The sequence below is a fragment of the Gobius niger genome, assembly GCF_951799975.1.
Source record: "Gobius niger genome assembly, chromosome: 1".
Taxonomy (NCBI): Eukaryota; Metazoa; Chordata; class Actinopteri; order Gobiiformes; family Gobiidae; genus Gobius; species Gobius niger.
This window is the reverse complement of record NC_136852.1, coordinates 20,199,964-20,344,142: the sequence shown is the minus strand read 5'-3', so window position 1 is coordinate 20,344,142 and position 144,179 is coordinate 20,199,964. Positions and strand designations below refer to the sequence as shown.

At 41.6% G+C, this 144,179-nt stretch overlaps 6 protein-coding genes across 8 annotated transcripts; 2 read left to right on the top strand and 4 right to left on the bottom strand.

Moving 5' to 3' along the window:
* Positions 1-41,315: 41,315 nt before the first annotated feature.
* On the bottom strand, positions 41,316-51,968 carry treh (trehalase (brush-border membrane glycoprotein)). The gene is made up of 15 exons (XM_079564941.1): positions 51,860-51,968; positions 51,482-51,582; positions 51,274-51,415; positions 50,709-50,796; positions 50,525-50,625; positions 50,275-50,367; positions 49,048-49,164; positions 47,825-47,947; positions 47,678-47,727; positions 47,048-47,248; positions 46,728-46,945; positions 45,027-45,138; positions 43,387-43,499; positions 43,220-43,273; positions 41,316-41,690 (listed from the first exon to the last, which is right to left on the bottom strand). The coding sequence occupies exons 1-15, from the start codon at positions 51,940-51,942 to the stop codon at positions 41,544-41,546; spliced, it is 1,743 nt and encodes a 580-aa protein (XP_079421067.1). The 5' UTR covers positions 51,943-51,968; the 3' UTR covers positions 41,316-41,543.
* Positions 51,969-52,071: 103 nt separating this feature from the next.
* Positions 52,072-58,756, bottom strand: ddx6 (DEAD (Asp-Glu-Ala-Asp) box helicase 6). Of its 2 annotated transcripts, XM_079553787.1 has the most exons (15): positions 58,648-58,733; positions 57,900-57,955; positions 57,496-57,741; positions 57,351-57,414; positions 57,148-57,252; positions 56,589-56,718; positions 56,369-56,515; positions 56,194-56,288; positions 55,980-56,102; positions 55,783-55,911; positions 55,503-55,619; positions 55,345-55,408; positions 55,049-55,150; positions 54,801-54,980; positions 52,072-54,704 (listed from the first exon to the last, which is right to left on the bottom strand). In XM_079553787.1, exons 3-14 carry the CDS (start codon positions 57,696-57,698, stop codon positions 54,805-54,807), a joined length of 1,455 nt encoding a protein of 484 aa, XP_079409913.1. In that variant the 5' UTR covers positions 57,699-57,741; positions 57,900-57,955; positions 58,648-58,733; the 3' UTR covers positions 52,072-54,704; positions 54,801-54,804. The 2 variants fall into 2 exon arrangements, with proteins under 2 accessions (XP_079409913.1, XP_079409912.1); XM_079553786.1 differs by having other exon boundaries at positions 57,496-57,955; positions 58,648-58,756.
* An 825-nt stretch (positions 58,757-59,581) lies between these two features.
* On the top strand, positions 59,582-61,711 carry cxcr5 (chemokine (C-X-C motif) receptor 5). Its single transcript, XM_079553884.1, has 2 exons — positions 59,582-59,897; positions 60,488-61,711. The coding sequence occupies exons 1-2, from the start codon at positions 59,871-59,873 to the stop codon at positions 61,544-61,546; spliced, it is 1,086 nt and encodes a 361-aa protein (XP_079410010.1). The 5' UTR covers positions 59,582-59,870; the 3' UTR covers positions 61,547-61,711.
* Positions 61,712-61,760: 49 nt separating this feature from the next.
* Positions 61,761-77,504, bottom strand: bcl9l (bcl9 like). 2 transcript variants are annotated; one of them, XM_079553409.1, is made up of 9 exons: positions 77,011-77,504; positions 70,254-70,310; positions 69,718-70,100; positions 68,921-69,043; positions 68,564-68,705; positions 68,400-68,484; positions 64,754-67,052; positions 63,314-63,568; positions 61,761-63,196 (listed from the first exon to the last, which is right to left on the bottom strand). In XM_079553409.1, exons 3-9 carry the CDS (start codon positions 70,022-70,024, stop codon positions 62,085-62,087), a joined length of 4,323 nt encoding a protein of 1,440 aa, XP_079409535.1. In that variant the 5' UTR covers positions 70,025-70,100; positions 70,254-70,310; positions 77,011-77,504; the 3' UTR covers positions 61,761-62,084. The 2 variants fall into 2 exon arrangements, with proteins under 2 accessions (XP_079409535.1, XP_079409534.1); XM_079553408.1 differs by having other exon boundaries at positions 77,057-77,504.
* Positions 77,505-88,120: 10,616 nt separating this feature from the next.
* On the top strand, positions 88,121-88,996 carry LOC306961235 (uncharacterized protein). Its single transcript, XM_079553899.1, has 2 exons — positions 88,121-88,297; positions 88,654-88,996. The coding sequence occupies exons 1-2, from the start codon at positions 88,246-88,248 to the stop codon at positions 88,992-88,994; spliced, it is 393 nt and encodes a 130-aa protein (XP_079410025.1). The 5' UTR covers positions 88,121-88,245; the 3' UTR covers positions 88,995-88,996.
* A 2,426-nt stretch (positions 88,997-91,422) lies between these two features.
* On the bottom strand, positions 91,423-118,645 carry cdon (cell adhesion associated, oncogene regulated). The gene is made up of 19 exons (XM_079564194.1): positions 118,220-118,645; positions 105,130-105,260; positions 104,739-105,017; positions 104,127-104,273; positions 103,890-104,033; positions 103,526-103,816; positions 103,124-103,393; positions 100,135-100,403; positions 99,643-99,817; positions 98,630-98,746; positions 97,490-97,693; positions 96,318-96,499; positions 95,769-95,874; positions 93,938-94,060; positions 93,510-93,701; positions 93,100-93,395; positions 92,933-93,012; positions 92,228-92,460; positions 91,423-92,056 (listed from the first exon to the last, which is right to left on the bottom strand). Exons 2-19 carry the CDS (start codon positions 105,200-105,202, stop codon positions 91,902-91,904), a joined length of 3,336 nt encoding a protein of 1,111 aa, XP_079420320.1. The 5' UTR covers positions 105,203-105,260; positions 118,220-118,645; the 3' UTR covers positions 91,423-91,901.
* Between the last annotated feature and the right edge of the window lie 25,534 nt (positions 118,646-144,179).

Sequence of the window (144,179 nt, the reverse complement as noted above, 5' to 3'; positions counted from 1 at the left end):
TAATAATAATGCCTTACACGTGTATGCGCATTACAAGTCTGTATTACCAAGTTTGTCAAAGTGCTAAACTTTCGTCATTTTTTTAATTCACTCCATACTCGGTGATGGTAAGTTACTGTTGTAGCCACAGCTGCCCTGGGGTAGACTAACTTCTGTCAGCGAGACAACCAGTCTGTGCCATCAGCCCCTCTGACCACCTCCAACCACTCACTCACTTCTTTCACCAATGGTTTCCTGGTGTTCGCAAATGGTCTCCCATCCAAGTACCGACCAGGCCCTTCCCTGCTTAGCTTCCAAGATCTGACGGGATTGGGCATAGAAAAGACGACATGGCTGCAAATGTGTGTATCTTGTTCATTTACAAAGATAAAATAATAGCCTTTTGCTTGGGCTTTCTTCTGGAGGCTCTTCCAATGCACTGGAGCGGTTCACAGCAACTGTCCATCAAACGGCTTCAGGAATCTGTCCCATGTCCTTCCATATTCCCTATGTCCAGTGTCTGAGCAAAAGTTGACATCGAAGGTTCACCTGTTCCTTCCATCCCCGGGCGACTCCAATGTGCGAGAGCTAGCTGACGCCGTGCATGCTGCTGTCCCGTTTGCTGTTTCTTTTCCTTTCGCTTTCGAGGAGTCTTAGCTCAAAACCTCATAATCTTTGGTCCCAAAGTCATCAACGCTGGTCACTGTTTGCTGCAGTTTTTCCAACACATCTATTTAACCTGAGAATCACGTAATAATTATTAGGCTATCAATTGACATTTGTCCATTATCCATCATGACTTGTGTAGGTCTTTCTTTCCTCAAAGGCGCACAGGCATGTAAGAGCCTGAAATTATACGGGTAATTTCTTATGGTAAAACAGGTGCAACACGGCCACAAAATAGCAATGGTACATTTTAGGTACTACCAACAAGTAAATCAGGCCCTAAGAGCAGGTTAAATACTACTAACATACAGGGCCCGATCTTCCGCCTTGTGCAACAACAGCATTAGCGCAAAAGAGAGTGACATCTTGCAAACAAGTGTCAGTGCTTTCGAAAAAATATAAAGGGTAGCACATCAGTAGTTCATATATCCAGACAGAAGAACTCACATATTTCTTTATTTGGTGACAACATTGAGTAAACGCTAACTCGTTTCGGCATAAGCCTTCCTCGCTTAGACAGAAGGGATCGACGGAGGCGTGGTGTCACTGCAACAAGCACTTGTTGCTTCTTCCCCTTTTCTCTCCTCATCTTTACATTAACATTGCGCGTGGCCTCGTGTCTTCAGGCTTCAGGCTGCATTATTTTCAAGCTCTTGCAAGACAAACTAAAAACATTGGCCATGTCCTGAGAGAAAGGGAACATACCGCTAGCTCTGGTATTGAAGAGTGCCACACATCCCCGTACTCACCTCTGCTTCGTGGAAAACTGTGGTCTGTAAGATAAAGCTCTGGGAGGGACCACTGTTGTACATAACTTCGCCATTGGTCATGAGTGTCTGTCCAGCCCCCGTTCAACCCTCTAACTGCATTTAGTCTGGAGCTGAAAATTACACAGAGCGCACCGCTTCAGCACCAAAGACTAGTCTGAACGAAAGCCTGCATTAAGAAACAAAAGATCGGGCCCACTGTGTGTTCTCAGACACTAGCTATTCATTCATTCATTCATTCATTCATTCATTCATTCATTCATTCATTCATTCATTCATTCATTCATTCATTCAATGTTCAGATAATGGGTTGATTCTCATGCAACTGATACATTTACACCTATATAAATGTTAATCAATTAAACATTTTCCGCTCACTATCTGACCGCACTTCTTTCACTGTCCCTTTGCTTCACCAAGAGACCAGCACAGAGCATCAATCAGCCTTTAGCCGCGCTGGGCTGAGCTGAGCCGAGTGTCACGGTGCTCCGGAGCAGGCAGAGGAGACCATTGTGCCCTCAGGTTACCTTCACACTTCACGTTTGACACCCCTAGTATTTACGGGCTGCACACCAAATTGAAAAATAGACAGGGTTTGAAAGCAGACACATGGGACTCAAACTTTTGGGGAAATAACTATTCTCCATCAGAACTAAGGAACAAAACTGGTTGTTGCTGTCAGTCACTAATCACAATCTTTACAGCAAAGGACTTTCAGGAAAAGACAATGTGAAGAAAGCTGCCAACTGTGCCACCAAGGTTCACAGCATGTAGCATGGCTACAGGAAAAAGAGGAAGGTACAGGAAAGATTTTAGTCTCTGTAAATAGAAAAGCTACGATCTATTTATATTGTAGCCAATGTGTATAATGATGCTTACTGTGGCAAAGCTTTTCAAACTCTTACACTGGGTTGTTTGGGTTGAGGACGTTTTACTCATCACTCAGTATTCTATTAATTGTTGTTGGGTGCCTTACTTGCATTCGCATTATCAAAATGTTGTGATTTAGATCTGAGGAGACCACTGAAGACAGATGGATCAAATCAACATATCTGCAATCACCAGATTGGAGTATTGTGAAATACATCTAATTATTGCTGCAGAAATAGACAAAGCAGAATGATAACAATCACAGTATTATAGACTAGTATGCAGCTGACCCATACATTTACTTCACTTGTTCACCTCTGTGGCATGTTTGTCAAAAGTGTGCCTTGAAAAATTGATTTGGCATCAGTTTTCCAGTCAGACACAGCAGGTAATCAGCCCCCTGCTTGTTGCCGAGCGACGTGAGGTCCACTGATTGCACTCTTGATCCCAGTCATTTTCCGTGTGGGGCATGTGATGGCCCACTGCGCAGATCTAAGGCTCGGGCCTAAGACTGACTGTAGAACTATAAAACCATCAATACAGATGGACTGGCCACTGGGCCACTGCTATTTGAGTTGTTTATCACAGTTAAACCATGGACCCAAACAGCTTTGTGAACTTTTCATCTTCTTGAGCCTGTGTAACTTTGCTGTTGTGAGGTGTGTACAGCCAACTGTAGGGTCTAAACAGCTGGAGGCAGCCAAGGCTAAATGGGGTTGTTTGTGAGATGTGATCTTTTACTGCTGTTCACCCCATGGCTCTGCTCATGTCCCTCTGCTGTCAGTGTATTCTGAGGCCACAGGCCACAGCACAAGAGTAACACTTCCTGCAAAGCTCTGATAATACTCTAACCATGTCAGGACACATGCAGGGGACCACTTCAGGGGACGCTCAGAAAAAAAAGATGTATATATATATATATATATATATATATATTACATGGAATTGGATCCAAATAAAATAAAGTCGAGAGCTGAGCTTGTCTAATCTTCAACAGGTAAATAAATTGCACCTCTGCACAGAACCGAATAAGCTGCACACAACATTTCCATTCAGTCATTTTCCTTTGGCACTATTCATTAAATCGATTGCAGTAAAAAGCCACAGTAAAATGCAGTGTTTGTAATTCTGACATGGATTTAAAGGGGAATCTAAATCACAGACCAAAGCGCTGTAGTGTTTTATGTCATGTAAAACAAGCCGAGCAGAGAAGCCGCTCCTGCTAACTCAGTGCATTTCAAATACAACATTTCACATCTTACTGCTGGTGTCATGTTTGCTGCTGGTCAGTGTGCTGACTGATACAAGTGAGGGTTGCTTCACTCAACACATAAAACCTTTAGTTTTATTTCCTCTTTAGCTGTACAAGAGGAAATACAGCTAAAGGATGCGTTTCAGCACTTAACATTGTGCTCTTAAACAACACACAAAACCTACTGCCTTCCATTAGGGTCATATCAGAGCAGGATTCACAACAGGCCTGTAGACCAGGCTGTACTTTGTCTTCAACACACACAAAAAAACATTTACATAAGCTTGAAGCACCTGATATTCCCATCCTTGTACCAGGCCCGACCCCATTTACCTTCCGAGATCAGCCTTTGTGAATATTGTCTCTTGTGTAGCCATACTTCAAAAGGTGGCATGGCTGCAAACAAGACTCATTCAATACTAAATTCGCCCCAAAAGTTTTGATTTACACACACTGAAAAAGTCTATTTATTAATCCAATCATTTGCTGAAATTGGATTTCTATATTTCAAAAGGATCAACAACAAAGGAGGCACACTGCCTTTGCTATGGCCGAAGTGCAAGCTGGGAAGCTAAGCAGAGTAGGGCCTGGTTATAGTACCTGGATGGAACATCGGGGGTAACACCAAGAAGCTTAGGTAGCATTCCACCACACATACTTGGACCAAGTATGGTCCAAGTATGTATGGACCATACTTGGTCCATACATTGACCAAGTATGGAGTCAATGAATAAGGCACAGAATTGTAAAGCGTCTAAGAAGTGACACATTATTATTATGCAAAGAACCTGTGTTTGCACGCAGCCCCAAGTCAAACTTATAACATGATCCAAGGGTTAAGGCTCCTCAGACACACCATGCTCCTCCTTCAGAGCACATTCAATCACGTGAGGTGGCCAGCTCCCCGCCATGAGGACCAAAGAAGCCCATTGGCCTCTCATGAAAACAAAAGTACAAATCTGCACCAAAGAAATACAAAAGCGCTCATCCCACCGCATACATTAATAATTAATCCTGTCTGCAATGTGTGGATAATGTTATACAATAATATGTCATTCACATATAGTGTACATCTTTTCACTGTGAAACCGGAAAGCTGCTCCTCTTATTGGTTGTTTTCAGATTCTGGAATGTAGTGATGTTCTGCTCCCAGACGGGGGGTAGGAGTCAGTTTTTCCAACTGATTGCATTGCACTTTTACAACATTTGAAAAATAAAATCCACAAATTACAAAATGTATTATTTAAATCCTTGATTGGATCCATATACAACACAAAAATCTCTAAAATGAATGAAGCATTATTTCAACACCTATAATAAGTTTTACAGTTAGCAATATACTGTAAGAGTACAGAATAAACAGGGAATGAGCATTCCATTCAGTCAAGGAGTTTTGTCAACTGAAAGTATTGCCTTTGTGCACCCACTTGCATGGGTGCGTTGCATAGAGTTTCTATTCAGTTGTAACATTGGAAGGGCATACAAGCAGTAAACAAGTAAAAAGCTGAAAACAGGTTGTTATTCCGGTGCATATCCAAGTGCAGTGCTTAGCTCCAGTGAATATGCAATGTGTGTAATTAAGCCCACTGTGCTGGAAGAAGCTTCTCTCTCCGCTCCACAAACGTATCCTCCTCTCCTCCAATGAACAACACACTTGGGGCTTTGCATGCCCTCTTTCCTTATAAGGCGTTTATTTCTGTGCTAGCTTTACGTCCGTAGTCTTTTTTTAAAATAACGTCAGCGGCCAGGGGTAAAGTCTGGAGGTGTCAGCTGCGCTTTTGCTCTCGACGCTTGTGTCCTGGCTGCGTTTTGCCGTCACCTCTCTCCCTGACAGCAGATAATGCTCTGACAGCCTATTAGAGCTTATCACAGGCCCTGCACCACAATCATCCATGTCACAACCGCAGCAAATCCCAATATCTTACCATCAAAAAGCAAACTCTTTCTGATAATAGTTTTGTCACGTCATTACAACACAGTCGGTTAAAAGTTAAAATTTCACCTGTCGAGGCCACATCCGCCCCAACTTTCCAGAAGGCAAATATCTCTTTTGAGGGAATATATAAAGAAAGATGCTGCTTTTCTATAATGAAAAATAAGATATTTCTATGAGGCAAAATGTCCAGAAAGTTGATGATCAAAACTGAAGCAATGACTAAACCTTATCTGATACCTGGTGCAGTGCATTGGACCAGACCCAGTATTATGTTTGTTCATCTGTTGATCGGGCAGAGGTTTGTGGTGTTTATGAAATCCTTTTATTCATCCTGTTTTATACATTTCAAATAAGTTTCAGTCATGGCATGAGCCGCCATGTTTGTTTTAATCTCTGGGTCTCCCTGATCAAATAGAAGGCTTATTTTCCATGTAGTTTGAATGTGAAAGATGCCCCGTGGGAGTCATGATTCATGAACAAAAAAGTCCTTGTATTGGGGGGTCGCAACTAAAAAAAGATTGAGAACCCCCCTGCCTTAACCAACAGTTGAGCAGATGAGAGAACATGGAGACAGCGTGGTTTGCACTTTGACGGCTCCCCACTGAAAGGTAAGCGGTTTAAACCCACATCTTAGCTGGATCTTGTTCTGTGTCTGCCATACTGCATTTGACTGGAGACACATGCTCAGCTTGCTAATATGTCAATAAACTTAATGCACATCAGTCATTTACTGCTTCATTTAATGTTAAGTCAAGCTTTTGTGTTTATGTCGATGTAATTGAAAACAGATGTAATACAATACAGACAGTTGCATCATACAGTATGTGGGTGTATTACCAATGTGTTTGGAAAGTAATGCCACTTATACCATTATTGCTGGCTTTCACTCATCTTTACAAAGATGAAATAACAGTGGCTGTTTAGTAGTCATTCTATATCCAAAGGCCTGCGGTGCATTTCCTGCTATCCACAGTTGAAATTGTTGAGTTTTCTTTTGGAAAAACTAAAACTTAATTCATTTTACTCTAATTGATCGGAAATCAAGGCAGATAAGATTGATTGTGGTTAGAAGCAATCTTAGAACAACATCTCAGCAATGGGGGAAATGCCTTGTTTGCACTGAGACTTTGAATGTCATTAAAGCGGCTCATGAGACAGACACACCAGCACTGTTCTTCATCAGCCACGGTGCAGAAATGTTGATTGCTGTATAAGAGGCCCATGTGAGATGTGCTCAGTTAGTGACCACAGATGCTGCTGCAGATGCACTGATGTTGAACACGGTGTAAGTAAGAAAGCGCAGCTTAAGCATGATTAGATTTATTCAGCATTTATGCTCTCTCAGCTCATTGTCACATCGCTCTAAAACACTGGAGCAACAGCTGATTGTAGCGGACATATTTATTCACACTTAACCGCTGTAAGAAAACTGACTCAGGTTGCATAGCTGCGTTAATGAATTGAGTTTATGTAAAACTTTTCCTGACTGTGCATTATCGTCAGGGTGAGTAGCACTCTTTGCATTGTTTTGACTCTAGATTTGTGTTGTTATCAAAAGTAAATGGTTTTACAACATGTACAATTGCCATTACCAAACAAAACAAAGTAAACAAGGCTTGTGCACTGCTTATAAAATAATTTATTAAACAAACATTCACTTAAGTCCCACTAAACCATGTTTAACACCTGCACTCTTTAATTGTTTGTTTTTAACTATGTACCAGTAATGCTAATAATCTGGCGCTTAATCCCGCAGATATATACATATACAGCAGGTCTCATCTCCTCTAAAGCAGCTTCATGCAAAGTGCTATAAAATGCTACAATTCACAAAACGCAAATGAGGGGTTTGTAGTTGTTGTCAGAAACATTAAGTCACAATTTCATTTAGCAAGCACCAAAGAGGGCATTGCTTTGGGTTTACTATACTTTGACTGGATGCTATCATAATACTTAGGGCTGGTTATTTATTCATTTATTGATACTGGAATCCATTCCCGGTATGGTACCATGGGCTTCATTAATTAATATTGTATAATTTATGGCACTGTTACGGATAAATGGCACCAGGTTCTCATCTGACTAGAGACCCACGAAGCTGAGCCCTAAACTATTGTCAGATATTTTGTGAAGTTAAAGTTCAACTCTCCAAACAAAATTTCAAAGTCTTTTAACTCGAATTAATTCCGTCCTGATGTAACGAGATCAAATGTGCCTTCATCTGAGCCACCTCATGCTCAGTTTGAGGAAGCGTCCCTCAGAGCCAATCCGGAAACATGTACATTATATCCAAAGATCTGACTAAAGCTCGCAACTTCCTCCTTTGTGATGCGCACAGCTGTAGTTCTGCTGTCTGTCGCTCAGCCTCCACCACACTCACAAACTCTCCCTGAACCCTCATGCATTATTCAGCAGCTCAGATAATGTTGGCAAATTATTTTATATAGTGGGGAAAGATTCATCTTTGGAGCAGGAATTGGGGAGGGAGAGGCTAATGTGTTTATTATACCAAGATAATGGCATGAAATAGAGGCCAGGGGTGGAGGATATGCAGGAGTGTTTATACTTTATATTCATTGGGGGCCAGCCTCTGAATGCCTCATGGTCACATGACGATGGCAGATGTCTTCTCAGAGACAGCTGCGAGTGTGTGTTTTAAATCGGTATGTATGAGTGATGCTTCAAGTGAAGTGTTGTAGTCAGTGTGGCGCAGTCTGGAGCAGGTCACTGGAACTCTTTCAAATGCTCTGAGGAACAAATTGAGCAATAAACAAGTGTTCTCTTGGCCAATACGCTTGATTTAACAGGACAGCGCATAGTGAAAGGCGATGAAGAGCAGTTAGAGACATTCAGCAAATTGGCTGAGCCGGGACCCACAAAGAACAGTACAGAAGCCTCACCTAAAAGAGACTTTAGCGGATGCACAGGCTTCTTTGCAAACAACAATGTCTACTGTCTCCATAGGGTGTCCATGTTTAAAACCTGCCAGCCATTGTAAAGATGTCACAGAAAGTGTTGGAAGAAAGATACAACATTCTAGGCGTTCCAATTGCTGTGTGGAGCCTCTCGTATTTTCACATTTGGATACAACTTAATCTACCCTGGATGCGGGTGTCTTTTTTTATTTTTGATCAAACCAGCCAACTCCCTTGTCAAGCCATATCTTGTTAAAATGAGCTCACTGACATAATATTTTGAAATTGCAGATTTCAGCAGTTACTTTTCTTCCCCTAGATACTTTAATGCATTTTATTGGAATATATTCCCTAAATATATTTTCTTGGAAGAATACGATAAATCCATCTGCAAATATCCTGTGAAAAGATGGCCGAACAGCCGGTGCCAGGGTGTAACGCTTGACAAACAAAAGCTAAAACTTGAAACACTGACTACTGTTTGTGGACTCAGATAAACTGTTTGTCTATTTGAAACATCAAGTTATCATTCAATGAAAAAAGGAACTACAAATAATGCCAAAAATAAACCCAAAACGAGTCGAGTTGGATGCCACGCCAGCAAGCCAAACCTGCCAGGAGGAAAAGGGCGCTGGCAGCGTCGATGGTACGTCTGAAATACTGAAGGAACTCAAACTATTTCGAACTGAAACGGCAGGGAACTTTGGTGTGCTTCGGAAGGAGGTGAGCGACATAAAACTGAACTTCGAAGAATTAAAAACAAGGGTGAATGACGCCGAACAGAGGATTGGAGATAACGAGGACCGTAGCATGGATCTGACTAAAGTGCTGTTTCAGCTGATGCGTAAACAAAAGTACCTTGAGGAGAAGTGCGAGGATCTTGAAGGCCGTTCACGGAGAAATAATTTAAGAATTTACTCAGTACCGGAGAAAACAGAAGGTAGCAATATGATTGTGTTCTTAGAAAAGCTAATTCGTGAGCACCTTAATATCCGGGAGGAGATTTACATTGAAAGGGCGCATCGCGTCGCAGCAACAGGTGTCTCCGCGGGACGCGCTGCTGCGGACTTCACCAGATCTATTATCGTTTGTTTTCGAAGTTTTAAGGAGAAACAACGAGTGCTACATGCTGCATGGTCTCTAAAGGACATTCGTATCAAGGATCAACGGATATATTTTGACGAGGATTACACCACCGAAGTGTTTAAGGAGCGCGCAAAATACAGGAGCACAAGGAAACAACTCCAGGAGCGAAAAATCAAGTCTCGCATTCTCTATCCCGCAAAACTCATGCTGTTTCTGCAGGATGGAAAGACTAAGATTTTTGGAAACCCACGAGAAGCAGCAGAGGGTCTAAAGGACTTTGGTGTAACGATGGAAGTCCCAAGAAAAGAACCGGATTGGGACTCAGCGCTGCGGGCTGCGGGATGGCAGTCCCCCCGCGGTAGGAGCAAACACGCTCCCGCTGGGGAAATAACAGCCAGCGTTGAATCTCTTCGAGTTTCCTTGGATGGCTATGAAAATGAAAAGACTGACGACGAGTAAGGTATGGATATAACATTGTGGCTAGTGCTTATTTGTATACATTAAGTGCAATGTCCGCAGTGTGTGAACATATCCTTACACAAGCTGAATACACAGAAGGTCGTGTCTATGACCAGGATGAACTGGACTCCGAGTCAAATTTATTTCCAAACACAAATGATACATGTAAATATTATACTGACGCAGAATTTAATAGTAACATAGAAACGGCTGGGTCATTTTCTCTTATTCATCTGAATTGTAGAAGCCTGTATTCAAATTTTAGTAAAATACATGATTATTTGAACACATTAAAAAATAAATTTACAGTTATAGCTCTGTCTGAGACTTGGTTAACGGATGCGAAAGGTGCAGAATTTAATTTTGAGGGCTATGAATTGTTTTATGTTAATCGGATCAAGAAGAGAGGAGGGGGGGTTGCTCTTTATGTCAATAGTGAGTTGAAATGCAAAACAATTGAGTGTATGACTACTGCAATAGAAGATTTAATGGAATGTTTAACCGTTGAGATCGAAATGAACAAACAGAGAAATATTGTTGTCACATGCATATATAGAACTCCAGGGTCTAGCATTACAGCTTTTAATAACAAGTTGGAGCAATTATTAGTTGGGATGAATGAAAACAAACAATCTATAATTTGTGGAGACTTCAACATAAATCTCTTGAATGTGTCTAATCATTCCAGTAGTTCAGATTTCCTAGATTTAATATATAGCAGAGGCCTTTATCCAACTATTACCAGGCCTAGCCGAATAACCTCCAACTGTGCCACATTAATTGATAACATTTTTGTTAATATACTTGATAAAACTGTCAAAAGTGGTCTTTTGATAAATGATACAACTGATCATTTACCCATATTTGTAACTGATTTTTGTAAAGTGAAAACAAACAAAGAAAAGTGCCCCAAAGTCATTCGGTCCAGAACTGAGGAAAGACTAAATAAATTTAGGGATGATCTTATGAAAGAACACTGGGAAAATGTTTATAGTACAAATAATGTAAACGAAGCTTATGAGTCATTCTTAAAAAAGTATCTATGGTTATATAATAAAAATTGCCCAACAAAAACACGGTATGATATAGCAGGGGAAAAAATAAATAAACCTTGGATAATAAAGGGTATATTGAAGTCTTGCAAAATGAAGAATAAGCTTTATCGCGACTTTGTAAAATATCAGACAATAAATGCAGAAAAAAAATATAAAGCCTATAAAAATAAGTTGACTGCTGTAATGAGACGTGCAAAGAAAGATTATTATACAAACTTGTTAATGGAGAACAAAAGTAATATCAAAGGAATGTGGAAAGTCTTAAGGGAGGTTATGGGCGGTAAAATAAATAGTAGTCAGCCACTATACTTAATGAATCAACAGAATACTGAGGTAAGTGGTGAAAAAATGGCTGAGGAATTTAATTCATTTTTCGTCAATGTTGGCCCAAATCTGGCCAAATCTATACCACTACATAACGAAAATAAAAGCTGGACAGGTGAAAGCAGAGTCATGCAATCTCTATTTCTTGGCGAAGTCAGTGAGAGTGAAATTATTTCTACTGTCTCCAGATTAAAAAGTAAACATTCATGTGATAGTGATGGCTTAGATATGTACATTGTCAAAGAAACTATACATTGCATTGTAGGACCATTAAAATATGTTATCAATTTGTCTTTTAATACAGGTTTCTTTCCAGATAAAATGAAGGTGGCTAAGGTTGTCCCCCTTTTTAAATCTGGTGATAGGCATAGTCTTACAAATTACAGGCCTATATCTTTGCTTTCTCAATTTTCCAAAATTCTGGAGAAGCTTTTTGTTAATAAATTTGATTATTTCCTTGAGAAACATTCCTTGATACATGACAATCAGTTTGGGTTTCGAAGCACCCGCTCAACAGCTATGGCTTTGATGAAAATCACGGAGGACATTACAACAGAATTGGGGAATAAAAATCACACAGTTGGAGTTTTTATTGACCTTAAAAAGGCCTTTGACACGATCGATCACGGTATATTGATATCTAAATTACAGACGTATGGTATTAGAGGTGTAGTGTTAAACTGGATTAGTAGTTACCTAGAAAATAGACAACAATATGTAGAGCATATAGGCCATGAATCTAAGTTAGAAACAATACAGTGTGGAGTCCCTCAAGGCTCTGTGCTGGGGCCTAAACTCTTTACTTTATATATTAATGACCTCTGTGAGGAATCAAAGATTCTACATTTTGTTCTTTTTGCGGATGATACAAATTTTTTTGTATCAGGGAAAAACTTAAGAACATTAATTAAAACTATTGAACAAGAAATGGTTCAACTTCAGAAATGGTTTAATAAAAACAAATTGTCCTTAAACTTAAGCAAAACTAAATTTATGTTGTTTACAAATCAACAATGCCCTGAAAGTGTTACTTTGACTTTAAATGGAATAAGTATTGAGAAAGTGTCAGAATTTAGGTTTTTAGGAGTCCTCATTGATGATAAATTTAAGTGGAAGTCACACATAGCTTACGTAAGAAATAAAATTTGTAAAAACATTGCAGTTTTGAGTAAAGTAAAGTTTATGTTGAATTATAAGGCAATGAGAATCCTATATTGCTCCTTTATTTTGCCATACTTAATGTATGGTTTGGAGGTATGGGGAAATTGTTATGTTACAAATTTAATGCCCTTATTTCTTTTACAAAAAAGGGCTATAAGAATAATTAATGGAGTTGCTCCAAGGGAACATACTACAGAACTGTTTCTGAGGTCAGGACTACTCAAATTGAAGGACTTGGTTTCTTTACAAACTTTATTAGTTGTTCACAAGGCAAAACACTGCCTGTTACCGCATGGACTGCAAGTGCTTTTTACAGTAAATAGTGAGACAAGCAGAAGAAATAATGACTTTAAACAACCTTTCGCAGGAAAAACCCTTAAACAAATGTGTGTTTCAGTATCTGGTGTGATACAGTGGAACTCTCTTGAAAATGATCTAAAATGTTGTTCAAATATTCTTCAATTTAAATATAAGTATAAACAGAGGACACTTAACTTGTACAAAGACGAATGTGAAAAACGTTAAAATTTACAACAATAATGATGATGATGACGGTGGTGATGTAGTGGTGCGGCGGTGGTGATGGGGGCGGTGGCGGGACTGTCTGGTTGTGTGGCGTGTACCTATGCATGCGTATGGGTGTGTGTGTATGGGTGCATACGGGTATGCTTACAGTATATGAAACAAAAGTATAATTTTTAAAAAAGTAATAAAGAGGAAAAAAAACAATAATAATAAAATCATTAAAGATTATTTAGTGCAGGGTAAGCAGGCGCTGGGCAGCTGTGGGAGGTCATACATCTCTCAACATCTGCCCACACAAACCTCGCTTTTTTAACACACCATACAGCATAGGGTTCATCACGAATATACACATCCTCCTCAGTATAGGGTAAGCAGGAGTGGGGGAATGTCTGGGGCGTAGCACCTCTGGACTTCTGCTAACTCCTGTCTCTTTTTTTAAACACACCACCTATTTTAGGGCATCACACAGTCAATCACAAATGTAGGACAAGCAGGTGCTGGGCAGCTGTGAGAGGGTAAACATCTTTCGACAGATGCCCACTTAAACCTTGTTTTTTTAATGCAATACACAGCATAGGGCTCATCACATATACATCCATACATCCTCCTCTTCTTCCTTTTGTGTGTGTGCTGTGTGTGTGCCTGTGTGTACCCGTGCATGCCTGCCTGTGTGCGTGTGTGGGTGTGCGTTGTGTGGTCTGGTGGCCTTGTCGTTGTTTCCATTGCCGCTGTTGTCACCATTGCATCACTGTTGTTTTAGCAAACAATCATTAATAATAATAGTAATAATAATAATAAAAATAAAAAAATAAAAAAAATAAAAAGTTAAAATCGAAAGTTGATTACATCTGTTTTTTGCGTGTGTAAATGTATGTATATGTGTGTATTGTGTGTATATGTGTATGTGTATGTATGTGTATATGTAATTGTTGTTGTTTTTTGTTGTTGTTTTTTACATCGGTTAGGCCATCTAGTTTGTAAGTTTCTCTTCAAGAATGGGGTTGGAGTTTATAAGATTTTTTTTCTTCATCCAACTCCTGTTCTTCTTTTCATGGAATGTATTGTTTGTTTGTTTTTTGTTGGATTGTTGCTTTATTTTAGGTTGCATTACCTTGAAAAAAGAATAAATAAAATGAAATGAAATATTACTGTATATTTGATCTTCGTCTTTTTTTTGTATTGATCTTTATTTAACCAGGATAGTCCCACTGAGATTAGGAATCTCTTTTTCAGGGGAGTCTTGGCCACAGAGGGGAACCTATTGTACATGTTGTTAGTGGTAGGGGAAACTGGAGTACACGGAGGAAACCTACGCATAATATTAATGTAAAAGATCACATGCTTGTGTTTACATGTTTGTTTCAATAGTTTGAGTTGTGAGATTGGCTAATAAAAGTCTGCAATAGACCTTTCATCATCCCTGTCCAATCAAGTCCGAATCGATGTCTGTTTGTGTCCTCAGCAAGCAGCCAAGTAGGTCTTAATTATAGTGCCATTTTAACTAGGAAGATTAGCTCCTACCTTTTATTTTCTTCTACTGCAAAGAAAGGTTTCATGAAATCAACCTTGGTCTTCTCTAAAAGCTGCTTCAGACGTGAACCATCTCATACATTTCGCAGACGCCTCACAGACACTTGAAGGAGGTAATGAATTCATCTTGCTCTACTGGAACATGTCTCCCACGAGGCTCTCATAAATTGGGGTCAGGTGATATCTGTGACAGTCCACAGCGTGCTTAGTGCTGACAAAGTCGTGTTGACATTATTTTGTAAAGGAAAGCCTTTTTTTTTTCCTTTTTTTTTATTTTAGGGAAAAAAAACGTCTCTGGGGAAAAGGAAAGGAAATTAAATTGCTTCTCCCTGTCCCCAGCAACAATCAGGCAGGCCTCAGTTCACACAAAAAAAACTCCTCACAAAGACTTGACAATATAGATACCAGTACAGTAATATAGTCCACAACACCTGCCACAACTAGTCCTTTGCATATGGTATGTGCTTTTGTGTCAAAGGAGACACCCCACCTTGCAGGATTACTCAAATGTGAATTAGGCCAAATGTTTGGTGGTGCGGCCTTTCTATTCAATTAAAAGATGATAGACATAGCATGGAAACTTTCAGAGCAAAATGCCGCAATGAAAAGATAGTGGCTTTAATTGAAATGTGTTATCTTTGTCTGGACACTTCACATCACTGCGCCTCAGAATGCAAACGTCCAAATTGGCTGCAGACCTAATGCTGGAATGATGCTCTAATTACACTGCCCTGGGTGGGATGACTACATAGAAACAGTGATGAGGCGTCAGCACTTTCAGCAGAAGGCCCTGTGGTTTGCTCTGTGCTTTTGTTTTGGCCTAATTTAGCAACTTCTAAGACTTAGTTCCCCATGAAATCCCTTCCGGTGACACGGGCAGGCATTGAAAATAGCGGGAAGGGGGAAATAATGATGAAGAGTTTGGACAGGCAGAGAAGCGCGGCGTCTTAGCATTGGTTATCGTAGCTAATTTCACAGTGATCGGCTAAGAGAGAATTGTGTGTGATTTAAATTGCATGATGGCCGGAGTGGCTCATTATGTTGAGTGGAGTTTGTTTAGAACTGGAAATATTCAGTCGCAATGTTATTACGGAGAGATTAGCAACATTTGGACAACAAGAGGATTTATGAGAACAAGAGTGGACACACTAGATGACTAAAGTAGCTAAATGTTTGGTTATTCGTTTTGTATAATGAGCTGAACAACTGTGGTTCTCAACTGGAGGGTCGTGACCCAAAAGTGGGACGTGGAACCATTTTCTTTGTGACTGTTTTGGCGCTTTTTTCAAGAAGCTTTTAGATTTGAGTTAGGCCAAACTAGAGAACATGTGCTCATTCAGCAATAATTTGCGGGAAATTCCAGTATATTGCATTCTATAACAATTTCAATTTCTGCTTTGGGTCGCGGCTATGGCGATGGTGGGCCCCAACGCTATACCAGTTGAGAACCATCGCTTAAAGCTATGTGTTTCTGTCACTGGTCTGTGGAGCCACTTCCATTATCTACAAGCCATAGAGCTTTGTGATTCCATTTTTGACTGTGCACTGTTTATATATTTTCTCTAACCATGAACTGCAGTTGGAAATGAGCCATATACGGGTTTAGTCTCAATGAGGTGTATGTCAGCATTAGACGGTGTCATGTCTAGTAGAAGTCACCAATGAACCAAAAACAAAAACATGTCAGAACTCGTTTATTTTTTGTTTGCTAAGAACATAGCTGTGGTGTTCAGATCACCGCGCACCCAATGTACAACCTTTAAGCGTCACACTCTGAGGCTGTTTTTCATCCGTACAGCCCCACACGCAAGTTGTGTGTTGGCTAACTAACCTGCAACGAACCTATTGCAGGTGAGTTGTAAGACTAACCTGCAATAGACATACTGACTGTGGGTTCCAGACGGGCTTTGTATGAAGTTTGCAAGAACTGCGCCAGTCTGCTGCTCAAAAATAAACAAATCACACGCCGTGCGTTTCTTGATGGTTTTTTGCACGTAGACCGGCTGTAGGAGCCTGTTCGACTGGTTGTGACCTCGGCATCAGATATATCAAAAATAAGGGCTGTCACAAGAGGACACTTAAAGGGACTATACAGAGTTTAAAAATGTTAAAATTATGTATTTTTCTCTCCCTACATGTTCCAACAATGTCCTAATGTGTAGAATGAGCCCAGACATACAGTATTCACCGCAACTGCCTCTAAAATCCTGCACTGTCACTCAAAAAGGTGTTACTTCGGGTCCGAAGTGCCGTCGTGCACGAGCTTAATATAGAAGGTGCAGTTACACGTATGACCTGAGGTGGCAGTAGTGAGTATGAAATGGCTAAGTGGCATCTAGCCACTTTAAGGCACAAATGATCATTTTCACTCAACGCAAAGCACTTAATTCACCACTTTTGTGTAAAAAATAATGAGAAATTCTGCTTCCCCCCCTCTGTCAAACTCACACAAATTTCCTCTCTTGACTTCAAAAGGACAAAGTGTGCACAAGACACTGAAAGTCCTCCACCAGAAATAATGGCTCCTCCCTGACTGCGAGCCTTGGTAACAGCTGATCCCCCGGGTTTCTGCTGCCTGATCCCAGATTGTGTCAAAGATGGGCGTGGGAGTCAAGGGAAAGGGGGGAGAAAAACAGAGAAATCTCCGCCTGCAATCCTGCGCTGAAGATCAAGAAACACCAACGAGCCGCAAAAGTGCCGAGTTCTTGTCAGTCATAATTGATCTTGAGACGTGCAAGAAAGCAAGACGTGGGAGAGTGCACATCACAAGCACCTTTTGAGAAGCCAGGGCCCTCCAGGACTTCACCAGTGTTTTCTGTGTTTCGAGATCAAAACTAGGCTCTATCTCGCCCTGATTTGTAGTGCACTCCATTTGCTATCACTCCAAAAGATTCAGCCGCGAGTAGAATTAGAGTTACAGTTATTCAGTTAAGGTCTTTTTCCTGATAAGTCACAAAGAGAAACAAGATGAAATAGCCCCCAAGTCACACATGCATTTGGACAGTGTTTTTCTTTTACTCATTGGCCTGGGTGGCTAAAAACTTGTGCAAGTACACACTAAAAAACTGGCATTCACATATACCACCGTCACGACAAGCACAAAGAGCTGGGACACTTATCCGCTTCAGAGAAATTACCCACAATTCTTAGAAAACGGCTATCCTGCATAAACGCATTAGCAACTGTTTCTGCTGTCTGCTGAGAGGGGGTATTATCATAGATATTAGACTGTCGCAACAATTATCTGTAAAGAAATCTCGGCAAATAGTGTCTTTTTAGGCTTGTGAAAGTCAAGTGATTTTGAGCAAATTGGAGAAGTGTTATAGCTAAGAGTCTCTAGACTGTAAGTGATGCACCGCCTCACTACAATGGAGGAAAACATTTGCCTCTGACAATAGACTGTGCAAGGAAAAAAAAATACATTAATGCAAAATGGAAATGATGTTGTTCATGCAAATCATATTCTTTTGTAATGCCCGTCTGATATATTCTTTTATAAATAAGCAATGACTGATGGGCTCTATTTATAGAAATATAGACCCTTATTGCTTGCTATTTTCCTCAGTTGTACAGTTTCAATGGCGCCTTTCTGTTGAATGAACCTCTTACATTTAGTGAGATAAAGAGCTGCTAATTGGCATAAAGGAGCTTTAACAAAGCAAACTGAAGTGATAATTAAAAACAATGCATTTTACTTTATTATGGCATTATACTTGAAAACTGCATGATCTCATCTAAACTCAAGTCTACAACAAAACAACAGTCACTTTACTGCTTTATTTAGTTTTGTCTATTAAAAAAATGTTTTGAACAGTGAAAAACAGTGTTTTCATGTCTAACCTGTCAACTCAGGGTTCTTCTATTCTGCATGTTTTTGTTCTCCCTTCAAAATCAAACATTCTTTGGATTTTCTTTGCATTGTCAAAAAATAAATAGGCATCAGGAATCTGAACTTCCCTCTCTCTTCTGTCCCCTATTATATTGTTTTATATGGCTATAGTGTTACTGTCAGGGCCGTTTCAAGTCAATTTGATGCATTGGGCAAGATTGGGCTTTGGCGCATGTTGACACAAGGTGACTGTTTGGAGTGGTAGAACACAAGCGGCACGTCCACGAGGCTGCAGCTGCTGAAAACCCACTGATGAGCCACCAGATGGACTCAAGGATTTGATGATGAAGTATATAACCAGCCTTAAGTCAGCGATGTTGACTGGAGCCAGCCCTCATAACTGTAAGTATTATTTTATGGATCAGTTACATAATGTTAAAGAAATTGAAATTTCAATGTAAAATAAAAGTCAAATCCCCAAAAGTGCAGCAGAGAGCTTTTAAAATGAGCACAAAAGTTCAATGCTTGTCAGTTATCACTGGTGAAAAGCTATATTTTCCTTCAAAGATTAATGTGAGAAACTTGCACTGATTTAAGCACCGCAACAAGTTAATCAAATTTTTCTTAAGATGAGCAAAACCTCAGCTTTTTCATCAAACTACCTATTGCTTCAGATCAAATGACCAATGAATTGCGTCATGTACTTTTAAAAATCATTTTTAAGGAGTAATGGAGCTGCTGCTTAAGCGCAAAGTGTCTACTGGTGTGTTCACCCTTGCTCTCTGCGCTGGTTCATTTCCTGGCCCGTGGGGGGCACAGAGGGGGGGTTTGACAGAGGTCTTTTGACAGTCTCGAGGAGCGCTGCGGTCCACTGTCGCCTGTGGCCAGATTGAAGCCGGCTAAAGATGTGGAGCGCTGATGAGATAACACAGGGGAGATCACACCAGGAGGACCTTATGTTGAAACTGTCATCAGAGGAGGGAAGACTGCCACACAGAGGGCAGAGAGGGTATGGCATTCAACAGAAACCACATTATTTATTCATTCAATCTGTTTGGTATTAATATGCATAATATTTAAATGTGTTGTAGGTGACAGTTCCTCCCTCCACCTCTGATCACAGTCACTGTGCAGTCTCTCATTTACATGCAGAGCATACTCATGATCAGAGATCAATATTCCCAGCAGGAGTTCTCATGCTTAAAAGAATGTTGTCTGTGGCTTCTTTAATATGTGTATGCCATTAACATGATGAAAATTAGGCAAACAAGTGGACAGGGATTCTTTCCTGTGTTAATGCTTTCATTAAATATTAGAAGTAACATGTGTGTTGTTTCAATCACGCTTCTAAAGCGTGAATCACTTTCCCAAAGCAATCTTATTTTTCTATATTCTTTACCTTTTTTACATTTATCTGACCAGGAAAGTCTCACTGAGATTAAGAATCTCTCTTTCAGGGGAGTCCTGGATCCAGAGGGAATCCTATTGTACATCTTTTCAGTGGTAGTGAAACTAGAGCGCTTGGAGGAAACCTACGTAGACACAGGGAGAACTTGCAAACATCAGACAGAAAGCCACGTTCGGCCAGGGATTCCAACCAGGGCCCTACTTGCTGTGAGGCATGAGCACTAACTGCTGTGCCACCATGTCGCCGACTTTGGCTAAATCTAAACATAATGGGCCTTTTATGAAATGACTCTGCGTGCCTCAGTGGAGGCGGTTATGGGATTTTGGTTGTAACTTAAGAAGGATGTAGCATAGCACAAGTGTCTGCATGTCTGCTCCACCTATTATCAACGGTGCGGCGGGCGCGGCGTGTGTGGAACATTCTGCTCAATCCGCTCTGAAAATCAGCTCTAGCCCATAGCGCTCATTTTGTCAACGCTTGCTTTACAACTTCCTTTGGCAGACAGCATTCACTTTTGTATAATAAGCCCATCTCCTGCACCTTTTGTAGGGACTTTTTAAAGTGATTTGGATTTGACCATCAACTGGTCAGAGTTCTGCTGAGAAATATATTATTTTCCTGCAGATCAAATTACAGTAGAAGTCAAATTCAGTGGATCATCGTGTTTTTATGCTAGATGCAAAACCATATTGTGGCCATAGCAGACATGAGTGAAATGTGTTGGAGTGTGAATCACACCATCAACAGCCATCTTGTTAGTGGATAGCCCAAAATGACAAGTATTACATATGAACATCCCATCATGTCGCTGCAAGTAATGAATAAAACATTTGTGTGCATTTGACGTTTTAAATTGCCTCTCCTTTGATGTGCGCCTTGTGGCATTATTTGTTCATATCAAAGTCAAATGTGGAAGAACTAATAAGAGTACAAACACTGCAGTGAACACAAAAACAAAACTATTAGAAGCTGCTGATGTTGTTGAGGCTCGATGTTTTTTTGTTTTTTTTGGGGGGGGGGTTTCAAAGAGATGCCTCAGAGCATCACAGATCACATCTACGTGCAAAAAGAACGGGCTTCAAATGTTGTGACGAGTGGAGGTATGGAATCAAATTCTGCAAGCGGTTTGGATCTTTCACGTTGCACTCAGCCTTTGGAGAAGCACATCCAAATGGATAATGGGGGGACCCTGATCTCACCAGCAATCACAGCAAAAGCGGTTACAATCATTGCAAAAGCCAAGGACAGTCTTATATTGAACCTGCTGCTACTTTCCCAAAGCTTTTCCGAGTCTTAAAGTTAAAGCATAAAGTTCACTGCATGGGAGGCGAGTGTCTGTATGTGCTTTTCTGCTTTCAGGAATAAAAATACATAGAAGTCTAGGCATATCAGAAAAAAACTTACAGGGGAAAAAACAATGTAACTAAATAGATTTTTTTTTTCTTTTTTAGATAAAGTACTATCGTTTTGTTTTTTCTATGGCAAACATGAAGCTACCCGTTTCAGTCAGAGCTCCTCATTATGACCTTCACGATCATCCTTTCTGTATCACCCACACGGAGCAGCACCCCTCTGGCCAGGCACCCCTCTGAGCCATCTCCCGGGCTCCTCCACCTCCGACCAATACCAATGCAGCCACTCCTTGTCGTTGCCAATCTGTCCGCTTAATTATTCATAATTAAGACTGTGCGCATGTTCCAGTTGAAATCGCAGTGCTGTTAACCACATGAGCTCTTCTGTATTCTTACACCTGCTGCTGGTGCGGAGGCTGTGCTGCCTGCGAGTCCCATAATGATGTGTGGAAGCGAGCGTGTCCAGGTAGGAGGAGAGCACGGACCATGTTCCTGTTCCTAATGGTGTCTATGTCCACTGTCTGATTAATTAAACATTCCCTTGAGGTCAGAGAGTCATGGAAGGCCGTGTGATTTATCATGTGGGTGCTGTGTAATAGAGTGTGCGGGCTTCTGCGCAGCATCTCATTAAGGGTGATAAACCTAGAGGGGATGAGCTTCAACTACACTACAATTCAACAAGTCAGGGGAGGATACGGGGACCCCCTCAGACATTTATTTGTACTCAAAAAAAGAGTTAAAAAAGCAAATGTTTGTGTAAAGCAAGGCTGTCACTACCCTCCGCTAACATCTTTCCTTTTGTTTGTTCTCTGTTCCTATTCTACATTGCAATGCATATAGGCTACAGCATTTCTCTGTCTCGTGTGTTGTGCTGTATACATTTTAGTGTGTAGTATTTCATTTAAAGGATCTGTATCATGCTCTTTTAGCCACTCCAAAGTAAAGTACAAGTATTTATATGATATATTGTACCTCTCCCACTATGGAGTACTCATTTTTGTGATAAATATCAGTATTTTCTGGAGGTGTTTTTCAATTTCAATTCAATTCAATTCAGTTAACTCCGCCCCCTCTCTCCGCCCATACAACAGCAAAAAGTGACTTCACAATGCAGTTACAAGGTGTTGACATTTGCAACACAGCTTCATAAATGGCTAACACGCACGCCACACAGAGCCTAAATCATCGGAACTCTTTTAAAGCATGAGTTACTTAGTACTGCTTTACAGAAATACTACTATATTTTGCTATTAAATACACTGAAAAATGGTAGTAAAAGTTGGAATTAATATTTTTTAGGGTCGCAACTTGTCATGATACGTTGATGGGGGGTCCCGAAGCCACACCATTTGAGAAAATCTGATTTAGGCCATGGGGCATAAGGTGCACTGTACACAAAAGATTTAGTATTAATACAGTGTCAGTCAGGAGAGCGCTGCTTTGCCCCGCACTAACAGAATGCTCAATACCTGCGCTTTATTCTCTTCTTTAAAAGTGGGCTTTGTTCTTTTTGTGCATTTTGAGTTGAGGAATAAAGGGGACCATGATGCAACACTTTCAAGGACATGTATTTATTTGAAGCTGTTGTAATGATGTGAGGCTGTCTAAAAGGGCATGTTTTGAAGGTTTGTCATTGGGTTTGATGTAGTGTTTGTTTGTTTTTTTTACCATGTGAGGTATTACAACCAAAAACATGTTTCTTTTTATTTGATTCCATTTTTGTTTTCTGTCTTGCCGTGATGAAAGCACAGTGGGTATGGAGGTTCAGTTGAACCATTTGTAATTGTAGTCTTTATTGTCCCAGTGGGGAACATTGTCTTTTGCATTCTTAAGTCAGTACCTCAGGACCACAAGACCGATCTCCAGATCTATCAGTTTAACCATAAACTTCCACGTTTTATTGATTTTTACACTGGATACACCTTTCCGTTTATCCAGGCTTGGAACAGGAGCAGAGTTAATGTCATGTGACCACACAGTAGTGACTGGATTTCTTTTAAAACTAGATCGGCATAAATGTTGGCACTGAAGGATTGGAGTGATTGAACAAAATATCCAGGAAAGACGAGGAGAGTGCACAGTGTTTTTCCCCATCATGCCATGTGCTCTTGTCTTTGAATGCAGTGCCGTGACCTCCCTGAGCTTGCCACTCGATGCCTGCCATTTCCTGCAGCCTCCTGCTGTGGTGAGTGGGTGTGACTGCTGCACACTGCCCCCCGCTGGGCGTTGTACAGCTCTGCGGCCCCCACGGCTCCACACACCCCGCTGGAATATCAGAGCATCTGTACCCCCCTGCAGCTCCCCTTTCAAATCACATAAGGCTGTCTCCCTCAAGCTCAGGCATTTTTCAAAGACTCAGGCAATACGCTTTGGGAATACATTATCAATGCATCCACAGCAACACCTGGGAGGCCATCTTCACCCATTCCCAAGTATCACACTAATGTACTGCCCATTAAAATCTAGTCAGTTTAAACCTTTGTAAAAAGATACGCAGATGTAACACTGCCAGTGTGCTTTTGACCCAGGTATGTGGGAGGTGTGTGTGGTGTCATTAAACATGTTCTATCATTTTAGATGAAAATGAAATATGACCACTCACACTTTCTTATGTTTGGAAATTTTGCAAGTGCTACCTTGGTAGTGCTTTTTCTTTTAGAGCTGATCTTAGCCTGTCTGCAAATTTCTATTTACAATGGAACAAATCAAACCCCATGAAGCTGTCTGAAATGAAATTCCCTCCTTTATTCAGACAAAGCTTTGGCTGAATCTGCTGATTGCATGGTTCACACGGCTTTGACAAAACAGGAAATTGGTTTCTTCATTATTCAGTTCCAGTGGGACACAACAGGTCTGCGGTGGTCCGACATGAGCTTTCCTCGAGTTTTGAAAAGTAGTGCAAAGACATTCTAATGAAGGAGTGTTGCACAGAGCACTTATTCCCTATTGTGGCAGTAAATAAACAATTAATGAATTCCTCATTGTACTAAATGCATGTAAATAAGAGAAAGCGCTAATAGAGACCTACATTTGTTTGGAAGGATTTACATGAGTAAAAAAAAAAGGGCTGCATATTCAATCAGTTGCACAAGACACTGTTTTTGTTTGTTTGTTTTTTGCCCTTTAAAAGAAATGACAACAAAATAAATAGTAAAAGTAATGTCTGTCTGTGCTGTAAGTTTGATTGTGCAGTTAATATACTGTATGTTCCACAAGACTGTTCTGATCTTCACTAAATGTGTTTTTCATCTCCTCATCTTGTCATGCGTGATTAGAGACACTTACGACGCTAATTAATTGTATTATATTTTAACTACAGAAAAATAAATGGTTAAGACAGCTTGGCAGCCTTGTCCTTGGGGGGTCAGTTGTAACGTATGATCTCAAGTTTCCAACAAATAACTGCAGGTAAACCAGGCTCTGAATTTTTCAAAAGCACAACGGCACTAACCACTGACAATAAATCTGGCGTGGCAGCTTCCGAAGGGGTTTATTTTGTTGAGAAATGCCACCTCCACTTATTACCACCACATTTATCACCTGCAGACTGAATGGATATTGACTTTGCCTGAAATAATGGCTTACCAAGCACAAAGTCTGGCCTATTCCTAAATGCAGACTCATGAGCTGCACAGAATCCCTCATGCGATTCTTTAATTTCCTGCTTCTGTCCAGTCTTGCTTTACGCAGACTTTATGTGTGTGGCAGTGCGAGCTCATTCACTGCCTCCAACTATTACGTACTGTACATTGATTTCAAAAAATATGTATTTATGTCTAGCTGTCGTAGTGACAATGTAAATGTGGTTGTTGTAGTAGCAGTTGTGAATCTGCTATACCGGCCTGAAAATGCATCTTGTTCCCTTTTGCAGGTGCAGCCACTTTAAGATCTATTACTCCTCCATCTCGTTGCTGTACTCTCCTCCTGGGAAACTCGCGCCTATGTGCCCTCTTGACCCCCCCCCCCGTCTTAACCGAGCACATTTTCTCCAGTTTTAATCCAATCCAATCCACTTTATTTGTATAGCACATTTAACCAACAGCAAATGTTTCCAAAGTGCTGCACATGAGATCCTAAAAACAGATACAACACTTATTAGCTCTACCACAAAAGAAACAGATTGACAATAAAACAAAAGAGAATATACTAAAACCTGCGTAAAACAATAAATAATTTGTAAAAGACAAATAAAAATAAAATTGATTAAAAAAAAATAATAATTAAAAACAATGGATTAAACAATAAAACAAGCGAGATAAAATGGATAAAAGACATGGGGACCAAACAACTCAAGCGGTGTTAAAAGCCTGAGAATAAAAATGGGTCTTAACACGAGATTTAAAACACTCTACTGTGGGGCTAAAGCTAAAATAGGGGTGATGTGCTCGTGTTTTACTTTAACCAAATCTAAAAGCATCTTGGAAAAAGTCAAAAATATAGACAAAAACGAGATGTAAATGAAGATTAAAACGCAGCAAACAAAATCAAAAGACAAAACGATATGTGCAATACACCCTACGGATGCGCTGGGACGCATCATCAGTGATGTATCCCGGGTTCATTGGGTGTTTCGGGTCTCGCAACATCAGACACCCTCGCCCGGGCGACCCAGCCGGGGTTGATCAAGCCTCGACTTGCGTCCCAGCAGCAGTTGTCCACAGATTCCCCCTCTTTATCTAAAGCCGTCTTGAAGCTCTTTCTGCTGCTTCTGTTGCAGATCTGATGGCTTTTTTCTTTAATAGCCCACTCATGCCCAGCCACGTGTAGGCTCTGCAAAGGGAACGCCCAGCAAAGCCCCTGCACCCAACTTCTACAGTCTGGCAGTTTACCCTCCATCCATTCCTCCGGCAATCCTCCACCAGCTCCTGTTCACCACAACTGCCTCTAAAATCCTGCACTGTCACTCAAAAACTTGTTACTTCGGGTCCGAAGTGCCGTCATGCACGAGCTTAATATAGAAGGTGCAGTTACACGTATGACCTGAGGTGGCAGTAGTGAGTATAAAATGGCCAACTTGCATCTAGCCCCTTTAAGATATAGATACATAACCATAATCAAACTGTGGAAATCAGTTTACATAGTCTGTATAGAATCAAAGTTTACAAGAATACTAGTGCTGCACTGGGTCGTGATGCGTGGTAAAAACATATTGGCAACGGGTACTCAAGGATGAAGACAGTGATCAAAATAAAGATAAAAGCCCTTACAAATGTGTCAAATGGGCAAAAATCCAAGGCACTCCGAAGGTAGATTAAAAGTCCTTTATTAACAAGGGACGCCTACGCGTTTCGATCCACAGCAGGATCTTCGTCAGGGCATAGTGCATTAATTAGACACCGGTGTGCTGAAGTACATAAGTCATGTGACAACCAAGTGTCATGTGAACGTGACATTTATTGTGTGCATGTATTTAGTGTTATATTCATTTTGAGTGGGAGTGTGGAAGGCAACAAAGATGGTCACATAAAAAGCAGATAAGAGGCAACAACAACTGCAGCACTGACACTTTCAGTTCTCAGTGTATTCTTAACAAGTAGGTTTTGTACATATATTTGAATACTTAAACAGTCGCACATTCTTCATCCAGTCTATTCCATCATTTTACAGACTGTTTTACACGTACTCTTTTTTTTGTTGAATTTTGGCCACTTGCATTTACATTTCCCTCTTAAATAATATGCACATCTCTTTCTTTGAGCCTAATGTTCTGTAAGCACTTTTTTAAAATGACTTGCACTGTCCTCAATGTTACTAAATCCTCAAGTTTCAAAATGTGGCTTTTATAAAATGAATGGTTTGTATGCTCTCTATAACCGACCTTGTGCTCTATTCTTAGCGACATTTTTTGTAAGATAAATAAAGGTAGTAAAGTACTCTTTTACTGTATGTGTTTCCCCAAATCTCACAACAATAAATCAGATATGTATGTTTGGTTGTACTTGGTCCTCTGCATCAGTAATACCACTTTCAAACCATCAGCTGTTTACCGGGGGGCAGACTCCCTCCACCGCTGACCATACACCACTCCTGCATCCCCCGAGTTCATATTTCACTCACGACATTTTTCTTGCTGATGAATCGGAGGTGGGGAGGAAGTTACCATAGCAGCCACAGCACAATAAATATTCAAGTGTCTCTCTCTCTCTTTCTCTGCCTTGGAAGTTCTCCAATCCAGCAGTGCTTGTGTACACTGTCAGAGGCGTGCTCACGTGCCATCCCTCTCTGTGCTGTCGTACTTGGGCTCCTTATCTATTTGTCTATTCCTCCCCTCCTTCCCTCCTCCCTCCTCGTCTGCTGCACCATCTGTGGAGCGGGTGTGTGGCAGGTCTCCTCCAGTGCACTTCCACCCCTCCAAAGTGTTTTAAACATTCTCGTGGATACTGTCGGCTAAAAGTGCTTTTGTAAATTCAGGTTTTAGAGCTTCTCCGGACATTTTCAGAAACGCAATGGCCCTCATTTATCAACATTGCGTACAAAAACGGTGTACGTGTGGGTGTATTTGCGATATGCGTCAGAGTGCATGCGCCTGGCATTTATGAACCCGTGCTTTACGCTCAGATCTTTCCGTACGCAGAAGGAGCTGATGGTAAATGCCACGGAGAAATCCTAGCGTCATTTGAATGAAACGCCCAAAAATATTCATAATGAGGAGGCCTCACCCACGGGTTTTACGGCACGCACGCACGAAACACGGCAAAAAAGGAACATTTCTCCAACCAGGAAATGATTAAGAATTGTTTTTAACACAACAAATATGATATTTTTGCGCATGAGAAAAATTAAAGAATCTATTAGAAACCCACAATAACCTTATGGCCAATCCAAGATCACATTCACTAAAAAGAAATAGGTTAATAATAATAAAAAAACGTTTATTACACTGTAGGCCTAATTAGCCTATATAAAAAAGGGTATAAAATTAAACCACACAAAAAAAGTGTAGTAAATAGAAGAAACCGTGGATGTAACGCTGCAGTCCGAGCAAACTCTGGACCATGAACTGGACCAGCGAAAGCAGGTGTCAGCTCCGCGACTCAGCGCTGGAGCCGGGGCAGAACTACGCGTCTTTTGGCCGAGCAGAGCTTTCCTCCAGGAGGGAACAGGTGCGCGGAGAGCTCACAGCCAACCGGAACCTAACGAACCCGTCCGGACGAGCCTCCCCCTGAGGAGAGGAGAGCGCGCGGTCAGCAGACCCTGCGCGCGCCACTCCCGGACCTTACGAACCCGTCCGGACCGAAGAAAGCTGTGGTGCTATCGAAGGATTTATTTGACACCCGGGTTGCTCGCGCCACGGAATACGGTCCACAGACTTCACGCTCAAAGCAGCCAGAACACGGAGCAGGGCCTCGCGAAGACCCAGGTGAGTCCCGGTGTCCCGACGGCAGCGGCATGTGAGGCGGGGCAGCCATCCACACAAAGTTTGCGCAGCAGCAGCGGTCTTTTTTGTTAAAAAAGAAAATATCCCCGCAGTCCAGGTTCTAGTGTCTCTGGTCCGGGCTGAGCCTGGCGTGTAGGAGCATGTCGATGCAGCGCAACACTGAATCAAGTCTGCCCTTAAACATTAATGCTGTAGCCTTGTTTCATGTTTAAATCATCAATGTGGATTATATGCGGTGCGGCAATGCAATTCATGCTGCTAAAAACTGTTTTGCAGCGCTGTTTAGTGTTTAGTTAAAATTGGTGTATCATGTGCACCACCTCCTGACTTGGTGTAGGATTTGAGCGCACCTACGCCAGGTGTACGGCTCAGATTGATAAATGCCAAAACAGGCGGTAATTTTTCGTACACCCCACATACGCTCTCATTTCACCGTACGCAAGTGTGGTGTACTTAAATAACGAGGCGAGGCACGCGTTTAACCACTTTACATGTAAGTTATCTGGGAGCAACATAACAACGTGACATGAGGGGATTACTGTCAGAACAGTGTTATGACATGCACAGTATACATGAAGGCTAACTATGGCAAGTCTTCAGGTTCAACCTTAATAGACATTTTAATAGTGTTAATACACCACATTACCTCCCCACTTAAATTAAAGGTAATTTTCACATAGTGCCTTATTATATAACAGTAACTTAAAATACACTTCTTACACAGAATAGAGAGCGTCTTCGCTCAGGTAAATTAAACGACTGCTTTAATAAGGTATGTTAAATCTTACAATAAACTCAACCCTCTTTACTAAGTGAACAAGTCCCAGTATGACTATTTAGTCTCCGTAACGTGACGGCCGCTTAGCCGTGCGCTCCGAGCGCCTTAAAGTCACTGTCTCTGGGTCAGGCGGCTCGGGCTGGCCCAATGTAAACGGTGGTGGGGCAGGTGCTGCAGAGACTGGCCCCGCAAGGTCACTCTCCTGCTCAGCTGACTGAGTTGCTCCTTGAGGCTTTTGGTCTGAAACGTCCTGAGGATATCGGGGTCGCAACTGGTCTCCGTGACGCCTGTACACTTGGTCAGTTGTCTCTCCCTGCACCCGGTACGACACCGGACCTGTCTGCTGTGTAACTACTCCAGGGATCGCGGTATTGCGTAGATACACAGGGTCATCCACATCGAAATGCCTCTCGGCAGCCCGACAGTCGTGTTCCTCCTTCCGTTGATACTGCCTCCTCCTCACCCTTATGGCGATTTGGCTTAAGGAAGTTCAACCGCGAACGCACATGTCTCTTCAGGTGCAAATCTGCGGGTGACTCTCCAGTCGCACTGTTAGGAGTTGTGCGATATCGCAGTAGGAAATGCGAGACTTTGTCCTCAACACTCAGGTCCTCTCCATCCAGCTTCTTCATGCCCGCTTTGAATGTGGCAACATACCTCTCAGCGAGGCCATTGGTAGATGGATGCCGCGGCGCACCAGTTGTGTGAAGGATACCGTTCCTTTTCATGAACAGCTGAAACTCTTCTGACATGGAGGTCGTGGCGTTGTCTGTGACAATTTGCTCTGGTAATCCATAAGACGCAAAAAGTCTCCAAAGCCTTGAAATGGTTGCGGAGGATGTTATTTTTGCTATCTTGAAAACCTCAAGCCACTTAGAGTATGCGTCTACAACTATCATAAACATGTGACCCATGAACGGACCTGCAAAGTCAACGTGGAGCCTTTTCCAAACCTCTCCAGGAAACTCCCAGGGGTGTAGAGGGACTGGGCGTGGCATACGCTGTTCCAACTGGCACCGGTCACACTGCTTACAGGTATTTTCAACGTCCATATCTACATGTGGCCACCAGACATATTGCCTTGCAATGGTCTTCATCTTTACAATGCCAGGGTGTCCACTATGGATCTCATTAAGCACTGCTGTTCTTAGCTGTAGGTACCACTACTCTTGTACCCCATAGAACACACCCTTGCACAATAGATAGTTCCTCTCTCTTTTTGTAGTACACTTTCAGTTCTTCTGATACTTCTTTTGGCCACCCTTCCATGACGTATCTGTGCAGCCTTGATAGCTCTGCATCCTTGCGTGTTGCCTTGGAAATCTGTTTTGCACTCAGTGGCACATCCTCCAGGTGTTCACAGATTAGTGCATGTAGGTATGCTGTCATTGTCTCTGTTCCTGCGTCCGTAGTCTCTGGCAGTGGGACACGAGACAGACCATCTGCATTGCCGTGTTCTTCTGACTGGCGATAGATTATGTGGTAATCATAGGCAGAAAGTATAATGGCCCACCTCTGTATGCGCGCTGCTGCCATTGTTGGAAGTCCTTTATGCTCTCCAAACAGCGTGAGCAGAGGTTTATGGTCGGTAATCAAATTGAACTTCCGCCCCCACAGATATTGATGGAATTTCTTCACTCCATACACCAGGCCCCACGCCTCCTTTTCTATCTGTGAGTAGTTCTTCTCCGCCGGTGAGAGCGTACGAGAAGCATAGGCTATTGGATGTTCTTGTCCGTCATGTGTTGTGTGCTGTATAACGGCTCCAATTCCGTACGCTGAAGCATCACATGCGAGCGAAAGCGGCAGGCTTGGATCATAGTGAACCAACACCTTGTCACCGGTCAACATTTCTTTGCATCTATCAAAAGCGCTCTGTTTCACTTTACTCCACCTCCATTTTGTTTGGTCTTTTAGTAGTCTGTAGAGTGGGGCCAAAACAGTACTTTGCTGCGGCAAAAAGCGACCGTAGTAGTTCACTAGCCCCAGGAAAGCTCTGAGCTCTTTGATGTTTGTGGGTGTTGGAGCATCATGCACAGCTCTGACTTTGTCTTTAGAAGGGTAAACTCCTCTTCCATCCAACATGTGACCTAGGTACTCGATTTGTGTTTTCCCGAAGTCACACTTAGACTTTTTTACTCTCAGGCCATGTTCTTGCAGGCGCTGTAGAACTCTGTCCAGGTTCATCAGATGCTCAGCTTCGTCCCTGCCCATCACCAGCAGGTCATCCAAATAGACCACGACGTTGAGATCCTTCATCACGTTCTCCATGATCCTTTGGAAAATACTGACAGCAGAATTAATGCCAAAGCAAAGCCGATTGTACACAAACAGTCTTTTATGCGTGTTCACCGTTGTATACTTCTTTGACTCGTCATCTAGAAGGACTTGTTGGTACGCAGCTGCCAGGTCAATTTTGGAGAATATCTTCCCCCCACATAATGCTGCCAGAACCTCTTCAATGCGTGGTAGTGGGTATGTTTCAGTGTTTGTAGCCAGGTTCACAGTTACCTTATAGTCGCCACACAAGCGGAGTCCACCGTCGCGCTTGGTTACTGGGACCACTGGAGCAGCCCACTCGCTGTGCTTCACAGGGCTGATGACACCATCTTTTTCCAGGCGCTCCAGTTCTTTATCTACCCTTTCTTTCATTGCGAAGGGCAAGACTCGAGCTTTGTGGAACTTTGGGACTGCGTCAGGCTTCACAGAAATGACTGCTTTAATGCCCTTTAATGTTCCCAACTCATCTTTGAAAACATCAGCATATTTATGCAACACATCTTGGATTGACTTGGGCTTTGTTGTGCTTTATGTGACTTTTTTAATCATTTTTCAGTTCAGTCTGATTTGATTCAGCCATTCACGCCCATACAGTGAAGGACCTCCTCCGGCCACTACAATCAGTGGTAGATCAGCAGTCTGACTTCCATATGTCACTTTTGCCATGAACTGTCCATTCACTGGAATGGTCTCTCCTGAATAGCCCTTCAGTACGACGCTACTGCCCTCCAGCGGCACATGTGAGAATGACTGTTCATACACATCTTCTGAGATAATGCTGACTCCTGCTCCTGTGTCAATTTCCATCGGCACTTTTTCTCCATTCACATCAAAAGTTGCCCTGTATGGCCGTTGGCCAGCACCACTTGCACTGAACACAGAAAACATCAGAATTTCATCTTCTATTTCGTCAGCTTGTACGTAGCCTGTAATTTTTCCCTCTTTTTGCTCACTTCTGAATATGTCCGACTTTGCCACATTTATGACACTTTGCATTCTTGTAGTAGCAATCACTGGCGATATGATCCTTTCCTTTACATCTATAGCACCCCTCTTGCTGTGAAGGCGTGCGCCGGTCCCCCTTTACCTTGTGAATAGCGGTGACGTCAGCACTTTTCCACATCTCGGTGGGCTGTCTCCATGTTAACAGCAAGCTCCACAGCTCTCGCAAAAGTCAGTCTATCCTCCGAGAGCAATTTGCGCTGGCATGCCTCAGAACTGACTCCGCTGACAAATCCGTCACGTAGAGCTTCATCCAGCCTGTCCCCGAAATCACACTTTGCAGCGAGTTGGCGCAGTTCAGCAGCATATTCCGTTGCTGTCTGGCGGCTCTTCTGGACACATTTACGGTATCTGAAACGCTCGGCTATGATCAAAGGTTTTGGTTCATAGTAGTCTTTTAGAATAGTCACAATCTGATCAAAAGTTTTGTCCTTAGGCTTGTCGGGCTGAAGAAGGTTTCACAGAAGGCCACACATTGCTGCGCCGACTGAGCTCAACAAGACGGGAACTTTCTTTCCATCGCCAACATCATGAGCTTCGAACAGTAACTCCACGCGTTCAACGTAGGCAGACCACGTTTCATGCTCTGGCTTGAACTCGTCCGGTCTTTGGGAAAAGTACGCCATAACCAATTTAACTCGTCGCCAATTATGTGGTGTACTTAAATAACGAGGCGAGGCACGCGTTTAACCACTTTATATGTAAGTTATCAGGGAGCAACATAACAACGTGACACGAGGGGATTACCGTCAGAACAGTGTTATGACATGCGCAGTATACATGAAGGCTAACTATGGCAAGTCTTCAGGGTCAACCTTAATAGACATTTTAATAGTGTTAATACACCACAGCAAGTTTGATAAATGAGGGCCAATGAGTGTATATAGGGGCGACGCTTTAATTTTGGTTGCAGATCCAATTGCTGTTTGAATGCAGGAGTGATCTTGTGAATAAAACAACACATTGTGTTTGTCCGTTTTAATACATCTCATTTACAGTGCCAGCCTTTGCCACAGGAGCCCAATTTCAACCTGCTATGTTCAGTTCAACATGTTGCGGAGCTGAACTTGTTCTGATGGGGGGGGTTTTTCTGCGTTTTGTGTTTTTCCCCTGTTTTTCCCAGCTCATTTATACAGAGACAAAACAGTATAGTCACCAGAGGCTCCATCAATCACAACTGTACCATTCCATACCGGAAAAACTGCATTTGGTCAGTCTGCCATTTCGTTCTCTGGTCCGAAGCTGTGGAACTCACTACCCAGAGAACTTAAAACCATATCTGAGTTTAAAATGTTCACTTCTAGGGTTAAGTCCTGGCTAAAAACAAACCAAAGCTGTACCCATTTATAAATAGCACTGAGTCTGTGTGAATGTAGGTGTGAGCGTACACAGTGTGTATGAGTGTGACTGACAAAGTTTTATACAAATGTTGTATTTATGTATTTTATTATTGTAAACTGTGTAGAAAGGCCCAACCAGGGACATGAGCTGCGAATTAGCACTAGCTACAAGCTCTTTATGCATCGCATCAGCTGCAAATATTAATTGTAACTATGTTGATTGTATCGTCCCTGATAAATAAATAAATAAATGTTGTCAGGCCTTTTGTTCTTACGCTTTCTTAAAACCATGCCTCAGACTCGTGCGCTCCTGTCTTCCACGCTGTCAGTCTTGCTGTGTGCAAAGATCCTCTCCTACGCCATTTCCCCGCAGCCTCCTTATAACACAGCAGCCCATTCATGCTCTAATGTAGGGGAGCAGTGAGCGTGAATGCGATAACCTTAACACGAGGGCGTGATCACTCTCAATTACATACAAACCCAAAAAATACTTCTCCCTCAAGCCTGTGTACAGGTCTGGTTCTGACAACCCCAGACCCCCCACCCCCCAACCAACCAACAGCGAAACTATTGATCTGAGCCAGTCATCGCGCTGACATCCCACTCAACTGGATAATGGGAAAATCAGTGTGAAATATCGTGTGCAATTCTGCAGCCTTACGGTTCAAACACAACAAAATTGTCTTTTGAAGACGACTGGTAGCATGTGATTAGGTTTTTTTTTTTTTTTTTTTCTTGAACACATGTGGGGTAAAAGTCATTCATTCCCTGGCAGAGACAGTGTGGTGCGATGCTTATTGTTGAATAGGCTTTTGTGAGTTCCCATAAAAATTGTATGAGAGAAAACAAGGCAAGTTATCATCAGTAATAAGAGCTGTACCACCTCACAGTGTTTTCAAATGAGGGAGGAATAGAAAAAGGGAAACGCATTTTGTTTCGAGTGCAAGAGCCAGGAGATAGTGGGCAGTATTTTTCTGTTCAAATGCCATTCATTTAATTCACTACAGCAACTTGTCTGCCTTGTCTTCCACATATATTTTTGGCAGACATATGGCACCCTATAGATTCGTCAGTGTCAAATCAGCGAGTCTATGACAATTCAGAATCATTATGGCTTTTATTATGTTATTGTCAGCATCAATTACAATCAGCGAGGAGTGACAGCGTTTTGTGACTGTAAGCCTCATGTATTAGTCATATTATAAAACATTTTAAATTCTGACCGCTCTTCTCCCACTTGTGTTCCTCTACCCAGAGGATATCACATTTCCTCTAAGTAATACAGATGGGGCTAATAGATCTGATCAAATTTTCAAATGTCAATGAGAGCAGAAGGGAAAGTCTATGTGGATGATATCTCAAGATGTATTGATTATTTTAAAAAAGCCTGATATCTCCAGCCACTGCCGGATCAATATTGCTAAGCTATCTTATATTTATCTGTATAATGCCTGCAGTTAGCCAATCCTTCCATTTTAGAGGTCAAGGAGCCGGCTTAATCTTCAGACAATTTAACAGCTAAGCCAGAGACAAAACGATTTTTTGTGGATGCAACGGTCATAATTAGGAAATGCACTGCACAGGGACAAAGGCTTGGCCCTTCAGTGAGTTATTGATTAGAAAGGATTGAGTTTGCTGAGGTCTGCACCAGGAACACCATTCCACCGCCATAAACACACAAGTTCAGGTATAAGAAGAAGTATTCAGAATGCTAAATAAAAGTACCACTACTTGGAAAAGCATTGAAGAATTATCTTAGGGTACATTGAAAACACATACTTACCACGAAGGCTGCTACAAATACATTATAATGGTATCAGTTACATTTGCTTCTTTAACCAGCTGCAGTATATCTATGTGGTGCTCTGTTACTGTTAATAGGACAATAAACAGGCTAACATTAAGAGACCAAGAGAGAAGTCGTTGTTAGTGTGATCCCAAAAAAAAAAGGCTTGTCAAGATTGTCAGTGACTATTTGGTCTGAGCCCATGAAGTCTCAAATCTTCAGGTTTCAGGACCAGAGAGACCAGATTAGGCGTTCTCATGCTGTCTGCCTGAGTATTGACCGCTGCCCCCATCTGCGATTTTAATATCAAGGACGTGAATCCTTCCTTTTCAGTGGCTTCTACTATGGATTTAAAATGTGCAATAAAAAATGAACAGAAATAGAACATTGTATATTTAAAATAAGATAAATGACATTGCAGGCTTGCCACTGAATTTGCTGCTGTTGCCATGATGGAACGCTAACTGCCATGCTGTTGCTATGTTATGACATCATCACACACATAACCTTTGACAGAGAAAATTAGCATGAACTGTATAAATGAAATGAAAGATTTAAATTGAAATTGAAAATCTAACTCACTGTTGACATGACTGTATGGGGACTCCCCAGCCTGAGACGTTGTGGGAGGGGGTGATCCTGGCAGTGTGGAGCAGGACAGCCCATCCAGGACTCAGCGGATAATGAGTGGTGTGTGTGATGTGTGCTGCAGGGGCCTGAGCCAGCTTTGGAATAAAACCCACTCACTGTACAGCAGGAAACCACCCCTATTGTTCCCTTGCGCTCTCCATCTCTCCAACCCGCACTGTTAGATATCATTTCAGACATTTCAGAACACCGAGCAACAAAACCGCTGTGTTATGGAGAAGAATTGACTAATGTAGCGCTCTACATGTAGCTGCTTGGCATGAACGGCGTAAAACTGACTGACCAAAGTAAGTGAAAAGCCAATGTCCTCTTTTTTTGGGTTCGTCTGGACACCATAGGAAATAACCAGTGGGCATACATGGACATCAATCTACAAACAGTAGCCATGGCTCTAATCATTAGCTCAAAGCTCACCACTGACCTCCAAGCTTATAAAAGTCGAAGAAATAAAGTGGTGCAAGATCTACAAAAAGCCAAAGCAGCTTATTATACTCAACTTATAGGAAACAATAATTCCCTCTGGAAATATTTGAATAACTTGACCAATAAAACAAAATACAAAGGAGTTGAAGAACTTACGATAGATGGCAAAGATATTGATAACAGTGCCACTATACCAAACAAATTTAACTTTTTTTGTACATTCGTTAGAAGAATTAGCTAAAGACTTAAGATAAGATAAGATAAGATAAGATAAATCTTTATTGATCTCACAAAGGAGAAATTCACTTGTTACAGTCGGCGTGACTTTGTGGATATTGATCTCTTAAATCATTCAATCCTTTCAGCTTCTGCCGATGCTTCCTGTATTGAAGCAGATGAAACAGAAGTAGCACGACTCATTGTAAAACTGTCAAACTCTAATGACATATTAGTTGTTTTCTCAAAAAATATAGTAGTTTCCTGGTTAAACCTTTAACATATGCAGTCAATTTGTCCATAAGAACCTGTAAATGTTCCTCTGGTTGGAAAAAAAAGCACTTGTGGTCCCGATATTTAAAGCAGGAAGCCAGGACTCCATGAGCAAGTACAGGCCCATATTATTTATAAATCAATGTGTAACACCCTTCCACCCCAGGTATCGAGAGATCACCAGGACCATGAGAATTGCAAGTTTTTAAGGGTTTTATTACAAAATGAAGGCAGTAGAGTAGCTGGCTTTTGTTTGGGCCCACTGTTGGTAGTTTATAAGCAACTGTATGTTCTTGCAAGGGGTCCAGGCTGCGTTGGCTCGCTCTGCTTCTGGCTTCCGGGTCCTGGCCACCGGTCAGGTACTGCGACCCCAGTGTTTCCCACGCTGCAGAGTGGCCGACTGGTCTTCAGACTGGCCTGGACCCCGGCTGGACAGAGGACAAACAAAAGTGAATGAGGGCACACAAACACATAAGCCTTGACAAAACCAGCATTAAACTTCACGTTAAAGTAATGCATTTACTTCACATACTGGTACAAACTACATCTTACTTTAGCATACTACAAGCACAAGCTACTTGACATGAATTTCAAAAAGCAAACTCACCTGGACAGAGGACAATCAAAAGTGAATGAGGGAGAGGAAATGGTTCAGCTGGTGTAGCCCCACCCCGTCACACCTGCCTACTAATTAAATATAACCTGGCCATTGGCCCACAGCAAATAAAGGAAAAACACAAGCAAGAAAAAACACACCCAAAATTAAAGAGGCAGTGCAGGAGAGCCCAGTTCTACCATGTTACAAATACATATCAAAAGTGATTGAGAAAGCAGTAGTCACATAACTGGTTGACCATCTAGAAGCCAATCAACTCCTCCACACGCAGCAGTTTGGTTTTCGACCTGGTTATTCAACCGAAATTGCAAACTGCTGTTGACTGAGAACATAAGCCTTACTCTTATCCAAATTGCCATCTTTCAACATCTTCACGGAGGCAGTGGGCTGGTTTGCCTCACACAGTACTTTCAGGATAGAGGACAGTGCGTTAAAAATAAATATGGGCATTCCACAGGGCTCCATACTGGGGCCCTTGCTCTTTAGTCTCGTTGCAAACTTTACACGGATGATGCCTTTTTTTATGCATCCGCCAAGTCACCAGGGCAGGCAGCAGAGGCTCTGTCCGCAGGTGAGTCCGGGGCTCAATCAAAGTCAGTTGATGCCAGACATGTACTTCTCTATTAGAGACAGTTGAAATATAAAAATATACAATCTGTGACCAAATTTAAATACCTTGGATTGGTTCTCGACCCCCAACTAAAGTTTGATCAACATCTCAAGAAAATTTCCCAAACAATACAAAGTAATCTAAACCAGGCACGCTATGATGTTCTCACATATATCATACTGCATGGAACTCATTACCCACAGAGCTTAAAATCAAAGCTGTACCCATTTGTAAATAGCACTGAGTCTGTGTGAATGTATGTGTGAGTGCATCAGTATGTGTGTGATTGAAAAAGTTGTATTTAAATGTTGTATTCATGTATTTTACTATTGTAACTCGTGTAGATAGGCTCAATCAGGGACATGAGCTACAAATTAGCACTAGCTAGAAGGTCTTTATGCGTCACATCAGCTGCAAACTTGAATTGTAACTATGTTGATTGCATCGTCCCTGATAAATAAATGAATAAATAAATAATTACTGCCAGTGTTGGTTTGGTGATTTGATTCCACCTCCTATTCCGTACATACTCTTTCTGTGCCCTTGGGCAACCACTGCAGTTACTGTAGTTGTTTTGCAAAAGAAATTATTGAATACCAGAAAATGTATTATGTCTATCACAAACATACTTTTCTCTGTATGTCTTAATGATTCACAGAGAATTTGCGCACACGTATTCTCTGTGTGTGCAAAGAGAATCTGTGTCACAAAGTGGTGGAAAGGTGTCTGAATGGTGATTAGCAAAGGACCCAAACAAAAACACTTCCACACGGTTAAAAACAGAAAGCCGTATGTGTGTGGGTGGGTGGCTGCTTGTTTGTATGCACAAGTCGTAACTGGATGACTGCCGAGGACACGATGCCCTGACCTTTACTTCCACAACAATATGTAATGCACTTGTCACCGCGGCTTTACAAGTGCATAGGAATGAGTGCACTGTGCAGCAACACGCCAATATTCAGAAGTGTACTGTAGCTCAAACACATATGACGTCAATGATCATACTGTACATCTGAGAATAGTCAGTATTCTGTCATGTATCATTTGCAAAGAAAAAACAAAAACAAATAAAAAAAAAGTTTAGTGGTTCCATATCCAAACTTGTTAAAATATTTCAAACTTTGAGTCATTTATGGGACTAGATGGAAGTTGACAATTTTATATTTTGCCACTTCATGTCTTAAGTGTAACTGCAGGCTCTATATTAAGCTCGTGCATGACGGCACTTCGGACCCGAATTAACACCTTTTTGAGTGACAGTGCAGGATTTTAGAGGCAGTTGTGGCTAATGGGTCTGGGCTCATTCTACACATTAGGACATTACTGGAGAATGTAGGGGAGGAACATTTTTAAACTCTGTCTAGACCCTTTAAAATGCTTGTCTGGAAGTCTAAATGTTTTACAAATTTTATAAAATGCACAAAATTGACCACCTGGTCTTTTTTTTTTACATTCTAATGTTAAGTGAAAATATGTATATATTATTTTTTGTAAAGTCCCTCCTTCCTGGATCTCAGCAACTAATCACAGTCTAGCATCCTCTCGCTATGACCAATGAGATGAGCTTTTCCTGTGAACCAGTCGAGGTCTCCTCATTTTGCAAAATGAGGATTTTCTGGTTAAAGAGGGGAGGAATTGCTTACTTTCAAATTTCACTCTATCTTTCCTGACTTTGAAAACATTAAACATGGATTTGATCGATGAATGATTTTATACATTTTTCATATTTTATTGGGATCAGTACATTGGGTTCAAGCCTTTGAACATATCTAAAAGCCAGCACGGCACCTGAACAGTGAGGACTTTCTGTGTGGAGTTTGCATAATATATTCTCCTCACATCTAGGTGGTTTTCTTCATCAATTCAAAATATGCACAACAGGTAGGTAGCTCTAGATCTGGGTGGGTTGCAGAGAGATCCATCAATATTATAGGTGGTCATACTATTAAAAGTCTGATGGGTGCACTCTCATTTCACTTTGCCATGTTGCCCACGGTGGACAGTATATTCTAAAACAGCAGGGGAGTGTTATCAGAAAACGGATCTCTACTCCATTTATTTTTCTCAGTGAGGGTCAAACCATGATGCCAGTCGCCCGCTGCTAAAGCTTTCTAAACACATGTAGCGCGCGCAGCTGCTGCCAAACGGGTGTCACAGCGGAGCGCGGGCCCGGGCAAAATGCTGCTGATACGACTTGTAGATGGAGGCTTACAATAGCACATTACCACTGTGATCTCTGGGACAGCATGGACCACTGCACCTATTGGCCTTTTACCCATTTAAGTAGCTCTCTCAATCTGCCGTGTGCACTCAAGCTAAAGAGGAAGATGTCGTCAAATCCCTGCTTAGAAATGTGCACAAGGGATGCAAATTCTTCTATAAGAGGCAAATTTCTCATTACTTTTTCTGACATGCATTTGAATATCTATATGGACTTAATTTCATGCTTGACCTGGATTTTGACATGGATGCTCGAGCTGAAACGGCAGGGATGCGGGATGTCTTTTTGTTTTATTCAAATTTTAGTTTTTGCCTGTGACTAAAATGGGCCCGATTCTAAGGCTGTACTTGTAAAGACTATATGAAGCGCATATAAAAGCCAAATACAAAAGGCTTCAAATAGTTAAAATGTTTAGATAACTGGTGCTCATATTCATTCATCTAATTGTCAAAATAACGTCATAATAAATAATAATGTCAAATAACACAATCTGTAGACAATAGCCATTTAGAATCCAGATCTCGTGTGCGGCGCACCTCAAGCATGAAAACCTCTAATGAACGGAATGGTGCAACTTTATTTTTTCATTTAATTTTAATGTAGTACAGTGTATATATATATATATTTTTACATTTCTTGATTGTAGGACAAGCACACTGGGCGCTGGAAAAAAGGCTGTTGAACATGAGTACCAACTGTACATGAAATAATAGTGTTAAACGGTCAAAAACATTCCCCTCACGTAGCTGGGTGCTGGTGGCTGGTGACAGCGTTGCACAGGGGCTGTCGTGAGTGATGTGGTGCAGTGAAAGCCAGGCTAAAACAGGGCCTGCAGGTGTGCTTTCTGTCACTGTGGGCTCAACAGAGCGTGAAGAGGACTGAGAGGAGCAGGAGGATGAGGAGCGGGAGGAGGCCAGGGCACGCGCCTCTGCTACCCGAGGTGAGAGTGGCTCCGTACTGGTCCAGCAGCTGAAGGGCCACACCGTTCGTCCAGCCAAACCCCAGCTGCATGGGCAAACACACACAGATCAAAGCAATTGTAAAGCTCTGACAATACAAGGGAGAAATACAGAAGTCCTTTAGGTGTAATATGTGGTCCACACAAACAGTAATGGAATATTCATATTCAGGTAAAATGGTGACATAAACAAGCGTCAGTGGCTCATATGGTTAAGTAATGTTCTCAAAGGTTGGCAGCTCCATCCCCGGCCCTGGCCTGTTCATGCTTCTGTTGTGTGTGATTTATCTTTAAAGGGTGAATGCTTTTACACTGGTTGAAGGCCTTTTTACTGAAAGTATCATCTAAATGTCTTTGAACACTGTCTGCACTGAGATTTGTGATATTTGCGACCGTCTGTGGTGAGTTGTGTGCTCTTTGCTGGTGACTTGTACAAACGTACACTTATTGGCTTGGTCTCTATAACTTGTACAGGCTGATCTGGGTCTGCAAGTGTTCACTTATGCAGCACCAAAAGTTTGAAACACTTTAAAATTGAGTGAACTTTTGTCACACACACAAAAACAGCATAAATGTAAAAGTTACAATGACTTAGAGGTGTGCCGCTGCTGACCTCTAATGATTGAAATGAATGGATTATGGCTAAATCAAAGCTACGGACATATACAAATGAAGAATATATTTGAAACTGAGCTTTTATGTGAAGACAAATTTGACAATGAACCAAAGATCTGTGATTGCTCAGCTGCAGATTGGAATCCTTCCCCTGGCCTTGGAAACTGGAAGATTTACTCAAACTGTAGAAGATAACATACTCTGTGGACTGTGCGAGTTAGAGATGGAAACTTAAACTCATTTTCTGTTGTGAAATGTGTTTGGTGAACTATTTGTTAAAATGCCAGACATTTTTTTGGAACAGTGACAACAACAAGTTGAACTAGTTTAATATTATAGTGTCTTGAATATTTGGAAATGTTATATATTGCGCCTACTGTCTGGCAACTGGTCTTTTTTGGGGGTGTTTTATAAGCCCATGAAAGGGCTGGGCATACTATGTGTATATGAGAAAAAAAGAAAATCTATTTATTCATTGATAAAAAGTAGGGTGTTGTTACAGTGGAAAAGTGAAATAGGAGTGGGGAGACATTTAATTCAATTTATGTGACGCAAATAAGCAAAGACAACAAAAAAAGACAAATTGGAAGAACTGAATTTACCGTGAATGATCCCTGGAAATCACATTTTCAATACAAATATTTATACTGAAATTGTATCAGAAAAATCGTTCCTATTTCACAATATTGTAATTTCCTGACAAGTGCGAAGTCGAACATTGACACGTAGCAAAAATGAAAGTCTGTACTCACCACTGTTCTAACTAAATTACTCTGGATATATAGCAGAGATAGAATGTCAAATCCAAAGTCACCAGAGCAGAAAAATGAACAAATGGTCTTATTTGAAATGAGGAGACGAGGAATGGAAGATTCTACATTAGCATGCAAATAAAGTACGGACAAGCAAAAGACAAAAGTGAGAATAAATAAGTTCAAGACACAAAACACATGCAAAGTACCTGGACTTCATACTCCCCTCCACCTCCGGGTTTACCATCTCCGTTCACATCATACTGAAGGAAAGAGAAAATATTAAGATATCCAGTATTTAAATGTGAATATTATTTATATCATATTTACAAGGAGTCTTACTCTTTCTCGAACACAACCAATGTTTGTCTTTTACCTTTTCAAACATGGCTTCATACTTCATGTATGCCATCCAGTTGGACCGGATCCACCTCTGTGCCAACTCCTCTGCAATCTGTTTAGCATCTTCTGAGGGCACTTTAGATAAACCTGAAGATGCAGCGCTGTGTTATCCATTAGTTTGAAGACGGTTGTTTTTTTGCAGTTCACATTACAATGAAGACAACTACAAGTAAAGAACCCTTGATCTATGGAGGAGACAAGTAGTAAGTCTGCTGTGAAATGTAGCTACAGGCTCTTTCCATATCAGTGTGAGGTCAAAGTTGTTAATCATATGGTTGAGAATGTATTTGCAATATGATAAAAGATTATTTATAAACAGGTACAGGTACCTAGTGGTGTGTGTCTGTCTATGGAAAATGTACTTTATCCTCCTATTGCTGCGTAAACAGGCGCATGCTGTAGAGGCTGTTCATGCATCTGGTTATGGATATTATTACGTTGCTATCAAAGAAGGTGATCACGAGAGAACAGAGGCTTTTTTTTTCTGACAACAATATTTTGTAAATGGGAAACTGAGGATGACATTTTGTCTGATGTCTACTTTATGTCAAACTCAAAGAAAATGAGTAGTAGTAATCCATATGTAAATGTTGTCCTTGATGCTGTTTTGAAGCTTTTCTACAGAATTAAAGAGAGGTTGGTAGAGGAGCCAAAATGTTTACTTAAGTAAGAGTAACGTTGGTAAAATTTTACTCGAGTAGAAGTGGAAGGTGGTGACCCGGACAATTACTCAAGCATTTGCCGCTTAAACATTTACTCACAGTGGAACATGTAACTATTATTTTTACTCACGTAAGAGTACAGATACTTAATTATTATTTTACTACATTAGAATTAAAAAGTACTGTATGGAAAACTACTCTAAGAAGGACTTGAGTAAATGTAACTGAGTACTATCCGCCTCTGGAATTGAATATGTTGTCCTGAACTCTTATCTTGGATACAGACCGGATTGTGCTGCATCACCGAGAAATGTAAATGTTTATTACATTGATTACAGTTTAGATGTATACAAGCTTTCTAGCTTCGGCCGATTCCTTTTTTCAGCTTCTATAACTGGATAATGTAAATGTGAATGTGGTAAAAAGTAAATAATGTAAACTGCTCAAAAATAAACTAAACTAAAATGATATAATTGTTGCAATATAATGCATCTGTACACCAGCATAACTTGTAACTCTCCACAACAGTTCCTTTTTGTTTTCTTTCTCCAAACAGATGGTAAACAAAATGTTGACTCAATGGTGGAATGAAAAATGCTTCGCTAACAAAGATACTAACTGTGCTGCCAAATTAATTTTTTCGCAAAATGCGGTTGACCCGAATCCAAATTGTTGTGTGTTCATTTGCTATAGATCCGACTGGAGGCGAAACAGCAGGGAAAGAGCCTGAGAGCAGAGTTGGCTGCAGCTGTGAGCCTGGCAGACATCTCAGGGATGCAGACCAAGCGTTTGATGATGACTGTGGGTTGTGGGGGAACTAGAGCCAAATGCTAAATAGAAACACTTTGCATTTGTGGTTCAAAATTCAATTTACAATATATTTCCGTATTCAGGGTGACAAAGTACAGTATTGGTGAAGAAATTAAAGTCAAACTTCAGTTCTTGCGCTCACCCTCGATTAGCATGTGTTGTAAAGGAGGCCAAGCATTCGGATAGTCCCACTGCTGCCCAGACTCCGTCAGTGATGTCGGAACTCCGTTTGGGAACTGGAGAGCATCACTCCCCTGCAAAGACACAGATGGACTCAGAGAGCGTCATGGTGTGTCAGTGCCCTCTGGTGGAGCAAAAACAAACAATGTCAGGATTAAATCGAAAAGAACTGAGTGTGCACCGGAGAGGGTTGGGGTTTGACAGCTGAGATGTAGATGGAGAACAAGGATGAACTCTCCTCCCTCATCAACTGTGGAGGGGCACTTGAGTCGAATGTTTATAATGTTAGATGCTCAGCACAGATGACTGCAGTAATACAAGAGTGGGTGGGATTGTGGATGTGAACAGCTGGACTGAAGCATATTAAATCTCTTTTCTTTTTTTTTTTCACTACACAAAATAATTACTGCAGAAGTGTGCAACCAATGCAAATGGCCATGCAATTTTACTGGCTGTAACACATTACAAAATAAATATTGTACACTTTGTGCTCCTGCTTCCACTAACGGATCCAAACATGTACAGGCGGCTAAGACCTCCAGTTATGTATTCCTGATCTAGAGATTGGTCTTAGGTGCTGCATTCACTGCTTCTGTCAGGTTGTCCTGGAACACTGATTGAAGGATGGGTCCAATGCAGAGACATATTTCTATGCCTACATTGTAAATAAGAATCTGTTCCTAAATATTTGCCTGACAACATGAAGGATTAATACATTTGAATGAAGTTTACAAATTGATAGGAGGAGAGAAGCAAGGTGCTAGCATTGAAAGAAATGTAAGAGACCAACTGATATACTAACTACCTCGTATTTAAGGCCAGGGAGTCTGTTTTCAGTCTGGACTTGAACTGTTCAACAGACTGAGCGGACCTGACAGATATGGGAAGACTGTTACATAGTCGGGGCGCTGCTACAGAGAAGGCTCTATCAGCAGACCTCAAGGCTCTGGATAATAATAATAATAATAATAATAATACATTTCATTTGTAACGCACTTTACATTTTAGACAAAATCCCAAAGTGCTACAGATTACAGAGAGAAATAAAGTGGACCCAACAGTGCAGATACTTCAAAACCTCAACAAAAGCTTACATTTAACACGAGAGTTGACCAGGAATCATTGTAAAGTGCACAAAACAGGGCAGGCACACGCAGTGAGCCCTGGTCCAGTCCAATATACAAGGCATTACAATGATCCAGACGCGATGTTAAAAATGCATGGATAGCCTTTTCAAAATCATCCCGTGGGAGATAGGGTTTAATTTTTCTCCCAAGTCCTCCGCTGAAAGAAGCTGGACTTGATGGCCGTGTTTGTTTGTTAAACTTAAACAAGGGGTCAACCATCACCCCGAGTTTTAATGAGAATTGCATACTTAGTGTTCAGAGATCGTTTTTATAATAATTTCCCCATATTTTCAGTATAGTACAAGTACAACTGTGCTTGTATTGGAATGGAAGTTTATTTATATAGCGCTTCTCACATGACACAAGTCACCCAAAGCACTTCACATAGAGATTTGTTCTTCCTTCAGTCCAAACATGGTGGTTGTAAGCTAGGTATGTATTTTTTTTATTTTTTTTTATGAACCACATCAACAAAGCATATATCAGCTCAGGTTTTATTGGGTCACATGTGAATCAAAATTCAAAAACATACTGACCTTGAGATACCGCACTGCCCTCTGCGCTTGCTGCTCATGAGAATAGCACTGTGCCCAGAGAGGTGCCAGGTTGGAGGGGTAGAAATCCAAGTGTTTCTGACCAGTCAGCAAGTTGTAGTCAAACCAGGCCCCCTGCTGGTCATTCCACAGCACTGCGTCTATGGCCCTGAGCCTGAGTTCTGCTGCCCGCTCATACTGCTCGGCAGGCGCATTATTGCCTGTCACAAAAGCCCACATCAACCTTATGTAACAGTGGTTCAGGGTTCAAATCAGCCAAGCCGAGCGGGGCACTGGTGTGAGAGGTGCCTCAGATTACTCACCCATGGTCTGGTGAAAAGCAGCAAGCGTCTTCTCGGTGCGGCACAGCAAGGCGTTGAGGTCAGTGGGCACAATCTGGCTGGTGCGGGTGTCTTTGAGTGAGCCAGAGTTTTCACCATTACTGTCCACGAACCAGCGGGAGGTGAAGTCCCAGCCAGACTCGGCTCCGGCTTTCAGGTCCATCCACAACTGCTGCTTGGACACTGAGCAAAAGACATTTTATTGAGCCAATACGTTTCATAAAGTAATTCAAGAAAGAGCAACTAGTTACTATTACTGCTGTAAGTGGTGGTGGCACGTATTGTTTTGACAGTAGTAGATTTGTAAATATTTCTCCATTTATTTAAGGAGTATCCTTGCAATATATCTATCATGCCCTCTATTGGACAATCACATTATATTATATTATTTGGCTGAAGTCATTCCATTCCTGGGCAACATACAGGGTTTCCTTTTTCTGCAGAACACCAATTCAAAAACAAAAATGTAATGTTAAGGGAAAGTCAGTCGTTCCCTACGGGCCATATTATTAAAAAGTGTGAAGCATTTTCATAACTATGTTGTTGGCTTCATCAGGGAAATAATCCCACTGCAGATCAACAATCAGGTTAATTAGCCTCATAAACCATTACCTTCACTGAGTCCTTCAGCCAGCTCCAGATCATCTGTGTAGGATTCAGGCCTGGATTTAACAAAAGGAGCATGTTTCAGTTTTTGGCTCATTTTCTGATTGGTTTTTGAATCATTTGTATGATTAGTATGATTTGTACTAGACACACCTTGGCAATCCCACAGGGACTTCAAACCTGTTCAGTTTGTGCTCGCTGCCATTCACACTCACAGACACTGAGCGATTCTGCATCCAAAATGAGTACTCCTGATCCAGTCTTGGTAATGCTGCCCTGAATAGGAAAACAATTGAATTATTCCATTTTGTACTCATTATTTATTTTTCAATCTAATGCAGTGGAGCTGGCAGAATAAACAGAGCATACGGTGTGACAAATGAAGAGTCTGATCTTTTTGGTAATACAACTAATATGTACTCAGTTCTAATATTCTCACTGAAGCATGCTGCAGGGGAAAGACCTTTTTTTTTTTTTTTACAAAATAAATAAAAGTAGACTGAAGTTCTGTCCCTGAGCAAAGATACTTCCACTCCTGTGCCACGAACTTTCTTTGCAGACTGCAGTGATGTATATTGTGGGAGCCAGAGTATTGATACTGTAGGTAACAGCCCTTTTGTGTGAATGAGTGTGAATGAGTGAGAATGAGTGTAAATGGGGGTGGAGGGAGGGAGGGTTTTTGGGTTGGTGCACTACCTGTAAGTGTATCTTGTGCTTTTATGTTGAATGAATAATAATAATTTTAAAAAAAAAGAAAAAAAAGAAAAGATACTTCCACTCCAGTCATAGTAAAGAAGCTCACCAAATCCCCATGTAACTGGATCACTGTGGTCACCCCTGATGTGATGATGAAGGAACTTGGAGCAGCGTACACCGCTCAATTTGCAACATAAATCTAGTTTAATATATACAAATCTGCATAAAAATACAATACAATACAATTTGACAGAAGTTACACCCAACAAGGTAAGTATCCTAAAGCAAGGACAACAAGGGCCACATTTTAAAAGGTCCCAGCTCTGAATAATGCTGTTTTGGTGGAGCACTGTGATGTGACTGACCTTTTAGATTAAATGTCAGCTCATCAGTTTAACCCATTAGTGCATGAGGGTTTGGAGCCATGGCCAAAATGTTTCAAGGTCACTTCGACCTTTCACATGCCATAATCAAATTACATAATTTGGCACACTTGAATTAAGCTAATGTGATACAGTCTGAAATAACCCTTTAAGTCCCTACAGCCACAGATGTCCCAGTGCTCTGGACAGAGGGCAGAGTGCTGAAGTAAGGATGCTTTCAACTTTTTCCCCTCTTTTGGGGGTTCCAGAAGAATGATTATGTGTCTGGCAGGACATGAGCGCTCGTCTAAATATCACCTGAGGAACTCTTTATCCTTGGTGGCCTGATAGTAGCTCTCCACCATTAGAGTGAGGAATGGAGGCTGACTGCGGCGTTCGTAGTAAATCCGTCCACCGTTTGGAACAAAGCCATATCTGCAGGAGAGAGAACATTTTTTACTCCTTAAATCCTGAGAATCTCATGAGAACACCATTTTGTAAGAGTAGGGCGTGGGCTGGAAATGGCCCATTAAAAACAAAACATGCTGATGCGCCCACAGCCCCCTTGTGAAGTATCAAGAGGACACGAGGCAGTGGCTCCCTGTGGAGCAGAAGGTGGATGCAGTATTTGCTTATTTGCATGTTAGTCCTGGCTCATTACTTAATTAATCCAGTTTTAACCGAAAATTTGTTTGGTACAATAGATTTGAATAATTCTTTCCGTTTGTCCAGTTGAAATTTGGGGGCGTAGTATGCTTTGGGACTAGGTTGTGTTGACAGTAGGTATCACAGCATTCAGGGGGAGGGAACATGTTGCAGATGACTCAACCCGTCTTTACTTTATATCTATAATTTCATCAAGTTCAGCTCAAGTAGTCCCTTTTTTCCTTTAAAAAAGGGATGGCAAGTGGTGATTGTTGGCCGGTGGAAGGATATTGAGCCATAAATCGAGGTATACTTTTTTTTTCATGTATATTTATTAATTTTTACAAGTATTTTTGGCCGATGTGCTTCACAGGGCAAAGAGTGGGGAAAGACATTCAGCAAGGACTCAAATCCATGATGCAGAGGTCAGAAAAGTGCTCCATGTACATGCTTTAACCACTAGACTACCAGATCTGAGCTGAGCTCATGATCAGGAAAATCAAGCTGGACAATTGACCTATTGTGCATGTTTTCAGGTAATGTGGAAAACCAGCGCACCTGGATGAAAATCCCGAAATGGGGAGAAGGCCCACACAATTCAGGAGTCAGTCCCTGGACCTTCTTACCATGAGGCACAAATGCGAAAGCATTTGACGGCGTTCCATCACAAAAAATAATCCAGATCAAAATATGGATTTACAGTCCAAAGTATATATACTGCAAATCTTGAACCTGCCTTTTCATTTAGATTTGTAGATTCTTTGCTGTGCTATGGAGCAATTTTGTGGACTTTTGATCATGCTAAAGACAGTAAACGAATGCTTTGAATTGTTTATTGTTACAGCAACAACCCTAATTTGAAATCAAACCCATTAATATTCATACGGCTTAAATAGTTACCTGTCAATCAAGTGGAAGAAGTTTTGGATCATCCCTTTAGCAGTATCCGTCATCTCAGAGAGCAGCAGGCCATTGATCACCCAGTACGAGTCCCTGTGGAGGGGTACAGAGGGGGTTCATGTCACAGCTCCACGCTGCTGTCCCGGGACCCTCAGCTAAATGGCCCCGTGCCACGAAACGCCGACCGTCTGACAACGACTCAAGCAGCAAAGGCAGACAGAATAAAGGACAGGCGCCGCTGCTCACTCACCAATAGTAGAGTTCCCTGAAGCGCCCTCCCGGCACCACCACAGGATATGGGCTGTAAATTTGGGAATAGAGCTCAGCGTGGTCGTTAACACTGTCCCGAATCTGTAGGGAAGAAGTACATTCAAGAATTTCAAAGTCGTTTGAGGTGAATGCACAACTTTAAATATTAGTCTGTGAAGTTTCACCTTTTTGCCGAGAAGTTTCCAGAGCTGGTGGATGTTAAAGGCCCATTCACGTAGTTGTTTGTCAGTAATTTTGTTCAAAAATGTCGGGCTGAACAAAACGTAAATAACTGGTTTTAAAGAGTCACGACCTCACAAGTAAAACAGGAAAGGAAACTAAAATGCAGATGTGAAAGTGATTATTCACACACACTTTTGTGACTCACATTATCTGAAAAACACGCTTGAACTTGTGGTTGCCACGCCTAAACTGTGGAACAGCCTGCCCCTCAGTCTGCGTGTGCTCACACACCTGTCCCTTTTTAAATCTAGATTAAAGACTCATCTTTTCAAACTTGCTTTTAATACTTAGAGAACACTGAATTGTGTCTAGGTTGTAATTATTTGGTGTTTTTAAAATGTGTTTTATCTTCCTGTAAAGCACTTTGGTCCTCCTGGTGTTGCTGTAAAGTGCTATATAAATAAACTTTGATTGATTGAACTATTTCAGCTGATTATAGTAATGTGTAAATTTGTAAACCTCTCAATGCACGTTCAGACTTTTTTTTATATTTTTCTTTTTTCTTACTTGCTGTGCCAGTCTGGTGGAGTCCATTCTTCCCATTCTGTGCCTGGCTTTTCAAAATACCTGTCAACAAACTCTTGCAGTTTTTCACGCGGGACGGTCAGTGACTCACTGGAGAGGTTTTGAAATGCTGATAAGATAATATCTGCAGAGAAATAGGAGGTGTCCAAAAACCCAAATTATAGTGCATAAATTAATGAATCTGACCTACCAGGCGATTCTTTAAGCTTCATGTCAACAAAGTATTTGTCATCATCATATAGTTTGGCTCTCTGTACTTGATCCAGGATAGGCCCAGTGCAATAAATTTCACTGTAATGAAGGTAAAATATTAAACCAACTGCATTAGCAGAGACCAGCCATAAAGCTCAACAATTGAAGTTTAGGTGCAAAGTCCATAAAAAAAAAACTAATGTAACAATGTACCAGTTGGCAACATACTGTATGTGTAAAGAGCTTGTTTTCCAGTGAGAGAGTCAATTTGAAGGAAAAAATCCCCAACATTGCAATTTGGTAGAACACATACCATTTGCAGTCAAGTCAAAACCAAATAAATATCACGTCTAGTTGTCGACACACTTGATCTTACCTGTCACATGGCGGGGGAAGAACTACATTTTCACAAGATACGAGTAAGAGTGTGAAAAACAAAAGGACCAGCAGACGGCTCATCTTGGCCAAACGAACGGTGTGAAGGCTAATGTGGACAAGGGTGGAGTTCTTGAAGAGTGGGAGTGTCAACATCGCCATCTAGCTACAATGCAACACATACAAGATTTGCATAAAAGACACACAGGAGGATAAATTTCAGTGAGCTTTATTTTCAACAAAACTTATCCAATATCTTCCCATTTCAGTAAAATTCAGCTCCACTGAAAAACTGCCAATTTGACCAAATTTCATTTAAATAAAATAAATTCAGTTTACCTTAATTTAAATTTAGGGACATTTTTAACAAGGTGTAAACTACTTGAACATTTTGTTTGAAACAAAAAGAAAAGCCAACTGTGAGGGCATCGTCTCCAGACAATTTCAATCCCTTGCCAAAACTTTAGATCTTGGATCTCAATGCCCAAAGGCTCCAAACCCAGTTCTTGAACTGATGCAGTCCTTTCTGAAACAGCCCAACAGGGGGCATCAATGGAGAATTTAACCAATTCGATCATACAAAATTTGTAAGACACTTTAATGGACTGCATCAGGGCAGCAAGAGCACCAAATTACCCACCCCAGATGTTTTACAGGTCCTTAAAGAATGAGACAATTATATGGACACATTTAATTTATCTAATTCAAGGAGATGCTCTTGTCTCAGTCTTTAAGGCTTCGCTGGCAGCCTCTGGCAGTACACAATGAGTACACATCATCCCAGTCACTTTGGTTAATTCTGTCAAAGGCTGCTCAGCAAACAGACAGCTGCCATGCGTCTGAAACATGATCCCTGTTCACACAAACTGTGCACTGATTTAGACATTTTTGAATCCCACCTCCCCTCCCCAAATTACCCACTGAAAGCCAAGTTGTATTAAGTGCAAAATATTTGAGGGACCTCAGTTGAACAAACAGGGATCTGTTCTAACCAATGAGAATTGGGAAATTCCGAGTCAAATAAATAGGCTATAACAAGTCTCAATGTTTAGAACTTAAAGCATCTCACCACAAGGGAATTGCACTTTGTCAATAAAAGTAAATATACCATACATAACAAAAACTTAAATTCAAGGAAGAGGGGAAAATATTAAGTTAATCATTTAGAAAATAAGCAGCCTGACCAATACATAAATTCCTTCAACATTCCCCTTTTAGCCAATCTCTATGTATATTAAAAGAAAAACTATCAGAAGTGCACAAAAACAGTGCAGTGCATCGTTGCCTGAATACATTTGTTTTAACAGAGGCCAAACTGACTGGTTAAGCATCTTTTGTTCAAGGGAAGCCAGTCAAGCTGCAATGCACAGAGCGCGAGTTGCTGCTACATTTAAGTGTGATGTTCAGTTCTGATGCACTTTGCACACATTTCTTTCAGGGGGACAAGAAAAGCACCACATCTCCCTAATTTTTTGATAGAGGAGCTGTGCCTAAAGCCAAGATGAACGTAACAGTAAAGTACCTTCCCCAAAATACAGATTATCTAACAATAAAGCTGCACTGCAGCACTTGTACTACTACCAAAACAGAAAATCATTGGCTTTTTTCACAATTTACTGAGGCCAAGATATTAGAGGCCTCAGCCTTTACAAGTTAAGGCTGGTGACAATAGAGAATTCAATACGTGTATGCACAAGCTTTAGAAAGCCATCTGTCTAAACTGCGTACTTGTTAACACTGGCGTCTGAAGTCAAATACTCAATGATTTAAGTGCAAGTAAAAATAATCGCTCCTACCTTCAAATATGAAGGAGTTTAATTATTTTCAAAACATTTCATGCTGAGTGTCTTTAGATTATGATCCCAAGGGAAGTTTCAAAAGAAATGATCAATTTAGAAGCCAATATTGCCGAAAAAAACTGCCGCAGGATCTCCAGTGCCAACAAGAGAGTAAGTAGTTTTCAGTTTATCAGCCAGCCTTATAAACTTGTTTAAAACAATCTTAAAATTATAGTATATACAAGTGTCATATGCAACCCATCCAGGCTGCACATTTGAAAACAGTGTGGCCATCCACTGGGAAAATGAAACCGGGCATAAAAAGCTTCCATCATTTATCTCCACTAGATCTGGAATCCTCAAATCATGTTGTTGAGAGGCTGCAGTGTGTCCATCTTTAGTGTTCAATTGCTGAAGACAAGAGGATATAGGGCCTTTGAAAGAATATGGACAATCTGTCTCTCGGAAAAATCTTGTGTTTGTCCAAATGAATCCAAGTTGTCCTCAATAAGCCAGACCTGTGTGCACTGAAGCCAGACGCCAGAAAGTAGAACTCCAGCAGACCTCCCTCCGAATCATCTTGATGGCTGGAACATGTGGCGCGACATAAAACGACTTCACCTTTGTGGTCTGACAACAGTAGCGTGACCATTTTTCCCATTAGGTGAACAAGTGTGTGAGATGAGGAGGATGGTCACAAGGATTATTACTTTAGAAGGTGAACAGCTTGTTAAGGCACTTGATACAAACTGGTTAAAATGTTGTAAATAAAAGGTGACAGAGGGCATCATGGGGGGTCTGTTGGTGCTGGCTTGATGTCTCGGATGGCTGTGATTCGACATAACTTGCACACATTTCAGGTTGGTGGTCTAATACTTTCCTCTTCGTGCACTTGTCTTCAGTGTGTGATGGTGCAGCAAAAAGCCTAATAAGGCAAATGAGTTCTTCCAAAACGCTTCCGTCCAATACACATTCCTTATGATGGCGTCCAGAAAACTGTACATAAAAAAAACAAAAGACGAGATGGGGGAGGGATAGGGTGGGGGCGGGGCAGGGGGGGCGGATGGACTGATCTGTGGAAGAGAAAGGGAAATTGAGTTTTACATTTAATCTACATCATCTTAACACACGAGTGAAGTAGGGGGCCCTGGCGTTAGCACTCACTGGCTCATGGCTTGGCTTCTTCATTGCTCTCACTGTGGTATTCTGCCACGTAAAGGCTCTTGTCAATAATCCCAGGGATGGGTTTGATCTCTGTTCCAAGCTGCTCTTCAATGCCTTTCAAGTTGAAGCGATCATCATAAGTGATCAGATTGATAGCGAGGCCCAGGTGTCCAAAGCGTCCTGGAAAATAAAGGTAACTTTGATAAATTGTTCAAATTCAAATTAGTTTTGTTTGTTTGTTCCCTTACCAGATCTTCCAATACGATGCAGGTATGTTTCTCCCAGCTTAGGAAAGTCAAAGTTAATGACCACATTCACAGCCTGAATGTCAATTCCCCTGGTGAAGAGATCTTGGGGAGACAGCATCATATAGACCATTAGAGCATTGACATATCACGCGAAATTCAAATGTGTACTTTCTAAATTTGCTGATGCTTTAGAATCTTGATAGTAAATAATCTGCTGGACCAATTTGCATTATTTGGAAAAAGGCCACAAATTAGCATACATCTAGCAGGTAAATGCATGAATGATGTTGAATTACCAGTGCACACAAGATTACGGCAGAGGCCATTTCTGAAGTCATGGAAAACCCGATTGCGGTGCTCCTGAAAAGTGAGAAATTATGTTAAACACAAAAATACATACTGTGAAAAGTCTTGCTGGTAACGTTTCAATTCAGGTGTTTAACAAGGAGCCAACCTGTCTCATTTTCGCATGAATGTAGAAACATGAATAGCCAAGCTGAGAGATCTTCTTGGCGAGCAGCTCAACCCTTTGAGAGGAATTGCAGAAAATGATCGACTGGTTGATCTGGAGCTGAGTAAAAGAAAAGGTTCGGGACATTAAAACAAAATTGACCCTTAAAATCAATAATAGCAACGTACTCAGATCAATACAGCATTTTATAACCAACCAATTGCAAGACGGTGATAAAGATGTGTCTGAATACCCTGTAAGTACCCAAAATAATAACACTTACTCTGGAAAACAAGGTGTTGAGGCAATGGACCTTTTGCCGTTCAGTTACATAAGCATAATACTGAGTCACTCCCTTCAGGGTTAGCTCCTCCATGAGGTTGATCTCATAGGGCTTCTGCAGATGTGCATTCTACAAAGACAGGTACCGTTACGGTTAGGGCAGCAGCAAAAGTACAATTCAGTACAAAATGAACATACCATAAACTTCTGCACACTGAGGGGGAAGGTGGCAGAATACAGCAGAATCTGTCTTTGTTTGGGAAGAAAGCTGAGAAGCTCCTCCATCATTGCAACAAAGTCCTGGGACAACAGTTTGTCCGCCTGTGAGGTGAATACAAGGTTAATGTAGTCTTTTTGAAACGCACTGTGGTCCAAAAGTATGTGACGCAAAAAACAAAAAAAAACAACTCACTTCATCTAGAACTATCATCTGAACTTGATTGACTTTGGCCACTCCTTTCTTGATGAGGTCTAAAATTCGCCCTGGAGTTGCGATCACTACATGCACTGAAACACCACACAGGGCCTTGACATTATGCTGACAGAATCAGGCTAATAGATACCACTGGGGCACAACATTCATTTACCTGTTTCATCGAGCCTCATGATGTCATCACGCAGGTTTGTTCCACCTGTAGTTGCCATTACTTTCACGCCACCCATGTGTTTGCTGACCTGGATACATATTTGGCTTACTTGCAGAGCCAGTTCTCTCGTGGGCACTATGACAAATGCTAAGGAGGATAGAGAGTACACAAAGTAAATAAATGTGTCAAAATCAAAAGTTACAATCAAAAGACTTCTCACCTTGTATGCAGTCTCTCTTCAGGTCAATGCGCTCAAGTAAGGGAATGAGGTAGGCTCCACTCTTCCCTGTGCCATTTTTGGCTCTGGCTAAAATATCTCTTCCTGACAGTGCAATGGGAATGCTTTCCTCCTAGAATAAAAGCATCCAGAAATTGAAGACATTTAATTTCCCATACAGAGCGTGTAAAGACAGCCTTCAACCTCAGTTACACAAAAATGTAATAAAATCATAGGAACGAATGGGTCGACAACGATGGTTGATGGGAGTAGGCTGACCATCAGACGACTTGAGATCACACTTTGGAGATGGGTCTTTATTTCAGTCTTAACCTTTGAGATTTGTTTGTTTTTTCCCTAAAGCTGTTGGTGAGTGTGTCCACTGAGGACCACTGCAGTAGGCCTAAGATCAAACTCTTAAACGCTATGCATGTTGAATGTTAATATGCAGATTCACAGAGGTATAGTTACAAGGTGAACAATAACATTATACTCTGACTATGAATGCAAGAAACCATCTTGAACTTGTGACCTAGCCTTGGAACATTTTACTGATCTGTACCTGAATTGGAGATGGTTTTTCCCAGCCCATTTCAAATATCCCCATTAGTAGCTCCCGTTTTAGGCAGTAGTCTTCAAATTCATTGCCTTTTGTTGCTGTGACATCCTGAAAGGAAAGAAATTAAAAAAAAGATTAATTCATTAAACATCATCTGAGTTTTATTAGCTATGTACAGCATCTAGGTCTGGGCATCAAGTACCCACCGATGTTCTCATTCTCATGTCCTTTGGAGGCAATTTCAAATTCTTCTTCCAATCATCTCCAGGCCTGAAGATGGGATTAATTATTAAAATACATGTTTATCATTGTATAACGTCAACAAAATGTGACACGAGTTGATTTGCTTACTTGATGACAGAATTAGTGGTAGTGGCAGGCAGGGAGTCGCCATTGTTAATTGTGCCTTTTATTGGGTTTAGTTGTGGACCACCACCACCACCACCACCCCCTCCTCCTCCTGGTGTTCCTCCAGGCTTCCCTGAGCCTCGGATCTGTCCATTTTGATTGGACAAGCCCAAAATCACTGGGCTCTCGGTTCTTGCGGTACTCATGACTTAATTTGAGTGTCCCAACCACTTTGTCACTAAACGATGACTACGTTAAAAAAAAAAAAAAAAAAGATTTCTCTTAATAATGTTACTCAGCTGCACTGATATCTTTGTGCGGAAGCAGAGTGTTTTGGATGTTATTTTGGAATCGTTTCGCTTTTCAAAAAAAGGTACCAAGAGGCAAGCTCGCAAGTTCTGACTCACTATTTCAGCTAGCCATCTTGTTTAGCTAGGCCTTTGAGTCCAGCAATTTTCCAACCCTAGGGAAAAAAATACAAGGTGAGCAGGTGTTAATGAGCATCCATATAAAACAATCCTTAGACCAGTTTCATTTGATAAAACAGAAGACTGTCAGTGTAAATCCCCACCCGCAAATAAATGAATGAAAAACAATAGAGGCACTTCTTCGAAATATGCGAGTTTATGTTTATGTACAATGTTGGAGGTACGTTAGATACAAAACATAATAAATCACATTTCGCACTCCGAATGATCTACTGTGTTTACTCAGCTTGTGAGTTACATTAGAACAAATTAGCTGTGGCAAAGCATTACAACAACAGTAAATTATAATGTCCAACAAAATGTAAAGCTAGCGTTAGTTCCAAAATTTAGCATTAGCTAGCCAGCTAACTCCATAGCATCCAACACAAGGATGTTTAACAGATTACATGGCTAAGTTAAGTCATGTCAGAAATATTGACCCGGTCCACAACCATACACTCTTTATAAGAAATCTTACAATGCATATGAAAAACGGAGACGTTTTATATTCTCGAAGGAGTTCTTCAGGCCTAAACGGGACTTGTGATCTTTGCTATCTAACCTAGCTAGCACCAAATAGCCAAAAGTGGCGAAATAATATCCACTTGGGCCTGAATAAAAACGTATTTGGGGGCTTCTAAAAGCAGCAGGTGATATGGTCGTTGTTGTGTAGAGTAGTGTATCTTACCTTTATTTCTATTTGACCAGTCTTACCGATGTTTGAAAAGTGGAGCTATTGATTTTAGCTGACTACGAAAAAGCCCTGACAATCCAGTGTCCAAGATGGCTTCCTTTGTATTTGTACCCGCCCCCTGCCGACTAGATGATCTCACTAAACGCTGAATGGATCTGTGCCATAGAACTATATACATAGATCTGTGCTCATAAATTATATATATACATTTATTATTTGGGGTCCTGGGGAAACACAACGCAGTAGGCTGTGTAGGTTTAATTATTTGGCTAAGCAAAAAATATACTTTTTTTTGTATCTAATAAGACGCCTACTTGCATATCAAAAGAATATCAAGATTGTAGTTGCCTTTTTACAGTCTATTAGTAGCCCTAAACCTCAAGCCTAAAATGTTAGTAGGTGGACATATTGTCCAAAATACATCTAAACTTGATTAAATTGGTATAATCTAGAAGCAGAACAATTATTTGACATATATACATAGATATGTGCTCATAAATTATATATATATATATATATATATATATATATATATATATATATATATATACATTTATTATTTGGGGTCCTGGGGAAACACAACGCAGTAGGCTGTGTAGGTTTAATTATTTGGCTAAGCAAAAAATATACTTTTTTTTGTATCTAATAAGACGCCTACTTGCATATCAAAAGAATATCAAGATTGTAGTAGCCTTTTTACAGTCTATTAGTAGCCCTAAACCTCAAGCCTAAAATGTTAGTAGGTGGACATATTGTCAAAAATACATCTAAACTTGATTAAATTGGTATAATCTAGAAAACAAAACACATGACACATTAAAGCATGAATAAATTATGGCAAATTATGCTCAAAAAGAAATCTCCAGAAGCCCTGGTAAAACCTTGGCAGACACACATACGAAGCACTGACACATTTTCATGGTGATGGTGGTTTGAGACTGACACCGGCAGCAGTAGCCTTCTTGAGTAAAGGTTATCAACACTATGCTTATCTTATACTTGGTCACAATAGTCTCATTTAGATTTTGTTTTTGTATCTTTGTTCTCATTTACTATGTGTACGTAAAATGTTGAAGTCCTATGCTTACTTTTCTGCTAAGTGAGGGGGGGGAGTTTTCTCTACCCAATTGGAGCAAAATCAGTGAGTGTGCAGAAGTTGTAAGAAAAGCAAGAGGAAGTACATTCACTTTACCCTTACCTACTCACCAAGAAGACAAATGACAACCATCTATACTTTATATGAGGTAAGACTTCATTGCCGAACTTAAACCTGTACTGTAGTAAAATCAGTATGTTTTCAGAATACAAATAATAAAGTTTTTGCAATTTTTTGTTCTTTTTTTTTTACATTCATTTTTAGATAAAAAAAAATGGAATTTAAAATTATATTTTTTAAAAACAAATTAGATTAATGACATATTGCTGTCCAGGATGCACTTTATAAAAACAATGATGGTGAAGTTTCCAACAAAGAGATATAAATGTGAGAGTGTGGACTATTTCTGTGGCCTTGCTAAACAAAGCTCCAACATTGGTCACTTTGACGAGGTCTACAAAATTAAAATGCTTTCACTGTACTGCAATTTTAGGCACTGTATCAAGACTGTATCTTTTGTTATTTAAGTATCACCACAAAATCTAGAATACTAATTAGAGAAAAAAGGAACTGAAAATATTCTGGCTCACTGCAGTGCATGCAAACCTATAAGAACAATCCCCATTTTAGTCTACTTTATCGTATAGTAATCATGATTGTGACTGATTTTTTTTGGTGCTCATAACTGGAGCATGTATTGTGATTGATCATCTTAAAAATGTAATGTGTATTTTTCAGTCAAAAGACATGGGAGACTCGGAGAATTTCACATATGACGACAATGTGACGGGCGACTGCCAAACTGAGGAAAAAGCCATGCAGCACTTCCATGCTGTGTTCCTGCCAGTGTTTTACAGCTTGATTTTTGTGCTGGGCATCGCAGGGAACAGCCTCATGATCGCTGTTCTCTTGAGACCTCGTCACTTTCTCCGCATCACTGAGATTTATCTCCTGCACCTGGCCCTGGTCGACCTTCTGTTGCTCTTAACATTTCCATTTGATGTGGCTGATGCTGTTACTGGCTGGATGTTTGGCACATTTCTGTGCAAGTTGACAGGGTTGATAAAAAATATTAGCCATCTTTGTGGAAGCCTACTCCTTGCGTGCATTGGGTTTGATCGATATTTGGCTATTGTGCATGCCATTTCCAGTATGCGAATTCGGCAGTCAAAAACAGTGCACCCAATTTGCATTTTGTTATGGTTAGTTTGTTTTGGGTTTTCAGTACCAAATGCAATCTTTTTGACAGTAGGCACAGGTGACACCAATTCAACCAACTCAACTGATCTATATTGCATCGATAATGATGATTTTGGTGTCCACGCAAATAACTGGGTTCAAACCAAAAGAGTTTTGAAACATCTGTGCTTCTTCCTGTCAATGGCTGTTATGGCTTACTGCTATACAGCAATAGTGAGGACTTTGTATAAAAGTCAGAAGAGTCAGGCCAAACGAGGTGCAATTCGACTGGCTTTACTCATAACTCTCGTATTTTGCCTTTGTTGGCTTCCATACAACATTACATTATTAATGAAGACTTTGGTGGAGCTACAGTTTAATACAACTTGTAATTATTATGCTTCCCTGAACTCTGCGGTAGAGGTGACCCACAGTATTGGGATGTTGCACTGCTGTCTGAATCCTTTTCTCTATGCCTTTGTTGGGGTGCGCTTCCGAAATGAACTGATACAGTTACTTTGTGACCTCGGTTGTAGTAGAGTTTGTCTGCCTTTAATCAGAGTACGGAATAACAATCAATCCTCTATTTCCGATGGAATAACCTCTAACACCAACTAAAAAATTACTTGATGCTTCCGTATATCCTATAAAGTGTAATGTGTATTTTATAGCAAGATATTCTTTTACCTGTACTTTGATTTGAAAATCACTTGTGTAACACTGTATGTTATCTAATAACTCAATAAAGTGTAACTCACTGTAACATGGATGTGATTAAAATAAATCGAGAAAACTGTTTGAGGTTATTGTTCTATTTTTGACTTCTAATAAAACACAGTTATACAGAACAGTTGCAAGTTGCAAACAATCATTAAAGTTGCATTATATATACAGCAGGTATATATTATTTTTTCTATTACTCTTTGCACAATAGCTTGAAGAAAATAAATCAATGCTATTAAAACAATTAGAAATTTGAGGCACTCTCTTAACGCACAACAGTTATATTTCAAATTTACATATTTTACATTTTAAAATGATGCTGTCAGTCTAATTTTTTTTTATCTGACTTTTTTCCATCTACATATTTTTTTTTATTATTTAAATAAAGAGTCACATAAATGGACTTCCAGTGGTGCTGCAAATGTTCTACTAATTAGAATGGCATATTGGCCATACCCCCAGGTCCATAGCCAATCGCGCTGCCCAGAGACATTCCTCTTTGTCTGATTGACTGAGGGCCCATCATGCCTGGTTGGGGCAGGCCCATCATTGGACCTTGAGGGGACAGTAGAGGACCTTGAGGACCAAAAGGATCACCTGGAATTCCCAAGCCTTGCTGCTTAGCCTGCAACATCATATTATGCTGTGCCATAGTGCTGTGGGTGTGTTGTTGAGGAGACATCATGCCTTGGTATAGGTTGACAGAATGATGCAGAGAGTTATTAGGCATCATACCATGCTGTTGCTGCTGCAGTGACATGGCTGGTCTCCCCATCATTTGTCCTGGTGGGCACATTGGACCAATTCCAGCACCAGACACCATACCTCTGGAACCTCCCATGCCTTGACGTCCTATACAATGTGACGGAGGCTGTAGCTGCTGTTCGGCCATCATGTTTTGTAGGTGTGCAATGTGCGGGTTGGATGATGAGCCATTGCTTTGAGGAGGATAAGTTGAAGACAGCTGTTTGAGGAGTTGCGGTGAAGGTTGCTGAGATGGTGGCCGTTGAGATGGATTCTGATGCAAGTCACTCTTAGGAAAATATTGAAGTATACTACTGGGCTTGTCACAAGGAATGATTCGGGAAAGGTCAAATTCCGGGATACCTGTGCGAGTTGGGCGTATAACTTCACTTAAATCAGGGCCGTCTCGCAATGAGGCAAATGAATCTGGGTGTGGGTGGCGTTGATTTGGGAGTCCTTTACTGATCATGTGCTGAGGATGCATGATATTGTCATTGGACTGATTAAAGTTTTGTGACATTTCTCCAACAGGCGAGTGCAGGAGCCTGGAGGACTGGAGGCGCGGAAAGCCTCCTATCTGGTTTTGAGATAAAGGTGAAACATTGCAGAGCCCTATTCCATCAGTGGCGCTACCTCCGATCATCACAGAGTTCATGGAAGACAGGGTCGCTTGGTTCGGTGAGGAAAGCATAGGCCCTGATGCATCATGGGAGAGCTGATGTTGACCATGGCTTATAACACCCATGGGGCTTTGTAGTTCAGGGCCAAGTAACTGGGACGCATGGGCATTTCCAATGTTTCCTGGAAGAATTTTTAACACAACATCAGATTTTTACAGTAATATTCGGAAAACATACAAATGTAAAAATAAAGCTCAATAATAGGAGTCCTTTTATTCATATTTACTTCAGATCTTACCTCCAATGCTTACACCAGAAAGAAGAGGTCGGTCTGGAAGCATCTCATCATCGGAACTAGCAAGTGTTTTGATCGCATCATGATACAGAGGGGTGGTGCTGGGCATAGCATATTTGGACATTTGAGACATTATTAATGACAGAGGATTTTGTGAAGGAGGCACCTCGGAGGAGGAAGTAAATGGTGCACTAGTATTGGTAGAACCTGGTTGACTAATGGGAGTTGAGGTTGAACTTCTGGGAGGCAGTGATTGATCTGTAAACAAAATAAGAAAACACATGAACAATAAAGTACATAATATAAGTGGAAGTGAAGCTGCCAATCTTTGTCATCAGCCCCTACAACCACACACATTTTTCAGGTACCGTTTCTTGTTTTGGAATGTACTGATTTTTGTATTTGTATTGCCTCCTGCTGTTACAGTTCAACACTGACACGTATAGAAGCTTCATACACAGGAATAAAGACCAGACATTTTCCCATAATATCTGCGGTGCAAATCAGTGCAAAATCCCCATTAAAGAGGGGGTATTATGCTTTTTTCAATCACATAGCACCAGTCTATAGCACACGACAATGGTGACAAAACCTTCTGTTGGTCTGTAAATGCAATAAATTACAATAACTGCCTTGTGTAAAATTGCTCTCTCAAAATGGCTGTAGCAAATGTCTTGAAATAGGCCTCTGTCTCTTTAAGAACCTCTGACCCTTTCCGACACGCCCCCTCCACACGCTGTCTGTGGCATCAGTGGGGAGGGGGTTCTGCTGAGGAGCAGTGGTTGGTTACTCGGCTGGTGACAAAAGCTCGGAGGCGTCTCCAGGAGGTGGAGGCGTTCCTAGGAGGATTCAGGCAAACTTATCCCTAAAATTGCTGCCATCAGAGTTTTTTAAGATTATTCAAAAATATGTGAATGTGCCAAGGCAACACTTCAGGCATGTTTTTAATGAGGGAATGACATAATAACATGATGTAAAGCTTGAAAAAGTAGATTTTGCATAATACCCCCCCTTTAATCAATATCGGCCTTAGAAAAAAACATTATCAGCCTCTGGTAGATATATATATTTCTATATATTTCTATGATTGAAACCTTTACTATATCAATAAATGTTAAGCCACAGGCAATTTGAGAGATAAAAAAAAATAACATCAAATAATATTGGCCAATATATCAACTATCAGCCAGGCCAACCCCCTTCATATCGGTATTGGACCCCTAAATCCATGTCAGTTGGGCCCTAATGTTTTTAATAGTAGGGGAAACCAGAGTACAGGGAGGAAACCTACGCAGGCATGGGGAGAACATACAAACTTCACACAGAAAAGCTGTGAAGCACTAGCACTAACCGCTGCGCCACCATGCCGCCCTATTAGCTAAAATATAGCACATGAATACATGATGATTTCTTTCAATTAACATCATCTTAACAAATCTATACCTGTCTCTGACGGTCCACCATTGCCCACCATTTTGCCACTGGTTAGAACAGGACTTGGAAGAGCTGGTTTTGGTGAAGTCCATCCTGGAGAGCCAGTCGCTCCACCAACAGCGGGTGACTTGAGTTGACCTGGTGATGCTGAGGGAGACTGCAGGCCCTGGTTGGAAGACCCTACTAAGGCAGGAGACTTCATGGAAGCAGAAGGAGTGCCAGCTCCTGATGCTGGAGGAAGAGGAGGTTGATGCACCACAGAGGACATTTTTGAAGGTGACTTTATTTTTGTCCCAGAAGGTGAGGGCATAAGGGGTGATGGAATTGGTTCTTCTGATGGAGACTTGAGTCCATGGGATGCAGGAAGTGATGGAGAGGTCAAAGGGTTCAGCGTTGGGTCTGAGGAGTGTCTTGATCTGGCATCAGAACCTCTAAAGCCCCGCGTCATTGGCATATGGGTTAGCCGCATTGTACCACCCGTTTGGTTTGGGCCCTGCTCCTCAAACATATCAGGGTCAGCCTGAAGAAAAGACCCATCGACCTGTCCTCCAGAGAAAGGACTTTGGTTTGGAAACTGAAAAGGGCCATCCGGTCCAGGGTTCATTGCCATTTTTTCTCCTGGTCGATTTTGCAAGTGTCTTCCTTGGGGCAGTGCCGGGCCAAAGATTTCACTTACAGGTCCAATTTCAGATGACACTCGAAGCTTTTGAGCCAAATTCAACTGCTGCTGCTGCTGCTGCTGCTGCTGCTGCTGCTGCTGTTGTTGTAAATTCATAGATAGATTCAGGCTCAATGGGACATTACTCCCTAGAGGAGAATCTACCAAGTCTTTTATCTGAGGACCTGCTCCAGGAGAACCCAAAATATCGCGTGATCCAGGAAAGTCTAAAGGTTCCTTTTGAGATTGTGGACCTCGACCCATCATCAGATTAGGAAAATCTGGACCACCAGGATTATCCATTAGTCTTGACATAAGGCTGCTGTGTTGTTGCTGTTTAGACAGTCGAAGTGTTCTAAGCATCTGACATTGTCCAACCGTGCGAATCATCTCTCGCGCAATGAGACGTTCTGCATTTCCTTGTAAGTGCCGACCAGTTCCACTTGTATAGAGCCCTCCAGTGCCTGTATCATTGGGTATTTCATCTAACCATGGCATTCCTGGCCTGACTGGCCTCTGGTGTCCTGCATTTTCAAATGGAAATGTCCCTGAAAAACCTGCCCCAGGAGGCCCTCTTGGGGTTTGAACTAAAAATCTGGAGCCATGAGGTCCTTCTTGCATGTCTAGTATTTGTGTATTTCCCCTTACCCCCCCTGCCATCATGTTTGTCCATTGGGGTTCCCCAGGTTTGCTATGATAGGGAGGGGGCGGTCCCCTCAACATCATGGGACCTCCTTGCATTTGCATTTCTGATATTCTGAAATCCTGGGAATGAGCCGAGGGTTGCATCTCCTGTTGTCTTCTCTTCTCCTGATAGTATTCCTCTTGAAGTTTTCTCCAAGCAATTTGCTCTGGAGTAAGCCCTTCTGGACCAAGTAAATGTCCTATTTCAATGCCCGGTGAAGACATCTGGTGATGGGGATGGTCTATATTATGAGCTACTTGTGGTCCATGCAGTGCCTGTGTCTGAGAAATGATTGACTGGAGTGGTTCTTCAAATTTCCTCAGATTCCCTATCTGAGATGATGATAGGACATTACTATTATTTGCATTGCCTCCAGAGATAGTTCTTCCACTGTCTGCACCCTCTAGAGTGCTACTCCTGTCTGTAATGCTAGGAGAGTTGTTGGGGTTGGTGCTGGCGCTTTCTGGATCTCCATGCTCAGGATTGGTTGCAGTGCGCAGAAACAGTCTCTCAATGTCTCTCAATGTCTGCAGAGAGCGCTCCCTGTGTTCTAGCTGCTCTTTGGAAAGGTTCTCATGGCAGAGCCTCTGTGCTTGGGCACTTTGTTGGTGTAGAGACTGTGCTGTTGGGCTTTGAGAAGGAGAAACTGATGTAATAGGAAGAACCAAACCTTCCAATGTCTCTCTGTCTCTAGATGCTGGGACAAGGCCTTCTGGTAAACAACTACCCTCTGCCCTAGTAACATTAGTATTATTATGGGGTCCTGTGCTGGATCTGGTCTGAGTCAATTCATTGTCTGAGTGTCCTGATGGGGGCAGAGCACCAGCCTGAAGTGTGATTCCCAATCCATCTGCTGATGATGGTCTTGGAGTTCCACTTTGGGATTTACGGTCACAACCAAGTGGAGAACTGCTGGATCTGAATTTTTCTTGAATGTTAGGGGTCCTCTTTCGTTCTGGATGACCCTGTAGGGAGAAACCGGTCAGAATTAAACTAGTACAATGCAAGTGAATGTCTAATGTCAATTACGTAAATCAATTAGCATTCAGATGAAAAGGCTGTTGAGCTTTGTAATGGCCTTATCAGTAGTGACAGACAAACACATGGTCCAAAGAAATAGATTGTCAAGTAAAGTGCTCCGCTTTGGGCATAGCACTGTTAAAAAAAAAAAACAACAAAGTGTGAAATACTGGGGTCCTTGGGACTTCTGGTCACCCTAATAATTTGCGTTACAATTTTATGCAATTTAGTGGCTACAGCTCCTCTGGAGCAAGTATACTGACAGAAGATTGACACCTACTCCCGCACACCGTCGACCTATATTATTATTTATTTTATTAATTTGTTTATTTGGTCGAGACCGCGCATGTTAATGATCACACATGGATACGTACATGTCAATATGCCACTCGGAATTGTAGCTGTGGGCTAATTTCCATCCGTTGTCCCATACTCACACTCTCAAACACAATCTCATTCATCCTGTACATCATTGTACATGTTTTTAGTGGTAGGGGAAACCAGAGTACTTGGAGGAAACCTACGCAGACACGGGCAGAACATGCAAACTCCACACAGGAAGGCCCCGTCCAGGTAGGAATCGAACCGGAGATCTTCTAACTGTGAGCCGAGAGCCACTTGGTTTTGACCCGTCTACAAATTACTGGTTTAAAACAGTGGTTCTCAATCTCTTCACACCTAGTACTGCCACATAAAATATTTGGCCTTCCAAGAACCACCTTCTTAGGTCAAGATCCACTAAACCCGGTCTTAAAAAAGGATCTAAAGTAGACCTAAATGGGACTAAAACCATGTCTAATCTGGGTATAAACTATGTCTACGCCAGTAAAACACAAAAACATTTTTGATAGTCACCCATTATGATCAATGTATCAATCATTCATCAAGGTTTCAATCAACTGTTTCAATCAAACTGTCACCTGTCAAAAACTGTTATTAATAGTTGAAAAGTATATATTTGGGTCGCAGCTTGCCATAATGCTTAAATTGTGGGTTCCAAAGCTGGTCTAGAAGAATGTAGTTATTGACGTAAATTAATCAAATTTCATAATACTGGAAATTGGATCAATTCCTTTTAAAATGTTTTGTTGTCATTGGATTTGCTTGGTTGACAAAGGTCTTCACACATGATACAGATATTCAAAATAATAATAATAATAGAATAAAAAAAATCATAGATTAAAATCAGGAACCGAGAGGAACATGAGACTAAAATACAGTCCAACAAAGTTTGATTTCTTTATGTCCTCCCAAGAGATTCCCCAAACTTAAGTCCGTGAGTTGTGTCTCACCTGCTCCAACTTGGGGCGAGGGACATTTTGCTGGTGAAAAAGCAGAATGGAATCACTCTGGCCTTTTAATACAGCATCTGCAGCACTGAAAGAAAATCATGCACATGTAAAAATAAATACATACATTTATCATTTACATGTATTAATTACATTATGTGTTGTACCTGTTTGCTAGGCTGGTTGTGAAAACATACACTAGCTGCGGGGAAGTCTGTTTAGGTTCCACCTTCAGCCCTAGTCCAGCTCCAGAGTCTGATGACCGGAGATCACAATGTCCCTGGACAGGACCCGCCATAATCTTTTCTCCTAACAGAAATAAGAAACATGACTCAAACCATGTTCCATTTCCACCCAACATCAAACTTAGTTTTAATTTCTACTGTTAGACACTAGATGGAGCTAAATACTGTACATACAAGGATAAACAAAAAAAGGGAAAAAAAAGCTGTATCCCAAAGCAATCTTCTACCTAATATTGTATTTTCTACATTGTTTTGAATACGTATGTATGCAAGACTTACGGCGGATTGCAGTCTGTGGCTTCTCCTCATCATCTTCTGTGTCGGGCCCTGAGCACCATTCATCTCCACTATAAGGCTGCTTTCTCTCCAAAACACAGCGGCGTTTACTGCGCATTATGCTTTCTAGAGAACAAAAAACAGCAATTAAAATTGCAGAAAGTTACTTAAAGATATCTTGTGATGTCTAAAAAGATAATATACACAAGACAAAATTAAAAAATGAAAAAAATAAAAATAAAAATTAAAGAGTTTACTTCAATAAGACTTTCAGTATTTCATTGATGAGATTATATTATGACAGGAAATAGGTTTGCTAATGAAGGACGCTACAAAAGATATTCTACTCCTTGAACAGGAAACACAAATGAGTTTCATGTTAATCATTTCAATCTTGTTTCTTTATTTTTTTACCAAATAAGAAACACACACACATTTAAAGGATTTAAGAGAGAGCTAGACTTTTTCTTTTTTGCCTACATGCCAGCCATAAAAACGTTTCACTATATATTTCATAACGCTGCCCATGCACTCCCCATGACAATTACAGAAATTACAGATGCGTTTGCATCTCGTAGGAGTCAGCGTGGTGCAAGAACAACTATCAAAAGTCGGGGGAAATTCTGATGCTGTCTGAAAGGTCAGAGTATTTCAGTGAGAGAGAAAACAGGTTCATAGGTCTACTCTCCCAGCATTCACTTCCTGTGTGGAGGAGGTGAATCTGCATCATTTGGTCTTTTAAGATTTAGTTGATACTAAAAGCGAAGGAAGTTAACGGCATATTTCATTAATACAATTACCCCCTTTTGCATCGCTCTCCACGGATGTGCGCACATTTCTCACGTCCGAGTCCGTAGAGACACTCCGCTCCCTCTTGGATTTAGTTTTTAGCATCCCTCCAGTGGGACTCACAGATTGGCTCACAGACTTCAGACTGCAACTGCCAGGGGACATCTGGTTGCTCTTGACTCCATTGCCACCTTTTGGACCCAGATGTCCAGCAGCCCCCTGCTGCTGCTGAGCCTGTTGGTTTACACCGGGGATGTGGGATCCACTCTCACCACTGACCTGTTTGCCATGATTGGCCAGTTTATCATCAGGGTGCATTTGACTGGCTGATGACTGAAAGGTGTGGTGTGGAGTATTGCGACAGTCTGACCCCTTACATTGTTCAGTGGCAGCACTGAGGACAGAAACAAACAATATGTTCAGTACTTCAAAATTCCAGTCAGCATAATAAACCATACCAGTTTGTTTTATTCTGAAATTAATGTCATCTCTGTTATAGTTAAATCATTTGGCTTTAATTTCACTGTCTCAAAGTAATGTTACTTACCTCACAATTCATCTGTAACACTCCCCTCCCTCTGTTGGGACATTGGCACACATTTCTCTGAGGAAAACAAAGAATGCAATCAATGTATGTAAAAAGAAACTACAATTTTGGCGTGTATTTGACAACAGTGTGTAAGAAAAAACATTTCATAGGGCGAAAAAAAAAAACAAGACACAGCAGTAACAGCCTTCCGAGGTAACTATCTCTTTAAGGGAAACTGGTGAAGTGATGTGTGCAGCTCACACGTTTAAGACTCCGCCTCCTGCAACACTCAGCAAACCACATAACTGTACCACACATTCCACAGCACTCTGTAGCAATACCTGTGTCTCTCCAAGACCTGGCTTTCTTTTTAGTAGCCCACATGACAAACAAATACAATATAAAGTAAATTATACCTCACAATTTGAATCATGTCAGTTTACAATGACTGGCACATGAGGCCACTCAAGTACTTCCAGTAGAGGCAACTTTGTTTTTGGTGATATAAAGGGGCTCTTCCATCACACGCTAGCTCCAATGCTTAATGCTACTATTCCACAAAAGGGCTAATATTAAAAAAAAGTTTGGCAGGTCTCAGCAAGACTTTTCCACACCTGCTGCTTGTGAACAATAGCAGACCATAACCGTCATAAGAGGCTGTTCACAAACATGCAGCAGAGATGTGGCTGACATTATGCAAATGTGTCGGTAAAGATTTCCATTAGGTTCTATTTTTAGGAGATCACTCTTCACTCACTCTTACTGTCCCTGACAACCCACTAACAAACCATTTTAGTGCTAACTTACCTCGTCAGATAAGGACAATGATGTAATTAGTCATTATTTAACATCGGCCCGAGTCTGCACAGTGCGCCGCCTTGTTTCGTCTCTGAAGATTTCATCAGTCATTAACTAAGAGAGACGTCACGGCTGTTGACAAAGTGTGACTCAGTTGCTTTGTGTAACTCAAAGTAAATGAGGCCATCTAATCATGGTTCGTCTCCTCAAGTTGGTTGGCCTCACATGCCTGTCTAGTACATTTGCAAGATGGCCAGCATAGCAACAACGAATATGCAACGTTAAAATGTACAAAAGTTACAGCATTCCTACCTGTTTGTTGTGTAAGAATTATGAGTCTCAGTCACAGCATATGTGTTCACCCCACAAGCTTATTGATATTGATATGAATGAACCTAGACAGTGGAGATTTACCTTGCTTAGTAGATAGGTCATGTCTTTCTACTTAGGGATGGGTTATAGTTTTGCATACATTGTTTTACCCAATCTGTTACTTCTCATAGTTCATACTTTACTGTGACTGTATTGTTAAAATCGCTCTGTCACTCACTTAGAGCATGACAGAGGTTAAGTATAATAATAATAATAATAATTCAAAGTAGTAATAGTGAATTAATATGTTTTACTTTCTGCCATGACCTTATTGAAAACCTGTCCTGCAGCAGCTGCATTTTATGGAAGTAGTAAAATAGTCAGAAACATCCAAAAACATACTCCAATCTTTTCTATTCATCTTGTTTAGACCTGATCTTGGAACTTCTACACTAATCTTAATCAAGAAAACCTGTCTGAAAATGACTAAGACTCCCCAAGCTATGTGTGTACAATGTGATCTTCTTTCACTGTTACTTCAGAAAAAAACATTACACAGAAATTCTACTGAAGTAAAGCAGAGATAAAAGAGCAAAAGAGCATTTAAACTCTTCACAAAGACTTGCTACATTTGTCCAAAAAAACAACTGTTTACTTGCCCTGGTAGTTTATTGTGGTTTGATGTTGTGGCTACATTGACAAATTAATGTTTAACTTGTGTTTCACCCTTTTGGATCTCAAACAAAGTTAAAGCAAAGATCTAAATACTCTGAACACAGAATGTCATTAGCCAATGACAGGAGTAAAGATTGTAAGCTTGTAGTCCACAGTAGAAAAAAGACACTATAAATGGGAACTCCACAAATAATAGCTTACTTTTATACAAAAAAGAGACAAAAATACATGGCAGATTTCAAGCAGGATTAAAATCATGTGGGAAATATCATGCCAACCATAGCAATACTGACTCCATACAAATACAAAACTAATAAACATGTGTCTAAAATATCTTTCTCAAATGCTGTACCATGTTCTCCATGTTGTTCTGTGTTGATCTTTTTCACACTTTTATTAAAATACAACTTTATTTCACTTTTTAACATCTTCATTTTTGTTGCAACTTTTAAACCTAACTGAGCCTGGTTGTAACAAATTAGTACATGGAGGGAAACCAGAAATCAGCCACACACAAAACGAACACATCAACATTTACTTCATTAACACCAAAAGCCACCGCAAGTCAAGAGCAAATCACAACTCCAGAATTTTAAACTGACAGAACCAATCACGAGGTGCGCATGTTCTAAAGGGCCACAGTGGGCGTGTTCCCTGGGCTGCAAACAAGGAAGAAATGCAGAAGAGAAGTAAAAAAGTGGTGATACGCCGCAGTGAGCATGGCCACTGAGAATGGCAGCAGTAATATAATATAATCGTTCTATGGATGAAGTGAAGAGGGATGAGCAGTGAAGGGGCACCAAAGCGCCCAATCTGTAAATCTGGTCTAGTCAAATGTATTTAAATGGTTATTTGATCAAAACTGTTGTTTTCAGTTAAGAATTATATTGAATATACAATCTATCGTTTTTTTTCTTTTTTAAATAATTTTGGGACCCAGTGCTCGCTACACCCTGGGGGATCCCAAGCCCCACTTTGGTAATCACTGCACTAGAACATTGGCTATACTGGTGTGACCATGCTTTTGGACCACAAACTGTTGGTGCAGAGAGCACACAGACACATTCTTTGGATTATTTTCACTACTTACACAGAAGGGACTACATGGAAACTTTACTCTCACATTCTAAAAGAATAGTTGGATATAATGCATTGCAACTATCTGAGTTGAAGTCTAGAGCCTCGACATACATTATTTAATGACTATGTAGGTTCAGTGGATGAAAAGACAATTGAGCCTCATCCAAGACAAATATAATGTGGATTTTATGGTTTCTCTTTAACATTCTTTTCTGGGAATTGCCGTTATGATTATAATAAAATGTACTGATTTAGTTTTTACAAATGTAAAGATTATATTCACTGATTTTACACCAACCTGAAATGAGTGTTTGGAGTAAGTGAAATGTGTAGTCCCAATGGGCCAAAGTATTTTTAGCATTTTGGGGATATTAATAGACTCTGTGAGCCCTGGTAAGTCATGGCCAAAAGTGACAACAAAATCAGGGTCAATCCAAAACACAGATGCCACAAGAGGCACTCTGTGGACTGGAGTGTAAAACACACCATCCCTAGTGTTTACCAGCACTGATGAATGAATAATGCACACATCCTCAACTCATGTTTACAGCTGAGAATGTTTTCTAATGCGCAGCCTAACAAACTTCATTTGCCCATGGCGCCAGTGCAATTGTGGCCTCCGAGAAGTGGCCTTGGAAATCACGAGACTGATTGACGAAGAACTGAAGTTGAAGCAGAATTGTTAGTGGTACTTACTCAATTAATAAGCCAAGCAGATTACCGTCTAGGTACAAATTTGACGTCCAGTAAAAAACTGCAGCTCGTAATAAAAGTGTATTGTGAAGCATAAATATTCCCCTGTATTAATATATATAATACATGAATCCTACCTGCCTTGCTTGCATAGGGGCTTTTTTTCGGCTTCATATGCACATCCCAAGATGCTTTCCCTTCACATTTATGCAGGCTTGGGGCATCATAAAAGCTGTATGAAACACAGCTTGTTGTGGACCCTGTGACTGATATACTTTTATATCACAGTGTTGGCATCTTATCAGCCAACACTATGGGCCCAAGCTACAAGGCCGAAAAACAAAATTAAGTATTTTGGAAGTTAGACCAACCAACACTTCTGTTTTTACCTTAAAATCCAAATGCAAGCCTTTACAGCAAGTCCAATATATATCAAGCCAAAGACTAAGTCTGTGTAAACTCTCATTTGTCCAGGAGTTTCCCAATTAAACTAAGCTTTTCAAGTTATCTGGACAATGTTGTTTCCCATCCAAGAAGCTTCTCCAAGTTCATCTGCTGCTCACAAGCTTGCTGACCAGAGAATGAACAGATGAGCATAAAAAAGCCTCTGGGATGTGAGGCATCTCCTGACCTCAAACAACGCAGCCCAGATTACTTTGAGTTGTCAATTATTGAATTTTGTCATTATGCTCCCAAAAAATGTCAACAAACATTGTAAGACGGTCTCCATGACTTCAGTGTGTGTTTATGCACCACTTTTCACACTCAAACAAGGGCCATTTAACACCCAAACCAAGTCACAAAACTGCAGTCGTGAGTTTGGACATTTGCTCAAAAGGTTTTACACAAATCTCTAGATAAAGCTGACATTTTTCTACAGCGACAGTTCGTGCTACAGAGTCTTGGTTTCTTGGTTTCCCAACACAAACACCTTTGGCTTGCTGTTCTTTGGGAGCGAGTGTTTAACTGCCTTCACAACACACAAAAGTTTCAAACAAGGCTAAATACAGTGGTCGTTATCGTCACACAGCCCGAAGTTAGACAGGCTTCCTCTCATTGAACAGTGATCACCCCTAGGGCCTTCTTTAATAATGGCATTTACTGTGCTTCTGAATGACACTGGGAGCCAAGTTTATGAGTGCTTTGAATGCTTTTATCTTCTATATTGGTATCCAGGTGGACAATTGTTCATTATGTCAAGCTCTGGCAATGTGAATGGCATTGATGATAATGGCGAAATGCAAGTTTATCAATAGAAAAACCACATGACAAACAACAAGACCGGCAAATTCAGTGAAAGAGAATTGTATCAGGTATTGGCCTAATTTTGTAGCATTCTAGACTCGTTGATAAAATTGTGTAAAACATTTTGGAAATTATAAAACACATCAAAATCCACACTTTCAATTTATTGAAAACGTTTTTAAGTCAAATAAAATTGATACAAGCAGTATATGGTTCTACGTTCTATGTGGAATGTGAGCACCAAGTAAAAGGCTACTTTCATTTGCAAAGACTATAGGCTAAAATTATGCAAAAGAAGTGTGTAAAGAAAGGCATCAAACTATAGTTGACAGAGCTGAATAAGAATGAACACAAAAACTCAGCCTAAAAGCTTTCCATTTAAAACCCGCTTTTTAGACTGGCCCAGCAATGTCCGGTAGTCTTGGTATATGCTGTCATGTGGAAAGGTTCTCAATATCCCATTATTCTTTCATAGCACCGCACCTTAGCAGTGCTCCCTGTAACTCACCCCAAACTTCTCAGATCACCTGTGCAGATAAGAAACACAACGGCAACACACAAAATCTGCCTGAGCCCATTCTCTGTGACAGGACTTGGACATTTATTCACAAGTTAATCAGGTGGGCACAGAATAATAAACGTCTATTACACATGTTCTATCTGAAAGTTCAAATCTTAACTCAAGTTTAGTCAAAAGGGCGAAGCTTGTAAATCACAGTGGAATCTGGTACAAACCTCAAACATGACTGACTTCGTTGGACTGTAGTATTAGAACAGTTGCTCCATCATTTACATAGGCCCTCGGCACAAGTAAAGAAGATCACACACAATTGGAAAATAAGAGCAAGAATAAAAAAGGTAAAACACTCAATAGATGAGGAAGGCATACATTTCACTTTCCGTGGAAAGCAATGCACAGTGGACTGTGGCCTTGAAAGACAATTCGGATCAAGTTGCAAACTGTTAGATGCTATATATAGTGCATCATGACATTGTAGATCACAGCATGAAGTGTGTGCAGTAACACACGCATCTAAGCTGTGGTGCAAAGAGATAAAGTCATTATAGCCAAGTAATTAGGCTATAACAATACAAAAAACATGCATCACAAGTTGTACATAAACCTAAAAAATAAAGATTAGAAGATATTGTTTACAACGGCGCATGTGTACTTAGCAAAGGTAAGTAAAAGTTATAATCACCAAACAGAACTTCTAAATGTAATAAAACGAAACAACAAAACTACTAACGCGACAACTTGATTATCTACAAGTCTAATGACTTTTATTGGCACGGTGAGTTTAATCGTCCCATAAATTCGTCATTCTAAGTTCTACAACACCAGGAAATGAAAACACCAATAATTCTTACACAACGTTACCTTTACGAACACAATTAGATTGCTTACACTGTAAAAGCAACACGTGGATTCGGCTGCCACATGGAAAGTAATTATTGTTTATTCTCTGCATAGTCAATTTCATGCCCCCCTGGGGTTTGAACGGGTAGGCTGGTATCGATATTCCGCCTTCCATCCAATAAACACAAGTTAGCTGCTGCATAGCATCAAGTCAATTAAATGTTGCTTTGGCACGTACACTTTGAGAGATAGGTTAGCAAAGAAAGCAAATCTGGTATTTGTAAACACTGAGTTTGTTCGTCTATGACACTGGTAAATTACGCAGTTACGACAGTAAGCAATGGGCGATTTGGAGGATGCGTGTCCCTGGTGTGAACCCAGCAGCGCTGAGGAGAGACAGACGGGCTAAGTTAGCATGCTAATCCAGGTCTGCGCTCAGCGCTAGCTCTGAGCTGACGTCGCCGTAGCACACATCTGCAAGCGAACCAATGCTAGCTAACGGGATTTCAACTTTTACATCGGCTTGTCACTGTACTGAAGAGTTTTTACAAGAGCACAAACTTCGACAAGCCTTTACATGCAGACGCATCGCTTGATGCACGCCAAAAGTACCTTGTTCAGAGAGTGTCAGCGCTTGGAAAGAGTAGATAGTTCAAACCCCATTTGGCAGTGCGATGTGAAGAGGCCGATGTGAGGACTGACGACCAGTCGACATTCCCCGGAGTGACCGCTGCCACCGCTGCCACCACCACTTGCTCCCTTCACTGCAACTCTACAAGATGCTCAGTATCCCGATTATCTCGTTTTGTTTGGTATAAACTGCCACGGATTGGTTGCAGTCTACGGTGACAAATAACGCAGCGCGTCTTCTAGGTTGAAGTTTGGCTTGAAATGAGAGGACGCGTCACCTTGCAGCGGTTCATGACTCCCACTGTTCAAGATGTAGAAGGGCAGGACGAGTCCGCAGATTATCACTCCCTGCCGCTGACAATTAGCATGGCCGCGCGGGCATCCGTATGTCACTGTATTTATTTGTCAGACTGGACTTTTCTGCCCAACACCGCTTTCTCCTGCAGTTCATGAATAAAAAATATACATACGATAATCTAGGGTGAATATGGACAAAGAGAAACAACCTTACTAAACTGAAAAATATGTTTCTGGGTTTAGGCATATATGTCCACAGAAAAGTATTTTGGCCTATACTTCTGCCATACTTTGGCTATTCAGCTCTCACATTATTATGCTGCACTTTTCAGTCGAGCGTGCGACACTGCACATGACTGGCTCACAGCCAGGCATGGTAATGTTGATGAACAAGATTTGTGTGAAGTGATGTTATTCAGTTGTTTTAACCCCTGCACTGTGTTTTTCAGTTGAATGCTCCCTCTGGTGGTGTGGGTATCAGGATCAGATGCCCTCATATGAACTCTGACACTCCTGTCCTGGACTCAGTGACTGCGGTATGTGTGTAAGTAAGATAGTGCTTTATTGGGAAAGGGGGGCAATAGACAGGAACATGTGCAATCAAATGTATGTATGTACGTATGCATATATATATATATATATATATATTCTCAATTAAATTTATATATAAATTTAATTCTCAATTAAATATATATATATATATATATATATATATATATATATATATATATATATATATATATATATATATATAAATTTAATTGAGAACCTTTGGGGATGAATGGCAAGGGAAGTTTACAAAAATGGATAACAGTTCCAGACAGTAAATGCCCTTCGTGAGGCAGTCTTCACCACTGGAGATGTGATCGACAATAACGGTGGAGCTACTCATTACTGAGTTCATGTTTGGAACTTTGATTTTTGTTTTGAGTTATTTTATTTTTTATAGGATGTGGCCTTAAACTTGCAAAACAGCCTATTTCAATTGAATTGTTGTTTTCAATAAAGGGTTTACTCAAAAAAAAATCTGCTTGTTCCATATTGAAGTGCTATTTGGAACCTTGTTAGGATCCAACCATGACAAATGTGATATTAAAAGTAGACTAATCTCTGTGTGGGCCTTTAAGGGACATATCATCCATCTAACAATTTCCAGTTTCTTTCTCCCCTTAATTGCCATACATTTAAAAATTGTTTGTTTCAGTTCCCTCTTCGGCTCCCTTATATAACAAGGAGATTAAAGAAGTTTAATAGGATGAGGCAATGAGAGGAAAGGAGGACTTGGACTTTGTATTTGGAAAGCAAGAAAATGAATAGTTGGACTGAGGTCAAGAGAAAAGCAGAGGGGATCAGTGGGGACTTGAGAACAGCATAGAGACAGAGCGAATGAATGAGGCAGAGGACGAGAAAGTGAAACTATGTTGTCATGGAAACTGGCATGGATCTGAAGAGAAAAACAAGAATGTAAATTGGTTTGCCTTCAGGGATTGAGCTGCTGCTGCGGGGAAGAAATTAGCTTAAAGATATATTTTAGCCAGGACCTCCCATTATAGCAGATGTAAATAACGCAATTTGCAAATACTAATGCATCCATTATAATGCTCTTGAATGCGAAATTATGGAGACAGCAGGCAAACAATGTTATTTCAAACCTTCCTAAAATAATACAGTTAGATCTTTAAGAATCCCAAAACAAGAATAAAGATTGGTTTTACTGTAATCCCATGATGAGATGAGCAGTGGTAAACAAATGAATTAGTTTGTGGTGCTTGTTTTGTATTCTTCAACTTGAAAACCAAAGTGGCACTGGGAAGGATTGTATGTGGCAATTCTGCTACTGTTTTGTCTGATAGAATTTGATACAAATTGTGCAAGAAAAGACATGGTTTCCGTGGTGACCAAAGTTGTTGTGTGGAGCAATGTGAAGCGTTCACTGACATTTTCTTACTACCAGCTTACTTACCACACAGCTCATAATGGCACAAACAGTCATCTGTGCTTTTGATACAGATGAATTATAATAGTGACAATTTTCTCTCATTTACAGTGTTAGGTTGGTCAGTTATTTGATATTCAAGCCATGGAATAGATCAATTTCAATGGAAGAAAACTGACAGCAGATGGCAGTAGAGTTACTTCAGTGATTTTGATTTTTCATTTATTGTTTTTCATTGCTCACAGCCATCGCCAGGTAATGTGGGTAAAATTTTGATCTGATCCTCCCAGTGTCTTTCTTGATAGAAAATATGAATAATAAGGCATTATTAATAACACAAAACATTGCAGTAAGCATAAATAATCTTAGGTAATTCCATTCTCTTACCTTAGAATTTTTTTATCAATACATGCAGTTGATTTCAAGTCATACTGTAGGCTATACAAAGATTTTTGGACACGTGAATACAGTAGCCTACAATCATGCTCTGCGCAGTTCAATACAACAAAGTAGCCTATGTAAAGTAATATGTCTGTAGACTTAATGTCAGGAAGTAAAATAAAGGGAAAAACACATCTTTCTTGTATCATAGGCAATCAAGGTAAACATAATTTGGATGCAAAGTGATTAAATGTGCTTCACAGAGCAGAATTGTTCAAGAGATCCTTACCTTCCTAGTCATCTTGTCAAAACTTCAAGCATAGCTTGAAAAGAATAGAAGACATACAGTGCATGGTAGGTCTGGGTAGTCCTCAACGAATTATACAATAATAAACAGTGTAACGTTGGGTTTGGGGTTCTGAACTTGTTGTGCCATGTGATTAGACTAGTCCTGTAGGCACTGTAAGGAAAGTCGTAGGCTTAAAGTGATTAGATGTGACCCTTCAACTCTATATTGTGCTCGTGAAAAATAACCAGATTCAGTTTTCATATATTGTTGTGGTATCCTATTGTTGTAATGTCACACATAATTGCTTCGCTTGAATTTGTTTATTTATATGGATCCCATTAGCTGAGAGCAATAAGCAGTCAGCTTGTCTTCCCTCTTCAATGCGACTAGTTAATTATCACATTACATCATTCAAAAACATTGATAGCTTTCAGTTTTGTGCTCAGTCAGCCTGATCCCTCACTGGTCCAGAGGTGTCTTTACAGTGGCCTATTACACAGTCCTGTGCATTGGCATTTGTAATGGGAGACACAGCCAGCCGAGCCTTGGCAGTTTAACGGGGGCCACATGAGGTGAGGTCCTCTACTATTTGTGAATCTGCACTGACCCTAAAGGAGGTTATGGGCGCTGGGGGTGTCGCTGTGACCTTTTGAAAGCTGTGAAAGTCTGGCCTGAGCTTACAAACAAACACAATGTGTGCGTCGCCCATGTGGCAGCGGCCCCTCAAACCGCCACAGCTCCAAAGTCTGGATCCTATTAGACGCCTTTGTCTTTCTCCAGCCTCCTCTCCTGGTTGCACTGTCTGTTTTTACTTTGTGTTATTCATATTCATTCCATCACAGCCCTCCTCCCGCTCTCAAACATCCCACAATGCATTTCGTCAGGACTGCAGGGCAGATGTTTTGTTATTGGGCTGTATGAAAGCGCAGAGCCAAACTTGTACAATGAACTTCAAACAGCACAAAATCCTAAAATCGATAATGACTTTGGTTGTGCTAAAAGAGTCAACAAGATTATTCTGTTAATCCTTGTAAAAAGGCATCACTCGGCCTACATGACAGAGCAGCTGGAAGCGCCATCAGCCAGTGCTATAGTTTAGTGCTGGTGGGCAGGGCGAAGGCGACAGTCAATGTGTTCAAAAGTTCCAGATAAAAATTATATATTGTTATGATTATTTTCAAAGAAAAAGTATCTATACTCAGTCTGGGGGCGAGTACTTAACCTCTAGTCTCCAAGGTGAGTTTGAGGAATATGATTTCACCCAAATGTGATAATCACCTGTTGAAGTACTGTAGATTCCTTATTCTCAGGATGAAGCTCTCAGGATGTAAAGTTTTGATTGAAAAGGAATGAGTTGGTCAGCATTTGGAAGCTAAGTCCTCTATTTATTAACTAAAGAAATCATCCCATTGCCAAGCAAACCTGCCTGGCACTTTTTTTTCAAATTCTAGGCTGTATTCAAGTGTATACAGTGTGGAGTGCCACAGGCAAGTGGTCAGTGTAGTCAAACATTCAGCTAGGTGCTTTTAAGAGAGGTGTAAACCATGCTCCACACTTTAATACTTCGATCCAACCATATCCATGCATCGGAGCATGGATCCAACAAGTGAGAAGAACTCCATCCATCTTTATTTAGGCTTGGAACCATAATACCAGCTCTCTCACATTAAAACGTTGGCCTAGCGACTGTACCTTTCTGTACTTTTCATGGGCAAAAACACTAGTACGCCACAACTTAACTTTTCTGGTTTCTTTCTAAACCAGCACAACAGTGATTGAGATGAATGATCTTTTCATTTAAAGGCCTATTATATTGTGTAGTATGATTTTATTTTATTTATTTTTTTACAATAGAAAATAAATGTGTATGAAACTTCCCGAGGTCAGAGTATGCGTGTATGTGAGTTACACTGGACCAGAATACAGCAGAATGATAGGGAAATGGTGTTCCCCCCTCTCCTCTCCCAATCCTGTCAGTGTAATTGATCCCAGATTGGAAATTGCCAGGAGCGGCGTATCGTTTTTATCTTTTAGTCAAGCCCTATAATACTTCCAGATGGAAAAATCACTTTAGACCCTGAGTTTGTTTAGGACAAAAAACGTAATGCTTTAATGTTTTTATCTTGCAATGCCAAGGGATAGAAATAACTTGTTGTTATGTGTAGCTCTCTCATTATGACCTGAATGGGTTGGTCTCTATGTAGCTGAAAAGGATTTAGAGATATGGTCCTAGAATTAAGTGTGCAGAATTATTGACTATTTTTACAGTCACCTGTCTTAGGAACAGCACTCCGGTGACCTCTCCTGTACAGGCGAAGACTGTTTCAAAACCAGTTACTATCCACTTAACTGCCTCGTAAAAATATACAAGTGAGCAAGAGCACGAAAAAGCCCTCACTGTAGGTTTTCTTTAAACTATAGGCTTCATAGAGAGGGCCTTAGACAGGTCTTAAAAAGAACCCTCAATAAGTATTCTTATGATCAATTCATGCTAATTTAACAAGGAAGTGAATCTTATATATTACATAGTTAATGAATAAAGTAAATGAATGAATAAGAACTGTAATTGTGGTCAACATTTAACTGGCTTTTTTTTTACAATTTCAAAATGATATAGTTGCAATATTTCTTTCGTGGAAACATTCAGGCACATTTGAGTGTGAACTGAAAGTTTAACTACTAAACTAATATGAGAATACTGTATATACATCAGTTTGGTGTAATTGCGAACCTTTAAATTGCAATTTCAATAGGTTGTGCAGAACCAGAAAAGATGGGAGTAGGCCTTTCATGATATTAAATTTGCAGTTAGATATATTGAGGCAGGAAAGTATCGCGATAAACAATATTATTGACTCTAATGATACTAGATACTGTCAACTCTCAGGTATAAAAATTACAGTAAACCTGTGCATTATCGTATCCTAAAATACCACATGAGCTGCAATAAACATGAAATATAATGATACTCAATTTGCTTCAGTGAAAAATCAAAGAAAAGTTGAGAAATTCTAATAAATGTACAGACGCTAAATATCAAGCCCAAAAATGTATTGTTTATCTGTTTTTTATTGAACGATTAGTCGATATAGTATTTATCGTGACAGCCCTAGATGGAAGTGGGAGAAATGCTCACATTTGAGGTTGATCTGGCTTTGATCTTGCACAGTCCGAGGTGAATAGATAGAACATTAACTAAAATAAGAGTAATGTTGCTTTGAAATTGTTGTAAAAAGTAAAAATGCTACTTGAGTACTGTGAGTACTGAGCAACTGTATAAAAGTCTGATTTTACATGTGAGTAAATGTACTCTACTCGCCTTTCTGTACAGTGTATGTTAACAAATTGTTTCAGAAACCCATTCATAGTCTTAGAATAACTTCGAGCCTATTAAAACGTCTTTCATGCTCAGATTTATCCCATTATAATATTCAAACAACAATTATGCCAGCCAGCATACTACATATTCACACCACTTCAATTATCTGTGTAGCTGTAAATCACAAAGCGTATGTTTTTCCCATAGGATGAAGTTAAATTACGTTTGACATCTCCATTACACCAGTGGAAACTTAAATAGCAATTTGACTGTCATCTTTGGAGCATTTCTGGGTTTTCAGAGAAACATCTCAAGCTGCCGTCATGCCGCAGAGCTTCTGTTCAAAGCCAGTGATAATTGCCTGTCGTACATCTGGCGATAAATTGGATAATAATTCCCTAAACACAGGAAAGGTTTATTTTTATTTTTATTTTTTACATAAAACATGGGGGGTCAAGACAACTGCATCATGTCAAAGGCTTTGGTGTTTGGATTATATTTTTGAAGGATTGCGGTTGTGTCGCCTGTCAGCAGGTTGGACTTTTATTACGTTTATACATCTTGGGGTGATTTAAGTGTTTCATTTGAGCATGATTTATTGATATTTCATTCACACTGAAAAGGGGATGGATAGTTATACTGTAATATTGAATAGTTGTAGTTGTTGAAGAGTTTAAAGTTTTTTTCGTTTTGTTTTTTTAAAGGCATGTTTATATTTATTAGCGAGACTTGAGACGTAATTAGGTTTGACAACACGTCCAGTAAGCTCATGAATGTGCGACTGTGAAATCTGAGGTGTAGGGTGTCCACGGTTTGCAGGAATGTCGACTTTTGGCTGAGCGTGATACAGTTCGAAGTTATTACTAAACCCAATTCTAAAACCTTCAGGGAGCTTCCGAAAACCTTCTTTCTAATTAATGATCATTTTGTTAGCAAAATATATGTAATCTGCCTCCTTGCTATTTAGTCCTACCTCTTAACCTGTTCATGCGCTTTTTTGAATTGTCTGACACTGAAACTGAATTCAAGGCCAATCCCCATGTAAACCAACACAGCTACTTTATGTGACTTCAGCTACTGTACTCTAAGCAGCTGAGGCAGGGGCAGAGTAAGGGTCTCATTGTGGGTTCTGGGGCTTGAGAAGGGAGCTGTCCTGGCCCGGTTGAATGGTCGTGGGCTGAGGAAAAAGCTCCTGCAGAGATGGCTGATCGACGCATATCTGCTCCCCAGACCCTGATGGACACCGGTCAAGTCCGTGTTCAGTGCATAAATACTGCATGCTACATTAGCTGCCAAAGCCTTTCCACATGTTGTTTGCTGAAGGCCTCCGTGGTGCTTAAAGGCCGTCTGGCTGTTTTAGGTCAGACCATTCAGATCTTCATTTGCATATACTGCATGTGAAATGTGATCCTATACAGCATTGTTGGTTTTATGTTGCTTTGTTCGTTGGCTTTTTTAGAGATAGCAATTTATACCAATATGGGTAACGAAAAAAGTCAGAGCTTCTTGAACTCGCAATACTGATGTTATGTACTTCATTACAGTACATTACCTTTTGTGACTGAAAATGTCCTGGTTGTATCTTTTTTTTAGCCATACCCTTTTTAGCCCTTTTAGCACAAATAAGCTTGTAACCATTGTGTGCCAACAAAAGTACTAACTAATGAGGTCATTAAACATTGGTTGGTTTATGTACAATATACTATTTGGAAACTATTTGCAAGAAACAATACAGCAGAACACACAACATCTGTAAGTTGTTGTAGAAGTTACTCTAAGATTTATGTCAAAAAAAGAACATTTAGTGCCTTTCCTCTTGGGAGAGGCCCCTTCAGGCTGCCCCTACAGCCCAAGGCCAGTCAGCTGGACGGGCTGTGTTCAGGTATGGGCCCAGAAGGGAGACTATGACATGGAGGTCATGGACTGGACCTCTGTTTTACGAGCTCAAGTCTTTACACAGCCGCGCTCTGCCTGTCTGCCACATAAATGATGATGGGACAGCTATATTCAGAGGCTGGTTAATATATGTTAGTCTGTACAACAGGACCACTCCTCCCCCGAAATGTGTGGTCAAAAACATTGCTGTCAACTGGAAGAAAAACAGGAAAACACAGCAGCTCCGGGATCATGGGGTGCAGGGGGAAAGTGGAAGGAATTCGAAAAGCTGCAGTAAGAGCTTTGCATTTCTTTGGTGTCTGTTCAAAATGTTGTACAAATGAGTGAAAGAGTGAAAGAATAATTGTCCCTTGTGAAACGCTTTGGGTAACTTGTGTTTGTGAAATGTACAACACAAGTCCCTTTCATTGCTGCAGGTTTTTTGTTATCAATATGCATTACAACAAATACTCCCTAGAGCCAATGTTGATATGTGGTTACAGCAACTATATATTTGACCAATTACACAGTCGAGACTAACATGGGTGGTACAAATTTTACATTCTGAAGGGGATCACTTGTAAAGCAGGGAATATTGTTTTTTTTAATTATTATTTTATTTTACCTTCTTTAAAATGCGAGCAGTCTTTTCCCCCCGTCACTTAGAAATAAGAGTAAGAGAGATAAGTGGAAACACACATCCTCCAAGTGTGCTCCAGCTTAGGCCGTTTTCTCATCCAGCGACTCAATGATCTGTTGTTTAGCTTAAGCCACACATCCCAATACAGGTGGTCCCAGCAAATGAGAGGTTAGCTTTGCCCTCAACAATGCCAACGCTAATGACGTTTTTAATCATAGGCCTCGCTCGGAGAACCCACCTGTTTTGTCCAAGTGTTGCGTTCACATAAAGTGAGTTGTTGGATGGTGGTGCACTGGGAGCGGGTGACACATGTGGAGACTGCTTAGTAATGTGTTGCCCAGATCTCCATATTATAGTCTCTGCTCTCCAGGTCTCATTCTGTTCTCTTATGTGTTGCCAACAAGACAAAAGTGAAGTCAAGTTGGCCCAATCGAAGCGGCACAATGGGGGAACGGCATCTGAATGTTTCTTACAGGAAAGAGAGTGTAAGACATTTTTGTCCACTACAAAAACTACATATTTTATACCATAGTAATTGCATGGTAACAGGAAATAGCATGGTTCTTCTTACTAACATGGTAATTACATGGAAACGGATCACACTGCTGTCCCTCTTGGTAATAGCATACAGTATATCATAATTGAAAAATGATGTAAATATGTATAGAATTTTCTTGGCTATAATATTCAAACAAGACCAAACTGTTTATTAAGATGTTGTTCCATGATGCATATTCTCCCCGCGTCTGCGCTGGTTTCCTCCCTTATTTGACCTAAATTATCCTTATTTATGGAGACGAACAGTATTCTTAGTGTCAACAATAGGAACTCATGTATTATATAGTTTAAAACAGAGTAAAACCTATTGAACAAATGTAATTGGTTTTTCATTTTTTCTAAGCATCCTTTATATCAGTGGTTCCCAACCTTTTATTATCCCGCATCTTTCATTTTAAACTACCCCTAAACTCTAAGATGCTAAAGTATTTAGAAAGTGATCCACTAAACTCAGATTTATTGGTATTTAGTTGCAAATTATCAATAAAAAAAGTTTTCAATTAAAATAATATGGAAATCACTGTTGTTTTTTTTAGATCTGAAATATTTCCAAGTAACCCCTGCTAAGTGTTGGCCCACACACTGGGGTCCCCGTACCCCTGGTTGGGAAACACTGCTCTATATAATATTGTTAACACAAATGCATGCGTCCACACATTCCTACACAAAAGGGTGAGACAAAAACAGGAGATTTGACTTCCCTTGTTTCTTAATTTTGTGACTGGGCAGGGAGCCAACATGTGCTTCTTCTGCCCCTGCACTAATTGTTTTTGAACATGGCAATACCGTTCCAAAACCCCTCAGGTTCAGAATGTTTGTCTAAAAAATCAAACAGATTTATAGTCGGAAAGTAATCCTTGATATCAAATATGCTTCAGTTCATTTTCAGATTAATGTTAGATGTTATAGCCATATGGGAATTGTAAATTTCTTGATGGCAGAATTCCTCCTGACTAAGCATCCAGCTGTTGCACCAAAGATTTTTTGACCATTGCCTCTTGCATAAATGTTTTCTGAAGCCTTTCCAAAGTTTGTTTGTGCCAGATAGTATTGCAAAACTTGTGCAGGTGATCCATGTCTTGCTGGAGTTGACATAGAGCCAAAGTGTATCTTAACTCTTTTATCATCTGCGCTTTGAACCAAGACCTGTGTCTTTTAAGTACTCTGGACCCATGTTGTTTTATAATGGATGTTTATCACATGTGTCTGTCCTCCAAAAGCTGCTAAATATAGTGCACATCTTGCACAACCACCCCCCACCCCACAAAAATAAAGATGCCTGTACTAATTACAACCCTGCTTTTACTCCAGAGTTGCCTCAAGTCACAGCAGGTTTATGGGTTGCATCCACATTGCTCCAGTGGCTTTCAGCGGCTTCGATCGTTCCTTCCTTATTTTGTTTCTCATTTCTTTCCCATCTATCAGTTGTATCCCTGAAACTGTTATGTCTTTACTGTATAATGCATCCATAGATGAACCGTACAGCGGTTAAACACTGTTATTCAGCAATATGATCCTGAATTTCATAATAAAATTAAAAGCTTATACCATTACATATTTCCATCCTTCCTACTTATTCCTACAAATCATTTTTAGTACAGGGAAAATGCTATGAATATTTCCACTGCTTATTTATTTTCACATAAGTGGTTGGATTTACAAGGAGACAACATCTACCAGTGTATTCAATAATGCATGTGGCAATGGCATCATGGTGACACCCTACACTCTCAGTCACACAGGCCGATGCAGCCCGTGCACTGAGCTCAGACTGTCGTTAATAATTTAGCATTTGCCCTGTGTAGTTTGGTTGAATTGGTCCTATCCGGCACTGTTTGGTTCACTTTGGATGGAGAGGAGACTGCCATTTGAAGCAAAGACTTTGGACCAGTTACTTTACGGGGGAAAGAAAAGGACTGGCCATGATTTCACCGTTTTTCTTGATACTCACGCTCGCTGCTTCCCCTCTCCAAGGTAAACTTGTCTTTGTCTTTTGATGCCTGTAACAATAGCCACTAACTGGGAGCAGACAAGCTGAGACCAGTGCACTTCCTCCTGATCATTAACGGCTGTCATTATTGCGTCAAACTGCTGAGTGTAGCCAAAGACAGAGTAATAAAATTGCGTTTGTCAAAACACCAGAGGCAAATAAACTGAGTGTGTGTTCAGAATGATGTGCTGCTCATCTTCAAGGGTTGAGTTGATTCCCAACCATCTGGGAGGTCCTGCAAGTTACTACAAAACACTTGAACTTTAGAACTTAATGTGTGAGCTGTGCTGTGATCCATTCACCTTCCTGCTCAAACCAAATGCCCCTTGTTGTATTTCAGGTCTTGATACTGAGGTGGAGTACATTCACTCGAACCTGACCGCGGCTGTGGGAGACTCGGTCACTTTATACTGTGGCTCTCCTCCTCCACACACCTTCATCTGGGACTTCACCAAACCCGGCTCTGAGAACGTGGCGGTTGCCTACGACTATGGGCATGGGCCAATTGTGCCGACCCTCTCGAGTGACCTGGGGAAGCGGAGTGTCCCTGATAACACCTCCTCTCTGCAGATTGAAGACGTCCAAGCCGACGCAGAGGGCACGTTCACCTGTCAAGCTCTCTACGATGAGGAGCAAGAACTCAGAGTCACCTTCTACTCCACCAAACTCGTCTTGGAATGAATCTTAAACACATCTAATTTTTTTTCACAGTATAAATATGTTAGTGTTTCATTGTTCATTACTTAAAGCTGCATTATGCAACTTTTTATGAGGAAAAAAAAAGTTGATATTTGTGCATATTTGACCTTGTAGTGACCCAGTGGCTGTAAAAGTGGTCAGCATGGCGCCTCTAATTTCGATAGCGATGGTCTCTACAACGCTCCAGGATGAATTGTTTTGTAGGTTTACTGGTGAGAGGATCCATCCGCAGTGAAAACCTTCCAAACAATTGATCCTGATGCGTCTTATAGACCACTGTAGTGGAAAGTAAAGGCACCAAGCTGACCACTCATACAGCCACTGGGTCACTACAAGGTCAAATACACACAAATATCAACTTTTATTTTCCCCAAAAAAGTTGCATCATGCACCTTTAATTAAGTGGCAGGTTCTGTAAACAATGGAATATTTGCTAATCAAGTAAAAAATAATGGGAAATTGACTAATGAGTTTTGCTTCCTGACATAAATCAACTATAGCCTCAACCTCCTTTTTGAGCGAGCAGGTTATTTTAACGGTTGAAAAATCATTCATTGCAATTTGGCACAGCACATGACCTCATCATCTCCAGTGTTCTATCATTGGAGTTGATCCAACCCCAACATGCTCCACTTGTGGTTTTGTGACATCTCCAAAATACAAGAAAAGGGCCCAGGGCTGAACAAGGCCATTTAACAACACACAGGCTGATTCATAAGGACTTGCGTCCTCATTGAGCTCGAACCGAGAGGGAAGAATGGTGGGAGGGGGAGAGAGCCTGGCGTTAACAGGTCGGCTCTGCTGCAAGGGGCACAAATTCCTGCGTAGACAATGAGTTTTTTTGTCCCCCAGTGGTTCTCCTTAATTAGTGGGTGTAGCCGCGTGGGCAGAGGGTCCTGGCCGGGGCTGAAGGAGGGTGTGGACTGACAATCGTGGGACATGGAGAAGAGGCTCATTTGGAGACAACACTGGCCTTATCTGGTCCTCATCAGGCAGGCCGGCATCTGTCAGCATAGCCCCCTGGCCCCTCTCACCCCCACTCACCGATCTCTTTCATTTCCACATTCATTTCCTTCCCATTGTCTCATGTCTTTATCCAGATAGAAAAAGAAAATCATGACAGATACTATAGGGAGTTAAAGCCTGAGACTAATACTATACAACTAAGATGTCCTTTTTGTTAATAGTGTGCCCAAAAGTTATGACAATAGTTTACATTTGGTTCTTAACAGCAATCTGTAAGCACACCATTCACAAAGTGTTGGTTCTTGGAATTGCACTGATTTTCTTATTGCTTCACAGCCCCAGTTTTCCACAGCCGCAGACAAGTTGGTTCATGGGCAAAAGCTTAATTCAAGTCAACTGGACACATGTCGTCAGGCTCGGCTGCACAACATGCACTAAAAATACCAGGCGGAAGGAGCAGTGCCACGCCTGAGTGAGAGCAGAGTGGATGTGGGTGTCAGGAATATCCCATTGGAGAAGATACTGGGCACATGAGCCAACAGGCAACAAGAAGAAACAGAGTAATACTATAGCTGTCGGCAGGAAGAGCGGCCCATTTGAACTCATAAAAGTGATGTCAGTTGTGGTTAAAGCAGTACTAAGTAACTTGTTTACCTTAATTATGTAGTCTGGGGGTAATGCAAGTGTTAATGGGATGATTGGGGGGTCTTTCATCTCCCCCTGGTGTCTCTCCTCTGGCCAGAAAACATTTTTAAAATTTTACAGCAAAGTTTGAGTGAAAATAAATATCTCCATTGCGTAATTGGATGTACAATATCCCTCTCTCCCTTTGTCTTTTCTGTCAGCGCAGTATTTACTCTTACGGACAATTAATGAATAAAAAATGGCAACATGCTATGACACCTGCAGTGGCGCTTATGGCCTCTAGGGGCATGAGTTACTTAGTACTGCTTTAAATAAAATAGTATGTTGTTTTGCCATAGTAACTTAAGAAACTGTGTATTTGGTTAACTTGTATGTGCCTCTATTTGATGCACAACATTAGCAGGGTAGGAAAGTGATAGCTCAATTGTCACGCTAAATCCATTTTGTCAGATTGCATCTTGGGGGAATCCTGCATGTTGTTCTGGGCTGCACACACTGCTTACACTGCTCAACATCTTCAACAGATTGGGGCCAGTGGGTCAACACTGTGCACTCAAAGTACCAGAGCATTCTACATAAAGTAATGAGCTATCAAGTCTTCAGTGAAGCAGAGCACAGGGCCTTAAGTGAACAGTGAAGGGAGTGTTCAGGCCTTTCAGGGGTCACTGCAGTGGGACAGCCCGTCAGAGCCACTTCAAAGCCCTGCCGCAAATATGGATAGGCCTCGAAACTTACTCTCGTCAATCATTCACCGATGGTGGAAAGAAGACATTGAACTATGCCGTTTACTCTTCCATATCTTCTCTTTATATTATTACAAAACTTTACACTTGCGTATCTCCATGTTTGGGCGCAACACATAAGGACAAACAAAAAATAAAAAGCATTTCTCATCGGACAAAAGCATAAATAATATAAAAGAAACCTTTTTTCTTTAAACAGATACATTCATATGAAATAATATTTTACTACTAAAAAAAATAAATAAGGCATCTAGAAAGTTTTTCATCTGATAAATGTCCTCCCTCCCGTGGGGAATAGTTGCCTTTAGGCAGACACTTGTTTCATTTGTGTCCATAGAATCCTGCTTCAGTCTTTAAAGCCATTTCCTCCTTCGTTAAGTCCGTCGTTAATTTCCACTGATCAATGTCTTTCAAGCATGCAGTGCTTCCGACTGTCTTCTTGCGTCCTCGTTTTTCGGTCAGGGTCCATAGACTGTCCCAGCGCTCTGTGAGGGCCCTCTCTACAGCAGGGCGTATGTGTGTATGTGGCCAAGATTCACACCTCTTGTGGTCCAGCCTGGATCAGCTCTCCTCCCAGGCCGCTAGCACAGATCCAGCTTGGCTTCTCATCACAGTCCAAGTCTGTCAAAGTGAGAGCCTCCCAGCAAACCACTGTCCCCTCCATGTCCATGCACTCCGGATCTTCCTCCCCTACAAACAAATTAAGGCTTTAATCATTTCATATACCGGTATCTTATTACTGAGTGTCCACACATTTTACATAACAATATCAAACCAGATCTGCAATTTGTGCTCACCCACTTTTTTACAGTTACATGAATAACTAAAAGTATTTCTCTTATGAGTTTCATTCAATCTCACCAGTCGTGTCCGAGTTGTCACTGTTCTCGCCTAGACAGCAGGAGTGTTGCGATGGAGACCCCTGGTGCTCCTGTGCCTGGTCCCCAGCGTGTGTGTGCCTGTCGAGGCTGTGGCAGTGTTGGGACGTCTGCCCCAGAGGCACCATCTCCAGGTCGTCCTGCTGGCACCCGGCCACGCGGTGCATTAGAGGCAGAGTGCCACTGGAAAAAGTGCCATTCGTTTTGTTGTGACATCTGCTCCCAAACAGAGAAGACAGTTACCCATGAGGCGCCCCATGCAGATAACTATGTTTGTCGACTGAACAACAACAAATACTGTACAAAGAAACAAACATGCATTGCGTTATTTTTACTATCCGAAGTAAGTGGGCATTAAATCCATTCTCTCAGAGAGACACTGTGGTTTTGCTTTATCCCTGAACTCAACTTTCCTCTATATTGGTTCATGATTGAATTGTGGCCACGCCCCTCTTTTCCCAGCAGCAGAGGTAAATAAACAGAGAGCTCATTAGGTCTCTGGCTGGGTGCACACAGGGTAAACTGTAATGCTGAGGACTCTTAAGTACATAAACAGATTGAGTAGTTTGGGAAATACTCAGGTGTGTTGCTGACCATTTATCAAACAGAGATGCAATGTTTTGTCACTCTAAGCCGACATATTATCTCCAAAAGGACTACATTGTTCAATGAACTCATTATTTCTTACCTGTTATTGTTGCAGAGATTTTGGCAGCTCATACAGTCAGATGACTCAGTCTGAGGAAGAGCAGTGTACATCCCTCCACCCTGATAACAGACAATAAGGTAACTACATTCAAATTCATAGTCATTGAGAGCAGAGCAGACATACACTGCATAGGCTGAGTGACTCACATTATGGTGATGGTAAGGGTGTGGGTGCTCACAATCCCGAGTGCTGTGAGGCAGGGTCCCATCATGGCTGTGTGTGTGCCCTGGTGAGAACAGGCCGCTTGAGCCGTTCATCAGAGATAGGCCATTGGGGAGTTTGTGGTGGAGGTGATGGCACCCTTGGGACAACATCTGGCCACTGTGTCCATAGCCCCCATGCACTCCTCCATTCATGTGGTTGTTGCCTGCCACTGAGGTGTACTCAAGAACATGGCCATTCATCTCTGCTGGCTGGTAGCCAGCATAGCCCGGGGGATACTCTGATTAGGGAGAAGGGATGCCAACATGTAAAAATTCAAGAACAAAACATTTTGTGCTATACTACTGCCTGTCAATGGTTAGCTGTTATTTATACTTTAATGAGCTTTACTCACTGTGCATGTTGTTCTGCTGCCGATTCCTCCACAAACACATGGCGATGAACGCCAACAAGATGAGAACCATGACCACCAGCACACAGCCCACAATTAGATAGAGCAGCCCCCCTGGAGAACTAGGAGGCTCCTGAGGGTGGGGTCCCGGGGGAGTGACGGGGTGCTGGCTGGGTGAGCCCGGTGCCTGACGTGCTGTTGAAGAAAAGGACACATAGAACAGAGCTTAGCCGTGAGCAACACCCACAAAACAAAGGCCTGAAGTGCACAAAGGAAGGCCTTTGGTGGTGTCATAAAATATACTACAGCTTTGTTTTGTAATTATGGAGGTCAGAGCTGTTATTAAAGTTATGGTGGTACCAGAAACAAGCCTGGGCTCTAGATAAAGAGGAAGTGAAGTGACACATGAGTGGGACACTTTATGGTCCTACCTTTAGTCTCACAGATCATTACGTTGCTGTATTCGCTCTCGCCCCCGTCATTAAAGCACTGCATCTTGATATCGTAGGAGGTCTCGGCCTGGAGGTGTCCAATCATGTGCCAGTGCTTTACACCTGAGGGACGAGGGACAAAGGTGAGCGAGGCCTTTCGGGTGCAGCTGCTTTGTGTTTACTCACAATCACTGCCCTCCCTCCCTCTCTCTCTCTCTCTCTTTCTTTCTCTCTGAGGTCATGTTCGTTCATGCTCTCTCTATCACCCCCCCTCCTCTCTTGTCAACTCAAGTCCTCAGACAGTTGCTTTGCTTTAGACAAGCTCCATATATGGCAGCTTCATGTTTGTCCTGGCTTGTCTCCAGTGTTCCCACTCTACACATATCCTTCTACTGCACACAAGCAAATTCATGGACTTACAGACCAGACTACAAGATGGAAATGCAACGTTTCCAGCAAATGGGGCTGAAAAAAAGGCGCCATTCTCACTGTGTGCTGTTGAATGTGGCTCCATTACATCACTGCTAACAAAGTAACTTTACATACCAAAAAGGATTCGATCAATACGTTTTTGAAGTCCCACGACATAATCACAGCTTTTGAATCCAGAAAAAAAGACCACATCAAACCCTGTTATCCCGTTTTGTTTTGATATAAAAAAAAAAAAATGGATTTAGTTAATACATTTTTGCCTTCTGTTTTTTCCATTCTGGGGTTACCTTTGCAAGCTTAACTACAAGCCAAACCCCCTCCTGATGCAACTCTGTTCATTTATACAGGATGCTGTAGGTTATATAGAACACAAATAACAAACTTGACACAAAAAAATAGTCATATGCTTCAGCTTTAAGATAGGACATCCTAGCCAATCGCTGTGGACCAGTCCTGACTGTTAGCATTCTTCACAGCAACCGGAGCCGCGCTCCTGTGGCTCCTCTCAGATTTCAGCCCTGACCCATTCGCTGGCGACCATTTATTAAAAACACATTTTGGCGTGTGTGCTTTCGGGGAGCAGTGCGTATAAATCACACAGCACAAATGCACAACATTACTCTATACATTTCTCCTTATTTATAAGCACAAAACATGGAGACAGGTCCACTACAAATGAACTAGTTTTTGTCAATGAGAGAAATTCCCTCACACAGCCAAGCTTTGAAAATAATTGAATAAACTATTCCGCGATAGCTTTGAATGACTATAGAGTGCTTTTACAGATGGATAGCAGCCTTCCCTTTCAAAAGAGTTACTTCAATATTTAATGTCTGAACCCCCACCTGAACCAAACACAGTTTCTCCAGTTTGGCTTTACCCAAATCTTAAAAGCTTCTTGGAAAAAAGTGTCAAAGTTGCGACAAAATGAGAAGAAAACAAGGATGGATCAACTCAAGACAAAGAAACAAAAGACAAGAAAACTAAAAGGGACAAAACAAACACACAAAAAAACACAAAAAACAATGAAATTTTTTTTCAAAAAACTGACAACGCGAGGAAAAAGATACGTTTCGCTGAATTGGAGAAAATGCACTTGGTTAAGGCGGGGGTTAAGAGGTTAATAGGGCTGCACAATATATGCCAAATTTTTGTTGGTGACACAATATCCGTATCACAAGAAGATTATATTGCAAAACCACTAATGTCTTCCATCTGACTGAAATGTACACATACTGTATTTGCCACTGCCTAAAACAATCTTGTTTGTTGATAAAGAACAAAACAATATGCAATAAAATAATTTGTTCAATATTTATTCATGTGTGCAGCTCTGGTCTTTGATCTGTTTACTGTAGAAATGTAATAGTAGAAGTAATGGCAGGTTTACTGTACTTACCCTCTACTATGTCTCTCTTGTAGTCGCTGTCATTGTCGCTGTCTGTGGGCCTGTAGTAAATGTAGAAGCCTTGTATCGGCGTGTTGTTGTTGCTTGAAGGGCTATACTGCAATGGGAAAGGAAAAAGATTACGTTAGATTACCCCAATCTGCAGGGCAATTATTATTAAGGGAGCCGCTTTTCCTGTTACTAATGGTGGCCTTGTTATCAGCAGATGTACTGGACTGCGCGCGTGTAATTGTGATTGCACTGTCTGTCTGGACCACAGAAATAAATGAGGCCGTCTGAGCGAAACTTAAAGTTAGGAACAATCTGCACAAATGGCTTTGAGGAGAAAAAAAGAGAGCTTTGATGGGTGCAGAATAAAATGTAGATGACAAGGGCTTTCAATCTCAGCCTGGGCTTGCACTGATCTGCAATCAGTGGAGCGGCTGTTAAAGGTCTGATTGGGTCCAGTGACTAAGCGGCCGCACAGGCGCATACAAAAATAACCCTCGATTATTGTGAAACATTGTGTTCACATCATTGTGTTATTTTGTCCGTACTTACGGTCCAGCGCAGCATTATCTGAGTGTCGCTGATGGCGTCTGTGGAAGAGATGTGGGGTCCCACGATAGGGCGGTCAGCCATTCTGGGACTGGCCTGAGGGATCTGGTAGGGCTTTGATGGGATGCTGTGAGGACTCTCCACGTACATGTTCAGGGCCACAACACGAAATCTGTACGTCGATCCTAAGAATAAGGATAAGGCAGAGTAACGCGAAGGGTGAAATGGGGAATATTACTGGGGACAGAAGATAACAACATTGTTTTGGTTTGCGGGCTTTAATGGATAGGACAGTATTATGTGAAAGGAAAAGAAGGGGAGTGACATTCAGCAAACTGTCAGAGTGTCCAGTGTACATATGCAGCAGCCTCACACCTAAGCTTCTGTATCGGAGCGACATAATAACATTTTTAACATACTGTAGATATTCTCTCAACAATGCAACAAAATTAATCGTTTGTAAAGCTAGTGTGCTTTATTGCACAAACTAAAACATTTCAGTTCATTATTAACAAATCAACCTCTTAACCCCCATCTTAACCTCGCACATTTTCTCCAATTCAGCATTACTTAAATCTAAAAAGCGTTCAGCCTATAGGCCAGTGTAACGCCTCATTTTATTGCATAGTCGCCGCGTTAAATGTCACATTTTTGACTCATTTCTATCACTTTTTTGCAACGTTTTCGCCGCTTTCTTGTGGCTTTTTAGCTGCTTTTTTGCCGTCCCTTTGTTACTTCTTTATTATGTTCGTTTTTTGCCCTTTTTCGGGCACATTTTAGTCAAATTTTTGTTGCATTTTCAACACTTTTTTGTTGTGTTTTTTTTGTGTGTCACATTTTCAGCGCTTTTTGTCAATTTTTTGTTGCGTTTTTGTTTACAGCCTTTAGGCCTGTGTAATTCCTCCTTTGTAGTTGTAGTTTCTGAAAATACTGTATCTGCAAGATCTGTGTGAGTAAAGCACAACTCACAGGTGATGGATGGCAGGCAAGTGGTCAAAAGCTTAATATTGACGTAGCTTTGCACGGAGTTAAATGAATGTAATAAATATACATCTTTAATCTCTGCTCAGATCACTCATTTCATTTTGCCACTGGGGGATTGCGCCCTTATCTCGGCATCCATATTGCGTCACGCTTTCCTGTACTGAACCATTTTCAAATACACGAACGCTCACCAGGCTCCAGGTTGCGGACTTCCACAGACAGTTTCAGAGGCGAGATGTTATCGGCCGCTATAACCCACTCCGCACTGCGCCCGCGCTTGTACTCCACACGGAACGCGGTGATGGGAGAACCACCATTCCCCCTGGGGACCCACGTGACATACACCGAACTATCTGTGGCCCTGGCGATCGTCGGTCTATCGGGTGCTTCAGGTACTGAAAAAAAACCAAAACAAAAATACAAATGAATAATTTATAGCAGTATTTATTCACAGTCAGTGACTAACCTCATGGCTAACTAAAATCATTGCAAACTTATGTGTACAAAAAATAAGAGGAAAAGAGACATTTCATGCCATAGTACGTATATACTTACTGAATATGTCCTTGGCCACACAGTTAGAGATGGCAAAATAAAGTTAGAGAGAAAGTGAGTTAGTGAAATGATTTGTTAGTGAAGCGCAGTGTGTGGTGGCACAAACATGCATTATATAAACTATTATTACAAATGATCCATATTAGAATAGAAGCAAACACATCTAAATTACAATACATTTATTGCCAGACTGTTTTATACAGAAACAGTGATGCCAACTACAGTGTACTGCCTTTGAGAACCTCCAATGACACTGCATTACAACTAGATTATGTCGATTTAGCTATATTATTATTTTGTACTATGCTTTAAAGGTGCATTATGCAACTTTTTATGCAAAAAAAAACAGTTGATATTTTTGTGTATTTGACCTTGTACTGACTCAGTGGCTGTGTGAGTGGTCAGCATAGAGCCTTTACTTTCCATCACGGTGGTCTCTATGATGCTCCAGGATCAATTGTTTTGTAGGTTTTCTGGTGCAGTGAAAACCTTCCAAATAATTGATCCTGAAGCGTTATACAGACCCCTGCGATGGAAAGTAAAGATGCCATGCTGACCACGGCTTGGTCACTACAAGGTCAAATACGCAAAAATATAAAATAAATCTTCCCACATAAAAAAAGTTGCATAATGCAGCTTTAAATTAACCCCCCAAAAATAATACAACATAATAACTGGACATAGTATAAATAACTATGTGTTTCCAAATTGTGCAGCAATAAGGAATAAATAACTCAGACTACAGACAAGTTTGTAAAGCGAAGGTTATAGCTTACTTCTGTCGTGTATGACCACCCCAAAATGTGTGTTGGATATTTTGTCCTCTGGAGCTTTCGGGGGCAGCGACACGACCGGAGGCTTGGAGGGATTCTTGTTAGGGGAGGTGCTTTTTTCTAAAAGGAAAAAAAAATGAAACACTGTGAAAACAAGGGCCGATAAGTCTTCAGGGCTATCATTTCCAACATAAAGAAGGAGGGACAGTTTCGGATGTTAGCTTGGAAATCTGTATTATTGTTTTTAGATCAGATGGGTCTTAAGTAACAATGTTGCTAAAACTAGGTGTTTAGTTGTTGTTTTGGTTGCTTTATGTTTGAAGTACAGTGATGGTAATCGCAGTAGTAGCGCAGCATAAGTTATTCCAGTGACTACTTTGTACTTCAGTATAGTATTCATTTTACTCAAGTAGTGCTTATACTTGAGTACATTTATAAATAACGTCAAGATCCTGCGGTCAATGTTTAGAAAGTAAAAGATCTTTTCGTAGACTTTTGAGAACAACCCTTAGGCTGCAATCAAATTAGTGGTTTGTGGCCTTTATATCTTTGACCAAGTGACTGTCTCAGCTCTTTTGTGGTGGAGAATTATTGCGCGCTTTAGGGACACTTGTGGTTCCTGCGTTTTATTTTTATTTGTCTCACAAAGAAAACGAAACCCGAGAGTACTACTTTGTTGAGCAAGTTTATGTTTAGACCGCAAACTGACCATTTACTTGGTGCCGCAATGAAGATTTCCCATGAACGCGCCTCGGAGCACAAACTCTCATTTGTATCTGTTTTAAGTTAAATTACAGCACATGTCAGCAAGAGTGAAAAATGCAGCTTCGGTTGTGTTGAGTGTAATTCTTGACCAATTTAATATAATACAAACTTGTGGCATAATTTCCCAACACACTTGTCCAGACGCTTTTTTCCATTGTCATTTGTAAACACATACTGATTCGATGATTTTTCACAAAGCTGACTATTGCACAGCACTGCACAAGGGATCTATGTCATCTTTGGAAACAGACCTTTGCCGGTTCTGAACGTGAGCATGGCGGGTTGGCCCTCCCCGGCTGAACTGCGTGCCACCATAAGGACTTCATAGAGACTGGACGGCTCCAGCTCGGACAGCCTCAGGGTTTTCTCACTGCCCGGGACGCGGATCGTAAGCCAGCTCCCCACCACTGTCCCCATTTCGTCAACCTACAGACAGGCAGACAACCACACACACAAATGTCAAGGCAGGACAAAAGAAGTTCAGAAAGAAACAGTCCGCCTGGGCTTAAAAAACAAAGCTAAAAAGATTTCTGTGGAAAGAAAGGAAACACACGGACAAAAAGTTTCAAAAGTACGCAGGGTCAAATAAAGGCAAACTTGAACTAAACGCAGAAAAACAAAAAAGCACTTGCACCGTGTTGCATAAAAATAAAACCCTTTTTGCTAAACTACTGTGTCCTTCTATATTGATGCTCACAGTACGACATGAAGCATGTAATTCCTTAAATATACAATGATATTACCTTTCTGTATTTCACAAAGTAGGCGTTGATGGCGCTGCCTCCATCGCGGCCCGCCCTCCACTCCAGGTCGTACACGTCGGGTTTGTGGGTTTGGGGAGGGCTGATGATGATGGGGGCCTCCGGTGTGGCGCGGTTGCTGGTGCGGTCAGCAGGCTGCTGCACGGCGTCCTCCTCAGTGAAGAAGTGCTCCAGACCCTCATCACTCTGCATGGGATGGCCCGTAGGTGAAGCCTCCAGGACAGCAGCGGCAGTGGAGGACGGCAAGAAGTCTGCACGAGATATGCATTTGATATAATAAAGATGAGAGGGACAAGAAGGCTGATCTCACAAAGGAGGAATTCACTATGCTTATGTTTTCTAAAGCATAAAAACTCCATTATAAGATCAGTAAAAACTAATATTATTGTATCTGATTGTATTTCTCGCTCAGTGTGTAGCTTTACTTAATTATAAATGCAGAAGACTATGTTACTACTCTGTGCAAAACTGGAAAGTTTCACATTTGGCAAGAAACTTTTAATCTACATAAAACAACACAAAAAGTGGGTCTGTGCCGCTCTACATAATCAGCCTTTGTTTGTTTTTTTCATTAAATGTTAACCAGAGCCAGCACAGTCCACCTGGGCAAATCTTGCTCGCTGGGAACGCTATTACGCCTGACACTACTTGGCAGACTGTGGGTGGAACATTTTGCAGACGTTTTGGACCCAGAGCACGGTCCACGAGGGCAGGTCCCGCTCACTATTCGCCACACCTCTCCGCTCGGGACAGTGTTACACCAGCGCTAGCAAGCAGGGAGAGTAAAACAGACATATCACAGAGGCACTGTCCTCCACAGCCCTGCCTCCGGTTGTGGGCTGTTTTTGGTGTTTGCAGCGCTGGTTCACTTTGTAAAACAAACAGGCCCGGAGCTGGTAACACTAGACCTGATCCAGGACTACGGCCAGCTGCCACGCATTCCACACTCCAACCATTAAAATACCGAAGAGAAGCAGAGCCCAATGCTACATCAGCTCGGCCCTGTGCTGCCCTGTGCCTGTCTGCTCCGCACCACTTCACCCAGGCCTGACGCAAAGGGTAGACTAGCTCCTCCTCTTCCTCCAGAACAATATTCATTCACAATCTGACTAAAGTTCATTCAAATTATATTATGAATGCAGCAAAAACGCACAGAACCATGGTGAGCGAGAAGCAAAACAAAACAAAACAAAACAAAACAAAACACAGAAAGCACTTTGATTTTTTGGCAACAATTTTTTTAGAAACAAGTTGGAAACTGGAGAAAGAGCTAAAGCAGTTCTACCCACTACACATAAGTTTGATGAAATACTGTCACACACAAGGATCCAGACTAACATTCTGAGTTGGTTGCACCGGACATAATTTAGTCGTTCTAATTTAGAAATCCCCCAAAAGCATCCTAAAAACAGGATTTCATTAAAAGACTTACATTCACTGCTTATGCTAGTACAAAAGGCGAGCGGCCCAGCGCTCATGCTTCACAGCTAGAGGGTCCGGGTTCGAATCCCACCTGGTCTTTCTGTGTGGAGTTGTATATATAGTATGTTCTCCCTGTGTCTGCCTAGGTTTCCTCCGGGTACTCCGGTTTACCCTACCACTAAAAACATGTACAATAGGCCAGGATGAATGAGAGAGCACATGGACGACGACGGATGGAAAATTCGGTGTGGCTTGTTCATTAACATGCACTGTCCCGACCAGATAAACCAATAAACCAACCAAAGGGTTAATTCCTTCTGGTGATAAAAATGAGACATACATTTTTTATCACTTCCTATGCTGTTTGTTACAGTCTATAACCATTTGCATAATAATAAATATAGTTTGTCATACACTTTACACAAAAAGGCCTGCATTATTATTATTATTGTTTTATCAGTATTATTATTATTATTAGTTTTGTCATTATTATTATTGTTTTATTATTATTATTATTATTACTATTATAGGCTTTTACTCTCCTATAAATGCTAAAATAATATGACAACTAAACCTAGCTCTATTCTACATATGACAAGGATCCGACACCATAAAATGAATCTTCGTTTTTGCGCCCGATACATTTTTTGGTCACAGGCACCTAAATTGGTCTCACTCTGGAGACCTGAGACATGATTTAGAAAATCACTGACAAATCCTCGAGGCTGACACCATGCTGCATTTGCCCCTGGGCTCACCGTGGACTTTATCTGTGTTTAGTATTTTATGCTTATCAGCTTCATTTTCTGTCTTTGTATTTTAAACATGGGTGCAGCTCCGAGATATTAAATCTCATCCTTCATCTTTTGGCTTGTGAAGAGGAGCAGAGCCGTCCCAAACCTGTCTGATTTGTACTCCCCATGTCCCGTCTGTAGCTGTATTAATCACGGCAGAGATACAGAGGCGGACCAGGGAATGGGGCCTTGGCGCACACGTTCGGGGAGGCTTTGGGGGAGAGCGTGGAGCAGGCTGAGATGTGTTAATAAATAAAAGCCATTTGTGTATGATGTTGACAGCTGGGTGGTCTGGTCCTCGTCATAACCCTTCATGGCTACTCCTTACATTCCAGCGTCCGGGGGCTTATCCCCGACGGCGTGCACAAAGCTCGCTCTCACGCTCATGCTATGTTCGAGGCTCAGGAGGAGCACAGCCTTGGCAAAGCCTCTCTGGCTAGCACCCACAAAAAAAACATTTAGACTTACACACTTACAGAATTCCGATCCACCACAGACGCTGTATAGTCCCAATAAACAACACTGAATAACAAAGCTTCATGAAAACTATTGTGACAACTCTGACAACATAAAAGAAGAGAGTGTCAAAGTGCACTATGGATTTTTGATGACTGTTTGTCTAAAATGTTCCAGGCAAAGATTTACACCCATCAAGTGCTTTCGCTTGTGGCCAAATTAAGTCATCTTGTTGAATCAACCATAAACTAGAATATCAACCCTTTTATTGCACTTCTGTGGCTTTAAAGTTTACATACCTGACTGGATGGAAAGTATCCCGTGTGATTGTGCGGAGCCGATGCCATTGTCCAACACACACTGGTATATTCCCCCATCTTCCGGCCTTATGTTGGTGATAATTAAAGACTCCTTTGTAATCTGATAGTGCTGTGATGGTTCGAGAGGGTCTGCGTTAAACATCCAGGTGATGTTAGGGCTGGGGTTACCTCTGCCTTTGCATCTGAAGTGTGCAGAGGAGCCAGGAACTTTGAGCTGGTTGGTCAGACCTTCCACTAAAGATGCAGGTTCTGAGAAAGAAACGTCAGCGATTTAGACTAAGTTTGAAGCTAGCAGTTACAATAAGACGTTTTTATATTAAGAAACAAGTATATAAAAATAACTTGTTCTAAGTAAAGAAAAGCTAAAATACTAAAACTCACCTAAAACATGGACAGTGTAGGGGAAGCTCATGACAAGCCCACTTTCAGATTCTGCAGCACATGTATAACTCCCGGCATCGTCTCGTGTTGTTGAAATAAACACAAGATTGTGGTGCAGAAGTTGAAACGAAGATCCTAGCGCCAGTTCTTTGCCGTCTTTAAGCCATTTAGGTGCACTGCTCCCCGTAACGACACACTCCAGTGTTAATGGATGGGACCGCTGCGCTGAGATGGTCAATGGGACAGAGGGGTAAAGTATTTGCACCAAAGTGGGGTTGTCGGTTGGGTTTTCTGTCAAACAAATAAATAATACAACATAAGCAAGTGTTAAACTGTATTTGATACAAGGTGAAAATCCACTTACGTTTAATTGATAGTTTAGTGCCATGTGTCTGCGTTACAGTTTCTCTTGACACTGGGTTGTATGCGCCACATTTGTACATGCCTTGGTGTTTGGCAGAGGCTGAAATAATTTGAAGATTTCCAGATGGAAGAACTAAGTAATCTCCTGACGAGGGAAAAACAATGGTCATATAGTAATGTTTCAAAGAATTCAAAATTACATAAGATGCTGTGTATGAAACTATTATAATAAACGCACCTGTTGATTCGTCTATCCATTCCCCTCGTACTCGTAGTCTGGGCAATGCCGGTGGGACGCTTTGTGGTAAAGGGCATTCTATAAGAACAGTACTACCTTCCTGCACCGATACAGTCCGCCGCTGGCTTTCTTCATACTCTGAGATTTCTGTGAGAGGAAAAATGTATTAAGAGTGGTTCATCACTATTTGGAACTAAGTCTGCTGTCAGCGCAAAGGCAAACTTGAGATGTTTTTTATGGATTTTTGCATTTAGTATATTGTTGTCATGAGTAAATCTATTCTGCAGTTCATATAAATTCACATCACGATTGTTCCTTCGGGCGACGTTCTCCTGAAAGTGGTATCCCAGCAGGAACGTAGCACACTGGACAGGAAAGCCCCAGGCTCATTAAGGACACTGGTCAAGAGGCACTGGACGAGTGCCCAACAAAAACTCCTACAGCTTCCTTCCCCACTGCCACTCAGCACCAGCCGCCGAGGACGCATTCTTTCACAGTGTTCAACACTCACAAAATGGCCTTCCTTTCTGCAAAGCCGCTTCCTCTCTTTCTTTACCCTTGCTTTGAAGTGAGTATAAGTACACACAGAGGACCCACTCTCCATATCCGTACCTGTGATAGACACGTGTGCAGGCCTGCTGGCTATGGACGGCCCAAGCTCTAAGCGTGCCACACAATAATAGAAGCCAACATGGCTGGGCTTTAGGGATGAGATGGTGAGAGAGCCTCCACTGATTTCCACACCAGACAGGACGTCCTGGTCCAGTGGCCGTCCTTTAAAATGCCAAGAAAGCACAGCTGAGGGAGGGGACACTGAGCAGCGAAGATGAACTACAGAGCCTGTAGTCTGGATTATTGAGGAGGGCTCCAACAGGAACGAGGGATACTGAACTGCAAAACACAAGCATCGGACTGTTTTAGTATTTCTATTAGAAACAAAAGCAGAAATAATGTTAATTATCCAATAATTTTGCCATCATTTTGTTGTAATTAGCAGACTTACATGAGCAGCTGACAAGCAGGGACTGGCTCAGACACAGCACAGTGGACAGGACGACCCTGAGGCCACTGTCCATGATGTTCCTCCACCTCTGCCAGTCGCCCTGTGATCCAGCACGCTCCTGTTTAGAAAACCTGTAACATAGAGGAGTTGAGAAACCTATCAGCCCAGTGCTTGTCATAAAAAACCTCTATTATACATTAGATTGAATCCATCTAATGTGCATGACACATCCTCTTTACACACTCCTTGATCTCCACACTGCCCCTCCTCTGTGCCCTCTTCTCACCCACTTGAGTGTCTCTACAGAGGGAGGAATGTCCCGGGACCCCTGCCCTGTGTCCCACCTGCCCCTGGAGTGTAATGGAGTGGCTGTGAGAGACTGTGGCTCTGCTCTAATATCACTCTTGTCACACTGTGTTGCTTCTTCACAGGTTCAGCGTAGCCTGAAGTGCAGACCTAACACACAGTGAACAAGAGGAACGCCAAAGGAAGGCCCAGAAAAGGAGTGGAGGGCACGTAATTAGGAGCATTCCTCTATCCTTTTCAAGCCGACCCCCTCCAACTGCGCCGCCACCTCCCACTTTTTCCAAGAGTAATCCCGGCCGGCTTTGATCCCAGGTTCTTGGTTGTAACCACGGTTTGAGCCCGAGGCCACGGAGACAATGGCGGTCCAGCTGTGATATTCAGACTCTAGCTTGGGCAGAGCGCACACAGAGCAGCAGGACGGACCCGGGCCAGAGGCTGGGTCAAAATTAAAAGGATGAAGTCTGGGTGGGATCACTAGAGCTCAACAGGTTACTGAGTGCCACTTCTGAAACCTCAATACTGTTTCATCTGCTTTATATTCTTCCAATAATGCACAGCGGATGTTTTAGCAGCTAGTCGGACACAGATAAAGAGCTAATCATAAGTCAACATACGCACAGTAGTGTTTCATTAAGTTTTGACTGTTGTCCTTTTATATTTATCGGGTCAAACCTGTTACACAGATGCTTTCTTTTAATGGTCACTGCCTTCATCTCTCACTCCTTGCATCCTCAGTGGAAACCAAGGAGAAGCAGGAAATAATAAACTCCCCAAACTGCTTGCTCACGCCCACTTCTCACCCTGAGGTCAAATGTCACGGAGAAAGGGGTGAACCCGGGACTGGCCCGCAGAGGTCACCCCTGGCTTTCTGTAAACCATACGCTTTACAACCAAACGCTTGACTAAAGAAACATATTTTCACTGTTTCTACCATTTGGCAACAATTTTTTCATTTGTCTAAATGCTCTATGTATATAATGTTCTCTTATTATACTCTTTGATGATGAGAAGTGAATCACATTAGTATTGACATTGAATCAGAAGTAATTTCATTCCTATTATTTGGCGTAAAATGATTCATATCAGCCTATGTTGTCCCTAAAATATATATTTCTGTTGCTCTGGAGTTTACATTATTTAACATAAGAAAGAACATTTCAGTTGATGTATAGATTACATATTGGAGGCAGGAATGGAGTAGTAGAAGATTGTGGTCAATGCAGTTCTCTATTTTGTCCTATTGTTGTAAAGAACAGAAAATACTAGACCCTGAGCACAGCTACTGACTACATTGACTTGCTGATGTGAGATTTTTACATCATGGACAATTTTGTTGTTAATCATCTTAGTTGAATCCCTCCGCTGCTTAGACATTATTGCTGTTATCGTCCTAAATGCTGAGTATGCTTAGTATTATGAAGCAAAGTGAAGTTTGTGAAAGTCCTTCAAGGCACATCAAACCCACATGCTGCAGCCGAGTGTTTCTCCACCACACGAGTTACGACAGGCCTGACTCACTGCCCTCATGTCATCACTGGAAACTATCTCTCTGTCTGTGCCAGAATAATGACATATAATTACAATAATAACAACAGCGTCATATGATGAGCACATAGGAAGGTGCAAGTACAGTATGAAACAAAGCAGTAGTTGCAAGTCATTGTTAGTTTTGAAGACAATACTTGGTCACAATGTGTAAAGAGACAGCCCCGCTATCTGTCAAATCAATCTGGCGAGGCAAGGAAACACAGGGGCATCATTTGAGGAGTCTATCTCTACCCTGACATCCGCCAGCATCAAGCCGGCCCAGTCGAGACACACACTCATCAACAACATCAACTGCATAGAGAGGGACGCCCTGCTCACTTCTGCAGCAGCTAAAGCCAAAACTCCAAAAAACAAGTGGATCGCTGACAATGGGAAAGTCCCTGTCAAATTATTCCTATAGTATGAATGGAAACAGGCTACTATCTCATTTTCTGCTCCAAAATAGGAAGGAAAGTATTTGCATTTGGAGAAAGATTTAGCGATAAAGTCTTGAAAATGCATTTGAAATTGGTTTGCTTATTCAATAAAATAATACATTGTGTTCTATTTTTACCCGTCTAAACTATATGATATATTACACAGAATGCTATTATTAACTTTGTGGTTCTGCCAGTAGTGTCTATTGCAACATAGGGTTGGGTTTCACCAGCATCCATCCATCATGGGAGGAGTAAATGTCTCCTAGACTAACACATGACTAACAAGGCTTCTACCTGTCTCCTTGTAGGACATGAGGATCCCTGGTGATGACACAAGGGAAAATAAACACACTGACAAGTCACCCCGGGGGAAAGGAAAGAGTTCAGCTTTGGGAGGGGGATTTTTAGCACCTGCAGTTCTGAACAGGAACTACTTCAAACCCCATCTGCCCCTATCTGGCCCATAACATCGCCGTATGAATAAACAAGGACAAAAGCAAAGCACTGGAGCATTAAGTACCCCCAGGGAAAGAGCAGGTCACGACTAGTCCTGCTGACTGGGGAGCTGTGTTCATGTCACTTGTGTCACTCTTTCATCTATGTTGATCTAATCCTGTTATAAAACACCTTACGGATGTGCATGACAGGCACGTTTGTTGATTTATTTATAATCAATATATTGTGCAAGATTTACAGAAACAATTTACTGGCAAGTACTGAGATCATATTTGTAATTTATGTTTAAAAATCAAAATTCAGTTTACACAAATATCCAAGGAAACCCAGAGTTTGTCTAAACTCCACAGTGAGCAGGTTTCATACATTCATACATTATTGTTTACAGAAAACATTAAATAAAATGCTCACAGTCACATAATCCGGTGTGGCTTGTTCACATGCATGAGACCCATGTATGTTCATTAACATGCACTGTCCTGACCAAATAAAACAATAAATAAAACAAATAAATGCTCAGTTCTTATCTTGGTAGCACTTAACCTTTTCAGAGAGTCGCGGGCCTCACCCAAGAATGAATATTGATAAATAATTTTAAAACTTTTTGATGTTAGCCTTCTTATCAATGCTTAGTGAACAATATTGTATTTTCATATTTAATGGGCCTAACAGCAAATTGTTTTTACTATGAGGTGAAATCATTATTATTTAGGTTGCAGCTTAATACATTGATCCATTGATTCTCAAAAAATATATAGTTCAGTAATAACATAGTAATAGGATGGAATTAGCATGGTAATTATAAGGAGGGGAAGCATTTTGCTGCACTGTATCCATATTATCATCAAGACATTTTTAACCATGAAAGTGATGCTTTCATATGTTAATCATCATGTTATTTTAGGTACTATGTTATATGCAATCAAGTAAAGTGCTTCCCTTATCTTTTCTGTCCATCAGCGTATCTGCAAACTGTCCCTAAAACACCATGGAAGACAAGTATGTGAGCAATGTTAAGAGCTTAATGCCCACGGAAATAGTACATTAGCTGTGAGAAATAAGTGGTGCGCATAAGATATATCAGGTTATTTCTGGTATGATGGTCTAATCTGACCTGTGCACTGGAGATGATTCACATGCTATATCCCCAGCCTGTCTGCACTCGCCCCACATCTCACTGACAGAGGATCTACAGCTCGCATTCCTCAACTCCACTCAGAGAAACGCTGCACCAAGATGCAAGATAAATTCACAAACCAAAAAATAAGCAGCAGCAGGGGGCTAAAAGTGGTCAAAAGCGCTCCGAGATTTCACTAAAAGAGTTGAGGTTTGCGGGTGAAAAGTTGCCAAGTCTGCCCACTTTGGTACTAGAGACATCGAGATAATAGAGCGAGATCCATACGCCAAAACTGACAGATGATTCACTACATTGAGAAACATTAGCAAAAGCGTCCGAAGAGAAGAAGGCACTAGGGGACCATTATAGGCTTCCTCAATTGGTCTGGGTGATCCCACGGAGGTAGCCTCGGGCCACGAAGCACAAATAATGAGTGGAAACGCATGGGGCCACTGGTACAGCCGGACTCTGTGTGATTAAAGACTGAGACATTATTAAAAGTAGGACAGCCTTGAGAAAGGAGTAGGGGACATGGTTTGGGTTGAAAATTAGCAGACAGAGGGGGTCTATTTTGTTTTATGTCGAAAAGAGAAAAGCACATTCCAGGGGTTTAGACGATCCATAACAGAAGACGACTGCCCTTGTCTGAACCTGAGATTTTGCAGAAAGTTAATGCAGGTTCTCCTCGATAAATCTTCGAAACGGGAGTAAGGGAGCGGGAGATAAATGGGCTACAGCTACAAGGACAGTCTGCTTTTTAGACACGTCTGTCTCTCAGCGCATTTGTCTGAAGGACAAGAGACACAGCCGAGGTCAAAAAGCAACTCGAAATCAAAAGGAGTGATGAAAATGGAGTCTAGTCTGTGGAGATCACTTTAAGCAGGATAATGGGGCAGAGAAGTTGAACACAGATTATAGAACTATTTATTTCACATTTGATATAGCGCTGTTTTAAAGTGATAGGCAAGAACACTCAAGAAGTTATGATAACAATGGGACTCTTTTCCAAATGATCAGTAATCGAATTTACATAGAGCTTTGTTGGACACACACAGACATTGCATTATTCATTCATTCCAAACTGCTATTGTGCCCACTGCTGTCATGGGGTAGAGCAACGAATGCAGAGCAGCCACATTCAGGTAGCATGGGTTCAGTGTCTTGTCCAAGGACAAAACAGCAGTCTGCACCTGAGCAAGCAGGGGTTCAAATCGCCAACCTTGCGGCTATAAGGCAATTCTACCACCTGAGCCAATGTTCTTCACAAGAGACAATCACCATCTTCACATCTTTCCCCTCACCCAATGAAGTGGTCACCCAGAGCAGAGCAATGATGCTGCAGGGGGGGGTTGAGTGCGGGGGCCATGCCTGTCCCAGAGGACGACACTGCTCCTCTGTGAGAGCAGATGAGAGGCCCCTGGGATCAGACAGTCACATCCCTCAAAGCCCTGTTTACCAAGGACACACAAGCCCCCCTCTCCTCCACAACCCTCCCCAAGTGCCAGGGCCGGGACCTGGGATACCACTCTAATTCTAGCCCCGGGGCTGCTTGGCCCAAAATAGAGGGAAAGTAGAGAGAATGAAACAGTGGGGAGAAGGCCTGAATGGTACTGTATGTAAGAACCATTTTAATTGGGAGATTGTTCTGCGATGTCTTGTTTTTCCTGGGAATTTTGCGAATGGGGGGGGAGGGAGAGGGCGATGGGGAGGTAGGGCCAATTCCCAAGGACCTGAACAGCGGGATTAACTCAATAGCAGCTCTCGGACACTGGAAACAGATCCCAGGATATCGCTGCCATACAAGGCCACTGTGAGACCTCTCGCGTTGCACATGTAACTAACAAGCCGTTCCCATTGTCAGAGCGCCTTGGGGTCTTCCGGCTGATTTCACAGGCCTTTGAGCCCACAGGGGAACGTCTGCTCTGAAGCAAAAAGGTAATTCTGATGGAAAAGAAGGAATGCACCAGGAGAAGGCCCTCTGCTGCCCGCGGGGTGTTATAAGACTGATCTCCAGCATGTGCCAAGAGTCTAATTCATCATGCCAGCTGAGAGGGGAGCCCAGATTGTGCAGTCGTGGCACCGAGGCACAGGAGGCCATGGATCTACATTCCTTCATATCAGCTTTGATTTCAGAGATGATGGGGAAACGCATTGATGCAAGGGAGGAGAAAAGTGGAACAAATCTGTAACTGTCTTGCAGTCTGTTTAACGGGGAGTTAAGGTCATATTGGTGTTTCCAAATGATGTTGTGTGGGCTGTGAACTATGGGCAGGCGGTGATGTGATCCAGCTGCCCCCTCCCCTCTCTCTCCTGCGTTCCATCAGTGCGTCTCTACAGCAACAAGCACAGAAAGACGCAGACAACAGTTCCTGCTCAGTCTCTTCCTGATAGCTCTCTGGCAGCCAACCAGGAATTCTTTCAAAGCAAAGCACACATTAAATATTGTAATCTCAAATGCACAATGTCAACAAAATGACAAGGCGTCCAAAAAAGATATGAGCAAGAAGCACATCTTCAACAGAAGAAGCAGGAGGGGGGAATACTAATTTACTCTGAGGGAGTTTGTCTTTGTTTGTTCTGTGAAAGGCACAAGAAAGAAAGTATTTTCATTTCTCAGGATGATAAATGGCCCGTCTAAATAAAGTGGACTGACGGTCGTATATATCCGCAGAAATCTCCAACTCTAGAGCTGTGCAGCAGGACAAAAACAAACATGAGGTAAATTACAATTAGTCTTCCTCAACAGAATCCTAAACAAACAAACCAGTATCCTGTGCGCACAAGTCTGAGCGTAACCGAGATGAATGTGCAGCTCTTGTTGGAGTGTGTAAATTCTTTATTTAGATTGTCTAAATGTTTATCCGTCTTGCCTTGTAACACTCCACGCTTGTTGTGCACCAATCTAGCGATCACAAAACAAACCCCAGTGGTGAGTTTCCACTTCTGGCTGCTGGTCAAAACTGTAAAACGAACCTCTGATGCATGTTTAGCCTGCAGCCCCTCTGTGATGCCACGCTGAACGTCAGAGGAACTTTTGGCACATAGCATTGAGGCTCTGCCAAAACAAACACTAATATTTATGCAGCCAAATCATTATATTCTTTGAGGTTTGTGATCTAACTACAACATACAACGAACTAGTAACCACTCAAAGTATATTTTGGACAGCTTTAGATTTAACATTGACATTGAAAAGGGGCGTCTTGCGGCTTCAAGTAAATAATCTTTTTTGTAGCTCATCATACAATCATCATACAATCATCATACAATCACACAACACAGTCATAATATCTCATGACTAAGGGGCTTCTTTACTCCCAGAGGGGCCACAACTTGAATTCGGGGCGGCCCAAAGTGGCACCACTAACCACAGGCGCACAGGCAGGCAGCAGCCCCACCACACTGCCTCACACTGACTGGGGGGAATATGGGAGAAAAACAGCCCTTCAAACAAGTTGCCTGTTTGTCAGCTGCAGCCGCTAGCCCTGCCTTAATATAGTCCTGCTGATCCCTGTGCCGGCTTTTCAACAGTGTGCACATTCTGGTCTGCCGAAAAACCCCACGTCAGATGTGACTTATTGGTTAAACATTTGAAATAGAAAGCTGCGGTTGCGCTCTCAAGAAACAGCTCCGAGGCGGGACTGCTATAGGAAACGCTAAAGGAAATCAAAATGAATCTTGCAAACAGGAAGAGAAAAAGATGCAAAAAGGGAATATTTACGTCGGCCCAAGACTGTCGGCGTCCTAATGTCAGCGGGTCCCGGTTCATAAGTTCATTGGCTGAACTCCTCCCAAGAGCCGACTGAGGGATCACTAAGAAAATTACTTGTGACACGAGCAGCAGAACAATGGCCTCAGCATTTATGTATGTGCTCCAGTATTAGGAGGGAAAGTGTTGTTTTTGGCAAAGTCGTGCATGCACCGATAAAGATGCCATTTTAAATCCTCTAGAAGTTCTATTGTGTCTTTCAGGAGAGGCATGTGTACAGACTAGAAAAGCATTCACTCCGGGCATGGGACAAAAAAATGTTTTAGCTCTTTTCTGTTTGCGGGGTAGCACCTTTGGCAATCTTTTATTTTACAACGGATGTCATCCAAAAAACAGTCACATGGCATTAACCAACTGTGCCACTGTCAGTGTGAGGAAAAGCCATGTTTCCTTAAAAACAACAAACTTTTCTCAAGTGTTGACGCCTCTAAACTTCACTAAGAACTGAACCTGGATTTTAAAACATAAATCGCCAATCTAATTGCAAATGCGTTTGGGTGTTTTCCTCATTTCAACAAGCAATCTTGTCTGATGTTTTGTTTGTTTTTTTGTTGAAAAGTTCATTGTGTTAGAAAAAAGTGAACTACCCACTTGTGACTATCGAGCCCCAGAACCGTTTCGGCCCTCCATATTTCGGTGGCTGGCTTCCACATCTGTTTCTCCTGTTCTGAAAACTGTTTGTTTGTCTTCACAGTTACCGCCCGATGTTTCTCATTTCATTTCTCAAATCTCTTGAAAGTGATTATCCAGTTACAGGTCTTTCAAGGCTCTGGATGTGAGAAACTCAATCCCAACATCTGTTGAAAGCTGGTGTATACATGGAGCTACAGTGGGCTCACCTCTGACATTTGTGAGGAGTTCCGACGTAGGAAGAACGTAGCGTATCTCTAACCTCCCGGAGTAATGCACTTGCATAGTAAGAGTAGTAAGGCAGGGCAGAAGCAGGTTGTCAGGATCATCTGTCAGTGTCAAGGGACTGGGCCAAAATGTAGGAGGGTCTTTTGGAGCCCTGTGAAGTTAAACTAATGACGGTGTGAGCGTTGAGCAGATAAGAAGCACCATTAATGACAACTTTCTATAAACACATGCCACCAGGCACCTATGGCTACTGACTACAAATCAAACACTACTTGTGTGCTCACCCTTTGGTACAAGGCAAGGTTAAAAAGGTCAAACTTAGACCTCATTATTTGTTTAAAAAGGTGCATTATAGAACTTTTTCTGTGAAAAAATAAACAATTTTCTATAATGAATAATAAATAAATCTATAAATCTATATTTTCTGATAGGACCCTCTCACCAGAAAACCTACAAAACAATTCATCCTTGAGCGTTGTAGAGACCACCGTAATTGAAAGTTAAGGCGCCAAGCACCTATTCAGCCACTGGGCCACAGAAAGTAAAATACTCAGACGTATCAAGTTGTTGGGGTTGTTTTTGCATAAAAAGTTGCATAATTCACCTTTAAGTTACTAAATATGAGCACCTGTTTTAGTAACTAATCTGAATTTGCTGATTGCGCTCTTATTACTATCCTCATACTATGAAATCACAGAATGTATTAACCTATGAGCAAATTTTGAAATAGCAAGACAGCAGAAAATGGCGCATTCACCTGCAAGAGCAGACTCTGTCTCTGACCTAACCTTCCCATCAGGCCTTGCTCCTGGCTGCTGGGTGTTGTCCGTCAGCAGTCCCTGGCTCCTTGGACATAGGGGTTATTTGGCACGCTGCCACGACTCCCCTCTGTCCGTCTAATGAGCACTGCGCTCCTCCAGCTCTGTCCTTGACAAATGGGACCCGAAGCTCAGGGTATGAGGCTGGTATTAGAAAGTGAGAAAGCAGCAGTGTGACTTAATGCCTGAGCAATGAGAATATGAGGGTTGTGTGTCAAGATTTTACAAAGCCAAACGCTTTGAGTTTGGGGCAACAAAACAGACAAAAGTATCACAACCCCCACCACTGCTACTACTGCTACTACTACTAATACTGCTTCTACTCCGCTTACATTGTATGGTGTTTCCCCGAGTGATGGGTGAGAATTCAAATGCTACAACATGCACAGGGATGTTGATTTTACTTAGGCTGTAATAATGTGCAAATGGGGATTGGATATATTGCGGTCAGAAGAACACTCTATTATCTAAAGAATCGTAGCCTTTAATGACAGTTCCTAATGATCAGTAATCCTGCAGCCCTACAATACAATTATCATACAACCACACCATATAGTATACCATATCTATGCCATAACAACAACAACACTCATTCCCATTCATCCATCAACGCCTCTGAGGTTAAAATGGCTTATTTAAAAGACTGTATACTTCAAAAAACAGTCACTGACTTGGCAAGCATGTCCTCTTCATGTAAAATTGTGCAGTAACTTTCCGTGTACGAGATCTCTCCAAAAAGGCTGATCTTATGGCTTGATAATATGTCAGATCACGTCTCAAAACCAAATAAACAAGCACACCACATTGTGATTTTGGTTTTACATTCACTTCAGTTCTCTGTGGGCTTGGGGTTTGCTGCTTGGCCTCAAATCTTTAAGGCTTGAAAATGGGAGCAAATACGAGAGGGCCTAAAATATACTTTACTCAGCCATGTGAACACACCCTCTGAGACCGCATTCACCTAACGCCGCCATATTCATCTGCGACATTCCCAAACAATCCAGAACAGGGATGAACCCCTTGCTAAATAGCGTTGTTCTCCTTATGGCTAAAACACAGCAATATTAAAAATGCAGCATAAAAAAATAAATTTAAAAAAAGTTACAACAGACAAACAATAACAAACAACCCTCCAGTTTCTTATAACAAGGACTGATATTGCCATTGCAACTTAAGTGAGCTGCAGGTTTAACTATGGAAACTACCAAGTCACAAATCATTGCAATCACGGAAAAGTCTCAGAATTACACATTTTGTCAAAACCATTCAACGCTATCAGCCAGTGCTGCATTTAAAGTAACTAAATGTGCTGTGAGCTGCCACTTGTCCTCGCAGCCTTGAGTGATTGAGCATCATCAGAAAATCAAGAAAGCCATTATGAGCGGAGGAACTGGTATCATTAAACATGCTTACATTCAAATTGCCCACTTAGCATAGTTCTCCTACAGCAGCATGTGTTTATCATTAGCCCGTACGCTAATGCCTTGAACGTTATTCGACTTGGCTACATGGCATCGCTGTGCTTTGTTGCAGTCTGCCTGATAAGGGCTCACTGATTTTACTCCCAGAATAGTGGTTGTCAAACTTTTCTCACCAGGTATCACCTCTCCCTTTCATAAAATATCTGAACTTCCGAGTACAACCAGGCCTAGATCAGAATCAAATCAGGACTCAACTGGGTCTAAAAGGGCTGCTAAATAGACTCCAGAAAAAAGACATTGCTTAAATGCATTACTAAAGCGTAAATATTATTAGCTCTAATTGAAATGAGGTCTAAAAGTGAAGCTGACCCTTAGTACTACCACCTGGAGAAGCCAAAGCACCACTAGGCACATTATGGTTTGAGAACGACTGCTCTAGAACATAGTGAAGTGCATATATTACTGTGAGACAAGTTAAAAATACAATCAGTGATAATAAAATACTTTATTCTATATGGTCTATCGAGACAGGTCAATAAAATGTACAGTGGTAAATTATCACAGATACAGATAATCACTATGTAATAATAAATCACAATATATAACACTATTTTATAATATTTTCTAAGAGATTTGTATTACCCAAAAATATGTATAGGCTTTAATATCACATAAAGTAAAGAAATTGAATAAAGGGCAAGAATTCAAATGACAGAAAACATTACTAGTGCAGTGGCCTGACTATTGAAATCCTAAAGAGGATTTGCCCTGGCCCTGGAAGTGAACAGTCTGCTTAGGCTCGGCACAAGTGAGCAGATCTGAGAGGTGCAATATTGAGGATCTGTGAGAGGATTTGAAAGCCATCGGAAGTGTCTTCTTGTCCCCCGTGGAGGAAACAATGCAGGAGCAACTGTTTGAACTTGAAGACATTTTATCTGTGCGCAGCCAAGTGTGTCCCCCTGACTGGATGTCATGCGTTGGAGGGGGACTAACACTTTGTTCTCAATATCGTTTAAGTGTTCACTTTTCACAGAGGGACCCCTATGTAACAAAAGCCTGTGTGCAGCTCTGATGATAGGGGTGAGCGCAGACACAGGAAATGACTGGAGGGCACGACCAGGGATTGTCTCTCTTTCACGTCGCTCTTTTATTGTGCCATCTGCATCACCGTATCAGGTGTGGACTAGAGGAAGCTACAGCGCTGTTTAATTACTGAAAAACATATCTAGTGTAATATACAAAAACACACCTTTGAGATATTGTTGCAGTCCATAGAATCTGTCTGTAGCTTTTCATCTCTCGTGCTCTCTGGTTAACTTGAATCTCCACAATGGATGCAGATAAGGAAGTCTGACATAATTTGCAGGTTTAGTAGTTTTTGTGTTGTAGTGAATTGTTCTAGCACCCTTCTGACGGGGATTTAGTAAACCCACATTTATGGCACCCTCGGGACTTTTATGTGAGGCACTAAGGCTCTCTGTTTTTAAGAGGGGAAATACACACTTCAAATATTAGCCTCGGCTCAGAAATGTAGCAGTCTCCCATATAAAAGATCAACTTTAGAAAAGAGCAAAGCTTTACAAATAATACTTTACATTCACCGTGTAGACAACACCAATGTGTCTGCCTACACATCTGGTATATGCTATCTGCTCTTTCTGATGCTATCTGCTATTTGTGAAAATGCTCTTTGTGTTTCAAAGCAGAAATGCAGCCCTCAGGCCATCTATTTCAACTGTGATGTTATAGTGAAATGCAACACCTTACAGCGGTTTGGGCAACACTAGCTTTTTATTTAGGCCTAAATGTGTAATTCAAATTAATCCATCACACAAAATTGTTATCTTTATTTTTAATAGTTTCACATAAACACACACAGAGATCACACTAAATATTGAGTCGAAATAAAGCACTGTTTTATATGAAAAATAGGTGAAAATGTGTGTTCCTAACTTGATTGGTAATATTTACAAAACTGTTTAAATTTTTAAAAACATGTATAAATGGGTTGATATAGGCAATACACTGTTTTGTTGAGAGAAAGGACAGTCTTTGATGAGAGCATTGCCTGTAGCCTGCACTAAAGCGCGGTGAATAGATTATTATTAAACAGTAGAACTGTGTAATGTTGAATTGATTCTGTGGGCTGACCTTCCTGCACAGACTCTGTACAGCGCGTGTTAGCTCAAAGCTCCGCGGAGCGACTCTGCGCTCCATTTCACACAAAACAAAAGTTACAAACATGTAACTGTCTCATCTGAATAGGCCAACGTTAGTTTTCTACACGTTTCAGTTGTTACGCTGCGCGTAAGAGCACACGCAGTATTTCAGCTTTGTCCGAGCCTGCCTTCCCACCCGGACCCTAGTTTGGTGCTTACCTCTCGTGGAAAAGTGCGAAAGCTGTGATTTAGCAGCAAAACACATTCTTCTGATGGCAAATCCGATCAGGGCCCTCCATTAGACGTGGGCGCACGGTGTCAGACGTGGGAAACATGAACTCAGACGAAGCACCGAAAAAGGTTGAAGAAAGTTTTTGGAGCGCCCGAGCAGCGTAGCCTTCGGGGCGAAGGTAAGACACGTCCCACTGGCCAGACAGTTCTGTGAGCTGCTTGTAAGAATGTGTTGCTATATTTCAAGGTCTGCTACAAAGGCTCTCGGTGTCCGCTAGGTCCTCTTTCTGACGATGGAAGCACTGATAGTAACTTGTACGGCCACTCTCGTACTCTCTCTAGCGCTGCTTCTTCCACACACGCATCTTTGAAGCCAGTGTCGAGTTGCTCAGCAAATCATGGCAGCTCCGAGGCTGGTCGTCAAACCAGGAATGTCCCTGCCCCACAGCCCGGATCCCGGGGAGAGGAGGGAGGGAGACACGAGGGGGTGTTACCCATAGACTGTGCATTAACAAGTTTTACAATCTAACGAGGAGGGAAAGGCTTCCTCTTCTGCATTCACCTGCTGACCCATCAAGTCATTTTATTCTCATGAAAAAGTAGGCTGCAGGTAAGTTTGACAAACGCTGTGGCTGACGAGTGCCCTGGAGCATGCTTCACAGTGTACACGCATTTTCATTTCATTCTCGCCTGGCCATAGTCACAACTTCACCTCATGAGGGTGCAAAAAACATTTTTGAAAACGTAAAGCAAACTACATACCAGGCTGGAGTTCAGGCGTTGTTCATCTAAGTAAACCAGTGTCGTCATCAGTATGCGTTCTGGTGATGGTCAGACAGTGCCAGCCTCGGGCTTGTCCCATATAAACGGCAGGTGCAACCACACCATCTGACAGCTGACCCCTATCGACATCTTCATCCAAGTCTCCTGAGGCGCACTCAGCCAAGATCGACTCAAAGCCAACACACCAGATATCAGAGAGAGAGAGAAGACAGCATCTTCTACAAACTTGAGCTGTTGCAGTTTCAACCAAGGAACTATCACATTTGTTTCCCCAAATGATGGACCACAGTTTGCAATTACTTTAGTTTGGCATCCCAAAGTCAAAAGCTAAAGTAATTACTAACGCAACAATTTTAACATCAGTTGTGATAAACCTACCTTAACTTACCAGTTGCTCTATAAAATTTGATTGACCCAACACTATGTATGTTTGAATGTTATTTATGCTTTACTTTTTTGTAAATGAGAAATATTTGTTATTAAAATTAAGATCTCATTCACAATATTATGATCAACTATTCAATTTGCTATATTGATAGTTTATATGATTTTCTCTTTGGGAGGTGGTCCGAGCTGGAGACGCGGCCTCGGGTTCAGAGGGGGGTGAGCCGGGGATTGGACACAGTCGCATGTGAAAGGCCAGTGAGCGGTGAGTCTACAGGGAGCAGGGTCCGCGCACAAAAGCCCAGGGAGGGGCAGGCTGGAGGTATGAGGGAGACAGAGGAGTGGGGGGACTCGCTGGGAACCAAAGCTGACAGCAGAGACACTTCTCATCCACAGAGCACTGGGCTGTCTCTGGCCCCCTGTGGTTGGGGCTGTTGGGCTTCAAAAGGCGCTCACACGAAGGAGCAGCAGCAGCAACATTCAGCATTAACATTAACATTAAAGCACTACTGACCCTTGGCCCACATTTAAGAGCAGCTTTTGTTTCTTGATAAGATCAGGTAAGATCAATCAATAGGTCACAGCATATTAATACATTTGGTGATCTTCTAAAGCAATATTGATGTGCCTGATGTGTACTCTCAAGCCTTGAAGTACATTTTGTTGAAGGATATATAAGCCTTTTTAAACAGAGTGAGCTATATTCTTTGCAGTTAAATATTAGCACCACAACAAGTTTTTCTAATTCACCCATGTCTGTGACTTGTTCCAGAGTGTTGCAAACCATTACTGACCTTTTAGAAATCAATCGCTGGTGTGCTTGGTGACCCCATATAAGCAGATTCCTCGTGTGACGTCACTCAAACCTGGGCTTTTCAGATCTTCATCTGGGATTGTTTGCATAAGAGACGTCCGGGCTGCTGTCCTGTGCTCTTGAGGACTTTAAGCCTCTGCCCACTGTCAACAAAGTGTTTATGACCTGCAAAGCGAAGCACTGTTTTGTTGACTCTGTCAGCAGGGGCCAAGAGATGCCTGACTCTAAGGGCTATTAAAAGCCACTTTCAGATAAGACCATGGCCATCCCAGTGCTCGGGCTGCTCGGGGTTTGTGGATTGGGCTGTAGCATCACTAATTACTAGATCTGCATGCCTGTAATAAATACTTACATGTCAGGAAATAGTCCCTATTGGATCAGAATTAGATCATAGGGAGTGGTTCCACATTGATATGCAGGCCAGGAGGTTTTTATGTGCATGCTGTTGCTGCGTAGATTACAGTTTTATTATTTTCATGTGAATAGTGGTTTGTGTATAGCGGTAAATTGGGTAGCACACTTTTTTAGTAAATTACTGGGTCTGAGACAGATTTGAAACAGTATTAGCAACAATACTGTTTGAGCTGTACTTGTGGTGATCATCTTTCCATACAAATGATGCAATTTATTTATTTATTTATTTATATGTTTGTTTTTTTTGCACATATTTTGAGAGCTTCTTTCACCACAACTGTATAGGCGTGTAGATTTCTGGTTTGCCTACGTTCTCATTCATTATCAATTGCCGCTTGAGACACTTACATGTAGCTTTTTAAAACCTATTTTAGACATGGAAAACAATGGTGGAGAGAAACACATACACAAGTGAGAAGAATCACAATATTTTACAAGGCAGACTAAATGGATTTCCCCTCGGAGGACCGTATATCTCTGCGCGGGACAGGTGTGTGTGTAGTCCGCCATTGTTGCCGTCTCTGAGCTGCAGCTGTGTGTCTGTTCACCGTTGTGTAAAGAAGGAGGGGAAGCAGAAATGTACCCCTCTCCATCTGGTTTGTGCATCAGCGTAGTGGGATCAAATTATCCATCGTGGGCTCTTTGGGAATTTCATCGGTCTGTAACATCTCAGTCATTCACACATCCAGGCCGAGTCGGGCATGTACACAGTCATCTTGAATGCTCCTCTTGACAGGACAGTGACCCTGCACATCCTCCGACCCGCTTTATGGCAAAGCTCATTGAATATCGCACCTCTGGAAAACCTGTATGGCGCATAAAGCTGTCTAAAGTTTGCTTTCACACGCTCACTGTTAGACCTCAGCTGTCTGTGACTTCTCACTACACGGGTTCCTGAAGCATAAACACAACTACTCCTTTGCACATACGCTGAAAGAGGATACGTGATGAACCATAAGGAAGATGATGAGCCATTTCAAGATCAAATGACTTAACATTTTGGACATAACAACCAGGACATATCCATACCCATAGATTTAAGGATTTTAGGTTTTCTTATTTAAAGGAACAGGCCACTTTTTTTTCCATACTGAGATATGTTCTTACCTGCGCTTAGACGAGTTGATGCGGACCTGTCTGGTCTTTGTGTGTGCACTCAGTCCCGCAAAAAGACCGAAGATGTTGTTAGCATTTAGCCTCTTCTCCTCTCCTCTATGGTGCCAAACGGGGGTGACGTTTGAAGCAAAATTAAACAAGTGGATTAAAGGGGGTACTATAGTGAAGTGCTCCCAAGGTTTTGTTACGCCTTACAATATAGATCCTCTTTTTATCCGCTCAGAAAATCGAGCGGATAACTGACTATGTAGTGGATTGGAGGGCTGCTGAGAAGTGCCTCGAAAAGCAATTACTGAAATTATTAGAGTAGTACAGCAGTAGTGTAGTGTAGTGTACACTACTGCTAAAAATATTTGTCAATTGAATTAGTTTATTTTGAAGAGAAGCGCAATGCTTACTGAAAACAAATTGACGTAGACATAATTCCATTCCTAATACATGCACAATTCTTCTGAGAGTCCCTTTAGTGGACTTCCTGTCATGTACATAAATATAAATGACTTTGGACCCCGTAGATCACTTCCACTGGCCTGAGATTGTTAAGCGTTTCCCAGATTGTCCGGGCATGGTCTTCCGATCTGATCCTGTCTGTGATGTGGAGTTGTCACAATAAAGAATCCGGGAGCTGGTGGTTGTGGGCAGCTGGGGAATAGTGAGCAGGAAGGAGACTCCAGTGAAATATCTATCACTGCTTAACACTGATGTCTCCTTTGGTCCCCGTGGCTCTCGGCGACCTTGTGATTTATGAAGGAGCTTTAGAGGAGGGGATCAGAATACAGCTGCCCCAAAGCTGTGCATAAACATGTGTACACCAGAACCAATATTTATCCAGTCTACGCACAATATTAGATTTGAGATTTTGGTTCAGTTCCTTAATAGATGCATCCGCAAACTTTAACGTTCTGTAGGTTTTTAATGTTATTAGTCTCCAGCCTTTGCACACCATGTTGAACTATGATATTGCATACATTTAATTCCAATGATGATTTTGACGTGCTTAACGTGCGAGGCAAATCAGATTTGTCTTTAGATACTGGATGTAGTCACTTTTTTTTAATCCAAATTTTTAATTTCTTGTTTAAAAAACAATAACAACAAAAAACGTTTTGCTACAATATGAAAATGTTCTCACTTCCACCTCCAAGGCAATTACAAAATCTCAAAGCGCAAGTACAAATGGTACAGTCGCTTGATTCTCTTGTGCCTAGATTAGTCATGTTGAAAACTTCAGACTTTTTTGAAAGCAGTTGCACCATGTCGCATAACTTAACAACTTAAGTTATGCATAACAACTTAACTAGGTCTGTGGCCATACTCAATTTGATCCACTGTTTGGTGCGATTCCCCGATTTGTCAGTTTTACAGAGTGAAGGATCCGGAACTATCTTGCAGGATACGGCAAAGATTTGAGACAATATAATGGTGTTTAATGAGAGTGTTCTGGTAATTGTTTTGGCCTGTTCCCTCATCACATCAATCCAAAAGTGTTCCTGAACCTACTAATTCACAAACTGAGGACTGTCTTTACTAGATAAATGAATACCACCTGGTCAAACCCTATGTATAAATGGGGTGAAAGTATCTTCCACTCATTGTTCGCCTTAAGCTTTAAGCAGCTCTTTTCTGGCTATTATCACCAAAAGAAAAGCATTTATGAACAAGTTTTTTCTAAAGTCAATCCCTGGATTAGGCGTCATGACACTAGCTTAAGCTCACCACTGGCTTTTCCAGCTCATTTTGAATGGCATGAAGTGATGTAGAAAATCAGCCAGATGAAGAGGATTCGAACATCTCGCACAGCACTTGGAGCGTAGCCATGGAAACAGGAAGTTCGAGGCAAGCGTTCAAGATGGCCACCAGCTTGTGAATGGGTGCATTCCTCAACAGCAGGGCGTCAGCGTGCGGGAGGAGGGGCGAGCCAGTGTTTACTCTGAAAAGGGACTATATAAATACTAACTGCTGCTGTTTTAAGGACTTCCTGTCACTAGGTATTCCATAAAACAGTAGTTAAATAAACAATCAGTTTCCCATTGGGGCCTGCCCCATCCATATAGTGCTGTCAGGGGCTGTCGTGGGTTCAAGCCGGGATCCCCAGTGCGCTGTGTGTGTGTGGATTTAAAAGGGCCCAGACTGGAGTCATGGAGCTGTTACAGGTCACCACACTCTCTTTCACTCGCACCCGTCTGGTCGTATAACCTCCGCACACGCTAGTCCGCTACTGAGAGCCTCATTCAGCATGTTATTCTGAGCTCTGAAGGACTTCCCTGCTGACTCTTCAATGAGCTTTTGTGACACTTTCTGGTGAAAACGCACATGATGTGTGTAGACAGGAGGGGTCATCCCTGTTCACGCAAAAAGAATCTGGGGGATTGGAGAAGATCTTCAGTACTATGTCTGAACTACTTAAAAAAATCATTTCCCCTTAAACATCAAAGAAAAAGTTTATTTGAGAAAGTATGCTTGTGTAACAGTAACTCAATTGATTTAAGGAGAGAAGCATCACCATAGTGCATTGTGTTAATTGTTGTATTCACGAATGATTTGCATTAAACATGTTGTAGTTTGATGTTGTTCACTGTAACAATATCCATATCTATATAATGAGCACAACTTTAACTAAAATGCAGTTGTAGGTACAGAGAGGACCACGTTCTTTAAATGGGCCAAACAGCCGAACTGCATCATAATCCCTGCCCATAAATAATATCTTGTTCATGGTATGTACAGCTGCACATTTTTTCTTAGAAACACTATATGGTTGTTTTGGCTTTTGTCTCTGTGTGGACTTTGGTGGACAGACACGAGAGATTTGCTGGTCCAAACCCCACAGGAGAGACTCATCCCGGAACAGGATGGACTGGGAAATGTCCGACAGATGTGAAGGCACTGATGTCTTCATAATCATCTGTGTTTTTTTGTGCCGCTATCTCACCAGCTCTGCCCCGTCCTGCCTCTCTCTCCCCTTCATACCAGAGATAGCTCCAGATCCATGAACAATCTCCACCATCCCACGGGCCGCTAAGCTCTCTGCGCCCCATAAATCTCCCCTCTCTGGGGACATAGACACTGTACAGGGGGAGATAGAGCTGTCTCAACTGCCCTGGTTCAAATTATAGACTAAGGTCTCACAAACATTGTCCAGAACGTTTGACACCTCAATACAGGACTGAGCTGGGTTCCTGTGTGGAGTTCACATGTTCTCACCATTTGTGGGTGGGTTTTCCTCCATGTTCCCCACCAAACCTAGCTCAAGATCTGATAAGATGAGATAGGATAAGATAAGATAAGATAAACCTTTATTGATCTCACAAAGGAGAAATTCACTTGTTACAGTCGGCGTTCAAGAAGATCCCTCAGAGTTAATAAAGTGCAGCTGATACAGAGGATTTTTCCTGTTTTTCATCCACACAGAATGGCTTCACTTACCCAGGGACCAAACCCAGGACCTTCTTACTGTGAGAGAAGCGCGCTAATGCACAGTGCAACTTTTAAATGGACCACATTAGGTCCACCATTCCTTGCCTTACTTATTTTAGATTAGAGTGCAGAGAAATTGTGTGCTATTAAGTTACATAAAATAAGAAGACATGTCTTAAAAGTTTATGAACTGTGTGTCTTCACTGTTAATGTTCCAGATGAGTTTGTCCTGAAAGCGAGAGGTCAGTGCAGAGAGAGTACTCTGAAGGAAATGGGGTGCAGTGAGACAGAAAAGTGCAATGTCCTGTGTCCAAATGTGGAATTATAGGCTTATGAAGAGAGCCTCTCAAAACTATAAACGGCTATCTCGTGTGTGATTGTTTCTTTTTTATACTTTTTTGAAAAAACCTTAACGGTGTATTGACTAAGTGTGTTTTGTATGGATTTAGACGTAATGGAAGTGTTGAATGCATCCTGCCCTCTGTGTAGACCAACTATATGATTCATTTATCTGTAGGTATATTACAGACTCCGTTTCTTTATTGTGTTCCATTCCTTTGTTTGTAAGTAAATAAATAAATAAAATGATGATGAACAAATGTTAGCAAAAAATAGGGTATCATGCTTGAAGGAGTCTTCCTATATAGAGGCATTATTTAGATTAAATGTGCAATAGAACAAAAAGTAACTATTGACACAATAGTTTTTTCCACATTGCTTTGATTTTGACACTGACACCAAACCACTTTCATGTAGCTGGTGTTATGGCGTCCAGTGCGGAGATGTGTCTCTGTGCCTGAGGGTAGCTCTGAGCAGCTGTCTGTCATGTGGAGGGACAGGCCGGTCTGTTCACACCTGCGTGCATCTTGGGTGATCCCTCAATAACAGGTAAAGCCCCTGCACATCACTTCACACCTGGCTTTGGCTGTGTCCGCTGTGGCCACTCAACTGTCTGACTCTCTGTGTGCAAACAAACATCCAGGTATGCCAGGCCTGCAGTAAGCTCCTGTTTCTGTAAATAAGGTAAGACTTGCTAACGCACGGTTTGGGAAAAGTCTAAGACAAAAAAAACATTTGGACAATTATTACTGTATTAAAGGGATATTTCAGGATTTTTGATATAGGGCCTCATTTCCTAGTTATCCATAGTGTTGTTGATTTCTTTTTTTCTTTTTTAATTCATGCAGTCCTTATATTTGAAGCTAGCGCATGTCAATGGTAACTAGTATCCTGCATTAAAAACCTCTTCAAAATCATCGGGTAGTCCTCCAAACGTTGCCATATCTGATTTGTAGAAAGCTCCTTTGTGAATTCCACATGTAGTAATGCTGGCCGCAGGTAAACAAACTACTGTAGATCCGGTAACCTAGCAGATAACTCCACCGTTGCGTAACTTGCAACCAGGAAGCTTATGCTGCTCAACTATAACTTATTGTTAATGCAAAATGGTTATATTTTTAAAAAAAATATTCAGTCATACACAGACATTTATATCGGCAGTCTAGTGTTTTTAGTGATTTGCCTCAGGTGCACTGTGCTTGGGTTAGACTGTTTTAATGCAGGCTACTAGTTACCATAGACATGCGCTAGCCTAGCACTAGCCTAGCTCCACTAAACTCTTCAAATATAAGGACTGCATGAATTAAAAAAATATATATCTTCAGAAATCAATAACACTCTGGATAACTAGGAAATGAGGCCCTATGTCAAAAATCCTGAAATATCCCTTTAATAATGTAATAATGGCTCTTATTTGCATGATTATGTGACACAGATGAACCTGTGCTCTATTATTTTTAGCATTTTATGAAATAGGTGTCTAAAGGCGCAAGCTAAGGAATAAAATATTACCTGGCTATATCGCCAAATTATCATAATTGTTTTTGTTTTTTTTCACATTTTACTCTTACTTTTCCGAATTGTTTTGGTCATGATGTAGTGTTTTTAGAGCCCTGCTTCGACACAATTTTTTGTTGCTTTGGTAAAATATCACAAGGAATGCAAAATTTAAGACAATTGTTGAATATGATCATTTTTTTCTATTACGGTGCAGCATTACTTTTAGTAGATCTGTTCTGTATGGCTGTATGGGAATTTGATCTAATGAATAATGCAGTTAGCCCCTATGCATTAAACCTTTAGGATTGCGAGATAAAGACAGCTTCCTCTACGTTGAAATGCTCAAACTCGCCGTATAGGTACTCATAGGTACTCGATGCCATGTTTAGAAACAAACTAATAACAGGTTTTTAATGCAGTGCCTTAACAGGAAGCTCTCGCTCTGAGGAATTCCTCCCAATGGCATATCTTTTGCGTTCATCTGCTGTATTTAATCACCCTGATGGATATTAGAAGCAGGTTGTTCGGGCCTGGTCCCAGCACCTTTGACCTGCGCTGTAATCCGCCTCCCCATCAGCTCATTAAGCCCAAAGAGTTCACACCTCGCCCCATGTTGGTTGCAGCTGCGTACCCCCGGTGCCAAAGTCCGGTCCGGGGTGTCAAGCGGGCTCCTCCAAGTCGGGGCTCTCTGATCTCTGCCTTAAAACGTTATAAATCACTGAGTGGAGGTGATGGTCCAAAGTGCTCATTAAAATAGGTCATTATAATACATGTGGAGAGAATGAAGGGCCCTCAGTCTACCTGTCAGCCTGTCGCTCATAATGAGACTAGCCTGGTGCAGTCTGCTAATGGCCCATGATTAGGAAAAGTCTAGATGGGGTGTTAACAAACGTTTAACTACACGGGCAGCAGTCATAAACATTTCACAGCTATAACAAGCTCCATAATAGCGCGTAAAAATCACATTGAGGCATCCTGTGTTCATCGTCATGCTTTTTGCAGACCCTGAAAATGCCGTCTTTGGACTTTCTTTGAAGCCATAGCTTACGTGACATAAATCCTATCTTCATATTTCATAGGCGTTCCTTAGTATTCATATCTGTATTGCTCTTTCCGATGGGACTTTATCCTGCCCAATTCTTCTTCTTTGTCTAGTGTAAATATGTACGTTCTCTTGACTTCTGATACCGCTGTGATCGCAGACTGTATATTTTTCTATGCAGATCCCGCAGTAGTTCTCTTTGATGTTTATTTCACCTTTGCCAGGATCGTAACAGAATGGCTTCAGCTTTTTTCACTTGATCCAACTCATATAGTGAGTTTAATTATATGTCACTGTGTTTAAGTTAGTGTTTCTCTGGTTTCACCCTGGCAAGACTTTATTTATTTCAATTTAGGTCAGTTTTAGCCCTAATTTAATGTTGATCTAAACCGGGTGATATTTGGTCTGAAAATAACCCCTGCACTCAACTAATGCATTGTGCTCAGTGGGATATTATTCTCATAAATCCTGTACAGGTTATATGATGCCTGTGGTATGCTATTACTTGAACAATCAAGGAAGAAATTATGTTGTGGGATAGTGCTCTTCCTCCTCCATTATTTTAATACTGTATCTCAACCACAATATCCTGAGGTAAGGTAACTCTTGTAGCTTTTATTACTTACTTGTTTTGATTTCATGATAAGAATGTGTCATAGTAGTGCTTGTCAGTGATTCATAAATAATTTATTGTCCTATTTTTTATTTGGGAGTTGAACTTTGTTGATTTATCCTTATAACATTATAGGATTGTGTTGACTTGCTATATACATGATTTTACTGGTATACTGGTCTATTGAGTGAATAAGTTAGTTGTGTCAATTATTCATATCGATGTCTATTAGAATGGCATGAATTTGTGGAAATATGTTTTATTCTTTCTAAAAAGAACAAGATCAATGACTCCTTATCTTCCATCATGCTCTTTTGGTTTTAACAAAATCCTTAAAACAATTCTCTTTTGAAATAAAATAAGTCGGACACTGGGGCAAGGAAAGAAAGGGTGAAGTGTGTTCTTGACTGGATTAGCCGAGGCCGGTTTTCCCTCTTCATGTCAGTGCTCTCTGCTCTGGGATGGATAGATAGTGACGGACTGCCAGTTGGTTTTCATTACGTCCAGTGCACTTCAGACCTATACATAAAAAATGGCATCTCTCCCTCTTTTCCTCTGTGCCTCCCCCCTCGCGGTGCGCACTTTTCCCTCTGAAGAAAAAGGTACAAAATTGGTCCTGAACAGAATTGCCAGAGGGGACTTTTTCCAATGTATTTTTCTAATATCCTCCTCAGACTCACAGTCTCCCCATGTGCATGCCTTTTTTCTTTTAAGTAAAACCCTGTCATCTACCCTGTGGGGGCTACACTGGAATCCTACTTCAATATAAGATCTCTACCTATGCCTTTTGCCTAATGCATGCCTGGGTTGGATCACGCTGCTCACCGGGGAGAGGAAGGCCAATACGGGGCGGAGGGGCGCATGGAAGAGCCTTGCTTTGTTTGTTGCCCCGTCCCGCATGCCGACCTCAAAATTGAACAGCAATAAAATAAGGTACAGATGTGCATTACCGGCTCAGACTTCAATTGTCCGTGAACCTGGGTGGAGGCACGGACGCATGTTATTACGCAGTGAACTGTCTGACTCCATAGAGCGAGTTTGTCTCTCCACTGTTGGATGCCAGCATAGTAAAACTACAAGCAGAACACATCTCCTCTCATCGTGCCGCTGTTAACCCCGCTCTGATGGAGTCACGCCATACCGTCATATCTCAAAGGGAGAACCATCCATGGCAAGTTGATCGTCAGTGGATAAGACAACTGCATGTCTGTTCGTTGACCCCTTTGACTTCTACACTGATAACCCCTGAATGTTCATTATTTCAATCAATAATGCATTCTTCCCTGTGTCCACCTCCTGTTGTAAATCACTATTACTGTCTGTTTATGCAAAGAACAGAGACCAGCAGCATGCAACACAGTGTCTGGAAACAAGATCAATATGGGCAGACATTATAGTGTGTTTTAGTTAAATCATTGCAAAGTTCACTATCAGCTGTAAGCCGTGTTATAAGTAAAGTGATAGTGAAGTTTTGAGTTTTTTTCTTCCAAAGATTTTGCTACTGCTGCTTGTGACAACTACACCTCCCTCATCTATTCAGTCTCTAGTGTATCAAGTTTTTACTACTACTGATGCTACGAACACCCCTCTCATGGTCCTTCCAGAACGGTATGGGAACAGTTTTGTGCTCCTGCAGATTTGCACAGATACCTTATCATCCGCTCCCACAGCAGACCAGGAGACATCAGCACCATCAGGCTGTGCTGATGCAAAGCAGAGCAATTACAATTCCTGAACAAGTTGCACGAGTTGTTACCTTTTCTGGAGAGTGCTCCGTGAGATTAGCAGAGCAGTTATTTATAATGTGGCTTATCTATTGCAGGCGGGAGTCAGAGATAGGGATAAAGAGCTTCAAGGAAACAACATCACTGACAATGGCTATCTGTAATCTAAACAAATTTGTTCACAAATAGCACATCAGTGGGTTGTATTGCCAGTAAAAGTGGTAACAGTTTCACTTTATATATGGTACATCTGCTGATGTAGTCGCCCCTGATCTTTAAGACTTCAACTAGTAGTTAGCACTCTTACCTTACAACAAAAATGTCTCTTTGATGCTTGGACAGCATGTTATTCCCAAATTCAGATTTATTTGCTCCAGATGCTTGGATTTTTCCCCATCAACTCAAAACTTGGCAAATCCCCAAGCTAATCCTCCAGCTGGATGCTCCTGGCTGTAAACCAAAGACCAGGACATAGATTCTGCTCCTGACAGGTTGCCCGAGCGGCAATAATGGGTAAAGTGCAGTAAACAATTTCCAACACAAATGAAACCTTTAGTTGTACTTGTTAACTGTGGATGAGCGGAATGTTTTCAGAGATCTTTAACTTTGTAGAAAGTTGCAAGAAGGACAAGGTTCATATATCATTGAAACTACAGCACGTTTGTGATAGTGAAAACCAGCAAGACACATGATAACTTATATTTGTGGTTTCTTCTTCCGCAATACTTTGAAGGCTCAATGTACAAAACTTGACTATTGTTAAAGGTTGTTGAATCAGCACAGCACATATATTTTTCTGGTCTAATTGGCAAATTAAGCTGAGAAGGAATTAGCTTTATCATATGGATGTTGATCCATGTTAAGATTTTAATGTATTCTTCAGAGGGATTGAAGCTGTGACCCCGACACAAGAAGTTTAGCCAGCCAAGAGTGGTTTGCGTCATGGTCATTAAGCGCGCATAAAGCGTACCACAGCAAACATCGTCCGGAGGAAGAAGCATCTAACTTTGAAGCGGGGAGATGAAGTGAGAGCTGGTGGGTTTATGTCTTTTGGAGTCAGTCGAGTGATGCTTCTGAATACTGCCCTGTGATCCTGAGGACAACAGCTTCTTTAAGTTCTAGCCATACTCTTGACGAAAATGTGTTTTGTTCAAGACTTAGTCAAGCATTTATTTCAGCCAAGAATTAGAATCAGTCAACTAAAGCTATAGGCCTTAAACATTTGATCAGAAGGTAGATCGTATTCTTGATATTGTGTGGCATAGGGGACCTTGTAGCAATGTACAAAGGGCAAAACGTGTTGAATGATTCTATGGATTGGGTTTCTTGCAGGAAATTAAATCAAATTGTTTCATAAGGAGCTTTGATTTGTGAGCAAAGACATTTAATTGACGAAAACTCTTACAAAACGTATCAGTGGAAATGACCTCTGCTGTGATCTGGCGCTGTGTGAGAGAGTGGACGAGCTGGAAGAGTCCTCACCCCCCGTCGCACCGCCAACATCTGCTCACAGACACCACCAATCACAACAGAGCGCTACAGGAGCCGTGACCAATCGGCCTGTTCAGTGATCTTTTCAGGGGATTGCGAAGCAGGGTGAGGAACAAAAAGCCAAACCCCCGCCAATATGAAGCCCCTGGCTCCATCCACCCGCTCCGTCCTCCCCGCAGCCCTATGGCTTTGATATGTTAGACCCCTGCATAGAGGAGTAGCCTCTGTGGCTCTCACTCAAACACACCAACCTCCTGATAACAAGCACATGGGTTTGGACCGGAAAATTATTCTGGTTTAAGCTTTGTGAGGATACTGGCACTCACTTAAATGCTTACCAGTACATGCACGATGTAGGGTTTTCAGAGTCTCCTACAACAGGTAACAAGAGGCAATTTCTACTTGTTCAGAAAGTTAGTGTCAGCAGGACCATGCTTCTTGTTGTGTCCCTAGTGGATAGCTTTTCACAAGGCTTTGGAGGTCAGTGTTGACACAAGTTCAGTCGGTCACAGCTTTTGGACGGCAGCAGACTGTCCAGACAGTCAATCCCTTTGGCCCGTTGGTCTCAGCGGGTAATGACATGGCTCTCTGTGAACATCTGAGGAGCTGGCACTACGGCAAAGGGAGGATTGGGTGTACTGAGTGAAGAGCACAAAGTCATTATGGGATAGAGACAGACACAAGAGACAGGGGGCACTTGAGAGTATGTGGCATCGTGCCCGTTGACACAAAGGGTACCCGCATTGGGATGACATCTTCCCATCCACATGATAGGCCGTGACCAGCTCGAGTTTCAGCGCTGTGCTGAAATATGCCCCCATGCATCTCAAAGCAAGCTCATCCGATCTGCTTGTGTCTGAGGACAACTTCAGAAATCAAAGGAACAGCTGATGTGGACAAACACCGACAAATCATGGGACATAAATCATTTTCAAAACTCTGTGGCCTTTACAATAAAGGTCAATCAATTTGTTGACCCCGCCCCTTATGGGAAACTTTCTATGCAATATGAATTATGCATTACACTTTAACCTGCAAAACCAACCTCTATACATCTTCTGTCTTCACATGCCACATCTGTTTTATAATGACTTCATATCCTCAAACATAATTTATCATTTATCAGATCACCTTCATTAAGTACTCTGTGCTATGTTTCACTACAAACACGATTCCCACTTTGTTCTGGTGTCAGGCTACAGTATCATTAGATTTTGCCTCATCCTTTCATCACACTTTGATGCGGTCGCCATCAAATAAACACAGAAATGGCAGCGCTAAGTGTGTCTCTGATTTCGCAGCAGATGTGGCCTGTATCGGGGATCACCTGGCGAAGTCTGGGCCTCCTGCCACAGCAGGTGTCTAATGGCTCTAAAATCTCATCTGCTCATTCATTTCTACCTCGCGAATCCATGCACCCTGCCTTTCATCCTCAACACTGTCACTTCTTATTTATCTAATTGGGGCTACTGGTAAAGCGGTACTGACCTGACAACCTTCAGCCCTCCCCGCCGCCGCCCCCCCTCTGCTGTTAGACCTCATGTCTCCAGAGTCATACATGCAAACCCACAGCCTTTATGCACCTCTGCACATTGAACTCTGGCTCACCCCCGCTGGTGATGAGCTCAGGATCATCACCACTGACAGATCAGACAGAGCTGACCATCTCACCGCTGAGAGCGAGGGGCCCCGGACCTTTGGACTGCAAAAGAGACTCCGACGTCCATCTATATTCATGGGACTTATTATAGAAATGTGACCTCCATGAGATCATACAGTGAGCGGGCATCCTTTATGTTAGATATTGATACAAGACAGATGGTGTTAGGATGGAAGTATAATCAAAATGGCTTTTCAATATTTCCAAACAACATTCGCAAGCAATGCAAGCTGTTTAGGTTAATGTGCTGCTGCTCAATAAGAGAACTGTCATTTTAGACCAAACGACAGATGTACAGAAATATTACTTTCCATACCTTCTTTTCACTGAGCTCACATTGCCAGATCACATGCAAGTATTTTTTTTCATTATTATTTTACAATTTTGCTGCTGCTTTTTTTTTTTTTTTTTCTCATCAATATTCAATCTTCTATCTTCAAGTTTGCAATAATGTACTTTATCTATTTAAGCGAAATGCAATTAATATTTGGGACCAGCACAAACAAATACATGAATTGAGAAAATGTGAATTGAATCCTAACTTGAAAAGCATCCTTGCTTTACTCTAGTCAGTATTCGTAAACTCTCACAAAAGTTCCTGAAAATAACTATTGTGCACAATCACTCCAGAACCTTGAATCTTCACAGATATGACAGGTAGACAGGAAGTAAGGAGGGCCAACAGGAAGCGCTGGCTATAGCTCCATGGCATCAGCGCTGGAGGGAGTTTCAAATGGGTAAAGCAGAGCCACGGGGGGAGGGAGGAGGAGGAGCCGGGTCAACGGCCTGAGAAACCAAAACAGGCCTATAGTGGCAGAAAGAGTTTCAGTCAGGAAGGCACAGTGGCTGCTGGGTAATTTATAGCACAGAAAGGCTTGTAGGGTGAAAAACATTATTTTAGCGGCCCCCACATCCTAATAGAAGCCAGATGTGTAGGGATTAACAAAGACTGTTCCCCCACTTTCTCCCCCCCGCCCGCTCCGGCTCAAGTCCCCACTGTCTCATTTTCCTTCACTCTCTCTTTTCATTCTCAATCGAAGGCTTTGCTCTGCCACCATTGCGTATTTTTCCTTCGGAGTGCGATGTGCATTGGGAATACCAGGCCAGTCAACACTCTGGTCTTTGAGGTGAGACGTTGGAGAGCGTCGCAAAGCCTTCACAAACAGATTATGTGTGATTTGCTGCGCGTTGTAACAGAAGCGAGTGGTTGGTAGCGTCACCTTATAGCCCAGAGGTTGGACTTGGCTTCCGCGCCACATATTAGTGAGGGGGGAACAAACTGTCACTGTTTAACCAGTACTTGCTTTATACCAATGCCCAATACTGAACTGTATACTACTTTATTTTGGTCTCAGGAAGCATCAACCAGGAAGCATCAAAAAGGTATAGGTAGAGGACCTGGCCAGGCTTTGAATATAAGTGATTTGTCCATGAAACAACTCAGCCAATAGGATGTCCAGCTGAGAGTCACATGACAAAGTTAGACAGATGTTTGAAGTCTGCAAACGTTAATCACTGAAATGTTTAAGAGCTGCCAATGAAAAACGTGTGCATTCCTTCCTGGAGATCGGTATCAGTTCCAATGTCAACACATTATGTAAATTGCTTAAGATTACTTTCTCTCTTCCTTCAACGCTTACATCATCACCTGGGAATAACAGTTAGATGTTTCAGCTTCAGAGATCATTCGTCTGTATAAGACATATGCTCAAGAGGGAACTTCAGGGACAACATTTGAACGCAAAAGGATATTCGAAAGAATACATAAAAGTCACTTATATGTGTGGTGGTAACAGTGCATTTACTTTAAGTTAGCAGTCAGGGCTCAGCAGTCCCATCCATACTGAATCCTGCTGAAGAAAAAACAAAGAGGGAAACAAGAGGGACTGTGGAGCTTCATTATTGTTAAATTGTCATTGCCCTAAACATTACATTTCGCTGAGAACAGCAGTAAATATTATTCGGATTCTGACTGAGATGAGAAAGTTTTGGTTCTTCGCAGAAACTCAAAACAGCCCAGTCCTGTTGATGACTTTGGAAGCGTTCACTTCCACATGAGTGGTTCCTTTTGAACTGTACATGACTACAGCTTTGATGCAGACAAATGTTTGACTAAGAATTCCTCCTGACAAGAGAGAGTCAGGCACAAAGAATATACTTCTACACCAAAAATTTTCCCCATCACGCAGAGTCAATCTAAAACATTTTTATGGACAGCAGCATTGTCCAGATGGTGTGCGGGCTGACGGGTGATGTCATATTGATCTTGTGTTGAAGTGTTGGTGCCTTTACTCTTTGTGGCTGTGTGAGCGCAGCAGGGGCAGATTCTCTGTGGAGTGACAGGGAGTTTGTGGCGGCGGCAGTGCTGAAGCCTCTGATCTGGAGCGTCCTGCCTCCCAGCTGTCACTGAGCCGCTGGCATGCCACTTGCCCCCTCCCGCCCCGGTGCCGCCCCCACCCCGCTCTGTTTGAAGACCACTGCCCAGGAAATTGAAAGCTGAAAGACAAGAGTGAGGAGAATCTCAGTACTGCAGAACGTAGATCAAAAGCAGTAGCAGCATGTCTAAAGTGTTAGCATGAATAGTGTAAGTAAACTGACAATGCGTCTGAAAGCTACAGATTGGATTATTATAGTTGCTATAAGTTGTTAAAAAAATGTGTGGCCTATTGACTGTCAGCTCACAAACTACTGTGCAGATTTCTATTAAACCAGGGAAGGCTAGGGCAGAGATCAGAGAGCAAACTGTTATTTTTGCAGCAGATCTATAAATGTATTTAATGCTTTTGCCACCTGGAAACAGGTAGCCCTGAAATGTTTCAAACAACGATTATTTACCTTACCTCTGTGTTGTTGGAAAAGGTATTCTTCTTCTTGTAAATGTTGTTGTTACACCAAGTTATGGATCAAACAGTATTGTGAGAGTGTTAGTGTTTACTTCTTGAATTAATCATAAATAAACAAATACAAGCATACTCCACTGGTCAAAAAGAATTGTTGCCGATTTAGGCTCGTCTCCCTATTATTAGGACCTTTTTGTGCTTTATTAGATAGGACAGCTCCTATCCCAAGTCCTGTTGCTGCTGTCCTGTTCAGCAACTTAATCAGTTCAGCAAATTATTAGAGCCGGGACGATGCTGAAGCTGTGTAGGCATCACCCTTAAGTACTAGACTCCTGGCTGCACCACCAGAGCCCATCTCAATAGCCGTCTGGAGATACAGTACTTGCATGGGTCTTAGCGTTATCGTTCAAAATAATAATAGTTTTAGCTCTCCATTGTTTGAATAACAATATCAAGAAAATAAACGTGCTGCTCCTTGTATGCACACACATGGACACTATGCTGTCAGTTGAACAGGTGGGTGTCACATGGGCGAGAGCAGAGGATCATCCGCCGCAGTTTCTTGGCACCGAAAGCCCAAACCGACATGTGAGCGGTGGGCCAACAATAATGTCCGCCTCATTAGCTCTGCGCACCACAAGAATGACCAGCTGTCCCACAAGAGGGGAGCTTATGAAGCACTCCCGCTCTCCACTGTTTAAGTTTATTAATGCAAAGCACCGGTTAACACACTCTTAAATCACAGCGGACAAGGCCTTGAGTTACTTTCTAGAGAAGAGCAGTGTGTGGCTGCGAGCGCAAATCTGAATCATGAAAGTACACAGAAGTAATAAAATTTTGATAACATGTGTAGACCCTCTCTCAGAACCATCAATTTTAATCTTTTAACATGCCAGGTTTTCAGTGCTAATTTCACAGTGTTTGCATATGTCCTCCATTGAGAAGTTTGCACCATTTGTCAAGCCAAGACTACTTGTTTTTCTAAAATCTGGGACCTTGTGTTATCGCCTCAATTTCCTGTGGTCGTGAGAGACAGGTGGACTAACCAATCAGGTATTCAGGTAGTCTTAAAGCTGTACTACCTGAATCAAACTGTGACAGTTGGAGGTCGTTGATAATCTCTTAGCTGTTGCCTAAACATAACTCGCTCTCACAGACCCTCCGCCTCCCAATTGCAAGTGTTAATGGGATTATTGGGGGGTCTTTCATATCCCCCGGTGTCTCTGGCCAGAAAACCACAATTGCAACTCCCCTGCCACCGGGTAGGAGCCACCAATGCACTCTAATGGAATCACGAAGAAGAAGCTAACAGACTACAGGCAAAGCTAGCTAACTGCGGGCTAGCAGTTAGCTAGCGCAACTTCAGGTGTCGTAGCATGTTGCGTTTTTTTAACTTATTAATTGTCCGTGAGAGTAAATACTACACTGACAGAAAAGGTGATGGGAGAGAGGGATATTGTACATCAAATTACACAACAGAATTTTTTTTTTCACTCAAACCTGGCTGTAAATACTGTTTAAAGTGGCGCTAGCCAGTTAGTTTTCCCCGTTAGCCTGTTAGCTTCTATTAGTGTGCATTGGTTGCTCCGGTCCGGTGTCAGTCAAGTTGGTTTTCTGGCCAGAGACACCAGGGGGAGATGAATCATCCCATTAACACTTGTATTACCCCCAGAGGGACTACGGAAAGGATTTATTAAGGTAAACAAGTTACTTAGTATTGCTTTAAACAGTATTTACAGCCATGTTTTAGTTAAAAAAAACACATGTACACATTACACATGTACAATAGCCGTCCCTCCCTTACTCTCACGGACAATTAATGTGTAAAAAAACGCAACATGCTACGACACCTGCAGTATATTTTGAAACACGACAGACCAATGTCGCGTTTACAATGTAGATCTATGGTGCTAAATGAAGTTGACTCTACAAGAAAATGATTTGATTACCACAGCTTTGTTGCATACACAAGTACAATGAAGTGAAAGATGCAGACTTCACCAAAGGTTGTACACTCTGAATGACATTGGGTATTTGAGAGTCTTCCACGTTTGAGTGAGGCGTTCGAAATAAAGCGATGATGAAGAGAGATTGGATTTGGGACCTAACTTGTGGGAGAAAGATTTTCTCAGAGCAGGGTCTCAGATGCTCTTGCTTTCGAACACAGTGGCTGACTTATGAGGCAACCATGATTTTTTTTTATTATTATTTTTACTTAGTACTTCAAAAAGAGACCTTATTAGCACAGTTTTTCCGTCCGTATAGAAGAAGTGAAGTGCAGATATTATCTAACAGTGCGTTAAATTAAAGTATACCGGAATTATGTGTATAGTGATACTACTAATCTGTGAATATTGTGGCGTGTCCTGATACAGACCATGTGGAGCCAACACTCGTGAAATATGTCTAGCTTGTACAGTAAAAGTTACAAGCTTTATGTTATATCCTGGCCGTAACATGAAAAGAAAGATATCCTTGCATGGCGAGAGGGAAGCTTTTCTTTCATTTGTATTTTTCTAAAACATTGCGGTATCAGAGGATTGTAAAAATAACATTTGGCAGCTGGGGAGTTGAGATTTTGGGTCCAGGACTGGCATCTAATCCTAAATATGACACTCATGTATTATGGTGATCTGGACTTTCTCCAAGTAGCCTCACAGCCCTTCTGAAACAGCGAGGCAGGAGCTCCGCATCTACTGTTACACTATAGCGCCAGTTGGACCCAAATATTTGTGAAAGTAAACCAGTACATGGAGAGATAGGAGGTAAGGGAAAACGTGAAACCGTGTAATTATGTAGTAACAGAGGCTTGAGGTCCAAAGGGGTTAATTCTGCCCTTTCTGAGCACCGGATCTTTCTGCTTTCAAACTACTTGGCGCCATTGAATAGGACTGACTTGCTTTTTATGACAAGAAGCGATTAGACAAATGATATCCTATTGCCCGGTTTCATTATGGGATATCAAATGGTAAAGCATAAAGCCTGTGGAGCCGTGCGCAAACTGCTAACTGTGTAACTTCGGCTCCCACACGAGGTGACAAGTTCATAAGCGGCCCTTATCACCTTCTTATGTGTACAACTGTGTACTGTTGAGGAACCATGGAAACCAGCCACCACTGTTAAGTTACATATTTGCCAAGAAAGGCCTTAGCATTGCGGAAACATGATTCTTTCGCTCTCCTACAATGCTCAAACATAAATAAGCTCTCTGGGTGTTCATTTGTCCGCACTGTGTCTGACAATTATTTTTGGCAAAGCCTCAAATAGTGTTTTTCAAAAGGTCTCATTTTGAGATAGGGCAGAAAAGAAGTCCCTACCACAAGAGGTTGGTCATGAAATGGACTTTCATGTAGCTCAGCAGATTGGTTCATTAATTCAAACACACATATGCAGTATTTCCAATCAGTCTGAATACAGATGTACTATTTTATTGACAGGCAACAAATAAGCATGTTAAAGGTGGCATGTTTTACAGAACTCTACAGATCCCAGTCTATTCATTGTAAAAGTGAGACATAAATTATTGCAGGACAGCTCTTTGACTTTTACAAGTGTTTAAGTGCAGTTTCTCTGGTCTCTGATGCTTGTGCATGTTTTTTACGCATTAAGTTAGATATTGAAAGGCCCACATGGCCCTAAACAAGTACAGGCTTCATACATCCTTGAATAATGTTAGGCACATAGTTCCATGTCTGTCATTACCTGCTCCAAAGTGAGGGGTGCCGATTTGTGCCCCGTCCCAGGTGTGGAGGTGAGGGTCACCGTTTTATGGCCGAGCTGCTGGGGTCGTGACCTCTGCTCTGTGGAATCTGGATGTCGCCATGGCGATCACGATGGAGCGGTGAGAATGACAGGTAGCCCCCGGGCTGTAAATAACAGATATGCTCTCATACTTTAGGAGGGAGGCTGAGTGAAGCTCAAAGCCTGCTGTAGCCTACAACAGGAAATGAGATCGAGAGGGACAGACAGGGAAAACAAAAACAGACAAATGGAGAAACATAATTGCATTTCTGAAGCAAAGGGACGCTACGAGCTGAAAGGTTATATCTTATATCTCATAAACATCACAAAGGTAAAATGCACTTTCAGGCTGCAAAAAAGCGAGACTGCTCATAACTCCACTGAAAAGCCAAACTTAACATTGTAAACTAGGGAGAGAAGGGTAGGATTAAATAGACGAAGATTACATTTGCCACATAAAACATCTTGATCATATATATTTTGGGACAGAATAGATGCAATGGTATGCGACACAACAGGCTCTTCATTGTCTTGACTCTTGAACAGGGGCGACAGTTGGACCCAGTCAATATCTAAAACAAATTGCAGATAAGGCCATTGTGACACAACCTTATCTTTCCTGAAGCCGTATGGAGGGGCCCTGCAGCACTATCGATCCCTGTCCCAAACTGTGCTGGAAACTTGAACCGTCTGCTCTGTCAGAGCATCTGAAGAAGAAAAAAGGACTCAGGTGTGTACAAAATACAGAGATGGAGAAGGGGCATCTTTAAAGGGGAGGAAGTCCTTCACTCACCCCCCAGGGTAGGTCACAGTCCCTGACCTATGACCCGCTCTGAAAGAAGGGAATGCTGGGAAGGCAGAGTGGAGCATGTCTGAGCAGAGCAGGAACGAAAGGAGCGCAGCGAACAAAGACACAGCACAGGTTTTATTTTTAACACTGCACCATTGAAGTTGTGATCGATATAGGTGAGGTGTTGAAGATACAGTTACGTTAGAGTTGCTAAGTAAATATTTTGGGCATGAGTGGATAGGTATTGATATGAAATATGTTTATATGCCACCCCTGTCTCCCATCATCACATGTGCCAGGTGACGCTGTTCAGAGTCTGGCTTCATGCTGTCCGTCCTTGGATCCACTCAAGAGGTTTGTTCATCTCTGTTGTTCCTCACATTTTGTCTTTGGGCTACATCTAAGGGCTCAGGCCACCTTTGACCCCTCCCACATCTGTCTCAGCAGCCATGTGCCTTCCAGATGTGGGCCCCCTTCCACACAGCTTGAGCGCAGCAACACAGTGGGGCTGCAGTAGGTGGCAGCACGTTCGGTTTGTGCCTGCAAGCGGGTAACTTGAACTGGTTTTCTTGTAAAGCTTGGCATTTTTTCATCTGACTTTCATACTCTAAAAGGCATCAAAACTGGGCGAGTAGTTTAATCAAAATCACAGTCTCAACTTTGGTAAAGCTCAATAATTGTCATGGGGCTATTGTCATTTCTACAGCCTCTAGTGGCAGTACAGGTTGGATGAGTACAAGGGAAGATTGTTTTGTGCATTAAATGATACTGGAGGGGAAAGCATTCATGTTTTTGTTTGAGCTGAGGTTGATTTAAAAGGCCGATCTCTTTTCTGTGATATCATTGATTAAGGTTATTTTTGTTTAATCTACAACAAGAAAAACTCTTTTGACATAACCTCCAAGGCTCACCCAGATTGACATTTGCCTTATACACAGGTTTAACAGCAATAGGCTCTGTTTTCTGTTGTAACCTGCCTGAGCACAAGGCAGAGTCATTCTCAACACAGAGAGCTGTTCTTTCAGACACTTGTGAGGAATTTCAGACCTTCAGCAAATACTCCATTCAGGGCATATACTGTAGCAGACACACCATCTACCACTTTTATGGTTGTACTGACCCAAATCACAAACAGCATCCTGCAATATTCAGATATTGTCCCCTTATTCACTTAGGTCCTATTTTAAAGGGGCTAGATGCAAGTTAGCCATTTTATACTCACTACTGCCACCTCAGGTCATACGTGTAACTGCACCTTCTATATTAAGCTTGTGTATGACGGCACTTCGGACCCGAATTAACATCTTTCTGAGTGACAGTGCAGGATTTTAGAGGCAGTTGTGGTGAACAGGTCTGGGCTCATTCTACACATTAGGACCGGGCTGGAACATGTAGGGGGAGGAAAAAATAAAATAAACTCCCTTTAAGTCCCTTTAAGGTGTCTTGTAAGATTCTTGAGCCTTTACTTATAGTTTAAGTGTTGGACGTTTCGCCTCTCATCCATGAAGCTCCATCAGCAGCACTAATGGTCTTAGTTTTGGCAACAGGCATAGAGTATAGTGGGAGGGGTTTGACTTGTACTAGTACCGCCGATGAAACTTCTCCCAATATGTTCAAAAAGCAAACCTTTATTATTTAGTGAGTTTCAGAATCCATCCATCCATCCATTTTCTTCCGCTTTATCCGGGGCCGGGTCGCGGGGGCAGCAGTCTCAGCAGAGATGCCCAAACTTCCCGATCCACACACACCTCCTCCAGCTGTTCTGGGGGGACCCCGAGGCGACACCAGGCCAGCTCGGAGACATAGTCCCACCACCGTGTCCTGGGCCTTCCACGAGGCCTTGTCCCACTAGGACATGCCTGGAACACCTCCCGCGGGAGGCGACCAGGAGGCATCCGAAACAGATGCCCGAGCCACCTCAGCTGGCTCCTTTCGACGTGAAGGAGCAGCGACTCTACTCTGAGCTCCTCCCGGGTAACTGAGCTCCTCACCCGATCTCGGAGGGTGCGCCCAGCCACCCTGCGAAGGAAACTCATTTCGGCCGCTTGTATTCGCGATCTTGTCCTTTCGGTCATTACCCAAATCTCATGACCATAGGTGAGGGTGGGAACGTAGATCGATCGGTAAATCGAGAGCTTTGCCCCCCGACTCAGCTCCCTCTTCACCACGACAGACCGATACAGCGACCGCATCACTGCTGACGCCGCACCGATCCGTCTATCGATCTCACGCTCCATCCGTCCCTCACTCGTGAACAAGACCCCGAGATACTTGAACTCCTCCACCGCCCCCAATCACTTCTCGTTACCAGTCTATTGGTATAAATAATAAAGGTTTGTTTTTGAATAAGTTGTGAGCAGTTTTTAGAACAATGAACAGCGGAACAAGTCAAACCCGCCTCTGTGATTTTTATCAGTGAAAAAAACTTTACTTACTTACTCACTCACTTATTTACTTAATCTAAAAGTTTACTGCCTATAGGCCAGTGTAACGCCTCATTTGAAAGCTAAGACCTACAAAGCTCATCTAAATGGAGCTTTTTCCTCACGTTTTTTTGACATTTTTTTCCCATCGCTTTGTTGTTGGATTTTTTGTCACATTTCCATTCACTTTTCATCACTTTTCTGTTCATCTTTTTTGGTCCTTTTTTTGGCATTTTCATCACACATTTTGTCACTTTTTCATTGCTTTTTTTTGTCGCTCTTTAGTTGCATTTTCATCCTAGTTTTTGACTCATTTTTGTTGCTATTATATTTTTTCAAGAAGCTTTTAGGTTTGGGTAGAGCCAAACTGGAGAAAATGTGCTTGGTTCACGTGGGGGTTAAGAGGTTAAACTAAAGAGTATAGATGATGGATCTTTGTCTACGGTGGAAAACTGCTGTACCAATGTGATTTTAGAATGAAACAAAAATCTAAATTTGGTCAAAAAATATTCTAGGTGAACCCACATTTTACCTCATTCATACCATTTACTAATATTCACTTAAGACTCTTTAAAATTGATTCCACAACAGGGCACTTTATCTTGACCATTGCGATATTTGATCCGTGCCATGGCAGTTTGAGTCACCTTCTTTTAGCATGACCGGGCTAAATCTCGTGTATTGAGGCTTTTAAAATTCTGAAAAAAAAGCCAAACTGCCGACATTTGTGACTGACTTTGTTGCTGAAAAAGATTCAGTCATTTTAAGGTGCACTGTCAGTCGTCATTACAGGTGAAGTGTTGTGACCTCAAACCCTAATCTTATTACAACAAACTACTAATAGCTCAAGTGCTTAG

What these genes read in the sequence shown, in the direction of transcription:
- bcl9l (XM_079553409.1), bottom strand. Translation starts at nt 70,024, where the DNA reads ATGCACCCTGATGATAAACTGGCCAATCATGGCAAACAGGTCAGTGGT. An exon ending in GCCACAGACTGCAATCCGCC is followed by an intron (nt 68,706 to 68,920) that starts GTAAGTCTTGCA and finishes TATTTCTGTTAG; the next exon opens with GAGAAAAGATTATGGCGGGT. An exon ending in TGGTGGACCGTCAGAGACAG is followed by an intron (nt 63,569 to 64,753) that starts GTATAGATTTGT and finishes TTTTGTTTACAG; the next exon opens with ATCAATCACTGCCTCCCAGA.
- ddx6 (XM_079553786.1), bottom strand. Translation starts at nt 57,698, where the DNA reads ATGAGTACCGCAAGAACCGAGAGCCCAGTGATTTTGGGCTTGTCCAAT. An exon ending in TCAACACCTTGTTTTCCAGA is followed by an intron (nt 55,620 to 55,782) that starts GTAAGTGTTATT and finishes TCTTTTACTCAG; the next exon opens with CTCCAGATCAACCAGTCGAT. An exon ending in TTCATGCGAAAATGAGACAG is followed by an intron (nt 55,409 to 55,502) that starts GTTGGCTCCTTG and finishes CTCACTTTTCAG; the next exon opens with GAGCACCGCAATCGGGTTTT.
- treh (XM_079564941.1), bottom strand. Translation starts at nt 51,942, where the DNA reads ATGAGCCGTCTGCTGGTCCTTTTGTTTTTCACACTCTTACTCGTATCT. An exon ending in AAGGATAAAGAGTTCCTCAG is followed by an intron (nt 47,948 to 49,047) that starts GTGATATTTAGA and finishes TTTCCTATTCAG; the next exon opens with GGCAGCATTACCAAGACTGG. An exon ending in GAGGGGAGTATGAAGTCCAG is followed by an intron (nt 41,691 to 43,219) that starts GTACTTTGCATG and finishes TTGCCCATGCAG; the next exon opens with CTGGGGTTTGGCTGGACGAA.
- cxcr5 (XM_079553884.1), top strand. Translation starts at nt 59,871, where the DNA reads ATGACAACCATCTATACTTTATATGAG. An exon ending in CCATCTATACTTTATATGAG is followed by an intron (nt 59,898 to 60,487) that starts GTAAGACTTCAT and finishes TGTATTTTTCAG; the next exon opens with TCAAAAGACATGGGAGACTC.
- LOC306961235 (XM_079553899.1), top strand. Translation starts at nt 88,246, where the DNA reads ATGATTTCACCGTTTTTCTTGATACTCACGCTCGCTGCTTCCCCTCTC. An exon ending in CGCTGCTTCCCCTCTCCAAG is followed by an intron (nt 88,298 to 88,653) that starts GTAAACTTGTCT and finishes GTTGTATTTCAG; the next exon opens with GTCTTGATACTGAGGTGGAG.
- cdon (XM_079564194.1), bottom strand. Translation starts at nt 105,202, where the DNA reads ATGGACAGTGGCCTCAGGGTCGTCCTGTCCACTGTGCTGTGTCTGAGC. An exon ending in CACGTTCAGAACCGGCAAAG is followed by an intron (nt 98,747 to 99,642) that starts GTCTGTTTCCAA and finishes TTTTCCTTTTAG; the next exon opens with AAAAAAGCACCTCCCCTAAC. An exon ending in CAAGAGAGACATAGTAGAGG is followed by an intron (nt 94,061 to 95,768) that starts GTAAGTACAGTA and finishes CTCGTCCCTCAG; the next exon opens with GTGTAAAGCACTGGCACATG.